Source organism: Pituophis catenifer, unplaced genomic scaffold (assembly GCF_029215685.1).
Source record: "Pituophis catenifer annectens isolate HBS135680 unplaced genomic scaffold, rPitCat1.0.hap2 SCAF_6, whole genome shotgun sequence".
Taxonomy (NCBI): Eukaryota; Metazoa; Chordata; class Lepidosauria; order Squamata; family Colubridae; genus Pituophis; species Pituophis catenifer.
The window spans coordinates 62,765,998-62,901,562 of record NW_027256886.1 but is presented as its reverse complement, the minus strand read 5'-3'; the positions used below and the strand labels follow the sequence as shown (position 1 = coordinate 62,901,562).

General features: G+C 37.4%; 1 protein-coding gene across 19 annotated transcripts; it reads right to left on the bottom strand.

The window, feature by feature from the left end:
• Nucleotides 1–18,822: 18,822 nt before the first annotated feature.
• JAKMIP3 (Janus kinase and microtubule interacting protein 3) lies at nucleotides 18,823–77,015 on the bottom strand. Of its 19 annotated transcripts, XM_070944842.1 has the most exons (22): nucleotides 76,881–77,015; nucleotides 71,201–71,698; nucleotides 58,133–58,348; nucleotides 56,631–56,750; nucleotides 51,568–51,714; nucleotides 50,889–51,020; nucleotides 49,727–49,762; nucleotides 49,281–49,340; nucleotides 47,379–47,507; nucleotides 46,640–46,768; nucleotides 44,232–44,315; nucleotides 40,501–40,563; nucleotides 36,405–36,503; nucleotides 34,131–34,229; nucleotides 33,962–34,021; nucleotides 31,311–31,376; nucleotides 29,905–29,973; nucleotides 29,740–29,817; nucleotides 27,279–27,482; nucleotides 26,019–26,084; nucleotides 21,672–21,713; nucleotides 18,823–18,966 (listed from the first exon to the last, which is right to left on the bottom strand). In XM_070944842.1, exons 1-22 carry the CDS (start codon nucleotides 77,013–77,015, stop codon nucleotides 18,823–18,825), a joined length of 2,676 nt encoding a protein of 891 aa, XP_070800943.1. The 19 variants fall into 19 exon arrangements, with proteins under 19 accessions (XP_070800943.1, XP_070800945.1, XP_070800944.1 ...); XM_070944844.1 differs by lacking the exon at nucleotides 18,823–18,966 and having other exon boundaries at nucleotides 21,694–21,744; XM_070944843.1 differs by lacking the exon at nucleotides 18,823–18,966 and having other exon boundaries at nucleotides 21,694–21,744; nucleotides 33,968–34,021.
• Nucleotides 77,016–135,565: the final 58,550 nt, after the last annotated feature.

Here is a 135,565-nt window from a genome sequence, read left to right as displayed (position 1 = left end):
AAAGAAATGTCTTTTCTTCCATCACTTCCTTGTGATGGATTTTTCTTTTCTAAATGAAAAAACAAGCAAAAATAATATGATGAGATCAATATTATATTGCAGGATTATTTTTAAAGTCACTGATGTGGAACCAAATCACAGTTTATCGATAGAGCAATGCTTAGGTGATAAACCTTTTAATTCTGTATCACTTTGTTTTTACAGGAAATGTGACACTTTCTTTTGTCTGCCTTGTAGCTGTGATTTAGAAGAGCTTGTTTTTGTTAATATTATTTTCTAAAGCAAAGCTTCAAGAATTATCTATTCACATTCTCCATGAGATAAATAGGTTAATGCTGGATTTGTTCTTAGGAAGACTAGAATCGTATTGCAGCTTTGGAAGAAATTTATTATTATTTATATCAATGATAGCGGAAAGGTCAGCTATTAGCCAAAATCTTTAATTGGGATTTCTTTAAACTTTATTTCCAGTTCTATCCCATAATATTTAGGATGTCTACAAAAGTGAGGAAAACCACAATAAACCTAATTACTTAGCAAGTGTAAGAGCACCCCTGTTTATTTTAACATTTGTTTCTTTATATATTTTACTCTTATTAAATTTAGCTTCAATTCCTTCTGGTTTCCCTTTGTATTGGAAAAACCCCCGTCTAATATAGAAATGTACTGTAATCAAAGGTGATCAGCTGCTTAGTCAGTTCTGATTAATTTCACCATTATTCGCAGGGTACAAACATGGTGCTAAGAGATTTGCAGACATCTTATATTAGACAACATCTCTTTAAAAACTTAATTTCTGCAGCAGCCTTTCTTCTCAATCAAAAAATAAGATAGTGTACAATATAGACTTATTAGTTAATATTAATATTTAGATATTAAAAATCAGTCAAAGTAATCCATGAAGACTTTCCTTCAAATGACAGTCAATAGATAGATTATTTGCTAGCAGTAAAAAATAATATACTTAGAAGTTGTAATCAGGCTCTAGAAATGCTTCACATTCACTCATGCCTTAATTACTTCCCTTTGGATTGCTGAAATGTGTTATAGATGGGGCTGCCCTTGAAGACCACTTGGAACCTGCAAGTGGTTCAAAATGCAGCAACATGGTTTCTAATACAGGGGTCTCCAATCTTGGCAACTTTAAGACTTGTGGACTTTAGCAAAGCTGGCTGAGGAATTCTGGGAGTTGAAGTCCACAAGTCTTAAAGTTGCCAAGGTTGGAGACCCCTGTTCTAATAGGTTATTTATTTATTTATTATTTATTTCTTAGTTCGATTTATATGCCGCCCTTTTCCGGAGACTCAGGGCGGCTTACAATGCATTAAGCGATAGCCTTCATACTTTTGTAGATACCTGCTTAGTAGGGCTTTCGGCCCCCTCCTAAGCAGTGTTCTTTTTTATACAAAGTCAGCTTATTGCCCCCACAAACCAGGTCCTCATTTTACCTAGCTCAAAAGGATGGAAGGCTGAGTCAACCTTGAGCCTGGTGAGATTTGAACTTGCAATAATTGCAGGCAGCTGGTGTTACTTAACAGTGCTTTAGTCTGCTGCGCCACCAAGGTTCTTGGTTGTAATTCAAAAATGGTTATTTCTTACAAAGCCTTTCTTAGATAGGGCCAGGCTATTTACAGGATCACCTGCCTCCTGTTAGTTCTGCTTATCACACCAGATAAAGTGGAGTGAGTGTACAGAATTAACCTGCAACATCAGACAATGTTGTCAAAGGAGCCTGGATAGCTCAACAGACTAAGCACTGTAATTTAACACCAGCTGTCTGCAATTAAAGTAAGATCGAATCTCGCCAGGCTCAAGGTTGACTCAGCCTTCCATCCTTTCTAAGGTAGGTAAATTGAGGACCCAGTTTATTTATTTAATTTATTTATTTATTTTTATTTCTATACCGCCCTTCTCCTGTGGGACTCAGGGCGGTGTACAGCCGAAATAAAACATCTGTGCGGGCAATAAGCTGACTTTGTATAAAAATATACAAAAGTATGAAGGCTATTGCTTAACGCACTGTAAGCTGCCCTGAGTTTCCGGAGAAGGGCAGCATATAAATCAAATTAAAAAAAAAAAAGAGAGAAGTGTGGCTTCTCATTTGACAGCTTGCTCAGGGCTATAGTCAAATAGCTCTGATCCTACTGGCATGTCATAAGAACACTGAAGAGTTGACTTTTCCTATGATGCATTGGGGCAGAGCACTGGGTGTTTAACTCTAGGAGTTTTAAATAATATTGATTGGTGTCCTTGGTTATCAATCTGTTGGTTTCAAAATGTATGGTTTTTTTCTGATCATTAAAATTTGCTTGTAAGTTTGCCCAAAGTTGTTTTGTGATTCAGGTATCCATACAAGTTGAACAAATAAATAAATATTTTAAAATAGGCAGACATATCTAACTTTTCTTTGCTAGCCTCATTCCAGTTTCTAAATTGTTCTCCAATGAAAGGAGGGATCAAATAGTCAGATGTGACTTATTATTGGATCTTATCCTCTTTAAACTACTGAAAAAGAGTAGGGCTCCTAATTTAACTAATCAGTTCATTTATTTTTATAGTTTTATCTAACAGATAAAACATAGTTGATTCACAGTTAGCATCAGTGCAATGGGCTCTTCTTTCCAGCATGTTAATATGCTTTCTTCTGTTCTTAAGATAGGAAGTATGTTGGTGTAAAATCTGCTGCCCAACAGACCTCACCTTTACCAGCTACTGAAATAAGGTTGGTCAGTGTTGCTACTCTCTATAATATAAAAAAAAGTAGTGTCAGGTTTGTTCCTGCCATTCTTTCTTCTCCCATCTAAGGATGGGATCAATACTGAGAAAAAAACCGACTATCGGTCAACCTCCTGAAGGTATGGAATGGTAGAGTTAGGTATTTGAGTTGTCCATTTTATTACTTCTCCCTGATGGCTTATTAATTTGCAATTTTCTCCCATGGGAAGGAATACATTTTTAGAACAGATCCATGACAAATACATTATATGCTAGTTTGTGGACATAGTGGGGAGCCAAGAAGGTTTAGGATGTAAGTGATATCAGGTCATGGTTGTCCCAAAGGTACTCCCCCCCCCAAAGGCAACTGGACTATGTTGTTCCTTGAAGACATTTCGTTTCTCATCCAAGAAGCTTCTTCAATTCTGACTTTCATTCCATTCTCCATCATTCAGTTAGAATTGAAGAAGCTTCTTGGATGAGAAGCGAAATGTCTTTAAAGAAAAAAAAAAGTCCAGTTGCCTTTTGGGGGGAAAAAAAGCACTTTTGGGATAACAGAATCAGAGGTTCATGGAGGCAAGAGTTGATTTCTATGAGCTGAATTTCTTCTACTTCAAGCTGAAGTTTGTTTTTTTTTAAACAACCTTGTTAGGAAAAACTACTTGCCTGGGACAAGGAATTTCTGGATCAATTAGGCCAACATTTTAAAAGAATGAAAATCTGAAAGAGACGATGTGAATTGTGAAATTTTTGCACTGAAGTTGATCCCATATTGTTAGAGCCATGAATTATTACTTTGGAAGAAATTGCACGGATGTCCTTTCAAAACAATCATTAATGGAGAACTTTGGATTGAAAACCTTTTGAGAAAATATTTTGGTTCTGAGAAACAACATTTAAAAAACCCTGTTTAATAGTGTTGCCTATTACAATTTACTGAGACAACTGTTTAGTGTTTAGTGTTTTTATGCATCCAGTTGCTCCATTCTTAATAAAACTGAAGGTGTTGATAGAAAGCAGATCTCATTTTTGGCTGTTAGCCATTAACATCTTGATGGGCTTGTATAGGAAAATAACACATACAGATACTGACAACACATGACAGATTGCAAGTCCATAGGGATTCCTAAATGAACAATACTCTATTAAACCTCTAGATGCAAAATGATGTCAGAGTCTGCATTATCATTAGGTATTACGGAAATAAGTTACAACCAAGCAATAAAACTATGGCTCACAAAACAGAATAGGCTGTTGATTAACTAATATCCAAAGAAAGTGACTAAGGGTATTTGTTCATCCAGAAAGTAAGCCCAATAATTTTGATCTCTATATATTCCATCTATCCTAAAAATAAATATATTGTGAAATATCCTTTGAAGAATAAAACAATATGCTTCCTGGAAGATAAACTTTGAATTGACTAGTTGTTGTTGATCCTTAATTTTTTCATGCTGAATTCATAATTCTTATAACTGCATATGAGAATTGATGTTTGCATGGATGATTTGAATTCGTATTTGCATACAAAAATGAATTATATTCTCACATGGCAGGATAGTCAATCTATTCTCCAAAGCACCTGAAAGCGGCACAAGAAGCAATGGATGGAAACTAATCAAGGAGAGAAGCAACTTAGAACTAAGGAGAAATTTCATAAGGAGAAATAACCAGTGGAACAACTTGCCTCAAGAAGTTGTGAATTCTCTAACACTGAAAGTTTTAAAGAAGAGATTGGACAACCATTTGTCTGAAATGGTATAGTGTTCCTGCCTAAGCAGGGGGTTGGACTAGAAGGTACCTTCCAACTCTGTTATTCTGTTATTAAGTAAAGTTCATCAACTACTTTGAAAGTGGAAAAAAGTAACTGACACTTAAAATAAAAGAGAGATAGCTACAGAAAATGGTGTCTATCTTTAGTCGAAATAACTATAGAAATACACTTTATAAATTGTTTATAAATCATTACTTTGGCAGTGAAGACTATGCTATTACCATACAATGAAGATTGTACTATTACCATCTATCATACTTCTTGGTTAGTGGAGTTTATTGTTCCTTGACAATTTCCTGGTATTTAACATTATATTCAAGAAATGTATGTATTATTTCCACATCAAAATAATGCAATAAATTGTAAATTGATTCTCTGGTTGAACTCAGCTATTGATGACTATATTGGCATGACCGTACAGTCTTCCTGGCAATATTGGTTTACCGTTAACTTCTTTCAGGATAGTTTTTCTTTTTGCTTATCAAAATACTATTCAATCTCAAATTCTGAGCCATGGGGCACAGAGGTTTGAATGTAGTATTGCAGGCTAATTCTGCCAACTGCCAGCAGTTCAATCCTGACCGGCTCAAGGTTGACTCAGCCTTCCATCCTTCCAAGGTCAGTAAAATAAGGACTAACCCTAACCCAGATTATTGGGGAGCAATATGCTGACTCTGTAAACCACTTAGAGAGGGCTGTAAAGCACTATGAAGTGGTACCTAAGTTTAAGTGCTATTGCTATTGCTATTCTCACACAAAGTTGATAACATGCTTCCAGCTGTTGAGATGCATGTGCAAAAACATTGCAATGTAAATAGAATAATCTATTTTATTCTATTATTGCATTTGTGCTACCTTCTTGCCATGTATAGTGGTTTTGAGTACGTACATTAAAATGTATTATCCAGATTTATCCTCGTAAACATTCAATACTTTATATTAGGGTTTGGCTGAAAAATACTTAATTTCCCAAAGTTATGTCATCAACCTGGTCTATCTGTAACCAATTTGATTTTGGCCAGCTTGACATTAATTATTTTTTGGGGGGAGAGAGAGGTTAGGGTAAGGACTTACAGAATGATTTTCTCGTTAGTCATATGTAACCATCTGTCACTCAATAAAAATCTTTCCATTTCTACTTCTATTATGCCTTTTAGTCACTATCCTTAAATTCCTATAAATATTTTGGAGATGAATTGTAGATCCCTTTGGAACGGTATTCCTTATAACCTGCCCTGTTCCATCTTTAAAAAAAAATGAGTTAGATATCTTTATTTTGAAGAAATTGACCCACTAAACTGCATATGCAGAAGTCTTGGTAAAGACTTCTGAACTAGAAGCAAACATAGGTAACTTGAAGCCCTAGAGAAATTGTTGAACTGACATTAACCAAAAAAGTGTCTAAAAAAAAACCCCTAACACATATACACATAGCATCCTCCCTAGTTGAATGCCAATTATCATAAGAAGCAATGTTGGTTTCCCATCTCTTGCGAAACAAGCCAAAAGAATTTTAAACTGTTAAGCAACTAAATTACAAATTCTTAGCCTGTCAGCTATAAACTATATTAATGACTAAGTGGTTAACAGAAAAAAACAATAACAATGAAGACATTATGTAAAAATATAAAAGTAATAAAAATTGTGAATAGTAATAAGAGAAACACACAATTGAAATTCCAAAAGCTTCTGTTAAGAAACTGGTATTGTAATCAACTCGTAGAAAATTTAACACGGCTTCAATCCCAAATCACCCCAAATATTAACCTTAATTTGTCCTGGATCAAATATCCAGGTTTGTTTCTTTATAGCATCTGTTATCAATTGCTTATCAATTTTGTTATGTTTTTTTTCTTTTGTTTTTTTAAAAAAACTATTTTGGTGTTTTGTATTTTAATCTTCTTTGAATAAACTAATTTTTTTCAGCAAAAAAGAAAGAAAGAAAGAAAAATAAAAGAATGAAAAGAAATTGCTGAACTGCAGTGCCCAAGTTCTAAAATATAGCCAAATATGAAGGTTTTGGCAACTTGAACCTTACAAAATCTGGAACCCCATAAGTTTCCTATCTTTAGTAAGAAAAACCGATTCTTACTTCCTGCCCTGCAATCCCCTTTCAATCCATTCCTTTGGAGACTCCTCCACATCCCCATCTATTCAGCCTTCAAGGATCCTCTTCAGTGGTGGGTTACAAATTTTTTTTTACTACCGGTTCTGTGGATGTGGCTTGGTGGGCGTGGCTTGATGGGCATGGCAGGGGAAGGATACTATAAAATCTCCATTCCCATCCCACTCCAGGGGAATGGAAATACTGCAAAATCCCCATTTCCTCCCAATCAGCTGGGACTTGGGAGGCAGAGAATAGATGGGAGTGGGGCCAATCAGAATTTTTACTACCAGTTTTCCGAACTACTCAAAATTTCTGCTACTGGTTCTCCAGAATTGGTCAGAACCTGCTGAAACCCACCTCTGACCTTATTTGGGATCATAGAGAGATGTCCTGTGAAAAGGAGATCAAGAGATCTCTCTCTTGAAAGTTGATCTGCTTGAATGACAATGTCATTCCAATGTCATTTCAAAATGACATTCAAATTCAGCAACCCTCTAAGCCACTGCTGGTTATTCATATCAAGTCTTTGTTCATTATTTTCATTTTTCTAATGTGTTAGACAAAAACAGTCAAAGCCATTTACATGAAAATGAAACTGGGATTGCCCAGAAGACAGATGGTTATGCACGTACCATGGCCTGACCTTACAAAATGTGGATATCATTTTCACCAGTTATTCTCTTGGCCTGTGGCCAAGTAATTGAATTTAGTAATTATAATCTGCATGTGAATGCACACATAGTACAATTTAGACAATTATCACTGAACTCAGACAAGAAATTCTCAGTGGTTCCTTATCAAGTAATTCTATTGTTCGAATGTTATTGAGGATAATGTAAGCATTTCTAGATATGTGTTTATGTATGATCAGCGTTCTCCCATTGTATATCAAATGGATACATTTTAAGATTCCTTCATCTCTTTATTAAATAAATCATAACTGATTCATGCTAAAACTTATTCAGTAATGATAATCTCTGCAGGAGATGAGTCGTTTGAAAATTTAGTCTGGTTTTGAAATAATCTTATTTGTTATGTGCTCTTACTATATATTCATTAACAATACATATAATTAAAAAGAGCAATTGTCAAATTCCATTTTTATGTCCAGAACTACAAACAAAGAAAAAATAAATAAAATAAAGCAGTAGTGATTGGATTATAAACGGCTTTCAGGGAAATAAATATTTGACTTATTTCAGCAATTTACATTTTTCCATGTGGGTTTAACAAAAATTAAATAAACTTGATTTATATATAGCATATTTATTCTAATAGGACAACATCTATCTACCTACCTACTTATCTATCTATCTATCTATCTATCTATCTATCTATCTATTTATCTATATCTATCTATATCTATCTATTTATCTATATCTCTCTCTCTATCTCTCTCTCTATCATCTATTTATTTATTTATCTATATCTATCTATCTATATCTATCTATCTCATCTATCTATCTATCTATTTATTAGATTCATATATCTTTCCTACAAGAAGTCAGAGCACAATACATAGCATGTTCTTTCTCCAAGTTTTTCCCCCTTAACACTAAGTTACGTTGGGCACAAAGTCACCCAGTGAACTTCCAAGACCGAGGGTAGACTTGAACCAAGGTCTCCCTGCTCTTCTTTTTAACCACTTAGCTATTCTAATCACTGTAGTACATTGTGCTATAATTAATGTATTCCAAATAGTTTTAGTTGACAGTTATAGTGAAATTCAAATAGCTATTAGCATTTGTGAATCTGGAAGAAAGAAAAAGAAAGATGGCTATTAGAAGAGACTATAGAAATGTTAATTTTCTACAGCGAGATGTGCAACTATTAAAGAAGATAATTATTGTAAACTGATACAACAAATTAAATCAGATTTGGAGAAGGGGAAAAACCAGCAACTGTCATTGATAGGAAGAATAGCTACCATAAAGTTGAATATCTTGCCAAGATTATTATATCTATTTCAAACAATTCCAAGAAAACTGGAAACAAATATTTTAAAGAACTAAATAAAACAATTTCAAGATATATTTGCTGCAAAAAAAGACTTATCTGGGTATTCTTCTATAGATGAGGCAACATTTGAACTGCTTGCAATACAAATCTGCCCAGCCTAGAAATCATTAAGAGGGGTTCTGTCTCCAGCATATCTGTACCTTTTGTCAAAAACTTTAGTGAGTGAGGGAAAAGAGGTGTTAGCCATACCTTAAGAAAGCATGCCTAAATTCAACATTTCTCTAACTTCTTGGCAACTTCATGCTCCAGATAATTGGTAGCCTCTTAAACACCATAATTAATCCTGGAAGCCTGGAAGAGATTTGGGGCATGATCATGCTTCTCAAAGTGATTTGTCTGCAATATTCCCACAGCAACACAGCCTGGAAAGACCTTTGTGAGTGGTTCTGAAGCAGCTCCAGGCTCATCCCATATTAGTGACAACTTTCCAGCTTTTGCCAAAGCTGTTATGCAGGAAGAACTTAAACAGGGAGGAACAGCAGGGACCTCTCAACCTTCTGCCACAACGCTTGCTAAAGAAAGCTCCTCCCAGTCTTTCCATGTATTATACGTTCCAGGAAATAAGTCTGAGAGGAGTTCCAAAGCAAAGTGAGATGAAAGAACACCACTATCTTGCTATGAACCGAGACCTTACTTCTCCATGAACCAAGGAGGAGCAATTTATTTAAAACTTTATTGAAATGAAGCATCCTTTGAAGTCTCACACAGCCCTAATTTGTATAACTCAAAATAACCTGGGATAACAGTTTAAACTATATTTTTGCTTTATATTCCTTGTTTATGTAATTTGCAAGAAGAATATTAGCGCAGGATATATCATTTCCACAAAGAACTATGATAAAATTATTGTTAGCAACAAGACCTAATGATGACCAAGGTACTAGCTGTGGACAATCATCGTCATATATCAATGTGAAATAATAACAGCACAGATGCTGTTATATGATGTCATTTGTTGAATGCCAGTAACACCAATAAGTGTTGTCATCCCATTACTATAAATAATGACTCTCAAATCATTTCAGTGATAAAAAGGACAAGAGCCTTGGTACTACAGTGGTTTAAAGCACCCTGTTATTAACACAGCTGCCTGCAATTTACTGCTGGTTCGAATCTCTCCAAGGCTCAAGGTTGACTCAGCCTTCCATCCTTTCTAAGGTAGGTTAAATGAGGACCCAGTTTGTGGGGGCAATAAGCTGACTTTGTATAAATATACCAAAGGATGAAGGCTATTGCTTAACGCATTGTAAGCCGCCCTGAGTCTCCGGAGAAGGGCGGCATATAAATCAAATTAAAAAAAAAAAAAAAAAAAAAAAAAAAAAAAAAGTAAAGATATGAAGGGCCCCGGATTTTTTTTTTTTTTACTATTTACTAAGAAAAAATGTACATGAATATAGTACTAATATTAATATTACAACTAGTAAATAATGCCCATAACTACTACTGGCAATATTAATTCTTCAAGAGGAACAAGATGGAAAGGATTGATGGGATCTGAATCAATGAGAATGAAAATGTTATTGACCTAAGGCATATTGATTGTAATTTGGCATTACCCACTAAAGACTGAGAAGCTCAAGTCGCGGCTACACTGATCAACACTCCACATCCATTGTATTGTTCCCCAGAGCAATTGTGGATGTTTCTTCCCTTCCTACAAAATGTTCAAATTTGGAAGCTATCTTCCATAACATCAGGGTAGTCTAATCAAAGAGCCAAAATGTCAAAAGTCGGACAGGTTTATGGAACAATAATCTTTGATGAACCTTATGGTTTGTGGTTACAGGCTCCTGCCTGGAGTTTTTTTCCCCCAATCAGAAATTGAAAGCCGATGAAACAATGGACTCCTTGTTGCCTGCCTTGATTGACAAGGCTGTCCCACTGAATCACTGGCAGATGGAAGCAATCAATTCTTTACCAATAAATGGATTTGCTGCCTCAAATGTAACAGCTGTGAAGAACTTTAACAGATGTAACGGCCTTTAAAATGGAAATTAAGGCAGTTAACTCTTATAGTTGATGAATACAATAGATTGAAAATCAAGTAAGTCCAGATAGAGTATTATGACTTGAGAAATGCTCTGCATGAGTTCTGCTCAAATTTATAAGCACAACATATTGAGACAGCCCTAGTAAGCTGGTAAGCATAAATCTACCATTTGTTAAAATTCTGATGCATAGTATGATATGCATACTATGTATTTCAACAGTCTTGCAAATGAGAATGTGCATTTCAATAGTAATTATATATTTCCACTTTTTGAAGAGGCACAATCATGTTTAAATAGCTTGTCACCAATTGCTAGTTTATCTTTAGAGTTTTTAAGGGTTAAAAAGCATTCTGGGAGTCTCAATGTTTTTCATGTAAATATCAGCAGTCATCTTATTTTGGGGATAAGTGGAATGAACTCATACACAAGGTTGTTGCTGTATGAATATAATCTATAGCAGGGGTGTCAAACTCGAGGCCCACAAGCTGGATTTGGCCCATAGGGCCACCCTGGAAACAGCGATGGACTGGCCCATAGTGCCTTTGCCAGTGCGGCCCTCCTGAGCTCCGTTTTTGCTGGGTTGAAGGATGCTGTCGCAGCCAAAACGGAGTTTGGGAACCCCCAACATGAGTGACGTTGAGCTGGTCACGCCCACCCTGGCCATGCCAATGCCTCCCTGAGGTCAAACACAACCGTGATGCGGCCCTCAATGAAATTGAGTTTGACACCCCTGGTCTATAGTGAAGGAAGAAGTAACTTAGATGTTATTCATAAATTATTGTAATACATATTTTCTTATTATCTCCCATTGTCTAAAGATTTTATCTTTTCTCCACGATATCATGAATTGTTATGTAAAAATGTCCAAATCTTGTGATAACTCATAACAGTGCAATGTTTTAATGCAAAAACTCATTCTTAGGTGGCATTTGGTGACTTTCCCAAGATTAAAATTAATGTTTTTAAAAATAATATTGGTATATTTCAGTTCCAGAAAGTGACACTCAGGTGCCAGTAGGACCATGTTATTAAACAGGGTCCTAAGAGACAACCAGAAGTTCACATATATTATTGTAGCTGTAACTGTTGAGCTGACTTACATATTATGTATATTAAGCTATGTGTAAATCAGGCCAACAAATGCTCTTTGGTTTTATATCTCTACATCAGGGTGTAAAACTCGATTTCATTGAGGGCCACATCAGGGTTGTGTTTGACAGCTTGGGTGGGCGTGGCCAGGGTGGGCATGGCCATCTTGACATCACTCATATCGGGGGTGCCTTTGGTGGCTTGAGTGCTCTGCAGCGAAAACGGAGCTCCATTTTCACTGGCAGAGGCACTGTGGACTGGTCCTTTGCTGTTTCCAGGGTGACCCTGAGGGTCAGATCTAAGCACCCCATGGGCCTTGAGTTTGGCACCCCTGCTCTACATTCTTCTAATGTACACCTACTTACCAATGATATTTACCTGATCACTTTAATAAAATGAAGTCAAGTAGGTAGCTTTTTTCAGTGGGGAACTATTGACATAGTCTTGAGAAGCTTAGCTGTCACTGTAGCCAACTCGATTTCTCAGCTCTGCTATAAAAGTAACTTTAGGCTTAAGTACCAACCATGATGTAATTATTCTGCCTAAGAACATCAACTAATCTCATCACAGAAGGTTATAAATTCAGTCTGGCAGCATCATTTCAGTCCATTTCAATTTGTCTAATAGCTGAAACAGTGAAACAGAAATACCTGACTGCTTCCCCTGCTATAAATATTCAGTTATTGTTTTAACTGTTCAAGGTAATTTTCTATTCCTATTTTACTCTCATTTGCATGTTTCTGCATATTTTTTAAAGGAACCTGGCAAAGAAAATACCGTGTTTCCCCCAAAATAAGACCCTGTCTTATATTTTTTTGAACCCTGAAATAAGCGCTTGGCCTTATTGCCATGTGCTCAAAAGCCCGATTGCACTTATTATCAGGGGATATCTTATTTTGGGGGAAACAGGGTATTTTGTGTTTGAGAACAAAAGCCTTTTTTTAAAAAAAAAAACCAGGTGACTGAAGATATAAAAAGGGATCAGAGGTAGCAGTAATCATGCTTAATTTACTGAAAGCAGTGAGACAAAACCCATTTATTTCCCTGGTTCATTATAAATGTAGAAAGTCACATTATCATTACATCTTTGAAACAGCTACAATAGCTGATATGGTCGTTTTAAGTGGCAAACACTTCCATTTTCCAGTTCATAAATTATTCAAATAAAACTAGAAAATGTAATAATCACAAATAGTTTTTATGTATTAAATGGAAAGCTATCCATTTCATAAATACACAATTGTGTTTGAGAAACTATCAAATAGTTTTCAGGCTGGGTAACATGTACATTAATTTAAATTAAGGCTGCAATGCTTAATTTAAGCCTGTATGGTCCTATACTATACAGCAGGGGTGTCAAACTCATGTCGTCATGTTGTCATCATGTGACATATCACAAATTCCCCCCCTTCACTAAAACGGGTTAGTGTGGCCAGCGTGTGACGCATCCAGCCTGAGGCCCACGAGTTTGACACCCCTGCGCTACAGATAGCTCTTGACGTAAAATCATTTGTTTAGCTGTCATCCAAAGTTACAACAGAACTGGAAAAGGTGACTTATGACTGGTTCTCACACTTATGACTGTCATACCATCCCACAGTCAAATGATAAAAGTTTCAGCACTTGGCAGCTGGCATGTATTCACAATGGTTGCAATGTCCTGAGGTCATGTGATTGCTATTTACTTATTTAATGGAATTATAATAATTATAATATATAATATATTATAATAATTAGCACCTCTCAGGTGAACTAAATAATTTCTTCAGTTTTAATTACTTCAAAGCTCCACTTTTTACTTATTAGTACATAGTAAAATTATTTTACTGGTTAGCAAACATATTTTGTTTTGTTAGCAAACATATTTTATGTTTTTCACTTCATGGAAAAAGGAGCTCTGGTCATTCCAAATATATGTCAAAAATCAAAGTCATGAAGTAACTTAAAAAATAAACATCACTGACAAAAATTAAATCCAATAGATTAGAAATGTAGTTTAAGTTTCATTAGGATGATGTTTCTCAATTTCATCAGTTTTAAGATGTGCAGACTTCAACTCCCAGGAAACCTCAGGCAGCATCCTGGCTGGGAAATTCTGGGAGTTGATGTCCACACAACTTAATATTGCCGAGGTTGAGAAACACTGAATTAGGAGAACAAGGATTACTAAATGAATACATCATCTGGAGTAGGATGGGCTGCATTAGTCTGGCCACCTGACATTCTCTTCTGTCTGCTGAAGCCATTGGATGTGTATTTTTTCCAAGATCTGATGGTCAGGCAGAGAGGTGGACCCAGAGGTTGTATTCAGGAGGTTCTGATCAGTTCTGGAGAACTGGTAGCAGAAGTTTTGAGTAGTTCAGAGAACCAGTAAATACCACCTCTGACTGGCCCTGCCCCCATCTCTTCTCTGCCTCCCAAGTCCCAGCTGATCGGGAGGAAATAGGGATTTTACAGTAACCTTTCCCTGGAGTGGGGTGGGAATGGAGATTTTACAGTATCCTTCCCCTGCCACGCCCACCAAGCCATGCCCACCAAGCCACGCCCACAGAACAGGTAGTAAATTTTGAATCCCACCACTGGGTGGACCTCCCTTCCATTGAAAACAGAGCAGAAAAAAGGGATGATGAGAGGGAAGGGTACCTAAGGGGAATGACAGCCACAGTTATATCACCTAAGCCCTGCACTTTTTAACATGGACTATGTCACAATTCACATAAAAAGTTATGTGTTGCTTTGATGGCATGCTTCTGGCTGCCCTATTGTCTTTTATTTTTACTTCATACCTGCAGACAAAAGGGTTTCAAGTTATACTCCGGAAACAACAAAAAGTGACTCAATCCTGAAGGTAAGTGAAGTATAATATAATGAATTTAAGGGTCCAAACAACCTTCTCCTCTTTTTCTGGGCTGGATAGAACTCAGATTCAGCACAAATTCAGCCAGTTTAATATTGGGCTCAGCTGTCTTGAGCCTTCTGGAGAAAGAGAACTGGGCTGCCTCTTAATCAATGTGTCAAGGCAAAGCTCTGTTTGACTATCACATGTGACTATCAGGATTTATTGCATTCTGCATTTCCCTGATATGGAGTCCCATCATTACTAGCTGAACAATGTGTGAACAGAGCACAGAAGAATGAAATGCAGCTATTTACCATTCAAAGAGCAGCTGGGCGAGAAAAATGTTTGCATGCATATAGATATTTCTAGTCTGCTTAATTGTAATCTGCTTTCTGCTTGGCAGAATAGCAAATAAAAAAAAAACATTTATGCTTTTTGATACACCATGACAGAACTGCATCTGACAAAGCAGACTGTAGGGCAAATAAATCTGTTAATTTGCTATAGGAGTGTTCTTTTTACACCTGTACTGGGGCGCGCAGTGATAAACCACAATATGAGATTTTTTTTTTTAAAGCAGAATCGATTTGTATGCCTTAAGAGTTGCTCTAATTCTCTAAAAAGTGTCCCTATGCCCATTGTAAACACTCATTCGGAGCATGTGGGAATAATTGGAACAATATGAAGGAATGTAAATCTCAAACATCATCTGATGGATTTAGTTAGGGGGGAAAAGGATGGAGGAATACCGCAGGGGAATAAATAATGATTTTGATGGCACTGCAGTTCAGTTGCAATTAAGAGGGTAGCGGTTGATAGCTCTAGCTGGGAGTTCTTTATGAAACACTATTGGTTGAGATGGGTGTGAATCCCCCAAGTTGTCAAGATGAATGAGGGCATGATGGGGATGTTTCCACTTAATCAACATTGGATTGTTGAGGTCAGTTGGAGGATTTCTTGCCTAGCCCTTCTCTTATTGTTGAATGTAGAAGATAGAGCTTGACCTTGAACTTGACCTTTGAGCCTTGGAAACCAGTGCAGTGAAGGATCGGGGCCTCCTTGGAAAGTATTTATATTGGGAAGATGATGACAGTATTTTGAATTGGGATGGTATTATTGTTCAGTGTGAATCTGTTGAAACAAGGAACCCCTCACTTAGGCCATTTAATATTTCTGAATCCATTCATTGGCAAGATAGAAATAGCAGCACCTGCATAACAGGTTGTCTTCCCAATCACATCTACCTATTCCATCAGGGCAACTGGGAGAGGTATGCTGCAGGTCCCATCTGGTGGGAGCTACTTCTGGTGGGACCCAGTTACGTGCCTTTGCCACTGAGACCCCTGCCTTCTGGAACATCATTCCCTCTGTGGTGAGGTTGGCCCCATCCCTGCTTGACTTCCAGAAAGTCTTTAAAATATGGTTTTTCCATCAGCCTTTGGGTTCCAATGGCTTTCCAGATGGCTGTGTGATGTCAAGTGATAGTTGTTCTACTGAAATCTTTGATTTTCTGGTGTCCCCTCCTTTCATTTATTCTCATGTTTTATGTGCCACCCAAAGAGCCATCTTTGGTGAGATGGGTGGCTATATTAATATGCTAAGTAAAATAAATGACCCATGAGCTAATTATCTGTCTTATACATACAATGTGTGTGAAAATTCTAAGATTTACAGAAATATTTATACAAATAAGCTAATTTTAGCATCCAGAAAGCAAGTCTGATGAAGATTCGCCAGGCCTGGGAATGTTAAAGTTTAGTTGAAAAAGGGAAACATGAAAAGAAAAAAATGGAATCTCGAAGGAGAACAGAATAAAGAACCATAAAAGAAAGGATGACCCGGGTTACGGTAGTATCTTGAGCAGCTGCCACTTTCAGCAGGCTTCTTAAATTGTAGGCATGGAGATGAAAACACAGATAATAATGATTGTTCCACTTCATTTTGATTGGAGCTCCCCCAAGTGGATGTTAAAATTATGGAAAAGGAACCACCAATGAAATTAAATTCATAATATGTTTGACTGTAACTATAGTCAGTTGGAAATAAAATTATGGTCAGTAGAATTTTCTTCCATGTCAATGTGTTTAGGATTATAGCCTAAATGAAGAAATTAGGTGGCCTACTAATATTCAAATTATCTCTAGAAATTTCTACAGTCTAAGATTGTGAATAACACAAACCATCGTCTGAATCAAAATGGTACTTCTTGATCTTTTTCAACCCAATAGAAGGGTAGTGGTATTTTTATACAAACTCTACTAAATTGTCTCCACAGTTCTTTAGTTAAGACCCTCCTGCTTGACCTGACCTTCTTTAGAGAATAAAAAGATAAATGTAAAGGAGTCCCTGTGGATTTTACTCCACTGGTCATTGCCGTCTATAAGGGGTGAGGATCATTTCCATTTCAAGGTCATTGAACAAGCACTATCTGAAGACATTTCTGTGGTCATCTGGCCAGCATGATGTCACAGAGCACTGTTATCTTCCTATTGAAGTGGTACCTATTTATCTACTTGCATTTGCATGCTTTCGAACTGCTAGGTTAGCAGAAACTGGCGTGAGGATGGGAGCTCACTCCATTGCATGGAGCTCGGGTCTCGAACTTGGGCTGATGGCTTTCCAGCTGACTAGCTCAGCATCTTAACCACTGAGCCACCATGCCACCCATACTTTCTAGAGAGTAAGTCCAATAAAATCAATGGAACATTTGAATAGCATCAAATTTACATTAGAAGCAAGTCCTACTGAGGTGGTGAGTCACAAAATGTGGGTCAAGGGCAGGGGTGTCAAACTCACGTCATCACTTTGTTGTCATGTGACATATCATGACTTCCCCTCCTTCGCTAAAATAGGGGTGGGCGTGCCCAGCACATGACGCATCCGGCCCACAGGCCGTGAGTTTTACACCCCTGGTTTAGGGCTTACGCTTACCTGATTTTTATTTGAATTTAATTGAGTTAGAGGTTTGGCTTTTCCATGAATTAGTGTGTCTGTACCAATGCAAAGAATCGTACATCTTCAAATGATAATCTGATGTTATCCATGTGTTTTTAATATATATTGAATTTGTATATGTATAAATGTATAAAATAATCAAAAATAATAAACTATTTAAAATTCAAAGCAAAGCAAAACAAAGCAGTTTATCATATTTAAAACTTTTTAATAGAAGAAAGAGATCATTAAAAAGTTTTGTTATAATTTGGTGAATAATAAAAACCACCTTCTCACCTGTTGATAATTCCTGAATATCAAGATCACTTTCTGGAGAGTTGATGTTTTCTCCCTGTGCTCCTTCTTCTTGCCATCTTAAAATAACAGCTGGGGAAGATAGATATATATGTATGTCTCTTATATATCCCTGTATAATCTTTATTTACTGCTTGCTCAACTATTTTGTTATGTGCGGTCAGTTTCTCTGCTTCTTAATTTACAAGCAACTCTTCTCAAACCATTTAATGCAAGAGATCCATTTCCATCTGCTGCTTGTGCTTTCTTAATATATTTCTCACATTTTTTTCAAGTTTCCATTACAGTTTTAATAGTTTTAAATAATTTTGTTTCCTTTTTCAATTAGCTTTTGCTTTGGTTCTGGTTGCTTGGTTGCTGATAACACTGACTTCCCTTCATCCAGGAATCGAAGTGCATTAAATTTTGTGCCTTTTATGATCTCCTGGCCATGCTGTAGACAAGCTTCACTGAAATTTCAGAATGGAGTGGAAGTTTGGGAAATGTTCCAAACTTTTTTGTCTCAACGTTCCTCATGGTTAGCGAACAAGTCAATTTAATACATACTATGGAAAGACATAATTTAACTGCAACTAATTCCTCACTTTCATGAATGAAACATTATTCCCATTCATTCATTCATAGTTTCACCAATGATTAGCTTGGAACTGTTTCCAATCTTCTTTCAAGACATGTATTTAAGCATTTACAAATAACAGTACAAGGACTGAATTACAAAACAGGATGAGTTCACTTCTTTACAGAAGCAGTTTACTGCCTGCTTAGCAGGGAACTAAAATATTTTCACTTCATCTGAACGAATTTACTGCTTTTCATGTAAAGCTGAAGTTGTTTCGGGTAGCACAGATGGGGCTTCCTTCAGAGAAGCCAGTTAATTACTACGATTTTTTTCTTTCTCTCTCTCTCTCTCTCTTTTTTTTTGGCTTTCTTCTTTAACAATTTTAATACTAGTTCATAAAAAGTTAGAGAGCTATACTTGTCCGAAGATCAGGCTTAACTTCAAAATAAAATTCACGCAAGTTCTTCTTTATAAAAATGGTCAAAAGTTTAGAACTTCAGTCTTCAGTGTCAAAATAAACTGCAGTCCACTTTCTTGTAATGAAATTGTCTTTTCTCCAATTTCTTTGTTATATACAAGGTTACATTGTCCTAAAAGATAAACATTTCTAGTCTTCTCTCTGGGCTGAAAAAAGAAAACACAATACAGAAGAAGAAACTAAAGTTATATAAGAGAGGAGCTTTATTTTTATTTTATTAATCAAATTTCTCTACCACCCATCCTGTTTGCATGCCTCTTGGGCCCTTGAAATAAAGGCTCTCTTTCTACAGACACAGATATCTGAACTTGAATTTCTTTTCTAATATTCTCTTACTTTTTTAGATATTACTATTAAAACATAGGAGAGGGAAGGACATATAGAACTCTTGATTCTTCTCAATCACTCTCTGCCTGAGACTTTTAAGGTGATGGATGACCTTTCTAAAGAACTTCTAAGTCTCATCTAGAAGGAAATATTTTCAACCATGGAAGCATACATATTTCTGTAAGCTCCATGTGAATGTGTTGTGTGCACACATGAATGGGTGTGTCTGAATAAGTGTAGAGGTTGAGTGTTACAATGGCCAAAAATGGAATTCCATACATGACCTGTGGGAACAACACCAGCCAATAATTTCTGACTCCAAGCTCAGTTGTAGTATCTCTCTGCTATTGTGTGGAATGGCTGTAGCACAGAGATTATAGTTGGCTGGTTTGTGGTGGACACAAACCTGAACTTACTTTGTGCGGTGACTAAAGTATCCAGTCAGAAGAAAACTAGAAAACATAGGTGATAACATGTAATGTTGCTCTATATGAAAGGCAGTGAGAGCCAGTTTGGTGTAATGGTTAAGGTTAGAAACAAGGAGGCTGTGAGTTCTAGCAGGAAGCCAGCTGGGTGATCTTGGATCAGTCATTTGATCTCAGCACCAGGAAAGAGACAATGCCATTCCACTTCCAAAATCTTGCCAAGAAAATTTGGCAGTTCCCAGAAGTCAAGACTGATTTGAAGGCACACATACATTCACAAAAGGTTATTGTTGATAAGAATTGTATTAGGTATCCTATGCATGCTTACTCAGAAGATCCCATTTTCATAAAAGAAACTTATTCCCTAGTCATTATGCATAAGATTGTAGCATTTCCCATTTTTATAAGGAATCTTGATTTCAATCCTTAATGAAGTCAGGTAATATCTATTTGCCTTTTCATAAAATAACTCCACATCAATTTACTTTGGGACCTGTAGTGAAAAGTTAGTGAAAACCCCCAAAGGAGTGGCTTATGTTCCTTCTAATGTGCATGTGTGTGCACTAACCCACACACATACGCCGTAAAAGGTTGGGTGCACACAAAGTTAAGTACCCCAAAACAACAACAACACAACAAATTTAGGTACTCTAAAACTCCAGGCTTGCAATTTGCAAGAAAGCTCGTACTGGTTTTGCCAGCTCAGCTTAAGTGCAGGAGTGAGAGTCACTTTGGGCCAACACAACATGGACTGAGTCAGCTTTCCTGGGGGGAGATGTCCTTTCCATTGCAGCAGGCAGGCGGTCTTTTCCCAGCCTTGCAGTTGCAGCCAACCTTCTTTGGATTAGGCCCAGCTAGAGACATGCCAGGCAGGGTCCCAGACCTAAAGGCACTTCCCTGTTCTCCTTTCCAAAACAAACAAACGAACTTTGATTCCTGTTGAGTTTTGGGTTGCACAAGGTCCATGCTTGTTGTTAACTTGATAAATCATTCATTTTTAAATGACTAATAATGAAAGTTTAAATAATTTCAGACTAAATAAGAGCTAGGGTGGCGTAGTGGTTAGACTGCAGTACTGCAGGCTACTTCTGCTGACTGCCGGCTGCCAGCAGTTTGGCAGTTCGATTCTTACCGGCTCAAGGTTGACTCAGCCTTCCATCCTTCCAAGGTTGGTAAAATGAGGAACCAGATTGATGGGGGCAATATGCTGACTCTGTAAACTGCTTAGAGAGGGCTGTAAAGCACTGTGAAGTGGTATGTAAGTCTAAGTGCTATTGCTATTGCTACATGCAGAGAAGTGATGGGGGAAAAATGAGAGAAGAGGCTATCTAAACCCTTTCTGTGTAATGCTTTCTTCCAAAAAATTATTTCACCACTATATCAAATTCTGCTAAAACATGAAGAAATAATTTTAATGCTTATAAATATCAATTGTAATAATAAATCATTAGTGATTAGCAGGATTATATTATAATCTATAAGAACATATATGTAGAGTCAATTTAGTTTGATTTAGTTGTTAAGGCACAGGTCTAGAAATCAGGATACTATAAATTCTAGTCCTATGTTAGGCAAAATACAGTTATGGGTGTCTTTAGGCTAGTCCCCCTCTCAAGAGAAGGATGTGGCAAGCCGCTTGTGAAAACTGCAGGAGACAGATGTTGGGAATAAAAAAATGACTTCAAATCATGACTTTTAAGTGTGTTTGTGACATGCTATTATACTTTATAGTTTCTATACTTTAACTAAGAAATATATAAACATTTTAATATGTTGATGTTACAGGTACCTGCATTTATGATGCACAAATACTTGGTTTGAGAAAAGCTGCAGAAAACAATTCTCCCTCTCCCCCTCCCCCACACACACCAAATTTATAAGAAATTAGAAGGAAAATTGATGGTGGCTGTAACAGTGCAGTCAAAACGTTGTCTATTTTTTATATGCATTGCCTTGGCATCTGCCATCTTGTCTTTTTTTTTTTTTTTTTAACCTGCTTTTCAGCTAAGCCTCGACTGTATCCCAAGCTGTGTGGGTCATAAGAAATCATTAGGTTCAATGAAAGGAGTGCAGAAAGAATAAGGAAGGAGGATGCTTACCTCTTGTAGCTGGATGGACACACTATGACCAAAGAATGAAAGCTAGAGAAAAAAATAAAAACAAAAATAAAAACTAAAAAAAGGGAGGAGAGGAAAAAATGGAAAGAAAAAAAAAAGAGAGAAAGATTTTAAAGCACACCTAGTAAGAAACCAGCAAGGAGTCTAGAATAAGGGGCCGTAGTCTGTGCAAAGGTGTGAAATAGGTTGGGATAGGACACTTTCCAAATTAATTTGCCCTCTAACGGATGTCATGTCTGTTGGCATGAACACAACATATAAGAAAGACAGAGAATGCAGGATGGCTCAGATTCCCAATTACTTTTGCTTTGTCCCTATCCATTTCCAGCACATAATCCCCCTGGGCTCATTGATAGGATAGAAATTTAACAGAAAAACAGAATAACAGAGTTGGAAAGACTGTGGAAGTCTTCTAGTCCAACCCTCTGCTCATGGAAGAGACTGTATACTTATAAACTTGGCATGGAATTCTGGGAGTTTGATGGTCCTCTAATTTCTTGCAAAAATAATGGTCTAGTAGTGCGTCACATCGTTTTATCTACATATACAAAACCTGAAATGCTGCCATTTCATTCACTTCCATGAACCATTCACCAGTAAGAAAAATCATTGTGTTTACTGGGATCAGATATTTGCAGTATGCTTCAATACCTATGGTTTTAAATGAAGTTCTTTATTTTAATGGGACTTATTTTTGGTGAAGAAAGGACACAGTTTCAGGCTTCTTCTATTCAATTGTACCTTTTCTAAATAAAATTTATTAGCTAATGAATTTATTCAAAAGAACCAGATGTGACATTCCTTTTCTTTTAAAAAAATATTTTCTATATGATGCTTCATAGTCTATTACACTTACATATACAATTCTTAATTTTATGGCTCTAGGAAGCTGTAATGCTGAAAACACACAAGAATTCTAGTTTTCTTATTGTTTTAAGGAACATAAAAGCAAGCTAGAAGAGTAATCTGCTTTTCATTCTATTTTGAACAGGGACAGAAAAGAAAGACTGGGGATTATTGTACTTTGCTGCAGAAAGTTAGTTTAGAAGAGACTTGTCTCAAATGTCTTGCAAACCAAATGCAAACCCCCCCTCCAATAATATTCTTTCTTCATGTTATCAGAAGCATCTTTGTATTTTAACACTACATGTATTTTTAAAATGTTGTGTCCAATATCTGCAAATGATTGTGTTATTGTCACTAGGCCACGAAAAACATAGAAGAAATGGTGTTGTTTTTATAGTTAGGAAGAGCATAGAAAGAACAGTACTTGGTTACAATGAAATAAATGACCAAATACAGATGGTCCTTAACTTATAACAGTTCATTTAGTGACCGTTCAAAATTACAACGTCACTGAAAAAAGTGACTTATGACCATTTTTCACATTTACAACCATTGCAACATTCCCAAGGTCACATGATCAAAATGCAGATGCTTTTTGCAACTAACTCATATTTGTGACGGTTGCAATGTCCCAAGGTCATGCGACCCCCTTTTGCAATCTTCTGACAAGCAGACTCAACGGGGAAGCCAAATTCACTTAACAGCTGGGTTACTAATTTACCGACTGCAGTGATTCACTTAATAACTATGACAAGCAAAGTCTAAAGTGGGGCAAAACTCACTTAACAAATGTTTCATTTAACAACAAAAATTTTGGGCTCAATTACGGTCGTAAGTTGATGTATACCTATAATATCAATTAGACTTCATGGACAACCCTTTGATATGATGAGCATTCAAATTTATGCTCCAACCACTGATACAGATCATAAATCCAGTTTTAAATTGACAGAGTATACAAGCAAGATGTGCTGCTTGTGATTGGAGTCTGGAATGCCGAAAAAGAAGAAAATTGGATTATATGGCTTAAAGGTAAAGATAAAGTTTCCCTTTGCACATATGTGCTAGTTGTTCCCAAATCTAGGGGGCGGTGCTCATCTCCATTTCAAAGCTGAAGAGCCAGTGCTGTCCGAAGACGTCTCCGTGGTCATGTGGCCGGCATGACTAAATGCCCAAGGTGCACAGAATGCTGTTACCTTCCCACCAAAGGTGGTCCCTATTTTTCTACTTGCATTTTTTATGTGCTTTTGAACTGCTAGGTTGATAGAAGCTGGGACAAGTAACGGGACCTCACCCCGTTACGCGGCACTAGGGATTTGAACTGCTGAACTGTGGACCTTTCAATTGACAAGCTCAGCATCTTTGCCACTGAGCCACCGTGTCCCTTATATGGCTTAGGAAATTTAAATGAAGCAGGAGACCAATTTATAAATTTTTGTCACACTAATGATTTCTTCATAGCTAACACTATCTTAAAATAGCCAAAATAATGCATCCTTACATGGATATTACCTGATGGAGTATATAGAAATCAAATTAACTATATTATTGCTAAGAGGGTGTGGAGGAGGTCAGTTATAGCATCAAAGACATGACCAAGTACCGACAGTGGAAGAGATCATGTACAGTTACGTTACTGCTCCAAGTTAAGCTAAGGGCCTCTCAGTTTCCATAATATGATCTTGAATATATACACCATGATTTTCAAGGAGAACCAAAGACATCACTTTAAACTTCATTGACAGAGAACCTGTTGGATTATGAAATGAATTGAAAGGATGAATGTGAAAAAAGACTGCTAAAAATGAAGACAGGAGAAAGTAAAGTGCCTGTCAGACAACACCATTGAAATTGCCAAGAAGAGAAGCCAAAGTACCCCCCCCCACACACACAAAAAGACAAAAATCTCAGAAAGGGACTCAACAAAAAGTTTCAGAGAGCTGTTAGAAGACAGAAGGAGCAGTATTCCAAGAACATGTAAAAATACTGAAGATGAAGATGGACGTATAATAATTAATTCAAAGGAGATCAAAAGAAGACGGAAGGAATGTATTGAAATGCCAAGTTATCTTCCAAGATACCTTAGAAGATATTCCTGGTTTACAAGAGCTTCTTCTATTAGAAGGTGACATTAGATCAACAGTCTGGTTATCACCAAATTGGAGGACTACAGAAACTGATGGAATACTCACTGAAATATAGCAAGCAATAGAAGAAGAACCAGTCATGTTTTTTACAGAGATATATTTGCAAATCTAGAGAACAACACAGTGACCAATTGATTAGAAGATTTTAATCTACATTCTAATGCCAGAACAAGGAGACTTGACAGGATATGCAGATTATTGTACAATATCTGTTAGGAAATGATAATTACCTAACTTGTTGGGTTGGCAATATATAAATCTCAATTATAGCTTTAAGACTGTATTGCTGTATTGCATCATACTGTGTCCTGATTGGTTAACCCTGGTTAACCAGCCCTGGTGGCGCAGCAGACTAAAGCACTGTTATTAACATCAGCTGCCTGCAATTATTGCAAGTTCAAATCTCACCAGGCTCAAGGTTGACTTAGCCTTCCATCCTTTCAAAGGTAGGTAAAATGAGGACCCAGATTGTGGGGGCAATAAGATGACTTTGTATAAATATATAAAAAAGTATGAAGGCTATTGCTTAACGCATTGTAAGTCGCCCTGAGTCTCCGGAGAAGGGCAGCATATAAATCAAATTAAAACAAACAAACAAACAAACAAACAAACAAACAATTCTGTAGCCAATGTCCTTAAGAGGGAGCTTGAAACATGGTTTGATTCTCTTTGCTAATCGTTACTGATCTTTGCTGTTTGCTGTGTTTTGCTACTGTTTGCAAATACAGAAGAACTGATTATTGTATATGACTATGATGACTGGTAAGAAGACTTTGTTATTGGATTATCCCTGGACTATTGTTTAACTATCTACTGCTTTATATGTATATGATCTGGACTGTTTATTGGACTGTGCCTTATTACTATTTCCTGAAAGTAAACACAACTCAGTGTATCTGTGTGTTGGCTATGTTATTTCCTAACTACTCTCAATCACTTTTCATGTGCACACCCTTGCTACTCAAGGGTTGCTCTGCGAATTCCTTAACAATATCCTTAATTTCACATGCTAGCAAAATAATGCTTAAGATCATCCAACACAAATTAGAGCCCTATATGGAAAAAGAGATATCAGATGTTCAAGTTTATTTGCGCTCAAATAAACCGGCAGCCCTCACCTCCCGGACAATGCAACCATCATAAAATGTCTGAATTTTGATCATGGGACCATGGGGATGCTGCAACAGTAATAAGTGTGAAAAATGGTCATGTCATCTTTTTCAGTGCTGTTGTAACTTCAAACAGCCACTAAGTTGTAAGTCAAGGATTACCTGTACAACTTTTTCTGAATATAGCTTCATCTCATCATTCAAGCTTTTCAGTGTTTTAACCGTACCTTTTCTTCCAATTCCTTTATTTGTCTTTTTTGAGCTTCAATTCTTTCTTCTAGCTCCTTAATTCTCTGTGAAAATTAGAATTATGTATGAATACTATATTTTTAGACTGCCATTTAAGCCCACTTTTGACTCTTTGTTATGCTATGTTTTCGAGGAGAGAAGGAAACGTATCATGAGCCATGATATGCTCACAGTTAATACAGTAAGTCACGTAACAACTTTCCTTTGCATAGATACAATTGCTAACTTCATAAAATGAGGTCCCTGCTTAATTATACTCTTCAAGACTAACCTCATGGTTTATAGCAGTCTGTTTGCAAATGTTTTCCCACTGTGACCACTACAAGGTCTGCAACCATTAAAGTTGTGGAAAAGTTGTGACTATGCATAGTGGACTGATGTGCCTGAGGACATCTGGTGTCTCTATGGCCCACCTGTTGCTGCTGCAGCCACTTCCTTAAATGAGCTTTTTAAATCAAATTTAAATCAATTTTAATGTACGTGGCGTTTACATTTTTAATTGCTGTTCTATTTAGCTTTTTTTGTTTTGTAAGCCACCCAGAGTTGTTGAATTGGGGATATGGGTGACATATAGATTTAATAAATAAATTTAAAGTAAAATTATTAATGCAGGTTCCAATCTGGGGCAGTCACCAGGACCAGAGGTTTAGTCTTCTGAGCTTTCAGACTTATTCCCTCAGGGAACTTTTCTCTAGCATAGTGTGTGCTTTGGGATATTCTGTTTATATGGTGCCTGTTGTTTGAGGCTTTTTAGTTATTGATTGGGATGGTGATGGCTGGCTATTAAGTCTTTGGCTGTTGTTTCCTTGTGCTGTCAAGCCCTCACCTCCTAAGTATTTGATAAGCTGGTGGTAAATCAGCACTCCTGTTGACCTATGAGGGTCTTCAATCACTTCCCTGGCTGTTTTTGTACCTGCTCGTCCAACTATCTTAGTAGCTGCAAAATTGAATGTATGTCCTTGTTTGTTGCAATGTGAAGTTACCAATGAGTTTGGATCTCCTTATCTGACAGCTCGCTTATGTTCTTGTAATTTGATAGTTAGCTTCCTTCTGTGAATGCTCGGAAAACTAAACCTCTGGTCCTGGTGATCAACCCAGATCCTGCAATGTTATCCTGGGACATGTATATTCACCTTCATTCGTGAAAATTATTAATGGCATAAACAAAACACAAGTGAGAGTCATTGTTCTTGTTGTAGGAGGCATTCTTAGTGGCACAATATCCTATTTCACCATACCTGTTGTGCATGTTGAATATGTTCCATCCTTTCTCGGAGAATCTGGGAGTCTCTTTCTCGGAGTTCACTCATAACCTGCCGTTTCCATTGTTCCACAGCATTCTTCAACTTCTCTCTCTCTTCTTCTGACAGTATTTCTGACATTTTGGCTCCTGCTTCCTGCTGTAGAGCATCATAGAGCATGGCTTCCAATTCCAAAATGTGCTAAATAAATGAAAAATCAAGCTACTTTATCCTCATTATGTTTGGGTGATGATGGCAGTTTAATATATTTTGTGACCATTTGCTCCATTGCTTCTTGTCTTTCATTGTAAACAAGATGAGTGGTAGTTCCATTGTTCTTTGTTTTTCATTGTAAAGAAGATGGGTGGTTTCAGACAGAATATTATTGTCTCAATAAACATGGCAGCTGACCTCTTCTCTTGCCTCCATCTTTAATGTTGTACAAAATTTATTCTTACAGAGCTCATCAATTTAAACCTCAATCACAACCAACAGAGCCTTTTTATATGACTCAGTCACTCTATATTTCAAGATCTTAAAAAAGGAATCACTTTTAAGTCATTACTCAAATCACCCAACTTGCTGTCCCTTTTCCAAACATAAATGTAGAAGAATGTAGAGAAATATATTGTTTATTGATGGCACCACTAGATGGCACCCACAAATTCACTCCCAACTACACATAGGATTATGTAGCCTAAAGACTTATGCGACTTCTAAATCTCACAATATTTCTATTCTCTCTCACATGATCTCATTAGATTTGGCACATTTAATATTTTAATGGTTTGATGACCACAACACTGTGCATATAATATGACTATGTCTGCTGATCAAAAAGAGTGCTGATTTCTGGTGTAGAGGTAGATCTCTCATGGCCAGGCAGAACATGGATTATACCACAGCAGCTGCCATTTGAATTTATTATTATTTTTTTTACCATACTGGGCAACCATCCCTGCCCAATGCCCTTTGCAAAATGATGAAATATTATTGAACAAGCATTACAGTATATTTGCTGTATTTAAAAATGTAGCTAATGCTGTTGAAGTAGCCTATCATATCCTTTTTAACCATTTCTCTTTTTAAATCATTCTCTTTTTTTTTCTGCTAAGGGCAATCATTCTCCATGTATGTTCAATATGAATAAAACACAAAGAATCTCTCTCGTAGTCAGAATCAATAATAATAATGTTCACATTGTTGTGAACAAATCATGATGGTGATGATGATAATGATCATCATCCTTGGGGAACATTCAATAGGTGGACAAAAATGCCAATTTCAGTATAAACTGTGTTACCAACCATAAAAATAAAAAGATTGCAGACAACACCTTGTCTCCAAATCCAGAAATAGCACAGAAAACTTTTATTGATGAGCTAGGCAAAAATTGAGATATTTCCATATCCCTACAATGTTTCAAAGGGAATGCTAAACACAGCATGGTTTGCCTATGATAATACAACAAAGCCATTCCATGTGAATTATTTAAAGTCTCTAAGGGACTTTACATTTCACACTCCATTTTGTAATCTGTGATATATGATTAGGTGCTGAGTGGAGCATAACAAGAAATTCTCAATGGATTAAATATTAAATTTGAGTGAGAGAGAAAGTGGGCAAGCAAGCTCAAGAGAGCACAAAGTGTTAATCAGCTATGGCCACATAAGTCATTAAATTGTGACTTTTTCCAGCTCGTAGTGACAAAAATCTTGCCAATATTTTGACTGAGTCCCAGTTATCTTAGTCTGATTCATCTGAACCATTCTTCTACAGTTTTATGCCCCGTTATATAATTTTATATAAAGTAAATATACTTTACTATACTTTTCTACCATAGGAATACTTTGCTAAGAGTCCATGGCATAGAAGAGGTGGGAAGACCTACCATTCCTACTTGAATCAAATCCTGTCTTTCAGAATCTACTGCTAGTTTCATAGAGGAAAAAACATCAACAGATACCTCGGGAATTGCATCCGAAAATTATGCCTTGAGGTTGAAAAAGGAGAGAGCCTCTTTCTACCCACCCTAATCCAAACTGTTTTTGTATATTATTATTTTTGTATAATGAAATTACACTAAAAAAAAAATCAAAAACAGATTTTTTTTGTGTAATGCTTGGCGCATACTATAATGTATCTCAATCCAAAACTAGTCTGGATTAATCTTCCATGGAGTTCCAGGAAATTAAATCTGGGCATGCAAAATCCCAAATGTAATGCAAGTTCACTTTAATTAGTGAATCTTTTACACTTGAATCCACTTCTCTGAAGTGGAAAGTCTTTCAAGCTATGTGACTCAAAGATTTCAAGAGAGGTTCTCAGAATCATTTGACTTTAAGGCAGTGTTTCTCAACCTTGGCAAATTTAAGATATGGGAACTTCACCTCTCAGAATTCCCCAGCTTGGAGAAAATGAACCAAAGTAAATTTTGTCCATAGACTTTCATACCTACCTTGTGTGCTTGATCTAAAGACTGTTTCCTGTAATCCAACTCATCATCCAGATACCCCTTTTGTTTACTAAATAGGTCCTAAAAGCAAGGAGATTTGGGTTATACTGATTTTCTCAGGAAGCACAATATGTAATCACTGATTTTAATTGTTTGATGAATCTGTACCTTTTCATTTTCTAAGTCTATCATCTTTTGTTGGAGTGCTGATTCTGTAACTTCTATCTGTTGTAGCCACTGCAGAGAAATGAAGAAAAATCAGATTTGGGCAGGCATATCTAGGCTTTGTTGACCCTGGCTACTTTAAGCAGTACGCACTTCAATAAAGAAGAATATTTGTAGCTCAGGGTTGAAATGAGGGGTCCTTGGTGTTCTCTGAGCCTGATTGTTTTCTTGTAGAAATTTCATTACCCAAACCCTCAGTGCACTAATCAGTGCTAGAAAGGTGTGGGGTAATGAAACACCTGCAAGAAAACAACCACGCTCAGAGAAGTCATGTATGGACTTCAACTCCCAGAATTCTTCTGCCAGCATGCTGTCTGGGAAATTCTGGGAGATGAAGTTCACACATCTTAAGGTTTCCAAGGTTGATAAACATTGAGCATATCAGACAAAAGACCAGGCTTCACTGCATAACTCTTGACTATTGGGTTTATAGCAAAATACCTCAGTATGCTCAATAGCTCTAAGTTTGGCAATTCAGTTATAATAATCCTATTTCAGCACTGTGATTTAGCGAAGATAATCTGATCTTTGGCCTCAATGCTTCAGATAAAGGAGCTGAACATAATGCCTGTACAGTTGTATTGTCAGCCTAAGTTATAGTATGATATTTCTGTACCCAACTCTAAGGCACTGCCATTTTACAAAAGGAAAGAAAAATATTTAGGTGAAAAACTGGTCACTGATCAGCAAACAAATATTCTTAAAAGCTATTGGTAAGAGAGAATAGAAAATTAGGGATAGGCTTAGTATTTTGAATTATTTTAAAGATACTAGCTATGAACATATCACTCTACTTCATTTTGTTGCTTATCTCATTCATATCAGTTTAATAGTTATAGATATTTATAAGGAATTTGGCTGGAAATGGTATTTACTGCTTTAGTTACTCTATTAATCCACTTTGGTTATTCCACCCCAACATTCCAGCAACCAAACATCCAGACCAGGGGTGTCAAACTCGCATCATCACGGCAGTGTCATGTGACCTATCTTGACTTTCCCCTCCTAAACTCATGGCCTGCGAGTTTGACAGCCCTGATCCAGACAGATTTTTTTCTGTTTGATGCAGAGTTGAGAGCCATCCTCCTAGTTATACTGGGGACAAGTTATACTGGGGAGATGGCAAGATCATTTCCAGGCAATGATAAAAGTAATTTGTAGAACCAAGTCTTATGTTTTTGGCAAAGTTAAGGTTAAAGTTAAGGCAAGGTTAAGAAGGATGTCAAATCTGTTACATTTGCTCTACTTTTATAAATCAGTACTCAATAATGTTACACCAGAGAATAAGTTATGCTAATAATAACTGGACACTGAATCCTTCTCAGCAAAAGAAACAACATCCCAATTACCTTTTCTGCCAGGGTCAAAACTGTCCTTGCTTGTATGACTACAACTTGCTCGTCATTCGTTAAGTTCTAAATTAAGAGCAGAATAAAGGTATTATCACAACATACATCTCTGCATTGTTTTCCCGTTTCCCAGGTGCTCTTGCCCTGAATATTTAAACATTTCTTAAAACTATAAATCAAAAGTAGTACTTGGTTATATTTTCTTGATTATTTTACTTGATTATAATTTCAAGATAACATTCCATGATCAGGAGGTGTTGAAAAGAGTTGATCTCTACAATCCATTCCCGATAAATACAGGTAGTCCTCCACTTACAACAATTTGTTTAGAGACTGTTCAAAGTTACAACAGCGCTGAAAAAAGTGACTTATGACAATTTTTCACATTTACAACCTTTGCAGCATCCCCATGGTCACATGATTTACATGCAGATGCTCAACAACTGGTTCATATTTATGACGGTTGCAGCACCCAGGTGTCACATGATCAGCTTTTGCGGCTTTCTGTCAACCAGAATTAATGGGGAAGCCAGATTCACTTAACAGCCGTGTTACTAACTTAACAACTGCAGTGAGTCACTTAACAAATGTGGCAAGAAAGATTGTAAAATGGAGCAAAACTCACTTAACAAATTTCTCACTTAGCAACATAATTTTTTTAACTCAATTGTGATTGTGAGTCAAGGACTACGTCTATACAAATATTGGCTTACTCCATTACTGAAGCATCAATTATGAATTCTTAATAAATATTAAAAGAAGCATGAGGTAAATAAATAACCCTTTAATATCTGGAAGTGAATAAACCTAAATAAATAACATTATTTGTTATTTATTTAGGTTTATTCATTTCCAGATATTAGAATTGAGAAATCTGGACCAGCAACAATGAATTGCATCTCTGACTTTGTGAAGCAATACATGGAACCATGTTGCCCCGTGAGGTGATTTGGAGGTATCCTGAAAAACAGACTTTTAATTTGTTTATAAGAAGCCCATTTGCACTTTATCTCCCCCCTCCCCCGCCCGACTTCACAAAAGATCTGGAGTTCTCCAATCCTCTTTTCTGAAAATAATTGCCTATTGGTTGCATTGAACATCTGCCCACAAAAGCCTCAGTATTTGCAAGTTAAATCAGTGGGAAGAAATGAGAAACCTAATTTACGACCCACTCTGCTTCCCTCTCATCAGTGTAAATCTGAAAACTGCTGATGCCTGGATCAATCTCGGCAAAACGGAAAAGCTGCCCTTTGGAATGGTCTCCCCTTACTCCCAACATTTAAAAACCTAAAAATATGATTATTCCCGCCAGGTTTGGGGCTGGGATTCATAAATTCATAACAAGACAGGGCGTGAATGCGTGCCAATTTGCCTATTTCCGACTTTTATGGCCCATTTTTTTGTTTTTGTATTGATAGTTTCCTGTAAGCTACCAGGGCCGCCTTGGGCAGCCCTATAAATTATTTAAATACATTTTTTAAAACATCTGGAAAGGGAAGGCTATATGATTAAGCCTCAGACAAACATAACTTCTCTTAAATGAAGGAAAAGGCTACCCTGATTTTCTTTGCTTCCAATTAGATGTTGCCCTGACATATTGGGAAAATTAAATGGTGCCATAAGCACCAAATTTTCTAATAAAATAAAATAAAATAAAATAAAATAAAATAAAATAAAATAAAATAAAATAAAATAAAATAAAATAAAATAAAATAAATATTGAGGGGCCTCTAGAAAAGGATTTGGGGTCCAGAGGAAGCCTATGGGCATTGGATTGTAAAGACCATCCCAACATAAACAAAAATTAATTTATTCCAGTCATGCTTGTCTCAAGCTGTGGTATGTTCTAACACACACACACAGACACACACAGACACACACACACAGGCTTTTCAAAAATAGCAAAGAATAGTAAAACACTAGCAAAACACCAGTAAAGGATATCCAATCCCCATATTACAATATTAAATTAGCTTGTGAAATACCTTAGACCAGGCATAAGTAACTTTATTGTGCCTGGAAATTACTTTCCATGTTGTACCTTGCCTGAAAGATACAGCATACACCCAGTGGCATCATGATCATGGTCATCATTGTGACACACACACACACACACTCTCTCCCAAAATTAACTCTTTCCACTTTGAGTGTTTCTGATAGGATATTGGGAGAGGCGATAGTGGCCTTCAGATTATTTGTTGCCAACTTCTGCCTTATTCTATAAAATAATAGATTGGGAGCAGTATAATGGTTGTTGGTATAATGGTAACACACAAGTGGATGATATAAGGGTTAATGCTTATATAATGCTTTGTTTTCAGCCCTCAGCTACTTCATTCAGAGAAAAATATTTTAATCCTCCCCTAAACTCGAATCTAAACATTTTTGTTCTGTCCATTTCAGGGGGTCTCTGAGGATGGGGAGGACTGAGAAATTGCATGTGACCTGGGTTTACCCAACCCTGACTTATATTATTGACATTCTCTATAAACTAGGTGTGAGGAAGTATTGGTCTGAAACAAGGACTTCTCCATGTCAAAATGTTGCCTAATTATAACAAATAAAAGCAATTACAGGGGCATTTAATGCAACTTGAACAAAAGAACAAAACACATTCACTGAAACATGCACAATTAATTAAAGGAACATACACTTACGGCGTTATCCCCTAAAATATCCAGTTTTTTCATCAACTCTGCTACTAGTATATCCTAACGGGAGAGAAATAGACAGGGAGCAGCATGTGAAAAGAACACGATATTACACCAAGCGAGAAACAAAAATTAAAAATAGCAACAAGAGCAACTGGGAACTACTTACCGTTACTCCTTCTGCCTCGCAATAGACTTGGAGGGGACTTTTCCCTTCCGTGAAAGGAATGTGATGAAAATTAATTGCTGGTGATCTTCTTTCTCGCTCCTACAATCGAATTATTTGTGGAAAAAAAAGGTGTGGCTTAATCATTAGCTTAGCCCACAATACAATTTCATTAGTTAATTTTCCAATGTAAGTTACCAAAAATAAAATAAAATAAATCAAATATATAAGTTGATAAATTATAAACTTTTTTAAAGGATTGAATTTGGACTCTTTGACTTGCAGAAATTCATTAGCTCCGCTGCTGTTCCTGAAGAAATGCCAAAAAAAGAGTTTCTGAGGGGATTTTCCCCTTACGATTCTTGGAGTTTTTCTTCTCTACCTTAGGGGAAGATGGCGTTTTGCCATCAGCTCTAGAAGACTTTGCTGCATCCCTTCATTGTGGCTGTTTTCTTGATGCTGCTTTTCTTTCTTTTTCCTCATCACAAAAAGCAGACTTGATGAGGAGTGAATAAAGAAGAAGGCAGGCCAGTGCAAGCTGCTATTTTTAGCCCCTTCCCCCTGGCCAGAGGGAAATTGTCAGAACATTAAAGTGCTATCACGAAGCATCACAAAAATGTCTTGACAATTAGTGGCTCTATGAAGAAGACTAAAATTTTCCTCCAAATAAATAATACCATCTTTATGTTTCCAATATGCTGGGAATACAAAGTCTGAAAAGTTTAGATTTAATAAAGGAGAATATTTGTAGCTCAGGGTTGACCTGAAAAGTCCTTGGTGCCCTCTGAGCTGCGTTGTTTTCTTGCAGAGGTTTCATTACCCAAAATAGGTAACGTCACACTAGTGAGCACCTCTTAAACTTAGGTTTTCCTCACTTTCTCTGTAAAAGCTCATCATACTGGATTATGGACTTTGGGCTGAAACCTTAAGAAAGACACATGAAGACAAACCAGACAAAATGGTGAACTCCTCATGAACCACCAGATGGCATCAGTTCTGATTCTGGGACAATCTTCAATCTTACCAAAGAGAAGGTAAGATATACAGAAGTAGGTACTAGATATAAATCTGTCATTTATTTAGCAGATGGGTACAAATTCCTGTCAGCTAGTACAGGTAGCCCTCAACCTACAGCCACAATTGAGCCGAAAATTTCTGTTGCTAAGCGGAATATTTGTTAAGTGAGTTTTGCTCCGTTTTATGACCTTTCTTGCCACCGTTGTTAAGTGAATCACTGCAGTTGTTAATAATTTTGACGTGATCAAAATTCAGATGCTTGGCAACTGGTTCATATTTTTGACGGTTGCAGTGTCCTGGGATCATGTGATCACCTTTTGCGAACTTCTGACAAGGAAAGTCAACGGGGAAGCCAGATTCACTTAACAACTGGCTTACTAACTTAACAACAACCGTGATTCACTTGACAACTGTGGCAAGAAAAGTTGTAAAATGGGGCAAAACTCACTTAACAAATATCTCACTTAGCAACATAAATTTTGGGCTCAATTGCTGTCGTAAATTGAGGACTACCTGTATTTATTTACATTCAGAGCTGCTTAGACATATCATATGGAACAGGGCTGTCAAACTCCCAGCTCATCGGCCAGATGCGTCACACGCTGCCCATGCCCCCACCTGGTTTAGCGAAGAGGGAAAAAAGTCCTGATATGTCACGTGACACCGTGATGATTTCAATGTGACACCCCTGATATAGAAGGTTGCAAGTTTATTGGTTGTTCTGTTAAAAAGCAAAATTAGTCTAATCTAAAGCAAAGCTGCAGGATGATGGGAGCTGTAGTCTGAACCGCCTGAAGACCACCAGGTTGAAGAATAGATTATAAACTATAATTTAATAAGGCTCATGCAAGCTCAAGCTAATGAAATTAGGCTTACACTGATCACCTCAACAGTATTTGCTTCCACTTAACACAGCTTGTCACTCTGCTATAGGATTGCAGTGATAAATAGTTGTTTAAACATGCCAATGCTAGCAAACCCAATTTGTTTTGTCTAAAATTATGAGCCAACAGAAGGAAGAGGGGAGGAGCCTGAAGTGTGATACAAACTGCACTTGGCAAATCAGAATACGCTGAAGACCAATATATGAATTTGCCCAATATATGGAACCAAGTAATTAATGTAATTGTGCCTTATGTTGAAGCTATTCTGGCAGAGCTTTCTAGATTATACTGTAATGATGTTCCATGAGCCATAGTGAATGCGGAACACATGACAAAACTTGGAAATATGAACTCAAAACGTCTAGTACTTACTTACCTCAAGTTCTAATATTCTAAATTCCAACAGTTCATTTTGGTCTTTAGCATCCTGAACATCATGCTTTAGCCGAGCTTCTTCTATTTCCATTTGTTTTATCTAGAAAAGCAGATTTTCTTTTTAAATTTTTGTGTCAACAATTTGTTTTAATTGCACAGTAAGTATAGAACTGATTATGGAAGCTAAATGTGAGCTCTAATTTTGCTGTAACCAGGGGTGGGTTCTAAATTTTTTTACTACCGGTTCTGTGGGCGTGGCTTATTTTGTGGGTGTGGCTTGGAGGTCATGTGACTAGGTGGGCATGGCTAGCTGGTTAGAGTCATTTCTGGAAGGTCCTCGCACTTACGACCAGTCCTCGCACTTACGACCTGACTCATTTGTTTGCTTTTAACTTTGATCAGCTGTAGGACGGCCCTTTGAAGCCCCGCAGCAAGAGTTTAAACAGTTTTTTCCCTCTAGTCATCAGCTGGGACTCAGGAGGCAGCACTAGATTGGGGTTGGGACCAAATAAAAGGTAAGAATAACGTGGGGGTGGGTGGGGGGGGAGGGCGGGGGGGGAAGAACTGGTTCGGTGATGTCATATAGTCACCGCTACCGGCTCGGCCGAACTGGACCGAACCGGGAGGAACCCACCACTGGCTGTAACCATTAACTCAGGATTATGCTTTATCAAACCACCACTGCTCAACCTCATATTTCTATATGTAAGTAATAATACTAAGAAATTTTAAAAACAAATTTCAGAGCTAAGGTATGCAATCTGTGAAAACTGGAAAGGCTAAATGTAATTCTAAACAAAAAATGAAAGTCAAATGTTATAGTTTACGTCTTTCTTATTTTAATTTTCAGAATTGAAATTGAAATAAAGATGTCTATAAGAAATAACCACTTTTGTTTGGTAACAATTTTTCTGTAAGTTTGGACTCGAATAATGTTCCCTTTTGATGACAGAGGATGTTACCAAATACGTTTGTTTCATTAAGTGCTCTTTTGCCTTAAGATTTTTCTAAAAAAAATTTCCTGACATTAAAATAAAAATGGATACAATAAAACATAAAATGGGATTAATGGAGAAAGAAGATTTAGCACAAAAAATTAGAAGTGCTAAGCAGAATTATTTTGAAGATGCTAATAAACCAGGTAGATGGTTAGCATATAAATTGAAAAAAGAAAGACAATCAAGAAAAATAACACAGCTAATGGATGACCAAGGACAAGTTAGATTTGGGCATAAAGAGAAGAAAGAAATTATACAAGATTTTTACAGAAAACTGTATGAACAAGAAAATATAGAAGAGGAAAATATTAAACAATATCTGCAAAAGACGAATTTACCTCAGATTTCAAAAGATACTGAAGAAATGCTAGAAAGAAACATAACATTGATGGAATTAACAGAAGCAATTAAAAAACAAAAAAACAAAAACAAAAGAATGGGAAGGCGCCAGGCCTGGATAGATTGCCAGCGGAATGTTATACAGAAAATGTTGAGTCTCCCGTTGTTAGAAGTTATGAATGAAGTTATGTTAAAGAAGAAAATACCCAAGTCATGGTCAGAAGCATATATTACACTTGTTCCAAAGGAGGATACTGATTTACAACAAATCAAAAATTATAGACTTATATCCCTGCTAAACTCAGACTATAAAATTTTTGCTTCAATATTGGCAGAAAGACTCAAAAGATATTTAAACAACTTTATACACTCTGATCAAAATGGTTTTCTGCCAAAGAGACAGATTAGAGACAATATGAGAATAGTTCTGGATACTTTGGAATATTATGAGGCCCACCCTGAAAAGCAAATGGCCTTGATATTTCTAAATGCACAAAAAGCCTTTGATAATATGAATTGGTGATTTATATTATTGCAGCTGGAGCAGATGGGCTTCGATAGAAAATTTATTCAAGCAATAGAAGCTATATACTATAAACAAACAGCAAAAGTAATGATCAATGGAGAATTGACAGAGACTACTGAGATAAAAAAAAGGTATGAGACTAGGTTGTCCACTGTCCCCTCTGTTGTTTGTATTAACACTAGAAGTGCTAAATAGAAAGATTAGAGAAGAAAAAGAAATAAAAGGAATGAAAATTCGAAAGGAAGAATATAAACTACAAGCTTTTGCAGATGACCTGGTTTTTATTCTTGAAGATCCATTGGTATCAATAATTATTTTGATAGATAAAATAGGAGAATATGGAAAAGTAGCAGGCTTGAAAACTAAGATAAAACGAAGATTTTGACAAAAAATATGTTAATAAAACAAAAAGAAGAATTGGCCGAAATATCAAAAATGCAGGTTACAAACAAAGTGAAATATTTGGGGATATACCTGACAGCAAGATGTAGCACACTTAAAGAAAATAACTATAATAAACTCAAACAACAGATTGGTACAGATTTGGCAAAATGGGAGAATTTACAATTATCATTGATAGGGAGGATATCAACTATTAAGATGAATATATTGCCTAGAATTTTATATTTGTTCCAGACAATCCCAATTAGATTGGGAAAAGATTACTTTGAAGAATTGAATAAAATAGTGTTAAAATATATATAGCAGGGAAAAAAGGTGAGGATAAAATTAAAATTGTTACAAGATGCTAGAATAAGAGGAGGTTTTGGTTTACCTAATTGGGAACTATACTATCAAGCAACAAATTTGATGTGGATTAAAGAATGGATAATGTTAAGGAATACTAGATTATTGACTTTAGAAGGACATGATTTGTTGTTAGGGTGGCATTTTTTATGGTCTAAGGGAACAAAAACAGAGGGGTATTTTAGAAGACATTATATACGAGAGGCTTTGTGGTTAAACTGGGAGAAGATTAAAAAATATCATTATTTGAAAATTCTAGTCTGGGTGTCGATGATTGAAGCTTTTTCACATTCAATAACATTCAAAAAGGAACAAATTGTTAGATACAGTGATTTATTGAATGAAAAGGGTGAACTTAAATCGAAGCAAGAACTAGAAGAACAAGGTTTTAAGATGAATTGGTTTTCTTATATACAAACATGTTCTAGATATGATAAAGATTGTAAAACAGTAGGTTTTTATAATAATTTGACTAATTTGGATAAAATTTTAACAGGTTCTGATGACTATGTAATTAAGAAATTATATGGTTATTTATTAGAGGTAAAATTGGAAGAAGAACAAGTTAAAGAAACAATGATCGCATGGGGGAAAAACTTTGGTCATGGAATTGATTTAGTGAAATGGCAAAAACTGTGGTTGCAAAATTATAAAATGACAATGTCAACAGCATATAAGGAAAATTTGTATAAGATGTTTTACAGGTGGCATCTACCCCCAACGAGAATAGCCAGAATGTTCAAGAACAAATCGGAAAAGTGTTGGAAATGTCCTCAGACACCAGGCTCATATTACCATATGCGGTGGACATGTGTAGAAGCCAAAAGATATTGGACTAAAATTCACACATGGTTGGAAAAAATGATTAAAAAGCACATTGATTTCAAGCCAGAGATTTTTTTATTAGGGATTTTACCAGAAATATATAACAGAGAATTGAGTTACCTGATTGTGAATGTATTGACAGCAGCTAGAATTGTGTTTGCTAAATTGGAAAAATGAGGAAATACCCAGCAAGATGAAGTTATTAGGAAAATTATGGAATGTACTGAAATGAGCAAATTGACATTTGAAATTAGAGAACAGGAAGATAAACAATACTATAAGATATGGGATTTATTTTATCAATGGCTAGATAATAAAACATGGAAATGAAATATGAAATATGAAATAGATGTTATAATACAATTTATGGAAATGATTTTAATGGGATGAAAATGCCATTATTAAATGAATGATAAATGAGAATAATGATATAAAGATATATGTTTGATAATACAAGAATTTAGAGAATTTGTAATGATGAATACGAGATGAAGCACAAAAGATCTGTAACCAACCGACACACCACTTGTAATTGGAATGGATGATGGATGTTTTTATGTTTATGTTTTGTTTAAAAAATAAAAAACTTTTTTTTAAAAAAAAGATTTTTCTAAATTTTTATTCACACTTATTTTTAAATTCCCTATGAAAGCAGAATGTACCTTTTCCACAAGCTCTTGGTTTCTTTTGTATAAAGCCTGCTTTTCTTCAATCCACTTCATGTCCTTAAAAAGAAACAGAAAAACCCCGCAGTGTTATAAAAAAACATAGGGAAACACCACAAATCTTTTAAAAACGCAGAACATTTGAAGAGAGCATATACATGCATAAGAAACAAGGAAAGCACAGCTGAAATTTATCTTCCTGATTTGGCTTCAATAGTTTCTAGATAAAAATACATTCTGACTTTCCAACAGCTGATAATCTGTCTTTTGAAGAATACTGAAATGAAATACATCCTCCTAGAGTGTATTATGTACAATTTTGAGGTGTCCTCTTCAATGAATTACATTCCCAGTTTACAAGGATAGGAGCCTTCAGAAGAATAGGAAATTCCAAAATCCAGGATCATACTAGAAGCAATTTTGGTGTCTATTAAGTTACCCTTCCCCTGATATTCATCTGGATGTGTTTGCATTGCAGTTCCCATGACTGTCAATGTCTTTTGTTCTTGTATGAGCTTTTAAGAGAAATCTTTTAATTTAGGGATAAGGTACACGCAGTGTATTCATGTCCTATATTTTATGTGACTCGGGTTTCTTGCTAGCTTGGGGAATAGTTATTTCTCATTGAAATGGGAATTAATTGGCTTGATCTCACAGACAATGAGATCAATTTAGCTCAGTAAGCTATCTCCACATAAACAATCATTGGAATGATGGGCATTAAAGATCAATAGTACAATTCACTCAAAGAAAGAGAAAAATAATCATTAACATATGAAAGAGAAATTGATATTAGTTCTTAATACCGTAGCCTAATTTAGAGCTAGAAAAAAAATCTAAAATTAGAAAATTATTTTAACTTAAAGAGAGAGAAAATATGGATCATCAGACACTAAGGAAAAATTGAACTGAGTGAAACAATACAAGAGAATATTTGTAGCTCAGGGTTAAACTGTGGGTTCCTTGGTGCTCTCTGAACTTGACTGTTTTCTTGAAGTCGTTTCATTACCAAACTAGGTAACATCATCAATGCTAGAAGAGAGTGGATGTTACTCTCATTTTATATACTGGTAGTGACTTGCCCAGTCAGTATTGGTGAGAATTGTCTTGGTGATTCCTTGATTAGGCTCTTGTTTACTGTTAGGTTGTTTGTCTGAGTTGGTAGTTCCCTGATTTCCATATTGTTTACTTCTTGATTGTAGATCTAGTGTTAAACCCTGATTATCTGGGTGATGAATAGACACATAAACATAAACAATATCTACATACTATGCAAAAGAGACAATAAACAAGCCAAAAAGGGAACAAAAAGCATTCAGCACTCAGATGAGCATAGATTAACTCCAAGATTAACATCAGACCAACAATCTGATGTCAAGGAACAGCCAAACAAGCCAACAGTAAACAGTCAAATCACAGACCCTCTAAAACCAACCCTACCAACACTGTCAGGACAAGCCAGTAGAATACGTATAAACTGAGATCATATCTCACTACTAACTAGCACTGATATTTACCTAGTTTGGGTAATGAAACATCTACAAGAAAACAACCAAGCTCAGAGAGTGCCAACAATCCCTCAATAATATATACATCCAAGTTACCTTCCAAAATCTCATTTTTAAAGCCAAAACTGGGTTTAAAACCATACGAAGCAAAGAACTAAGCTATGGATTTAGCAAGTGAATTTCTGGGAGAAAAAAAGCTTTTCTCTAGGGCTATTATAATGTAGATTTCTCCTAGAAAACAAAACAAGAATAGATCAAATAAGTATCAAATGACTCTCCACCTGGAAATGAGATTAGGCAGCAGAGTTGGGCAGAGGCAGTGCTTGAAAAGGAAAAAAGAATCAAAGGATTGGAAATTAAGCAAGTCAGTGAGTAGGCAGCAAGGAAGAATGAGTAAGAAGAGAGGAAACAAGTGTTTGGATTAAAGTCATTCCTAGGCTGTCCAACAAAGGCTACCAAATCTCAACAACTCTACAATGATGGTAAGGATAGGAGAGAAAATGAGAGGTTCACCCTGAAAAGTGAAAAGAAACCATGAGGCATGTAGCTGGCTTGACTTCTACAGCTACATGAAAAAAGACAGGCTGTTAAAGACAAAATCACACCGGAGGGGGCTACTCAGTTGATAGCAAACCCCATCTCTGCCCTCATTCTCTGCTTCCTTACTCATCCATCTTTTATTCTTATATCACTGTTTTCTTTTTATTGCTTGTTCTATTGTTCCATTACTTTGCTACTATTATGTTTAGGATATAACTGATAAAAATATGGACTCTGTGGAAATGTATATTTGATGTCAAAACTGCATAAAATGTGTGCATTAAATATAGAAGCTTACACCTTATGTCTTTTTATACAGTATTTTTTTCCGGTAGATTGAAACACAGAATTCAGTGAGTTTTAGGGGCAGAACCTACAGTAAGTTACATTCTGACCATCCTACATTAGCTTCTTGTTGATTCTCAAGTATAATTCAATGTGCTGGAGTTTGATTTAAAAAACTCAAAATGGTCTTGAACCGTGCTATTCGAAAGACAGTTCTCGTTTTCTGGCATTTGTATGTTTTCTAAGATCATCTTTCTCTCTCTGCCTGCACTGCTTTGAATTTTAATACTCATTGCTCTATTCACACAAAATAATAAAGCATTGTTTAATGGACAGAAAAGGAGCATCAGTAAAAATGGACTCCAGGATTCCAATATGCTTGTTCTTCTACCAAGCCATGGCAAATATCAGTAGCACTTAGACTTATATATTATTTCATAATGCTTTACAGCCCTCTCTAAAGGGTTTACAGAATCAGCAGATTGCCCCCAACAATCTGGATTTTATTGACTTTGGAAGGATGTAAGGCTGAGTCAAGCTTGAGCTGGTCAGGATCAAACTCTGGCAGTGGGCAGAGTTAGCTTGAAATACTACATTCTAACCACCATGCCACCATGGTTCATTATGTGATATAGTGGGGAAGATGTTCGACTTGAATCTACCTTCAGCCAAAAGCTTACTCGGTGATTTTGATCCAGTCGCTCTCTCACTGAACTTGTTTTTATAGGGGAAATTCAAGTGTTATGTATGCTTCCCTGAGCTCTTGGAATAAACACAGGATATAAATCTAATAAATAAACATCAATAAATAAAACCAGGAAATGTGTATAGTAAATTAAGATCTGCTAAATAAGGTAACCAATCCAGAATTTGGAACTGGATTATCTGAATATAATTTCAGTTATAACTTGCATGTTAGAGGAAAGAAGGAATCAGAAAATGTGGAACTGAATTCTATTTCTGTTTCCAGTCATGACAGAGAGACTTTACTTGGGCTACTTTATAGATATAAAACTGATTTAGCTTTACATATATGGATATTTTAGACTTAAGTTCCATGAATGGAATGATCAAGAAAATTAATTTAGAATTAAATCCACTCTCCCTCTAGATCATTCACTGATTTTCCAGAAATTAATCCTGTGAAATAGAAAAGGGATAAAAGATTACAGACATGGTTCAGCCCCAAAACAAGCCTGCTTCATCCAAAACACAATGTTTAGAACCATTTTCAATTCAATGGATTAATTTTTTGGAAAACTGTTTCACATTGGAATACATTTGTTCATGCTTCCATGTGAACCTATTGCTAGTTATCTTATAGTGATAACTTTTGATAAAGCTGTTACAGTAATGTGAATTAACACAAAACATTTTTTTCCCAATGTATATTACCTGTCCTTGTTCAGCAAGTGCCTTTTCTAGATCCTCTATTTGAGCTTGGGATCTCTGGATTTCTGCCTGAAGCTGCTCACGAGTCTGTAGGATGGGATTGAAAATATGTGAAACTTACTCTGATTGCTGCTATGCTAAATTACAGTGCAGTCTTCTTACCAAGTTGAATGGCCTAAGCAAATACTTGCAAACACTCAAACATCTAGTCACACATTCAAATAATTTGAAGTGCTAATTATACATTTATTTTATCCCTAACACATGTTTCCATGGAGGGATATAAAATTGGAATTGATACACTCTAAAGACGGCCATAGTTCTCTTATACCAATTCCTCATACTTCAGGGACACATTTTCATGTCCATCATCCTGTATTATCTATGTCTTTTAGATGATTAAAAATTGATTCCATTTTTAATGTTTAACATTACATGTTAATAACATGATTAATAACATGTTATTAATAACAATTAATAACATGTCAGTAACATAGGAAATTACCAAAAGATGAAAAATTATGCACCTGTGCAACTTTACTAACCATCCTTCACTTCTTTATTTTCTAGCATTTCTGTCTATAATGTCATTGAATTCCAATTTCATTCAGGAAATTTGTTAAAAGTAAAACATGGTTAGGGGTGTTTACTTCCTAACTAGGGATGACTTGATCAGTTATTTCCACCTTATGTCAATTTCATTTAATGTTTAATATTATATATATATAATGTATAAACACATTGATCTTGACTTAGAAAGTTTTTCATGTGTGTTTGAATTGAATCCAACTGGATCGTTGGAAAATATGGAAGCAGATTGATAACTATGTTAGTAGATTTCCATTTGATATTCCATGAGGTATTATTCCAAGGATAAATCCTATATCGTGGAGGCAGTTGGCCTTGTCACATGTCCAGAAAAGAGAAGAAACTGGTCTTGCTCTGACATCCCAAATACAACATGGCTAGAATGCATATTCATCAAATTTAAAAACCCAGTTTACTCCCTAAGACTTTATGTTTAAACAAACAATCAGATTTCAAGACCAGTGCCTAGGAATATATCAGATGATATGGGATATTTCAGTGATATTTGGTACATATTTTCACATCTTAACATAAATAAGTGGAGAGTGGAAGGAATGGATGAAGACAGGAAGAATTTGGTTTTAGGAAACTAATATGAGAATGTTCTCGTCCAGTTATCTGATTACCTTATCACTAATTTGTCTCACTGTATAGCCTTAATATTTAGACAAGTCAACAGGTTAGAAATGATACTTGAAAGAAACAGTTCCTTGCCATGGAAAATTGATTCACTTACACACTAGAAAGTTCGGGTAGATATATCTACTTTGGAAAAGAAGCTTAGTTTGTAGGAAAGTAGAATGCCTAGAAAAGCTTCTTCCCAACTTCCGTGTACAACTCTTTTAGCAACAGGAATAAAAATGAAAAAAGAGAGGAAAACATGTATTTCATGATCATAAATTATCAGAAATCTGTACAAGGTACTTTTCTGAGAAAGGTGATCCACAAGGAAGAGAAAACAGAAATCAACATGCTCAGATTATTCAATTTGGAATATATTTTTCTGAAATGTATTTAATATTTTTAATATTTAATTCATTAATTAAAAAGCATTTAATGTTCAAAGACATGTATTAGAATTTCCATAGATTTTAATGTCAAGGGTTTTCCTTTAAGCACTCTTTGCAAGCTAATGAGGACTCTCTTGGTGTGTGCCTGCATGTAAATCTTTAGTAATTTTCTTCATCTTTAGACAGAAAATCATAATTTTATTCCAAATTTAAATCAACAAGAAAATGTAGTATGCCAGGAAAAGAAAAAAAGAAAAGAAAAGAAAAAGAGACAGAAAGGCATGATTTAGATGCTCTGGTTTTGCTGGTGGGATACTGGAAATATGTGGCCTGCAATGCAGTAATCAAGGGATTTCTTAATAAGTGTAATTTTTAATTTATTGATGGGAGAAGCAAAGCAAATTTATTAAATGTCAAGTATTCCCATAATTTCACATACACTCCCAGCCACTATTTATTTATTAGTTTGTTCATTTAAAATATTTACACAGCTGCCCAGCTTATAGCAAACCCCTGGGTGGTTCCCACTAAAGCATAAAACCATGTAGTGCATCTTTAATGCCCCATTCTCTGCATATCTTTTTAAATAGGTCTCTCTAAACCAGGAATGTCCAACCTTGGCAACTTTAAGACTTGGCTGGCTGGGGAATTCTGGGAGTTGAAGTTCACAAGTCTTAAAGTTGCCAAAATTGAACACACCTGCTCTAAAGCAAAGATATGAAGGGGAGGGAAATAGAAAAAATCGTAAAGAGTTCAGGAACAACATGATACGGTCACAAGTTTTTACTTTCATGTAATATAAGCCATTTAGACCTTAACTTCTCGCTCAGCATCCAACGTTCCTCCAACTTGTTCTTGCAACAGTGCATAGGCTCTCTGTAAAGCTTGATATTCCATTGTCAGTTGCCTGAATCTTAATTCTGTTTCTTCTTTTGCCATACCCTAGTGTGAGAAGGAATGCAAAACTGAACTGGAGATGCAATTATCCTGACAAATCAGAACTCAAGTGGCTGTTTTTGCAATGTCACCAAAGGCCCCTTCCCTTCCTGGAGCTGCCTTGCAAACAGGAGTTGCACCTGGAAAAGTTCAGAGCCCTTAGGAATTTGACTGCTTGCACAGAGCAACAATCCATCTACCCACCAAAGTGGTATCTGTCTATATCTATCTATCTATCTATCTATCTATCTATCTATCTATCTATCTATCTATCTATCTATCATCTATCTATCTGCATAAAACATGCTTTTGAACTGATAGGTGAGGTGAGTTACAGGAGCTCACCCTGCTATGCAGTGCTAGGGCTCAAACCATTGGAACTGAGACCATCTCTAGTGCCTTACTCTAAATATAAAATAGAAAAGTCTTTCATGTATGACTTAAAATATTCTCCATTTTGAAGTTAGCTCTAGAAGAGATCTTGTTGATCATGGTTAATGGTATACTGTAAAGTTTATATTATTACTACTAAAACAAGAATACATTTAATTACATTCCATATAATATCTCTTTAAGCATAAACTCTTGCTTGAACATTATACATATCATAAATTACCTCTTCCAGGTCATCATCTGGCGTGCAGGGAGTTTGATCTGTTCGATCCGTTTGATATGAGATTGAAGAGCCATCAGATTCAAGAGATGCTTCTTCATCGTACCCAAAAAATGTTTCCACCACTGGCTTCTGACCAAATGACAATGTGTAAGTACAAACAAGCCAAAGTTGCAAATATGTTAAGCATAACTGACATAAGGAATAATTAGATTTCCTTCTTCCATGATGCAGTGCTATTTATGAATCTCAGCACTTTTCTCATTATATAGTAGTTTATCAGATCTGCCATATAAATGGGGCAGAAGAGTAAATAATGATTATCCATCAAGTACAATTCATAGTATCCGAATCATTAATGAATACCAAAGCTGCTGTTGAGCCAGCATAAATCTTCTATAAATTCAGTGTAGAATCATCACAAATGAGAGTAAACTTGATATTTAATCTATTGTGGGATAAAAAATTGGTGTTATCATCTCTGACTATTCCTTCAGTGCATAAAAAGACGGAATGTGAACTGGAAGAAAATCTTTATATGGACCTTCACAATGATAAAGAGGTTTAGGAAGAATAGCTTTAAAAAAGGGATAAAAGGAGGGGATATAAACTAAGAAGGAATGGATGGAGGAAGGAGAGAGTCAGAATGGAAGGTTTTACAAAATCTAGGGAATCAATTTAGGGACTTGTAGGGATGAAAAAGCTCTATGGAAGGACTTACATTGTCTTTAAAAAGATAACAAGAAAACAGATTGGCATCCTTTCAGATATTGACTGAAAATATATGAAACTAGATTATAGTTTACCAATAAAACCCCAATTTTCTGGTATTCTAAAGAGTTGGAGTTATTGAACTCATGGAGGAGGGAAATATCCCTACTTTATTTTCATTAAAAAAAAGACAACTCCAAAAGAGCAAGGAAGAAAATGCTTATTTTAGTCAAGATAAGAAAGCAAGTAGAAATTCCTTGGAATTCACTTTGCTGTGATTCACTATTGGAAGATGTTTAAGCTCCTGAACTTTAGGAAGAAATATTGAGGAAAGAGCAAAGGTTTGCTGAGCTCTTCCACCTTCCAAGAAGCTGCTGCCAGATGTTCTGGAATAAAGATTGACAGATTCATCACTTTTCTATTCACCCACCTGCAATGTGAACCACAATCAGTGACATTTTAATTCAAAAAGTAATTTTTTTAATGGGTGGTGGAGAGATTTTGAATATTCTGCTCTGAAAACCAGTTTGTCTTCACGTCCTTCAACTGAGCTTTTAAAACTTAAGTTAAAGTATCTGCCTCTCTGTAAATTTTATTTATATATATATAATGTCATTATCATTGTACCTATATACACAATATACCCATACAATGACATAACACCCAGAGACCAAGCCCAACACACATGACTATCTCCAGACACCCCACCCCACCCACCAAAAATTCCCCACCCCTAAACAACCCAAGCATCCACACAGCAGACCAAGTAATGCTGTCCAACAGCTCACTGATGGTGGCCCTTTAGTTCATTGTTGAGTGCTATTTAGAAGATTTTAGAGAAGGCACAATTTGAATTAATTTAAATATTGGAATAAGTTATCAGTAATTTTTTTGACATTCTTAATGGCATTTGTCTGCATAATTTTATATTAGAGCTGAACCTAAATTCATGACTGGAGTGACTTTGATGATGCTATTTTAAACATCTTCATGTTTTGATTGAATTAATGTAGTTTTGAAGGGCAGGTGACGCTGTGAATTAATAGTGGGGAAAGATCTAAATTTCTCAAAAGCTTCTGGTTAAATCTGTGGGAATCCAGATGCTCAGCCAAATGATGTCTTTCACTGTTCCATCGAATCTTTCATAATACTTGCCCCCAAATAAGCTTTTTTTTTTTTACATTATTCGCTTACCTTGGGAAATTTTGCAAATTTCTTCCTTTGTTTCTTGTATCTTAAAAGCTTGTCACGCTCCTGTCCAAGAGAAAAGAACAAACACTAGTTTGAGCTCTGCATATGAAACATGTTTAAAGAAGGTGTGAAATGAGGAATGAGTTTGGCAATCAAATTGTATGGATAATTTATGGTGCAAATCAGAATATAGCAAAACAAAAAACAAAACAAAACCCTGAAGTGAAAAATGTGATCATCAGACTTTAGGAACATGATTTGTCCTTGGTTTACTCTTAATTTTCTACTACCTTAGAGGAAATTCTGTGGCTCATAACTGTGTTAGTAATTAGAATAAATTATTTTGCTATTAATATGATAATATCATTAAATATCTATAGCTGAATAATCCCAGGCAGAACACAGAGAAGCATATATGAAAATCAAAATCAAATGTGAATGTTACTTACTATTACACTCTTCACATAGCCGGCAGTTTCTAGAGTCTAGTTTAAAAGAATTAAAAGAAAAAGTTAGGGTGTATGATGGTAATAAAGATTTTGAATATCCTCATTTCCTTTTCATCCATACACTTTTGGACAAATAGTTATTGTGCCATTGGCTTTAAATTAACTTTTAAATTATTAATTACATATTTAGATCAGTCTGGATGATCAGCAACAATGCTAGCTGGGAATCCAAAATACCAAAATATCTAAGGTTTAGCAGAAGGGGGTGGTTTTCCCTACAATGCTTAACGCATTGTAAGCCGCCCTGAGTCTCCGGAGAAGGGCAGCATATAAATCGAACCAATAAATAAATAAATAAATAAATAAATAAATAAATAAATAAATAAATAAATAAACTCTAGATTTAAAGAACTCTAATCCTAAAGTTCCATTGCTTTTACCAAGCCATTATTTTCTTTGAAGAAATTTGTGAAACTTTCATTCAGATAACAGATAAATTATTGATGTGTTAGACCACAGTTCCCACAACTTCTTGTACCCAGCATTTAAGGAATTGTGATCAAACATATCTGGGCAACATCAGATTGGGTAGGGCAGAGTAATGTACTGATATACTGTTAATTTCATTTTAATGGAACTCAAACAAAACAAGAGATTGGTGAGGCAATTGACTACACACCCTCCAAATTGGAAAAACTCTTGTTCTAATTCTAATGCAAACAAGATAAAATTGTGTACTGTGATGCCACAAAGAAGGAAAGTAATTTTTATCTCACTGTATGAATCCCAAATGTAGAAACATAAGTGTTCAGTTTTATATTATGCCCTTTACTTTTATAGTGTGAAGTGAAATACAATAGAACTTTTTTTATTACTGAATCTGAAAGGTAGATTTTTGCCAAGAGAAAACAATGATCACATTTAGCATAAATTAATTATATAGTTATAATTAATATACTCATATAGCTCAGAAATTTTATCTTGTCCATCAGTCTAGATATTACATGAACTATTGAATGAAAGATTTTCAACTTTCTGCTTAGCAATGCTTAATAACGGTCATCTTATACTGTGTACATTAAGTTAAGGTCTTGTTTTTATCCCACACAGAAGGACGCAGTCTAGCTAATGTCATGCCAAGAAGACAAATTTTTTTTGTTACCTTTGAAAGCTCATCTATGATATTCTGCTGCTCCATGATCTGTAACCGCAAAAAGTCAACTTCCCTTTCATCTTGATTTTGATCAAGATCATTTAAAGAACTTGGTCTTCTTATTGTCCTCACTCTTTGTCTCTAAAAGGAACAGAACACCGAGAAATTGTTAGAATACTTATTTATTATAGGAATTCATTTATCTATTACCTTACCTGGTGAAGCTTGACTGCATATGATTTCCACTATTTTAAATTGGCCCCAGTAAGTTACTGAAACAGTTCCTGTGTCTTTAATTAAATGTGTCAGCGCAATGAGTTACATATTATACACTTTTATAAAACAAACATAGAAACACTGGAGAATTTCATTTGTTCTTGCCCTTTTCCTTTTTTGTTCCATTCACCTTCTCCCCAGAATGCATTATTCATTTTAATCAAACTGAGTAGGATGGAATGTGCTCAGATTCATTTTTGAATAGGCATTCACCTCATTTTTGACATTTAAAAACTATCAAAACTGAAGTTCTGTTCAGAGCTGAAAAATTGAATTGGTTTGAGGAGTTCAGATTGCCAGCAAAATTTTAGATAGCAATAATATTTTGCTCAAAGTTTCTCTAATTTAAAACTCAGAACTTATCACTAATGAACTGTGTAGTGACCTCATATTCGTTTGTACAAGAACTTACCATTTCTAAGTTCTCTTGTGTTACAAATTTGAGTTTGTTTTCCATACGGCGTAAGGTGTGGGATAAGTCCTCATTTTTCCTACTTAGACGTTTATTTTTGTCAAGCAGTGGTTTGTACTGGCTCTCAGCTTCTCGTACACGTTTCAGCTGAAAAGTAGAGAAACCAATAATATTTACATAGTTGTGTAAGTGTGGCTGCCATACAGAATCCAATGCATTTATAAGGGATGCTATTGCTAACCAAAGTGACTTAATTTTATTTAAAGACCTGTATGGCAGCCTATCTCATATAATGACTCTATATGGCTCACAACCATGCATTAAAATATGGTTAAAAACAAATAGTAATTCTTCCAGGTGCCAAACCAAAATCCTTGCAGTTCAACCCTCACCATAGCCCAATCAATTCTTGGGGGAAAAACCAGGTCTTCACAGCTTTCTGAAAAGGGAATCCCTCAGATCTCAGGTGGGAGGCTGTTCCAAAACAACCACAATTCTTTTAACATGTGGAAGATACCTATAAGAGTTTAGAATTTTTTTTTTTTTTAATTTGATTTATATGCCGCCCTTCTCCGGAGACTCAGGGCGGCTTACAGTGCATTAAGCAATAGCCTTCATACTTTTGTATATTTATACAAAGTCAGCTTATTGCCCCCACAAACTGGGTCCTCATTTAACCTACCTTAGAAAGGATGGAAGGCTGAGTCAACCTTGAGCCTTGGAGAGATTCGAACCAGCAGTAAATTGCAGGCAGCTGTGTTAATAACAGGGTGCTTTAAACCACTGTAGTACCAAGGCTCTTTTAATTAAGCTGTTCTTCTGTCTGAGTCCCAAAGGTGCTTTTTCAAATGGCAACTGGACTTTGTTTTTCCTTGAAGATGTTTCTTTCCCACTTTCTACTCCTGTTCTACATCCCTTTGCCAACAGAAACACAATTTTCCCTTTTCAGCAGAGGTCTGTTGTTTACATTTCTTTCTGTGAGTCTTTAGCTCTACCTTCCTCAGCCTGGCACTGCATTATCATAGCTACCGGTACTTGGGCATTTCAATCTGAGTTCATCTGGAGGAAGTTAGGTGGGAAAAAACTGCTTTGGATGAGAATTATTGATATTTCACCAAGCTTCTTCATTTTCCTCATGGTCCTATGGAAGGTTATAATGGTTTGATTCAGTTCATAGAATTTTTTTTTAGCTTATCTGGATTTTCTCTAGGTTTTTTTTGCTCCATATGGTCTTGATACTAAATGTTTCTGTTTCAGAGACATTTCAGGTGGTTTGTAATTGGATTTAGGAGTGTTATTGATTAAAATACTACATATATCCCCAAAAGATATTAAAATCCTATTTTGTGCCCTGTTGGTTAGCTAGAGATGGTTGCAATCAATGTGGAGTGAGGAAATAATATCCCTTTCCAAGTCTCCTCTATTGCTATCTGGTAAATTCACTGAAAACGATGATCAAGCCATCATTACACAGGGTAGATTTGCATGTAACATTTCTTTCAGGTTGTATATGTGGCAAACATTAGATTATTGTATTACCAGCTAGGTGTACATGAACATATTGATTCATAGGCAAAAGCTTATATATGCTCTTGAAACTTTTTTAACAGAAATATTCTAAAAATCACAACAGAAGTGACCACTGAATCATTAGCAGTTAGATTACAATCATGATGCAACCGCCCATTAACTTTTTCTGATCTATTTCCCACCAGATGTGTTGGACTTCTGCAAATAACATCCTCTCTGGAAATTGCATAGTTTTTTTGAGTAGCATATCCGCAGAAAGGCTGCCTTATACTGTTTTCAAACCTAATACATACTAGCAAATTCAAATGTACACATTTAGGTTTATGTTTCCAGTTTTTCAAAGCATACAATCAATGAAAAGATATGTTGAAATAATCCCAAAATGTTTTATTGTACCTATCCTCCCTCCCTCCCTCCCTCCCTCCCTCCCTCTCACTAGGTGTTTGGAGAAGCAGAGGTTGTTTGCACAACCTATTTTATATAAATGGCTTTACTTGCTTCCTGAGATGGAACTCATAATTGTATTCAAAACAATCTATGATCTACACACTTAATTATCAATTTGGTTGATACAGAAATTCCAATATTAGCATTTGAAAGACATTCTCCCACTATTTTGGGAATGAAATATGTTGGGGAAAATATTCAGTTGCACGGCTAAAATTTCATTAAGGAACTGAGAGAAAGCTTTGCAGCTGCCTCCTCTACTAAATAAATCCACACATAGCCCCAGATCTAACTACAGTTCTTCTGCTTTAATGACTTCTATAAATGTATTCTGTCTCCCTTGTTCATATGCCACTATAGTTTATTGCATTAGCTCTATGAAAAATAAACCTTACCTCCCACAGATGCCATTAACTAGCCTTTAAATGGAATTTTATTCAGATATGGGAAGAAAATATCATCTGTGTAATTTGTCAGTTTGAAGAGAGTTGCATTAAGGAATGGTTGGCTGGATGTAAATGTATTTAACTAGCTCTAAGTTGTGGTTGCACATGGAAAAAGTCAATGAAACAAACCACAGCAATCGAGGTTTTATCTCAACATCATTACTCCTCTCCTCTGCTGGATGATTAAAACTATATGAAGAACGGTTGCAGGAATTAGGTATGTCTAGTTTAATGAAAAGAAGGACTAGGGGTGATATGATAGCAGTGTTCCAATATCCAAGAGGCGGCCACAAAGAAGAGGGAGTCAAGCTATTCTCCAAACACCTGAAGGCAGAACAAGAAGCAATAGATGGAAACTAATCAAGGAAAGAATCAACCTAGAACTAAGAGGAACTTTACTGACAGTGAGAACAATTAATCAGTGGCATGACTTGCCTTCAGAAGTTCTGAATGCTCCAACACTGCAGGTTTTTAAAAAGAGATTAGACAATCATTTGTCTGAAATCTATAGCATTTTCTGCTTGAGCAGGGAGTTGGATTAGAAGACCTCCAAGGTTCCTCCAAGGTCCTTCCAACTATGTTATTCTGTTTCTTCCCAAAATTTTCTACTCCCAAATTTTAAATTGCTTTATAAAATAAGTATGAACTTGTCATTACCAAATATGGTTTTTTGAGAGTTATATAACTCTGTCTCAGTGAATAATTGGTTAAATTAATTCAAGTGTCAATTTATTGCAAAAGTTCATTTTTAGCCTCTTTTTACAGGCAACAGGCAACTTATGATTGTCTCATATATAACTAAATGAATGATACAGATAGAATATATTATACTAAAGAACCGATCAACCATAGATTATAAAATAATTTCTTTTTTAAAAAATTACCAATTTAGATATCAAAGGATGACTGATGGCATCCAAATCAGATCCAGCATAGAATCTGGTAGCCTTGCCTTACCTAATGGGATATTTAAATGTTTTAAATGAAATATTTATTTAAATAAATATCTAATTGCATTTATGTAAATAAATTTAAATAATTTATTTATTATCAAAGCTAATTCATAGGGACAAATACTAATGTCTATAAATGCACAAGCTGCTGCATTCTGGACCAGGGGTAAAATCCAGCAGGTTCTGACAGGTTCTGGAGAACTGGTAGTGGAAATTTTGAGTAGTTCGGAGAACCGGCAAATACCACCTCTGGCTGGCCCCAGAGTGGGATGGGAATGGAGATTTTGCAATATCCTTCTCTCAGGAATGGGGAGGGAATGGGGATTGTGCAGTAACATTCCCCTGGAGTGGGGTGGGAATGGAGATTTTGCAGCATCCTTCCCCTGCCACGCCCACCAAGCCACACCACACCCACCAAGTCATGCCCACAGAACTGGTAGTAAAAAAAATTGGATTTCATCACTGTTCTGGACCAAATGCAGTTTCGAGGTTGTCTGGGCCAAATGCAGTTTCCAGGAAGTGAACAAGGTGTGAGCCACAGGAAAATCTACAACTGGTGCACAGGATAAATCAGTTCAAAGGCCTCTTAGCTATCACTGCCACTTGTTCTCCAAGCAGAAGCTGAGACCCTAACTGTGATTCCCAAATTACAAGCCACATCTTCATGAGAAAGCCGAACTCCATGCAATTGACTCAACTGTGTATTAATGTCCCTCATTAGTGGCCTCACCCAATGGCTTTATGAGTGATGGTATAAAAGTCCATTGAGAGATTAAGCAAGATATGAAGAGCCATATTTTCACATCACATCCCAATCCTTCTATAGGTCATCTACTATCAACATGGAAATGCACAGAGATGGCAGAAGCATAGTCCATAATATGCATAGGCTTGCTTTTTCAGGCATTTTTTCTTCTTCATCTCTTTTTCTTAGAGGACAAAGTATATAAAACTACCTTAACTGGGATAGACTTTTTTTTCTACTACCCAACTGATTGAGTGGAATTATTTTAATCATAGGAATGACTTTGTCTGTTTAAATTTACCCTTCCTGGGGTTAGGACACTTGGTCAATGGTCACCTTGTTGTGCTTCCACAGTATATTAAACCCTTCATTAACTTAGTCAAAAAGAAACCAGAAGCCTGGAAGCATCTTTTCAGACTAACAAATTTTATTAAAAGACATAAGCAGAAAAAAACTTATACCTTTTCATAAAATTCGTTAATCAGTGGTGGGTTTCAAAACTTTTTACTAACAGTTTTGTGGGCATGGCTTGGTGGGCGTGGCAGGGGAAGGATACTGCAAAATCTCCATTCCCACCCCACTCCAGGGGAAGGATGCTGTAAAATCTCCATTCTCTCCCCACTCCAGGGGAAGGTTACTGCAAAATCCCCATTTCCTCCCTATCAGCTGGGACTTGGGAGGCAGAGAAGAGATGGGGGCAGGGCCAGTCAGAATTTTTACTACCGGTTCTCCGAACTACTCAAAATTTCCGCTACTGGTTCTCCAGAACTAGTCAGAACCTGCTGAAACCCACCTCTGTTGTTAATCTTAAAAGATACTACTTGAATCTTCCTAATTTTTGACTTCCAGAGCCAAGAGACTAACTTGGCTCTTCTACAGAGCTACCGTTAGCCAGATAGGGTTTATTTTAAAAAAATAAAATAAAAGCACATGATTTCTTACAAGTTCATTTCGTTCTTCTGACAATAATGCATTCCGATCTTCGAGTTTCCGGATGATGGCGCTTAATTCGGCTATTTTAAGTTGGAAACGTCGAGCATCCCTTTCGTCCAACTGCTGTTCCTAAAACAAAAAACAACTGCAAATAACTGTTCAACAAGGAAACACTTTTTAGAACTTTCTACCAATTCCCATCTTCTTCCTTTTCAGATTCCATCCATTACTAATTCTAAAAATCTGTACCTTAATACTAAAAGGTGAGACTAACAGAAATTAAGAAAGAAACTATTATGCAAGAGAAGAGGCAAATGAAAACAAAATGTGTAAATAAACACAGACTCACAAGTGTTGTTTTGGAAATGTGAAATAAATGATTGAGAATTACTACAGTGTTTCATATTTATGCCACTGTTGAATTGAGAACTTTAGATGAGCCATGTCTCTTTCTCCTATGATAATATATTTATTAAAACTGACATATAATGTGTATTAAGTGTGTGCAACAAACCACTGTATCCATTTGGCTCCCATGGAACTGTGAATTTAATAGAGCACTGACCTGAGTCACCTAAAGATAGCTATAAGAATAGGCAATTTTATTTATTTTGAGCAAAAAGCAATTTAGTTATAATAACATTTCCTTCCTGTTTTCCTATTTAGTAGCAATTTTAATTTACTTTAATTGGAAAATTTACTTCAAGCAAACATGAGCATTTAAGGACCAAAGAAACTCAACAGGGCTAGGATTCTTCATTCAACAGGTGCAGGAGAGGCTCTGAACAAAGGGGAGACAATATCTATATTTATGTTTTTGAAAAAAAAAATCTATAGGTCAAATTAAGCAATACAAAGGAAACCTTGATGAGATTCAACAAAGAAAAGTTTAACAAATGTGACGGAAAAATCTGTAGTTAGCAAATTAACATAGAAGCTGGAAGAGGTGGCATAGTTACGTCAAAAGCCAAGATAAAAGGTGAATTTAGACTGAATGGTGTAAGAAATTGTAGAGTATGGAAGAAAAAGCATATTAGTTGGCACCTCATTTATTTTCTAGAGTCTAGAACATTGACTAACATCAAAAGCACAATCAATCCATTAGGATTAGTCATGAGACTTAGGACATATTTTGCCATCATGTTTCTTTTTCACAGATATTTGAAGGCCTCCATGAAAACTAGCAGACAGCTATTAATAGGTTAATGTATAAGTTTGCGTTGTGAGTCTCACAATGTCAAATTAGGCACACATTCAAGGTAAGGTACAGTTGCTTAAAAAAAAAGCAAGTAGTGTTTTTTTTAACAGCTGGCAAAATAAAAGCAAACCAGAAACTCAGGGTGTCATCTGACTACATCTGAGCTGGGTTTCCTCAACCTTACTTGCTTTTAAAACAAGCAAGCAAGCAAATAAGCAAACAAATCAAAACCAACTTTGCTGGTCTGGGCAGTCACTCATCAAGATTTTGGCACAATTTGTGGTTTTAGGGAAAACTACTAGAAAGTGCTTACAGGACTTCCTGAGTGATCTGAAGTGTCTCCTGCACCACTTGGATGAGGAACTTCCCGCTTGGGGCTACTCAGATGCCGGTCAGCCTCTCTGAGCTGGGACAGCTGTTCATCTAAAGCCTCCTTTTGGAGTTGAAGTCTCTGAGTATGCCCAGCTTGAACCCCTAACTCTTTTTCCAGCACGTAGACTGCTCTGTCTTTAAATTTGATCTCCTCCATCTACAAGGAGAATAAAATACAATCACATACAGTACAGTTTTTCAGTTGCCATGGAAACTGGCAGCATCCTAGCTTTAGGGAATATGTTAGATTACAGAAAGCGGTGAACAAACACTGGATTCAGTTCTATAGCTTTCAAACCCATATTATTGGTAAGCAGAACCAGGTTTGGGAATCCTGCAATAAAAGTCTTTTGACAGAGGTATAATTCATCATCATCATATCATCATCATAACACAGTCGCCAAAGTGATTCATTGGAACATCTGTAAAAATGATCATATGCCAGTAATGAAACACAGTACAGTAATGAAACATATGGTAACATACAGTTGAAAAAGTAGTCAAGAAGGAGCAGATTGTGGAATTTCTGAATAGAAACTGATAAAGTTTGGGCTCATAACACACCAAATTTAACTGTGGTTATAAAAAAGTGTAGATAATTGATGAAGCAATTCCAGGAGAAAGTAGAAAGAAGACAAAGAACTGGAGATTACAAAGTGTCAAGATCTGAAAAACCAAAATTGAAAAATTATGGCAAAAACCTGCTGTGGTGGTCCCTATGGTTATTGTCACACCCAGTGTCATACCCAAAAAATATTGCACAAAATGCAATTTGTGCATTTACAAAATTTTCATGGGTCAATTACAAAAGTGGCTTGAATCTGCACATATACTATGTCAATACATTATGACATGCTAGGTTCTTGGGAAGAATTGACGCATATGAAGGCCAACATTAGCTAAAGAACTGGAAAGAATGATTTCTCGTTGTAGTGTAAATCATCATCGTCATCATCATCAATATCTGGCTGACTGTGTGACCTATAGTAATACTACATATATACAGTGCTTTCCATTTGGAATTTGCTAAGTAAGGAAAATAATTTATGCTTTAAACTGAAACTTGATTTATTACTGAGAGGAGAAGACTATATTCAGAAAGTTTCAGCAATCTTTGGTTTAGCTCCTGCCTTTTGTATTACAAAAATATAGAACAGATAACAGCAGTGAATGAATGGGCTATTTTTGAAGGGACATTCAGAAAGATATTTTCTAATAACTCAAAGGTTTTTTAGAATGATTCATTTATTGCTGATTATGCAGAAAATCAACTACATTACAACCCAAAACACAGGATATTATTGTTAATATAGTTCACAAAATGCTGCAGAATTCAAATTCACCAAAGTATTAAGACCTGTGTTGCTGTTTATGCCAACTTTTCAATGATAGTTATTTGGCAGCCAGTGATTATATAAAAAAATATTCCTCGGTGTTCAGGGTCTTACTTTACTTAGGAAATTTACAGTTTCAAGGATTGAAGGAACTTCGTTTATCTTAAGAAGCCATGTAATGCCATTTAGTATAATGGTTCTATATGCTGGCTAATGATCACTGCAACCATATTCATTTATTTTTACACTTTTAAAAATAGGTCCTAAAAGACCACAAATATATCTAGAAAATAAATACATTTACTATATACATGGTCCACCACATGTAGAGAATCTATATTTAAGGTAAACATTTCCACTTCTGTGGAGGAATTCTAATTTGCTTTACTACCTAAAGATGGTAAAAACAAAAATCTGAAGCATGAGTTAAAGTTCATTCTGAATTCACAAGAAATTTTAGCCATGCCCCTTATTTTTTCTGTATAAATAGTATTACCCAACCTGGTGTCTTCCTGTTGTATTGGGCCAATTCTTAAAATCTTCACCAATCCGAGTGTGGCTGGACACTAATGTGGATTATGTATCTGTTGTATTCCAGATTTAGGAAGGCTGATACCAAAAGTTAGAATGATAGTAAGAAGAAGTCTTAAACATTGATTACTTTGAGGAAAGCAACAATTTAGGAGTCAAAGGCAGGACTAGAGCAAAAGCATCATTTTACTTAAACTTATGTGAAATTAAGTAAGTTACTAAAATTTAATGCAGATACAGTAATATTTTAGTCACATTTAATGGTTTATTTTCTATCACATTAAACATAAAAATTGAAACTTCTGAATGAATTCTATCTAAGCTTTGGAGGTACATGTTCAGGTTATGTCCTATGATCTAATACAATCCCATACTTGATACAAAATTTCAAAAGCTACAACATATCCAATAGATTCCAGCACTTTTGGAAGTTCTTCAAAGTTCTCATAAATTCTAATATAAAGCTATTTTCACTTGTCAGTGTCTGAAACCCAGTAGAATCTTGCCCTATTATCTAGATAGCAAAACATAACTTTCTTCTAAAAGATACTGTAGTGTATATAGTCTGGTGTCTATAGTAGATACTGGAAAAATTTGAAATTGAACTGAGGCAGTCAACTGTGGGCTTCAAAATAGTGAGTCAACATACATGATATTTTTTTCCTAGGACTAATTAGTTAAGAGCAGCCTCCAAATCTAGTTTTTCTAACTTTGGATAAAAGGGATTACAAACTAAAGAGGCAGTAGCAAAAGCTAAATTTAAAACAAATTAAATGGCTTGGACAGTGTAAAGACAATTTGATATGTTTATGAATGCTGGTGAAGCCCATGCAAACCGTGTCTGTTGATGGAAAAGTACCGATTAATGGGTCAAGATGTAAGCAAGGCCAATTCATCCTGAATGTTGGGAAGCCATTCAACATGGAAATTTCTACTTAGACAAATTTCTTTTCTCTTCATGTGTAACATCAAGTGAAAATGCAAACAAAACATGATTTTTTTAAAAAATAGGGGTCTTTGGTAGATTTTTTTTGGGGGGGGATAGTGGTAATAGTGGTGGAAATTGCATGCACACACTATAAAGCACCTCCTGTCTTTGTTTTCCCTTTGTGATTTTGTTTGAACGTACCTGTCAGCCTTCCCAGTAGTACAAACAGGAAACACAATGAAATGAGCTAATTCTACTTTATTGTAAGGTTACATTAACAGAATCTTGCAAGTCTGAATGTACAAATATCCCATTATCTCCTTTACAGCCTGAGAACAGTCTCTTCTGAGTCTCTTTCTCCATCCATTATGTGGCTCTGGCTACAGCCGCTCTTATCAGACTGTTCCCTAGGCAATATTTCTTCCCCATTTCCCCAGCTCATTCCCACATACCATTACATCACCCTAGAGAAAACATCAGCCATAAAACATCATTCAGTCAGTACATTCACAGGAAATACTGTACACAGAAGAATAGGGAAGGGTAATTTATTTTCACATCTGTAATGTAACTAAACTGTAATTGCACTACTCCCCCAAACATACATTTCTTAGACCACATTAAAATCCTACCCACACACATATAAATGTACCTTTAGGTTGCCCTACTACAAGCTCTGCTTTTTGTCATTTCCCATTAAATGCCTTAAAAAGCTCTATCGTAGCTACAAAGGAAGGATTTTTTTTTTAAAAAAATAGAAGACTGCTAAATTTCCATTCATCTCAACATGAATACCCAAAAATAAAACAAAAAACAAAATGGTTCAGTCAATGACATTGATTATTAATATTTTCATTTCTGAAAAAAAAAGGATTGTATATTTTGTGCATTAAAAAAAAAAGCCACAGCAAAACAACACAAGACACATTTTCTATGGTTACTATAGGATGATTATTTAAAAGGATTATTTAAAACAATGACAGCACAAATTTAAAAAGTTAGATTATATAGAGAGCACATTAGAAAAATGACACAAAGATATTTACACCAATATAAAAAACACATTCAAGCAAACACTTTCTTGCAACATATTTGCTCCATACTAGTCGCAAGACAAAGAAGACGTATGATTAAAACACACACACACACACACAACTCACTGGGAGGGCTGCATCAGCGTTCAGGTGTGTCTCCCCCCAAAACTATCCCACACCTTTCATTCATCGCTCTGGACAGCATTGCTTTCTATGTCTCGCCTTGTTTAGAATTTTTACCACCTACTTTCAGTAAAAAGGCCTACTTGTGAAACAGACTCAATGAATATACATGAGAGTAATAACCAATCATCTTTAAGGAAATTCCTTGCTTAACAGCATGGCTACTTCCACTTTGCATTTAGCAGGTTGACTCTACCAAGACTGCATTTTAATTAATAAACAGCTTGAGAACTCTACTGCTGCCAATTATGGAAACATTGTGCTATGAAATATGGGTTTTTTTCCCCCTCTTGTCTCTCTTTCTCTCTCCAGTCTCTGCCATCTTCACTACTGTGTGTGTGTGTGTTTTTTTTTTAATCAGCTGGCTTTCAGAGCCGTGGCTATTATTTACCAGTCTGCATTAAAATCCACACGTAATTTGTAATGTCAGTTGCTTATAACACGATGGTCTTCATTAGCATTGTTAATAGCTTATACCAGCATAAGCTGCAGAAAAGAAAAGGCCATATTTTTAATGTGAAACATCTCTGTACAAAACAAATCTTTCCTGGGCACAACTATTAGAAAATCCATCTCCGGTCATTGACTAATATATAGCTTCCTCATTTTCTGCAGGAAAAATTCTAATGGAGTATATGAGGGATGTAGCATCAGAAGTTTGTCTTTCAAAGACCTTATCATATATTTTAGTTGGTTATTAATAAAGAACAGAACAGAATAACAGAGTTGGGAGGGACCTTGGAGGTCTTCTAATCTAACCTCCTGCTTAGGCAGGAAACCCTACACCACTTCAGACAAATGGTTATCCAACATCTTCTTAAAAACTTCCAGTGTTGGAGCATTCACAACTTCTGGAGGCAAATTGTTCCACTGATTAATTGTTCTAACTGTCAGGAAATTTCTCCTTAGTTCTAAGTTGCTGCTCTCCTTGATTAGTTTATACCCATTGCTTCTTGTCCTGCCCTCAGGTGCTTTGGAGAATAGCTTGACTCCCTCTTCTTTGTGGCAGCCCCTGAGATATTGGAACACTGCTATCATGTCACCCCTTTTATTATTTTAGAATAACTAAAATTCTGAGACAGTAGAAAATAAATGACCGTGTTAGTCAAGATGTCAGCGTGTCCCTCGTTTGAGATCATAGAAGCTGTAGTTCTATGATGGCAAATCTATGCCATGCGTACCTGAGGTGGCATTCAGAGCCATCTTTTCAGGCACGCAAGCTGTCACCCAACTCACCTGCAGTTGTGCATGCGTGCACACCCCAACTAGTGTTCGTGAGCTCAATTCAGGGGACCCAGCTGGTTTTTGGAGCTCTCCTGTGCACATGTGTGCATTTGCACACACGTGCAAGACTAGTTGCGCACAGCACGCACATGTGTAGATGGTGTTTGCACGCATGCATTGCGCACGCAAAAACCGCACACACACACAGATGATATGATTGCACATGCAGTGCACGGGGGAGCCGTGTGAAATCTGCATGCATGCACAGATGGTGCGATTGTGCACACAGAGTGCATATGAAAGCCGTGCACATGAGCAGATGGTGCAGCTGCACGCACAGCACACGGGGAGGAGCTGCACGTTAGCGCAGATAGCACACGCACGTGCGCAAAGCACACAAAGTGCGTGCCTGTTCGGTACTCAGTGAGTAAAAGGTTCACCACCACTGCTGTAGTCCATCTATTTGGAAGAGATCAGGTTGGGAAAACTGGCATTATAAAATAAATAAATAACTTTATTTTGTACGTGTATACACAGTATACCCATACAACAAAATTCACTTAACACCCAAAGACCAGGTCCAACACACATAACAATCCTCAAACACACTCCCACCCACACCACAATTCTTCACCCCTAAACCACCCAAACATCCACACAACAGACCAAGTAATACTGTCCAACAGCTCACTGATGGTGGCCCTATAGTTCATTGTTGAGTGCAATTATAGCTCTGGGATAAAAACTATTCAGAAAATTATTATGTCATTTAGAAGGCATCTTACCACATGAGACGATACTCATGTAATACAGTAATTGATTTATCTAGCCATCTATTTATTGAAAGAGCCCTCAAATACTTCTAATTTTGTAGCAGTGGCTTGAAATTTTTGCAAATGCTGATGAAGGTGAAACTGGGGTCTTTTGACACGTTAAACCTGATGTGACCAACTGACCACACTGGCACACAAGACATATATAAGCTAAAGAGGACAAGACACTTTTATGGAAGATTTGCTGATAATGTTACCTAGTCTGGTAATGAGAGGTTTGGGAGCTAAATGGCAAGCTCGGAGAGCAAACCACTGCCAAAATCTAAAACCCGAGTTACAAGTATTTTCTATTATTTCAACACTGAGTTACAGGTTTTCCCCCCCATTTTCTAAACACGCCTATGAAAGTCATAAGAAATCACGTAAACATTTTCTGTTGTTATGGTTTCTCTGTGGGTTTTTGCCTTTAGATTATTTTTCTATGTTATATATTATAACTAATAAATCTCAGTCTACCAGTGTAGATTCACCTTGGTAAATTGGGCTGTATTACAATTTAAAGACAGAGCTGCACATCTGGAAAAGTATTTTAGTTTGTGGGTTCTTTGTGACCCAAGTTCCCATGCAAGTCTGTATGCCTGTGTGAAAGAGGATGGATGGTAATATTCCAGGTGTGTGGCAGCATTGAGGGATTGTATCCAATGTTCCCTAAACCCTGACCTTAGCATTGTATGGACATTATAATAACCATTCATAGGTATGAGAATCTGATGTGACAGTCCCATTCCTCATTAAGATGTTTGAAATAAATTACAGTCGTGTGTTAAATGTTTTGGGATTACCTGACACATCAATTTTTTTCTCCTGATATGAAGCACCAAATGTTATTATACAATCTTCGCATGCTCCCAATAAAGTTTAATCATATGGGACTCAAATTGCACAGTTCAATCAAACCTGTCATTTCACAAATTCCCTCTGGTGGTTTCATTGCATGGCAGATTCCCATGTGGACATAGGTGAATTTTGCTCTTTAAATTTTTGACCTCATGTCCTAGAATAATGGCAAATCAATCTAATGCTGCTTCTGATCAGGGAAAAAGGAAATTAAGGAGACAGTAGGGTTGGCTTCAGCAGTGGCCTATGAAATAATAAATAAAAAATCAGAAATACAATTCATTGTGTAGACTTATCTAATACTTCACTTGATATTTGCAGTAAATAACTGAAAATAAATGGATTTCTTGTGAAGGACAAGTGTTTTCTTTTGTGTATTTTTTTAATTTTTTTATTTTTTGCTTTGATCAATTCCTAATTTGTGTCTCGGTGTTGTGTGGGTGAAAGAAGCAATAGAAATAAGATGATGCATGTGATATGACTGTATATGGTATTAAATGAAGAGGAAATATCTTCAAAGTTATAATTTCTTTTGTATTTTTTCCCCAAATGTATTATGCACAGTAGGAACTTTTATCCAGAATATGCAAACTAGAATGAGCTCAAGAGCTTTGATAAAGGATTAGCACATATTTGACAACTGCATTAAAGTATGATCAAAAAGTATATATTCATTGCAAAAGCACATATTCAGTACAAAATAGAGTGTAAAGAAATTGTTTTAAATTCAGATAAACCCAGCAGGGGGGAAAAAACGATTTTGATCAGTTATACTTAAAAATAGAAAATTCCTGGTGATTCTCTATTTGTTTAATATATTGTTCAATCATATGTTTTATGAGTTAATGAATTAAATCTATAATAATTCAATAGCAAGCTGATTAATATGTGGTCTCTGGATGACATGAGAAAGAGAAAACATTACAAATAATTACTGCATCATATGATTTGCTCATCTCGTTTTTTCTGTGGCATTAATCTAAAATGCCAAATTATATATCAACATGCAATCAAGCTTTCTTCTCTGTACAATTTTCATAGATCCAAGCAATCCAAGATTTATGACTGAATTGGGTCATTAATATAAACATGAAATGTCACCCACTGGCCTGATTAGTAAACTGATATTTTATTTAATAGGTTGCATTTCTCCAGGGGAATGTTAGCTGTAACACTTTTCTCATGTGACCTGTTGGCCTTTACCATTTTCCTAAATTTGTCCAATGGGGATATCTAAATCCACAAAAAACTGATGAGACGGAATCATTTTCCCTATCAGTTCTCGCGCAATTTGATTAAAGAGAATTATCTTTGAATTATTATTTTTTCAGAAGAACATATTGGTGAAATTCCCCTGAATGCAGAGGTTTTACACTTGTCTAGTTATAAGGTGGCCAAGGGTAAAAGATGTGAACAGATTTTATGCCTTCCTGGGCTTCAGTTAACTACCATAGCAGATGGTGTTGAGCAGTGGTGAAATCTAAAATTTGTTACTACTGGTTCTGTGGGAGTGGCTTAGTGGGGGGGGGTAATGTGACTGGGTGGGCGTGGCCATTTTAAAAAAACTTTTAAAACCATTTTTTACATGTAAAACCATGTAAAAAAATGCTTTCAAAAGGCTCTGATGATCCCAGCTGAATTGCCTGATCGTCAGAGGGTTTTTAAAAAACCCTCTGCCGATCAGGCAACTCAGCTGGGATCTTCAGAACTTGGCTCGTCAGAGCCATTTAAAAGAAAAAAAGCTTCTGATGTTTGCCCGGCTCAGCTGGGCATGGGGGGCGGGGGCAGGGATTTTTGCTACTGGTTCTCCGAACTGCCCGCCGCCATCGCTACCTACTCGCCCGAGCCGGTCCGAACCGGGAGCATTTCACCCCTGGTGTTGAGGGATGCTTCCCATTGGGCTATTTTCAGATTGGGAAGGATGGACCATCAGAGAAGTTTCTGAATTAGGAAAGTCTCTCTAAAGAAAGGAGCAAAGTTAGCAGGAGAACTTCCACCATTTCTGACAAAAGAGTAAGTAAGTAAGAGAAATATTTCATACACAAAATATTCATATGAAACTTGTACTTCTGGGCAGAGATGTCTTGGTGGGAAAAAATATCAAGGAGCTTTTTCTTGCAATTGCCTTTAATTGCCCAATATCATAGAATCATAGAGCTGAAAAGACCTTAGAAGTCATCTAGTCCAACCCGCTTCACACTGCACCATTCCTGTACATATCCAACCAACTCACTTCCCCTCTTCCCATTCCTCCCCTCCCCTTAGCTGCCTCAACTTCAAACATAGCATAACCAATCAGTCTTAATCTTCCCTGTTGGAAACTTGGGAAAGGGAGACACTTGGAAGACTGATGGGCAGACAGGAGGAGGAGGAGGAAGAAGAGGAGAAGGAGGAGGCAGCAGTATTCAGTTTGGCTTCATATATTTTTTAAACTCTGCTAAAACTCAAGATATCCAAAATATTCTAGGGCAGGGCTGTCAAGCTCAATTTCATTGAGGGCCACATCAGGGTCGTGTTTGACCTTGGGGGGAAGGGTGTGTGTGGCCAGGGTGAGGATGGGAATGGCCAACTTGATGTCACTTATGTTGGGGGCACCTGTGGTGGCCCAAGCACTCTGCCAGTGAAAATGGGCTCCCGAGCACCCCATGGGCAAGATCCAGCCCGTGGGCCTTGAGTTTGACACCCCTGTTTTAGACTGTGTTCTACTGAACTGCCAGCCTCTCAGAAGGGTTTAGCAAACTGACACGCTCAACCTTTTGAAGTAGACCAGAAAAGAAGCATAAAACTTTACTGAAAGGTTACAGAAACCGAATCTTGCAAGTTTGAAAGTATTTGTTCCCTCCCTTGTTTTCCAGAAAATCAGGGAGGGTGTTTTTGAAACACTTTCTACTCTGTTTTCTGTTTCTCTGGGCTGAGATACTTTTGCATGACCACGGTTAGGCTGCAGCTCTTACTCGTGTCTCCCAAGGTCATCCCCACATACCACAAAATGCTTGTTTCATGTTCAAAACAAAACACATTTTCTGTTTCTGCTACTCCTAAAGAGAAGTTCTAAAGAAATTTTCAAGCAGGTTGAGAACAAGAAAACAAAACTAATTTTTTAAATTAGGACAAAAAACTTTGGAGAAGAGAGATTTCAACAAAACATTAAACTATATAAAGTTTCTGAACTGCCATCTACTAAAATCCTTGTCAGGAGACCATCACACAACTGGTAGCTCTGAGATTAAAGAATTATGTTTTTTCTGATAGAGATACATGGAATTTTGGGGCTTAAACAATTGTAAGCCATTAAAAATATATGTGTTTTATTCCACTACAAGGCAAAAGACTGTTACATGGGACAGATTCAATAACACTGTATAATAAGAGCTAAAGTCTCACTTTAGAATTTCCAAATTTATCTAATCTCATACTTGTCCTGAAACATATATAGTAATTAGTTGTGTAATTGTACAATCTTTGCACATGGAGCCATTTTTAAATACAATTACTTTATTAAATCAATGACAAATCTAAAGTTACAAAAAAGAGTTTGATTAGGAAAAGATGAAATATTTGGGGAAAAAGAGATAATTTAGAGACACAGTGTCCCATACCCAAACTAGGAGGTTATCATATTGGTCACAGTGCTAACTCTTCTCTATATCAGGTTACAACACTTAACCAACTCTGGCTAATCTTGAAAAGCCAAACAAGGCTATTGGACATAATACTTTGATGGGAGACTTCCAGCACTTCCTAAAGATGTATGCTAAAGTTGAAAAAAACATCTTTTTTGAAAAAAGACAAGGGCAGAATACTTCCGTGCCACTTCCAAGAAAACAGCATGTGCTCTTATACTCATTGGGAGCTGAACTTCACACAATTGAGGCTTTTATTTTACCTAAATCAACAAAATAAAGCATTTCAAGTACAAATTATGGATTATTTTTATTTGTAAATTGCTTAATGTCATGCAAATGTGATGGGCAGTATAGAAATTGGATAAATTATTTGGATGACACAGAAACTATTTCTGCTCCTTTGGTGCTGATGAGAACAGCATTAATCATTGCTGAGGAGACATTCCTACTGACTTTACATCCCAGGAGCTACAATCCATCAAACTACATAGCAATATTGATCAATACATGTTTCTGCTATCTTGAAAGATACAGCTACAGTTTTAAATAGCCTTCTTCAAGCATTCTAAAGCAGGCAATATCAGATGAAACAGAATTAACATATTAATAGCATGTAAAGTTCTGAAGTAGAAAACTTTCATTGTCACAGTTTCACGCTTCACAATGTAGATTGCAGGATATGATGTTATCATGATGTATTGTGGAAATTTCTTGGACATCCTCCCCACTTCAATCTGACAATAATGATTATGAAGAGAAGAGGTGAAAAAACAGTGATGGGACTGAGCATAGCTTATTCCTTCCTTGTACATTGCTTTTTCTACATTTCAGGTTGTCTAAATTCATGCTAAAGAATACATTAATGAAGAAAATAACTATGAAAGATAGAGACACTACACCAGTAACAGTTTTCCCTTTTGCTTTTGCATTTTACAAATTGGATTTGATTTGATTGCTAGTGGTCAATATTATTCCTTTATAAATTCCTTTTATAGAACCTATACTATTTTATCCTAGCTAGTGCATTAAAATTAAAATTGTTTACTAAAATAGAGGATATCATCACTTTAAATCTTTTGGTTAAATACTTTAAACAACTTCAATAAACTTTAATTGTGATAACAATTACAGTCCCAAAATCTGAAAATTAAACACCTGTTGGGGAGGAAAGAAAAATAAACACAAAACATTACAAACACATTATCCAAAGATATCATTTTAAACCTTTCAAAAGTACTTTTGAATGATTTATGCAAAATTATATAATGCAAGTATGTTAGTCTGGAAATTGAAAGAAAGGAAGAGTAATTATAAATTACTTATTTTTCTATATGGAAAGCATTGCACAATTTAAATGTGCAGGATAACAGAAATAAATGTTCTGTGTGTGGATTTAGCTGCATAAAAACATGCCTAGCTACATACTCTATGTAAGTACTTTATAGTTTTATAAAATATCACATACGAAACCTCTTAGCTTAATTCAGTGGCCACCATCAAACAATGCTATATTTAGTAAGTTTCACTGAATTCCAAGAGAATTATTTCTTTTACATTAGGTTGTGAAATGATTTTGAAATTCTTGAAGTGATTATACTTAACTTAAATATTGGATCTAGAGACCACTCTGTGGTTTCACCAACTTAATCAACTCACTTGGTAATAGAATACAAAATTCCAAAGATAGAAATAGATACAATAGATTTCAGCAGGGATTAAAAAGTCTTTAATGCCTTATAAAACAATACTTTATTTCCAGATCTACGTACTATCAGCAATGCTCCTTTTAGAAGCCTCTGACAATAGAGCAAATGTGTCCAAGACAGAGTTGAAACACTTTCCCTACTATATAATTCAGACACTTCACTTCTATTATTCCATGATAAGAACAGTAAAGCAACCAATAATTTATGCAGGTAAATTTAAAATCTGCACATCCAGGAGACTGAAAAAGAAATGTCATTATTTCCATAATCAATACACAATACAAGAAGTGCAAAAGAAATCCTTATGCTAATATCACATACCTGTTTTTCAAGCTCAGAAAGTTAGAAAGGAACCCCAACTTCTGCAGAATACTAATTTATTTTTGTGAGAAGCTCATAATCCAGATGGAATTAATTATAATTTGGAGCAGATGACATGGCAACAATGCAATCGACAACCAGAATCAAATCTTTCAGCCAGCGACAGCTTGTGACAAAAGGTCACAGAGCATCCATTGCAGAGATAACCACATCTAATGAGCTTTTCATTAGTGTTGGAAAAAAGATCTGAAGGATCTATCTAGATTAGCTGTCCAAAAGGAGGATGCTTGGCCATCTATATTAAATTATTTTTAGTGTAAACAACATGGAAACAACATTCACTTCCCCTTATTAAATGGCCATCTATATTAAATTATTGTCAGTGTAAACAACAGGGAAAGAGCATTTACTTCTTTCTATTAAAATAATCAAAATGATGGAAAACTGCATACCAGCCTGCGAATTTCCCGATCACAATCTCTCTTTATTCGGGTGATTTCTTCTTGATGTAAGTGATAAACGCTCCGTATCTCTGCTGCTTTTATTTTATCAGCTTGAATGACTACCGATAAAGCTTCCTCCACTTGTTTCTTAGCCCCCTTCAGTTCCAAAATTTCCTGCTGCATTTTAATTTTCTCCGCTTCAAATCCTTTCTTGGCCTCTTCTTTTGCTTCAGAGTAGAGTACCGTCTTAACCTTGTCAGGTGTCCCATCTCGTACAGCGTTAAGTAAGGTTTGGAGTCTTTGAATTTCATTATCTTTAATTTTGATAACTCTAAGAAGCTCAGCCTCGTGCTGTCTTAAAAGTCCTTCGCGAACACCCTGGAGCTCTTTCATTTTTTCTTCATGAAGTTTAGCCTTGAGTTCCGTTACAATGACTGTGTTTTTATGCTGTTCGTGTTCTTTAATCTGCCTAGCTTCTTGGTTTTTCTCCCTCTCCAATTTGCTGGCCTAAAAGACAAGGAAAGAACCTTCAGTGTGTTAAAACAGCGTCTTACCACAGAATTATACGCATTATTCCATGTACTATTGAAAATTCTTATGATTCAATTGGCAGGGTGATAATCCCTCAGTTCACAAAAGATCAAAGGAAACTTGTGTAGGTGGGCCACCCTTAGTCCTTTTTCAGCGTTTCTGACATCAAAGCTTCCTAATTTTTTTTTCTGTAGGGAATTCCTCCATTTAGACAGAGAAAATAAATTTTATGTGAATTCTATATATGGTAAAAATCCAAATCAATGTAGCAATGTATAACAGGACTGGGTGTATCTTCTGGACTCTATCCCTTCCTGAAAGGTCTCATAACCAGCTGATTCCTCCAATATCAGAAATTCATGCACTTTCCTATTTTCCAATATCAGAAACAAATTTCATTTCTGAGCTTTCTCAAAAGTTAATAAACAGTGCCAGAGATGAAAATATGACTTGCCTGAACCATACTTTTGAAGGAAGTTAGCACCCACCCTTCTCCTAGAAGAATGAAATATTTTAGGAAATATTAAAAAGGCAAAACATTATATTTCATTGGATGAGAAATGGAGAAAAACGTTTTAAAGACAAAGCAGTTCAGGGGTGGTTCTACTTACCTTTACTACCAGTCTGAATGGGATCGCACGTGCATGCTCGCTGTGCTCGGTTTTACTACCGGTTCTATAGAACCAGTTCGAACCAGGGGCAACCAACCACTGAAGCAGTTCCCTGCAGCTCACTCATTCCCCTCACCTTTGTCAATGGGCCATTAAGGACATAATGGGACCTATCTAGCAGCAGAAACTCACTACATTGCACCTGGGAAGATTACATCAGCCAGCAAAGCTAAGACCCCCACCCCCTGGGAGTCTGACAACCAATCAGGATACATTTCTTATACAGGAACAGGAAACACTAAGATGGGTCCCAAGAGAGGATATAAAATGAAGGGACTCTCGGCATTTCTGCCCTCCCCCCCCTTTTCTCCTTCACCCAACATCTTGAAGCAGGACCAGGACCTCAAAAGCATGTGGTTCTGTCACCATTAAACCATCTTTCCAAGCAGTCCCCATGTTTCCAGTGCCTTTTTCCCCATTTGGAACTGAATGTCCAGAAGGAGATTTCTTCCAACACTTTTAAATAACATACACATGAATTTTTAGCAGTGTCCTGTTAGGAATGAAACTGTTGCAAGCAGGAGTTTAATACTACAATGCTGCCGAGTTATTCAGAATATAATTTGTACAAGAATTTGGAGTCACATTAAAACTCCTAATTGGAAGAGATGCATAACTGCAGAACACTGGCCTATAATTGCTTGTTTGCAGCTGGTATTAACAACATGTAAGATATGCCTAACCTAACAGATGGCTTATTTTTCATTAGTGACAAGTTAGTTTGCTATGCAAGCTGATTATATCATCAGTTATAGCAATGTCCAATACAATCAATACTGTAATCTAAAATAGCTTTTATTTAAGCTATATATCTGTTACAACTGGACAGTATAATGCTTTAAATTTTAAGATGAAGTTGCACAGGAATAGTGGGAAATAGTGGAATAATATATGTGAATTGCAAAGCACCTAGATGCTTTTAATCCTACAGGGTTTTTTCCCCTCAAAAAGTAGTATCTAGCATCTAATTCTTAAATCTGAATTGCGTTGTTCAAGTATGCTCAAGTATGTTCTTCACTAAAATATTTAGGATTCTTTTTTAAGGTAAATTTAAAGATGGTAACTAATAGTGGCTTTTCTTGATCACATATCCTCTAGATCAGGGGTGTCAAACTCGTGGCCCGCAGGCCGGATGCGTCACGTGCTGTTCCCGCCCGGTTTAGCAAAGGGGAAAAAAGTCCCGATACATCACGTGACACCGCTGTGACGATGTGAGTTTAACAATCCTGGTCTAGATGGATTGGACTACAATTTCAAAAAATTCTGGGAAATGTCATCCTACATATTTAAATGGCACTTGTTAACCCAATCAGTGCAGTGCTATATGTATGCATGAACTCACACATACATATACAGACATTTATAAGAATCAGAATTTGTTTTACTTTATATTCATCCATTCTAGCAGCTGGGGAGCTGAATAGGCAAGATGGTCAAAGAGTAGTGAGGAATTATGAATAAAGTGTATGAAATGAGGCAGAAAACTAAATTCTGAAGAACAGTGGGTGGCTTGGGCAATGATATTGAAATGAAAGAGACATTCACTTTCCATGCCCAACATTTTACCTTTATTCCAATTAAAGAATAGGAAGATATAACTGGACTGTAATGGACACATAGGTACTGGAATCCAGCAAGAAGTAAGGATGGTACCATAGTTTTATATAAGGAAAGTCTGCTGTGAAGGATGTTAAAAAATAAGCATATCTTGCCAAGAATGGGTGTTCTAGCATGGCATTGGTATGCTTTATGTACCCTTCAAAATGAGGCAATGTGTAGAGGACAAGTGAAATCCTACACCAATGAATTGGAATAACTTCCACAAAACTGTTTAGCAAACTGTGAACCTCTACCAAAATTATTTGATTTGGCAAGTCATGCAAACAGAAAGTATGGTTAAAAAAGATGGGCAGTTACTTGAGCTAAAGGGAAAAAAAGAGCAAGGAATAAAATGGTACTATGAACTTTTGATAGAGTTCAAGATCAAATCCATGGAGCCCATTTTCCATGGATGGTAGTGATATTAATCCTATTCTAATCAATAGAAGAGAATACGTTTCCACATTAATAATACTGCTGTGGGGTCCTTATCCATAGTGCTGTTCTGGTTTTATACAAGTCTTGTATTGCCAATCCAGTAACCTTGGGAAACAGATGTTTCTTAACTCTGAAATTCTCATTACCACCATACATAAACAAATATTCTGTAACTTTGAGGTGGTCTCATTATCACTTGACATAAACAAATACTGAACCATGTGATGATTTCACTGCTGCATGATATAAACAAATGCTCCTTAATCTTGATGGCCTCATCTAAGCAGGCAAAGTATTCCAAACACAAGATGAGATGATCTGGTCCTTGACAAACTCTAGTTACACGAAGCCATCAAAAAGGGGTGTGAGTAATGGTTGTTCAGAGCCTATGTAAACTAGTCCAAATTATCACGAGATGGAACTTCAATGCAGACCTAACTGAAAGGGCAATACATGTGTGCTGTACTCTCTTGGGTTTGTTCTCTCACTGGCAACAAGGACATAATGTCTTTCTTTCTTTGACAAAGTGTACTCTTCATTATTCCTGAATATTCTTCGAATGCCGTATTGGGTTATGTTATATTTCAGCATTCTTGAATATTCTTTCATTGCTGCTTCATGTTATTGTGTTATTTTCTCATTCTCTCCTGGAATAAAGCTTGGAGTGGGTCATACTGTGTGGCCATTACTTCCAAATCTAGACGAAGCTGTGACCCAACCCAGATGGAGCGGGGACAGAGCGATACAGAAATTTCAATGAAAACACTCAGTTTGCACAGAAAACAAATATTTGCCAAAATACATCTTCAGCTTTGGTTGGCTATTCTAAAAGCAAATGCATACTTCAGGCTTCACCCTGCACCATAACCATAGCTTGGGTTTTTTTTCCCATATAGAAACTGCCAAATTAGCAAATCAGATGTGTTCTGCGAATGGATTTACCTCAATGCCCCCTCCCTCTTCCAAAGACCATCCTGGCAGTTCTACTCCTTGATGTACAGTACATGCTGACAATGCAGCTGGTTTTGCCTCCAAAGGGGACCAATTAGAGAATGTGCTGAATAATTGATCAAAATGCACGTTCTATAAAGAATGGCTCCAAACCAATCTTCAGACTTCATTCCTCCAGAGTAATATTGAAGACTAAGACTTTGTTTAAAGTTCACCACATCTTTTTGCAATTGGATTCTTATGCTATATCCTATTACAAAACGACATCTATTTGGTGGGCTTTATTCAGGATGATAATGGGGGCGATTACTGGGAGGAGATAGAGGGTTTGATGAACTGGTATAATATGTTTTAGACCAGTTTTAAAAGTAGGCTTAAATGTAGGAAAAACAAGAGAGACCATTGTTGATTTCAGAAAAGCAAACATAGCCATACACCTTTGTGTATTAACAATCCAACTGTGGAGGTGGTTAGTATCATGTTTCTGGGTGTGCAGATGACTAGCAGCTTAGCTTGGTCACTCAACAGTGGTGAAGCAGGCACAGTAGCGCCTCATTTTCTGCATTGTATGAGAAAAGCACATCTTCCTTCAACTGTCCTTACCACTTTGTCTAGAAGGACGATTGAAAGCATCCTGTTCGTATTGTATTACTGTTTGGTTTGGCAGTATTACTGTTTTGGACAGGAAGATGGTGCAGAGAGTGGTGAGGACCGCAGAAAAAATTATTGGAAGTTCACTTCCTTCTATCTAGGACATGGCATCTAAGCACTGCTTAACAAGAGTCTGCAGTATTGTCATGAATGCTGCACATCCTCTCCATGACTGATTTTCTTCATTACCTTCTGGGAGGAGGCTTATATATATCGTGGTGGTGGCTCAGGAGCCTCATCCAGCAGAATTCCACGTAGCTACTGGCCCACTTCATCTGCTTGTTCGTAGCCGCAAAGGAACAGGAGGCCAAGCAATGCAGTGCCACATCCACAAAGCAGTTGTTGGGCGTGGATGGCCTGGCTGTGGGAGCCCTAAGCTAAGCCAGTGGGGGGCGTGCGGGGCAGTTCCAACCCCCCTTGCCTCAGTTCGTGTTGGCGGCACTGCAAGCAGCCAGATGGAATGACTGGCTGGCCAGTTGTGTAGGCACTTAAGTAGGGCTTATTTTGTGGGTAGAGCTTATATTAGGTGCATGCGTAAAAACATGCTAGGGCTTATTTTTGGGATAGGTCTTATTTTGGGGGAAACGGGATATGTGTGTGTGTGTGTGTGTGTGTGTGTATGCATGTGTGTGTGTGTATAGCATGTGTATGTGTATGTTCATGTATGGGTATGAGGTCTCTTTTGAGAGCGGGCTTCAAAATTTCATTTTTTAATGTGTACCAGTGTGTTCACAAAAAAAAAAAGTGACGATAAAGGTTATCACGCAAAGTTTACTTATTAGAGCAAGAAGTAAGTGGCTGGACAACTTTAATTTTCCTGGAAAATTTTAAGTGGGAAAGATGCACACCTTACTCTTTTCTTGCTGAAGTTCAATTTGAATATCTGTGAGCTTTGCCCTGAGCTCTTCATTAGCAGCTTGCAAGGCAGCTAAAGCGTCCGGTTTTTCTCCTTTAGCTCGAAAGCTGGCACCCTTCTTTGACATCGTGAGACGGTCTGGCGAGAGGGGTAAAAGCCCAGGCAGAAAGAACCTTCCGTTCTCATCTAGTCCTTGATTCTCTTCCACGACATGGTTTCAGTTCCCTGCATAAAGAGAAATAGCAACAGCACTTAGCAATAGCGTTTAGACTTATATACGCTTCACAGTGCTTTTATAGCCCTCTCTAAGAGGTTTACAGAGTCAGCATATTGCCCCCAACAATCTGGGTCCTCATTTTACTGACCTCAGAAGGATGGAAGGCTGAGTCAACCTTGAGCCTGGTGAGATTTGATCTGCCAAATTGCAGTCAGTCAGCAGAAGTATCCTGCAGTACTGCACTCTAACTACTGCGCCACCACGGCTCTTATAACCATTGTGGTGAATCCAAGAAAGACTGTTACTAGCATATACTGAGATTAAAGGGACAAAAAGGATTGAGGAAAAGACCACAGTCAGAGAGGGATCAAACAAGGGGTGAAATTCACTTACCTTCCCTACTGGTTCGCAAATGTGCACGCACCTCTTGTTTGCTTGCTTTGCTCGCATGCGCCATCATCCGCGCATGCACAAAGCCTCCACAAAACATTCACAGAGGCTGAATATCATCACAAAAAAGGGACATCATGACGTCTGCATGGGTGGGCGGGGCTTTGCACAGTTGGCCCTACTGTATCACGCGATCCGGTAGGAACCAGCTGAATTTCACCTCTGGATCAAACATCTTCACTATGGTATTTATCAGAAATGCCAGGTGGCCTCCCAACAAAGTTTTTGCAAGTATTAAAAAGCTATGGCTAAAGGCTATAATTGGGGGAATTTGCAGGAATTTGGAATGGGGGATTTCTCTGGGTTTTTAAAGAGGGCCATCCAAAGCCCAGCGACTTTGTTTGCCTCATTGCCAGTCATTTTTTAGTAAACTCAACTTCTGTATGATTTATATTAGGGTTGTTCAGAGCTTCAGATCCAAAGGGAGAAAACAGTGGTTCAGAGCAAGTATAAGTGTTTATGAAGCACCCACCAAAAACTCCTTATAAAGTTTTCTTTTTCTGGGAGAGTTCAGCTGCCCCATGGCTGTCCTCTGATACTAAGAGAATATGTGTTAGATTTCAGGAATTGCTGGTGGGTGCTATCACACATTATCTCTTCAGATCCAAAGAACCACCATCCTTAATTTATAATGAATTAGGTTCCAATACAAAACCAATATAATATTGAAATCTGTCACCACATGGTTTTTATAATCTACAAAGCCATTTTATTCTGAGTCTCATAGTGATTTGAGCTCAGGATGCAACAAAAGTATTCTCATATACATAGTTAGAAATTCAGAGGAGGAGAAGGAGGAGGAGAAAGAGAAGAAAGAGATCTTAAACTTTCATACATTTCTCCCTCTTTGTTCTCTGGCTCTGCTGAAAAAACTCTGAATTTTTCTCTTCTATTTCAGATTATACACATCTTATCTTGATGTCTGAACTTGGACGTACTGTACTGCAGTGGTGGGTTCCTCCTGGTTTGGTCCGGTTCGGCTGAGCCGGTAGCGGTGACGATATGACATCACCGAACCGGTTCTCCCCCCCGCCCTCCCATCCCCCACCCCCCATGTTATTATTACCTTTTATTTGGTCCCACCCCCAATCTATTGCTGCCTCCTGAGTCCCAGCTGATGACTAGAGGGAAAAAAAATGTTTAAACTCTTGCCGCGGGGCTTCAAAGGGCCGTCCTACAGCTGATCAGTGTTAAAAGCAAACAAATGAGTCAGGTCGTAAGTGCGAGGACCTTCCAGAAATGACTCTGACCAGCTACCCATGCCTACCTAGTCACATGACCTCCACGCCACACCCACAAAATAAGCCACGCCCACAGAACCGGTAGTAAAAAAACTTAGAACCCACCCCTGCTGTACTGGTCAAAAGACTTATTGTTGTTTAAAAAGGTAAAATCTAAGATTTGTTGAATTTTTTGACAAAACAAGGATCTTTAATTCCTTATTTCAGTCTTTAAAATTTGTACATCAAATTGATTTATAAACAAAAGTACTCATAAAGATTAAGTCTGGAATTTTTAGTCTCATAAGGTTTGATATTAATGTCTGATTTAGGTGTTTCTGAAGCTGAATGTCCCACTGTCCCAAATTAAAATATTATAAATGTTGTAGTTATAAATATTGCCAGTGGGTGGCAAAAGACAAATGATATTTATCCTTTAAATGAGTAAAAACTCATTGCTATTATTCAACAATTGACCAAACATAGAAATCCCAGCATCCATCCTAATCTTCTATAAACAGAGTTTTTAAGGTCGGTTTCAAGGTTTGGGTCAGTAGTGGGCTCCAGTTAACTTCGCTACCGGTTCGGAACTGTGAGCACGCGTGCGGTGCTTCTGCGCATACATAGAGCGTCCATGATGACATCCGGGCAGGTGGGCGGAGCCTCCCACCACCGCCACTACCGATTCACCTGAACCGGGAAGAACCGGTAGAAACCCACCACTCGTTTGGATGATCCTTTAACTTCGATGCATGAAAAAGCAAGCATGAAGAAAGAATCAAAATACAAATAGAAAAAAATATATACCACAATATTAATATCAATTTAACAGTTGTATAATGAAATTTGCTTTTTCCTTGGCAGATTATCTTCCATGATCTTCAGTGAAGTTGCAATGGATGGATTTGGGCTGTGTCTGGGTGTGTATTTTTTCCCTTCCTTCTTAGTGGTTCTGCTTAATGATTTCATTCATAAGATATAATTATATTATGAAGCAACATTGATCCCAAAACTCTACACTGATTTCTATGAAATTTGGCACTCTTTTTAAAGCTGTAGATTCCCCTCAAATGTTATATAACTGATTTTTTTTTAAAAAAAGAATTCCTACACTAGAATATAAAAAATGTAGGTTCATTGTTTCTTTCTTTCTTTTTTTTGCCTGTACAACATATGAAGCACAGGTAGTCCTCGGCTTACAACACTTAATTTAATGATCGTTCAAAGTTACAAAAGCACTGGAAAAAGTGACATGACCATTTTTTACAGTTATGACCCTTGTATCATCCCCCATATTCATGTGATCAAAATTCAGATGCTTGGCAACTGGTTCATACTTATGACCGTTGTTGGGTCCCAAAAAGGTGCTCACCTTTTGCAACCTTTTGACAAGCAAAGTCAATGGAGAAACCAGGTTAACAACCTGGTTACTAACTTATCAACTGCAGTGATTCACTTGTGGCAAGCAAGGTCGTAAAATGAGGCAAAATTCACTTAAAATGTTTCACTTAACAACAGAAATGTTGGGCTCAGTTGTGGTCATAAATTGAGGATTACCTGTAATCAGGTTTCTATCAGGCCATTTCTGGAGCTCCAAGTTAGGCACCTACATAAGATGCATTGATTTCTGCACATCTCTAGTGAATAGACATAGTCCTTGGCTTACAACCACAATTGAGGCCAATTTTTCTGCTGCTAAGCAAGACAGTTGTTAAATGAATTTTGCTCCATTTTTTGACCTTTCTTGCCACAGTTGTTAAGTGAATCAATGCAGGTGTTAAGTTAGTAACATGGTTGGCAAGTAAACCTGGCTTCCGCAATGACTTTGCCTGTCAGAAGTTTGCAAAAGGTGATCCAGTTACTCTGGGACGCTGCAACCAGCATAAATACATGCCTGTTGCCAAGCATCAAAATTTTGATCACATGACTGTGAAGAACGCTGCAACGATCACAAGTGTGAAAAAAGGCATAATTCACTTTTTTCAGTGCCGTTGAAACTTCAAATGGTCACTAAACAAACTGTTGTAAGTCGAGGACCACCGTAAGCACACAATCTTTGTTTTAAAAATCTACTTTCAGGAATGCACTAGTGAACAGTTGTTCACAGCTTGCACAAGCCATCTGGATTTTGTTTTCTTTTTTAAAAGAAAGAAACCTGCAACAGCACTATATCTTTTTTTTCTACGATGACAACAATGCTGTGGTTTCCTATATTAAAACGTTTAAGAACATGTAGAAAGTTAGCACCCACCCCTCTCCTAGAAGAATGAAAAAAAATAGGAAACATTAAAAAGGCAGAATATTATATTTCCCTGGAGGGAAAAAGCAGCCCCCACTTTCCTGAATAGCCCACAGCAGATGTCAGCACTTAAGAGATAAAGAGATAGCTCTATTCATAAGCAAATACCCTCACCCAAGATCCAGTTAAGGTAGGATTAGCCCTCAGCCACAATAGGAATTGCTCAATGCCTCTTCATTGCATCACCCTCAGAAAATTCAACCAAACGCAGTTCAGACAAACTCCTAGGATTTGTTCATGGTCTCATGAGAGTCTGACAAAAGTGAATAGAATACATGTTCTTGCATAGGAACAGGAAGTTCAAGTGCAAAGCCCAAGAGAAGGAATAAATACCCCCCCCTCCATACACACTCTCAACTCCATGTGGTCAGCTATCCAAAATCACACGTGCTTGGTAATTCTGTTCATCATTAAACCCGCTTTCCAATCAGCCTCTAGCCTCCATTTTGTCTCCAGTGCCTTTCTCCTTGCTTGGAACTGAACCAGATGGATATTTCTTCCCACAAACAGTTGCCAATAAATGAAAATATTTGTAGCTCAGGGTTGAAATGAGGGGTCCTTGGTGCTCTCTGAGCTTGCTTGTTTTCTTGCAGACGTTTCATTAACCTAACTAGGTTATATCATCAGTGCTAGCTGTTAATCAGTGCTAATGATGTTACCTAGTTAGAGTAATGAAACATCTCCAAGAAAACAAGCAAGCTCAGAGAGTGCCAAGGACCCCATTAAAAATAGTTGGCTTGGAAAACATGTAAATTGAAATTGGTTAAAGTACTAATTTCTTAAAGAAGCGAGTAAAATGGATTTCATTTCTGGCAGTACATCATGAAAAAGAAGTTGTTTAGGAGATATCTTTGAGCTGAAAACATTTGAATTGTATAATGACATTTTCTAGTAAGTCAATTGGTTTTTCTGAACAGTCATAAAATAATATGCCTGACTAAAGGGCAGAAAAGAAACCTATAGGAAACTTTTGAATTAAGCTTTTAGAAAGGAAAAGAAGAAGAAAATACTGCCATTAACAAAACAAAACCGCAAGATTAGGGTGATTCATCAAAACATTAAGAATTTGATTAAAGTCTTCATGTATTTTCTTTCTGGTGTTTTAACCAAGCAAATCTGTAATGCTGCACTATCCCAAGGATTAAGATATATTTTTATTTGACATTTTAATGTTTACCGCCATTTGTCCTAATGAATTTTGATAGGTTAAAATTAAATGTTAATAATTTAAGGTTGAATATGACGGAGGAGGAAGCATGGGAACAGGGAGGAATTGTATCACAGACAGGATTTTAAAGAGCATAGTTTTTCTCTGGATATATTTGCTTCTCACTCTAGAGTATTCCCCTTTCCCACAACCACTATTTCCAAAACTTGACATGCTGTTATCAACCCCCAACATGTTGCACATCTCTGATGAAAAGGTTATCTCTTCATCTCTGATGAAAAGGTTATAGCAATATGGCTTCTTCATAATGATTTAAGGAGAAGCATTCACAATGGAAAGCTGAAAGTAGGTGACAGAATCTCGGAGATTGGAGCCCAGAAGCTTATTCACACTGTCTGACAAGAAATATCAAAGCCATTTTGAAATAGTGACAGACTTAGTTCCACCAGGTTATCCAGAAGTAAGAGGTCCAGGAGAATTAAAATGGCTATATCTCCCACACTTGGTTTTCAGCACAGATCATCCATCTAAAACAGTTTCAAAGCCATTTTCAGGTTGAAAGTCCAGAGGAAATCAGGAAATCACTATCATTCTGATGCGTCTAGAACTATGAGGCTACGACTTACTCAATCACCTCGATCCCTAAAATGAAACATCTGAGGCAGGCAGGATTTAAAGGTCACTCAGGTCAAGGGAAGTCTTCTTCAATAAAGATCCTATTATCACCTCCTTTAGGATTTCCCTTGAGAAAAACATCCATTCTAAAAAGAGGCACTATTTATCCTCCTTAGCCATGGGGTCAAAAAGGTGTTCGATTTAATCAGCATCAAGAGGTCAAGTACACAGGTTGTGATACTCATTTCCTCAGATACCCAATCATCAAGATCTATCAGCTGAAAGGAATTGAAAAACAACTATGTTAATTGATTGCTGAGGTTATGCTCCTTTGACATACCAAATCTCTAAAGTTCACATTGAGACGGGTCTGATCAAATCTGTCTGCAAATTGCTCATATTACAGGTAGTCCTCGACTTATGACCACAATGGAGCCCAAAATTTCTATTGCCAAATGAGACATCTGTTAAGTGAATTTTGCTCCATTTTACAACCTTTCTTGCCACATTCGTTAAGTGAATCATGGCAGTTGTTAAGTTAGGAACACGGTTGTTAAGTGAATCTGGCTTCCCCATTGACTTTGCTTGTCAGAAGGTTGCAAAAGGAGATCCCTACAACCATCATAAATATGAACAAGTTGCAAGCATAAGAATTTTGTTCACATGACCATGGGGATGCTGCAATGGTCTTAAGTCACTTTACTCAGTGCCATTGCAATTTTGAACAGTCACTAAATGAACTGTTGTAAATCAGGGACTACTTATATACTGTATCATAATCTAGAGTCAGCTTCCTGACTCTAAAACCTTGGGGAAGGAAATAGCTCATAGCAGGGGTGAAATCCAGCAGGTTCTGACAGGTTCTGGAGAACCGGTAGCGGAACTTTTGATTAGTTCAGAGAACCGGCAAATACCATCTCTGGCTGGCCCCAGAGTGGGGTGGGAATGGAGATTTTGCAATATCCTTCTCCCAGGAGTGGGGAGTGAATGGGGATTTTGCAGTATCCTTCCCCTGGAGTGGGGAGGGAATGGAGATTTTTCAATATCCTTCCTCTGGAGTGGGGTGGGAATGGAGATTTTGCAGTATCCTTCCCCTGCAGTATCCTTCTCCAATCAAAGTGTAATGAATATGATTACATGGCCTCCAGAGATACCATTTCAAAGATTATAAGATTGTAATGTTGATTAACAAGAAGATGGAAAAAAGGTGGAAGAGATACTTACTCTTTTCACATTCTTATTATTGGGGTATTATGATGTTACCTTTTACTTTACTCATATCAGGAAATTAAAAAACCAGAAATATCAACATTAATTGGAAAATTATCTTGTTTGCTGTGTGTTGGAATTAATACTACTATACTATTAATCCACATTCATCATTCAAACTAAGCTCTAGAGGACAGGAAGGATTAAATACTAGCGCTCATTAAAATTATCCAACTGCCAAACTCAATATATAAATTCAGAATTAGAAGAGAAGAAAAGCCTCAAATTAAATAATTTGGGAATGATGACGCAAGGAAACATTGCCCCAAAACATGTGATCCAATTTTATAGAGGAACGTTAACAGCTCTTTGGAATGTGCAAAATAATACTACTAATAATAAAGGAACGAAATGGAAATTATTCTGAAAGCAACTTTCTGACAGAGGACACATTTTTCTGTCTCTATACAGGGTGAAGCATTGTTGAATTGGTGCTGGATTGTACACTGTTCTAGATTTTATCTCTTCTTTAAGCCTCCTTTGTTATGTGCAAAGAAAGAGAATTGTTTGTGTATGTCTGTACCCGAGATGTTTAATCAAGGCCATCTGGCCACGGGTGGACTTTGCCAGCATGAAATGAGTATTGCTCCCTGGTATCACATGAACAAGATTGGCCATGGCCAAACTGTAGAAACTGATAGAACATCTGGCTGCAAATGTCACAGAGATTGACTGAGGTTTCTTTATTTTTCCAGTGACATATTACTTGATATTTGAAGTCACATGAAAAAGATCTGAGTCTGCAAACTAGATTTCTTTGATTTGAAATCCTCCAATATGTTGAAGGTGCTGTTAATCATGTAAGGGAGGACTCTTGGGGTTTATAATCCTAACATATCTGCAAAGCTAGGATTGGCCACTGAGCTAACATAATACTGAATTAAAGAAAAAAATTGTGAATAGTATGAGAGAAAAATCCCTGCTTTTCAAACCATTTTTTTTTATTTTTTTCAAGTAAATAGTTCTGTTTAAGCATTAATTCTGATGTTAAGTTAATGACAGATTTACAAACGTTTACTGAACTCAATGGAATTTGCTTTTAAAGACAGGTATTGCTGATATCTTTCTGTTTATGCACACCTTTTAAGAGTGCCCTTATGCTATATGCATAATAGGTAAAATAATTAATCTTTGTTGGCCTGGATTTATTGGTTCGATTTATTTATTGGTTCGATTTATATGCCGCCCTTTTCCGGAGACTCAGGGCGGCTTACAATGCGTTAAGCAATAGCCTTCATACTTTTGTATATACCTGCTTAGTAGGGCTTTCGCCCCCCCCCCCAAAGCGGTGTTCTTTTTTATACAAAGTCAGCTTATTGCCCCCACAAACCGGGTCCTCATTTTACCTACCTCGAAAGGATGGAAGGCTGAGTCAACCTTGAGCCTGGTGAGATTTGAACTTACAGTAATTGCAGGCAGCTGGTGTTACTTAACAGCACTTAACAGTGCTTTAGTCTGCTGCGCCACCAAGGCTCTTAGGGATTAGGCTGCTATGTTTAGTTGCAAAAGCTGGACAACAATTCAGTTAATTGCATCTAAACATTAGAGATCTCAATTTATCTTCACTAACATCTGATTGCATTCCTGAATGCACCCTTGTATAGTTGCCCTGTTATCATTCTAATGCAGGGGTGTCAAACTCACATGGTCAGGCCGGTGTCACGTGATGTATCACGACTTTTTTCCCCTGAGCATGGGCGTGGCCAGCACGTGATGCATCCGGCCTGTGGGCCATGTGTTTGACAGCCCTGTTCTAAGGAAAGAGCAAACCTGCTTCCATTTTATGCAAGATTTCTAATTAGACAAGATTTAAATATAGTTTGTTGGAACTGTGTTTCTCAGCACACCTACCTACCTACCTACCTGAAACATCTTATTCTCATAATTGGAAAATTCAAAGCAATGGCCCAAAACCCATTTTCCTGTCAAGGAAATACATTCATGTAAAAGGTTTGTGATCTGATGAAAAATCAAAATAAGATGAAAAATTGCATCAAAATGGTGCATCAAAACGGTAGGAAGTTGAAGTCCATTTCTTTTGAATAATGAGTTTCAAAAACATCACACCCACATAAAAGGGTAAGGCTTGAAACTGCACCTGCCATTTTGACAGTGTTAATCTCCCTCTTCTGGGGACTTTCATATATGTGCATTTTCCCTCTCAAATTTACTTAAGAAAAAGAAAAAAAACAACTTTAGATTTTTTTCTGTGATTTTAAACAGAGTTAAGGAAGCTTCAATATCAATTCAAGAAAATAAGATCTTCCTGCATTTGAAATAGCTTCCTGCCATGAATGAAATCCCTTTGTGTACTTATTGTAGCACAAACATCTCTCTTAAAAATTACTTAGCAACTTTGTTGGCATTTGAATTGGAGATTAGATTTCTCTGGCTCCAGCTGAGTAGAAAATCTATACACATTTGATTAATGGGCTTGGACATCAGGAAGTTGTTGTGCATCAGCAAGGCTGTTACATGGGAATAGTGAGGATATATGATGCTACTAATGGCCTGAGGAAGAGAGCAGAGTAGAAATGAAAGAAATAAGATACTTGGTTATGACTTCTGAAACAGGTGAAACCTTTGTCTGCATAATAAAAATGTAAGTTATATAGATAATAGGCTATGCATGCTTTGAAAATGATTCAAGGAAAGTACTTCATATTTTGCATAAACACAACACCTCTTTGTTGTTGTCAATCAACATTTTTTTCAGGCTTCTACAACTGTCTGTAGAAAGGGATCTAGTGCTCTAAGAGTTGTATTGACTGTAATGGGTTCATATGAAAACTGAAAAACATTGGCTTGCTTTAATGAAAAGCGGAGAGGTATTGCATTTGTGAAGTCCAAAATACTTTTTCCTGATAATTTTTGAAGTGTTCACTGGACTGGTAGAGGAGACACACAAAAGGATGAATGTATGTAGAGTATGTGAACAGATCTCATTATACCATCTATCTTAATAAGTGGATCAATAATGGAACAATGAACCGTTGATAATGAACTTTCCATGAAATTATACTAGTTAGTATAGTAACCAGGAAATCATTGTCATTTTATGTACCTAAGATACATAGCTAAAAATAAGCACCACTGCACTTTTTTCTGGAGTGGGTGGCTCTATTAAATCTAAATCATCATCATCATCATCATCTGATTTTATTGTGATCAGTGACAATAAAAAAAAGATTTGAAAATCAACATAATAGTAGTTTCTATTCAAGGTCTCTTTCCCATTATTTTGCCAAACTATCTTCTATTTGCTGCTGGAATTCAGTAATAAGCTATCTTGCTTTGGGGCATGAAGAATAGTTGTTTTTAATTATTACAATTAATAATATACAGTTATCACATTGTTTTGTAATAATTGTTTTTATTCACAAATGTTTCCTGGCCCACCCCATTTTTTACCAACTTCTTTAACGTGCTACTCCCTGTCTCCCCTAAAAAATAAAAATTAGCATCTTTACATTATGAAAAACAACGTGAAGGCTTTAGTTAATGAAAACTTTTAAACTATTACTATTTATTTTCATCTTTTAGAATTGACAGTGAAGATATTGCAGTGGTGGATAGCTTCTGCCTTTTAAGATCAGCCATCAACAGCATGGAACAAGCAGTCAAGAAATACGCCACAGACTAGCACTTAATAGAGTAGCCACAAAAATCTTGGAAAAGATATTCAGTTGCTGTGAAGTATCCATACTTACAAAAATCAGAATTATACAGGCTGTGGTACATTCCCTGTGATACTCTATGAAAGTGAAAGTGAAGCTGAGTAGGTAAGGAAAGGTAAAGGAGTCACTGCGGATTTTACTCTGCTAGTCATTGCTGACTATAAGGAGTGGTGCTCATGTCCAAGGTTGAGAAACACTACCCTACTATTTTCAGTGATGAACAGGATTGAATGTGGCAATGGCTCAGAGTGATGGTCTTATCTTCTATATTCTCTTCAAAATCTGTAGTCTCGCACACTGCTTTCACTTATCTGTTCTTCTGAATATACTCTGAAAGTGGCTCAGTTAATACAATTTCAGACAAATTGTTGTCCAATCTCTTCTTAAAAATCTCCACTGTCAGAGCACCCACAACTTCTAGAGGCAAGTCATTCCACTGATTAATTGTTTTAAGAAGGAACTGAATTAAGAAGAAGAGACATTCCATTGGACCCATTAAAAAACTAAATAATAAGTATAGTGGTTAACATAGGGTTTGAATAGGGGAACAGTTGCAAGTTCTGACTTGATCCCAGAGTTCTCTGGATGAATGTGGGCCAAATTTGGGCCAGTTACTCTCCCAATGCAACCTATCTCATAGGATTGCTCTTTTGGGGTAAAGCAAGAGACACAATTATGTAGGTCACTTTGAGCTCTCAGCAGTTTTATTTACCTACTGAACCCTTCCCAAGGACCAGGGATAGGCAGATGTTCTTGTTCAATAATATTAAAAGTATCATCGCAAGATGTAAGCTGTTCCAAGCAAAGCTGCCTTTTGCAATTGACTGATCATGATTTTGTCAATGCTGATGGTGTTCAAGTGGTGCTCCAGTTGTATTGGGATTGCACCCAAGACACCTACTACTATTGGTATTATCTTCATATCATCATCATCATCGTTGTTGTTGTCATCATCATCAACTACTATTATTACTAGTAATACACTATACTCATCCTCTTTCAGAGTTGTCATTAAATAACATGAATCATTTAAAACTTGGTACATAAACTTCACTTCACTTCACTTTTTTAAATTTCATTTCTTTTAGATTTGTAAACTTTTGAGCAAAAGTCTTTTTGTTTACTGCTTTTTTATTTAGACTTTTAATCTTTTTTTTTTTCATATAGAACTCAAGATGGCAAACATACTATCCCTTCCCATGCTATTTTCCCCTACTACCAACCTGCCTTCCATTGAGGACTTGTATACTGCACGAGTCAAAAAGAGGGCTGTGAAAATATTTATAGACCCCTCGCATCCTGGACATAAAATGTTTCAACTCCTACCCTCAAAACGACGCTATAGAGCCCTGTACACCAGAACAACTAGACACAAGAACAGTTTTTTCCTGAACGCCATCACTCTGCTAAACAAATAATTCCCTCAAACTGTCAAACTATTCACTAAGGCTGCATTACTATTGCTATTGGTTTTCCCATCATTCCTGTTGCCCATCTCCTCCTACTTGTGATTGCATGACTGTAACTTGTTGCTTATATCCTTGCGATTTATATTGATATTGATTGTTTCCTAATATGATTTGATTGCTTATTGTACCGTATGATTGTCACTGGGTGTTGTGCCTTATGATTCTTGACGAGTATATCTTATCTTTTTATGTACACGGAGAGCATATGCACCAAAGACAAATTCCTTGTGTGTTCAATCTTTCTTGGCCAATAAAGAATTATATTTTATTCTATTCTAACAGCCTGGTGTTCTTCCTGTGTTAACTCAGTTATTTTTCTTGCAAGTGATGTGCTCTGAGACCCTTTCTATCTGAAGAACAGGATAAACATGCTTAAGATCAACAAGCAAATAATAATTATCTATGAAAATAGCCATTGAATTTAACTCAATTTTGCCTTTTAACAGCATCTGACAAGAGCCAATTATCTTAAGAACAGTTCCATTGGAAAGCTTTGCCAGTATAATTAACTCTAATCAGTATAAACAAATACAACATCAGTAGACACTACAGATATTTATGAATTTATTTTTACCAAATCAAGAGTAAGCCAAAATTACCCTTAACTTCCTAGTTCCATAAATGATTTCTGTTGAAATGTAAAACACAGCTGGATTTTAGAAAACACATGTCAGTATCGAGCTAAGGCACCGTATACAAGATTTCAATAAATTTACTGTATTTACATTAGGAAACCAATTTTCTAGCCAAGACTTTGGCCAAAGGCCATGGTAAATCTAGGAAAAGAAAACAGTGGGCAGCTCAGATGTCAGACTCTAAGCCAGAATGTTTCCCATTAAAAATACTGTTTATATATTAATCAATGTACAAAGTGTTTTTACAGAATAAAAACCCCTTAAACCTGCCAAAGACAGGTTTAAGATATTAGAAGAAGGGGAAGATGACGGAACAGGAATAGATAGAGAAGAATATGTTTCCTCTTAAGGCTGGTTCGTACCAGGGATTGAAGATCATGCTCAGTTTTGAAGGGGGAATTGAGGCAAAGAACAGTGATAGCACCATGCAATTGTGTGTTTTCCCCAAGAGACCATGCCACTTCTAAGGAACCGCAAGGAACAAGGGTGAAAGATGGAAGATCATTTTGAACTCAGTGGTTGGGCAGAACCTATAAATCCTATAAATAAATTAATAAAATATAGCTTGGCTTACTGAAAAAGTGATATAGTGAGTATGGGGCATACAAGAGAGAAACCCTAACTAGATTGGCTTCCATTGCTCCTGAGATGGAATTATAGCAAATCCTGCCTTAGCAATCCACTACTAAACTAGGTATCACAGCTCCTTCTGCTTCAGGCCTGATCTCATTTATTTATCAATCAAATGTATATAATTAATGCAGAAGTTTTAGGATGATTAATGTAGGAGTTATAGGGGTAATATAGGAAAATTAATAATAGAAGAGAGCCAGTTGGTCTGGTGGTTGAGGCATCAAGCTAGAAATTTGGAGACTCTGAGTTCCAGCCCTACCTTACGCATGAAAGCTAGCTGAGTACTTTGGGCCAGTTACTCTCTCTAAGGTCAATACACCTCACAGGGTTGTTGTGGGGGAAAAAGGAAGAAGAAGGAATGTTATGTATGTTCACTGCCTTGAATTACCTATAAAATAATAATTTTATGGGAAAAATGGGAAAATATTTAATAAATAAATATGGCTACCCACCTTATGAAAAGTGACTCTGGGTGGCATACTATACAACAATCCAAACAGACAGTAGAAACATAAAACAGTCATTATCTAAAGCATTAAGAACTATGATTCGATAACTCATAGCTTTGCCAGGACAGGATAGTATATATGCTCTCAATATGTTTAATCAGGCTTCCCAAAAGAATATAGGGGGGGGGAAAGATGAAAGATATATACAGGTGAAACTCGAAAAATTAGAATATTGTGCAAAAGTTCATTTATTTCAGTAATGCAACTTAAAAGGTGAAACTAATATATGAGATAGACTCATTACATGCAAAGCGAGATAGTTCAAGCCTTGATTTGTCATAATTTTGATGATTATGGCTTACAGCTCATGAAAACCCCAAATTCACAATCTCAGAAAATTAGAATATTACATGAAATCAATAAAACAAGGATTGTACATAGAACAATATCGGACCTCTGAAAAGTATAAGCATGCATATGTACTCAGTACTTGGTTTGGGCCCTTTTGCATCAATTACTGCCTCAATGCGGCGTGGCATGGATGCTATCAGCCTGTGGCACTGCTGAGGTGTTATGGAAGACCAGGATGCTTCAATAGCGGCCTTCAGCTCTTCTGCGTTGTTCGGTCTCATGTCTCTCATCTTTCTCTTGGCAATGCCCCATAGATTCTCTATGGGGTTCAGGTTAGGCGAGTTTGCTGGCCAATCAAGCACAGTAATCCCATGGTCATTGAACCAGGTTTTGGTACTTTTGGCAGTGTGGGCAGGTGCCAAGTCCTGCTGGAAAATGAAGTCAGCATCCCCATAAAGCCCGACTGCGGAAGGAAGCATGAAGTTCTCCAAAATCTCCTGGTAGACGGCTGCGTTGACCCTGGACTTAATGAAGCACTGTGGACCAACACCAGCAGGTGACATGGCTCCCCAAATCAACACAGACTGTGGAAACTTCACACTGGACTTCAAGCATCTTGCAGTGTGTGCCTCTCCATTCTTCCTCCAGACTCTGGGTCCTTGGTTTCCAAATGAGATGCAAAAGTTGCTCTCATCAGAAAAGAGGGCTTTGGACCACTGAGCAACAGACCAGTTTTTTTTTCTTTAGCCCAGGTAAGACACTTCTGACGTTTGTTGTTCAGGAGCAGCTTGACAAGAGGAATACGACATTTGAAGCCCATTTCCAGGATCCGTCTGTGCGTGGTGGCTCTTGATGCACTGACTCCAGCCTTAGTCCACTCCTTGTGAAAGTCCCCAACACTTTTGAATGGCCTTTTCCTGACAATCCTCTCCAGGCTGCGGTCATCCCTGCTGCTTGTGCACCTTTTTCTTCCACGCTTTTCCCTTCCACATAACTTTCTATTAATGTGCTTTGATACAGCACTTTGAGAACATCCAACTTCTTTTGCAATGACCTTTTGAGGCTTTCCCTCCTTATGGAGGGTGTCAATGATGGTTTTCTGCACAACTGTCAGGTCAGCAGTCTTTCCCATGATTGTGATTCCTACTGAACCAGACTGAGAGACCATTTAAAGGCTCAGGAACCCTTTGCAGGTGTTATGGCTTAATTAGCTGATTACAGTGGGACACTTTGAGCCTAGAATATGGAACCTTTTCACAATATTCTAATTTTCTGAGATTGTGAATTTGGGGTTTTCATGAGCTGTAAGCCATAATCATCAAAAGTATGACAAATCAAGGCTTGAACTATCTCGCTTTGCATGTAATGAGTCTATCTCATATATTAGTTTCACCTTTTAAGTTGCATTACTGAAATAAATGAACTTTTGCACGATATTCTAATTTTTCGAGTTTCACCTGTATCTAAAAAAAAGACACTGACACTGTCTCCAGTAAATGAGGAACAATACAACTTGCCCATTTCCCTTATAACATAAGGAGACTAATTTATATATCTATTTACAGTTTCACATTCAAGTGACAGGTTTGCCTTTTATAGCATGTAGACTTTATACATCTTTGGTAATTCTTCCTTTAATTTCATTTCCAAGAAATAAGAAAAACAATTTATGAACCAAAAGGAACTACCAGTCACACAAAACCGATACCATGAGATCCATAAATTAATATTAAATATAATAGTTCTAACCATACTCTAGTGAATGTTTCGTTGATATACTGTATATCCTTTACTATGCATAATGTAACTTTATATGTGACAAAAATGGAAAGTGAAATAAAGACATTCTGTGGAATGGATACACAGAGAAAGTCCTCCTGGTATTTTTAGATATTTACCAGTATATATTTAAATAGTCAGCACTGTAGATCACATAAGTAATGTATATGATATTAAGATCAATTATCTCTCAGTCATTCCTTAATTCTCACACATTTTTAAACCAAATGCATGTTATCCAGATCTTTTAATAAAAATAAAAATTGGTTCAGTATTCTGTTCAAGGACGTTAACAGATTCTGAGAATGACCCATAGTCATTCAATTAGTGTCATGGATAAAGAGAAATCCCCATGCTGATTATTGCATTCATTGATTAAGAGAGATTATCATGCTGATTATTATATTTATAGCCTAACAATTTGGTCTAGACTTCTATAACTTGAGATCATAAATCTTCAGAACTACAGTTCTCATCATTTTCAATCAGCAAGGTGTAAGATAGCTTCTATTTTCCCAGCTATCCCTTATAAACTTTTTATTATTCTGATCTGTCTTAATAACGGAAGACTTTCTAGATGTAAAGTTATCTATCTATATACATAAATACATAGGCATGTTATATATAAAAATAGCCATACACAAAAAATCCTTTTGCTCAGGGGTGAAATCCAGCAGGTTCAGACAGGTTCTGGAGAACCGGTAGTAGAAATTTTGAACAGTTCAGAGAGCCTGTAGCGGAAATTTTGAGTAGTTCAGAGAACTGGCAAATACCACCTCTGGCTGGCCCCAGAGTGGGGTGGGAATGGAGATTTTGCAATATCCTTCCCCCTGGAGTGGGGTGGGAATGGAGATTTTGCAGTATCCTTCCTCTGCCACGCCCACCAAGCCACACCACGCCCACCAAGCCATGCCACAGAACCAGTAGTAAAAAAATTTGGATTTCACCACTGCTTTTGCTATAAAAAAGGAGCCTTGATTGTTAAAAACTGTCCTTCCCAAATTTCTTAATACACATTTATGGTGAAAATAGAAAATAGAGAAATTATTAGATAAAATTGATTGTGTTATAAAAAAAATATAATAAAATATGTGAATTATTTTGCTATGAATTGTTTTGCTATTTCAAAAGAATGGGACAAAGAATGACAGCGTCATAAAGGTGAATCTGAGGTCGCTAAAAGTAGCTAGAAACTGTCAAGACATATCCATAAAATCAACGCTCGAAGCGATTGATGTACGCATGGAGATCTGCAAACAAAATAAACAATGTTATGTGTTGCCTTGACATAAAGACTTTCTCTGTCTACTGGAAGACATTAAGTATTTTTGAACTGTAAAATTGTGGTGGTTGCACTAGTGACAATATATGTTACATTCTGGTGGAGTAATAGTTCAGGAGGTCTGTTATTTTTACTTATTTTTGTTTATTTTTATCCCACCTTTATTATTTTTATAAATCACTGAAGGCGGCAAACCTACCTAATGCTCCTTCTTCCTCCTAAAAGTCACCCAGTCAGCTTTCATGTCTAAGGCAGGACTAGAACTCACGGTCTCCTGATTTCTAGTCTGATACTTTAACCACTAAAGCAAACTGATTTACAGGGAGTCCTCGACTTACAACCATTCGTTTAGTGACTGTTTGAAGTTACAACGGCACTGAAAAAAGTGACTTTGGACCATTTTTCACACTTACAACCATGGCAGCATTCCCATGGCTACGATGGGAATGATTAAAATTCAGATGCTTGGCAACTGACTCATATTGATGATGGTTGCAGTGTCCTGGGGTCATGTGATCACCTTTTGTGACCTTCTGACAAGCAAAGTCAGTGGGGGAAGCCAGATTCACTTAACAACTGTGTTACTAATTTAACAACTGCAGTGATTCATTTAACAACTGTGGCAAGAAAATGAAGCAAAACTCACTTAACAAATGTCTCACTTAGCAACAGAAATTTGGGGCTCAATTGTGGTCATAAATCAAGGACTACCTGTGTTTTTATTTTATGATTATTTTATCTTTAGTTTGATTGGTTGCACAGTCAGCCAGATGTTTAAACTGAATTTGTCATTTAACCCACCTATCGAGTCCTTCCTGAAGAACTGAGATAGGGAGATGTTGATTGATGGTGGCATTACTGCAGGATGTAAGCTGTTCATAGTAAAGCTGCCTTTTGCAATTGACTGAGAGAGATTTTGTCAATGTCGGTAGTATTCAAGTGGTCTTTGTTTTCAGTCTTTGTATAATTGGGAACAAATTATCCTTGAGAAGGTTTAACTTTGTAGTCCTTAAGAAAGCACACAACCAGTCATTCAATCCATCCAGATGCAGCATCAATTTTATGACACTGTTGTGATAAAAAAAGAAGTATATTCAACAAACTCAAAATAGAAGAGGGGAAAAAATGTAATGTCTGATCTCCAGGCTAGTTTCATCGATCAGGATGTGCTATTGCCCCAAATCAAAACATTACTTCCATTTTATCTATTATTAACCATTCGTGAGTTGACGGGTTATATCCGGTCTTTAACCAAATAGGAAATATTGTATTTGGAAACTACTTCAGAGCAAATGAAAAACTGATGTGGTTTTCAAAAACATGCTGATAGAAGCCAATCACAAACCATCCTATTACTCAAGCACAGCTTCCTAATGCACATAGAACCATGAAAGATATTAGTGATTAACCACAGTGGAACCCCTGTTGTGAGCAATAGCAAATTATCTCTTACCAGGTTGTCTAAAAAAATACGCTGTAGCTTTCAAATTATATTTTTGGTCTCGATTGGAGAGAATGCAAATATCATTTGAGATGGCAAAGTATCATGGGGAGCGTCAACGAATGGTTTCTTAAGAAGTTAGCAGTTATCTACCATAGAGTCTATATTGGAGGGCCCTTCATTTGAGAGATATTGCTGTGCTAATGTGTGGGTGTGTGTTTAATATACCATGTGGATGTTTAACAAACTGCTGTGTGCAGTGCTACATTTGTGAGAGAAAATAAGGCCCTGGAGCACATGATAATGCTACTGCTGAAGAAGAAGGTTAATCTTACTATTTCAGGTTAGGGGTATTAATTTTTTTCACTTATGATCATTGCAGCACCCCCATGGGCACATGATCAGAATTCAAACACTTGGCGACTGACACATATTTATGACAGTTGCAGAGTCCCAGGCTCATGTGATCACTTTTTGTGACCTTCTGACAAGCAAAGTCAATGGTGAAACCAGATTCAACTAACAACTGTGTTACTAACTTAACAACTGCAGTGATTCACTTTACAGCTGTGGCCAGAAAGATCATAAAATGGGACAAAACTCACAACAACAGAAATTTGGTGCTCAACTGTGGTCATAAGTTGAGGACTACCTGCATTTAATAAAGATAATAGTTCTTAGTTGTAGTAGTAGCGTGTCCTAATTTTAATGATAGCTTAGTGATCTCATCAAAGAAAACAAACCCAACATGATGCATAAGTCAGCAGCTCATGACCCTAATTATATATGATATGAATAGCCACTTCCCACATGATGTTGAGTCACAGGGTCAACGTCTTACTGCACATAACATCTTGAACCTCATCCCGTTAACCAAAATGTGACAACCCTAGAATACACAACTAGGTTAACCCCAAATCTAGCCCTTACTCCTATGTGGATTCAAACCAAAACTACGTGAATAATTAACAGAACCCTAAGCATCACTGTATTGGGAAGCAAACCCTACTTTGTGCATTATGAAACAAATAATAGCCTAATCATCCTTTTAATTTTTGTGGAGTTACAAAAGCAATGCCTGAAATGTAAGAAAAGGAATTCCCTAAATTGCAGCCAGAATCTGGATTTGCCTCCTTTTTCTAAAAGCTTTTATTTCTATGTAGTTATAAAATCATTTTCTCAAAAGCAGGGGGGGGGGAATTAAACCAGCAGCCTCAGAGTGATTAATTTAATCCTAATCCCAATTCTAATCCTATTTGGATTCAAATAAGGCCTAAGTGAAGTGAAAATCATAGTCAGCTTTACCCTTCGTAAAAGTTAAAGAAACATCATTTTCAAATCTGCTTGAAAATATACCCATTGTTATACATCCACCGCACTACACCCACACGCATACGTTTGCAAATTTAGCTAATTACACAAATACACAAACGCATATAAACATTTTGAAGCATGGCCTTTTAAAAGCTTTATTCCACCTTCCTCCAGCAAAGCCAGGAAAATTTTAACTGGGAAGAAAATACTCACATAAATACACACAGCAACCAACAAAGCAGTGGGTATCCAACAATGATATTTATTATCGATATGTCTATACATGTCAGAACCATGATTCTAGGCACATACACAAATCAGTCGCGTGACTTTAAAAGGGGGAGGGAGGTTTTCAGACATGTCTGGGTAGAACCTGCACATGTCCAAACATGTCAGAGTTGTGACATACCTGGACATGTGTATACACATGTGTAGATAGACTAATTCTGTATATGTACACACATTTCATCAACTTTAACTGTAACACTCCTAGACAGTAACCTATGAACAGCACTGTATTTTCCCCTACTGAATCAGTCATTTGGATTATAAAAAATATTTTAAAGTTGTACTCGGAGGACAATAGAAAAAAAGAAAAAGAAAAAATGTGTTATAAGGGAAGAGTGATATAAAATCCCGTCATATTAAAGGTCATGTATTCCAGTCTCATTAAGCCAAGTGTTGAACTCTTCAGGCCAGCCAATTAATTTGGTTAGAATTTCTCAGCATTTTCCTCTTTTTCTGATCACTTTTTCAATTCTGTAGTCTTAATGTTGCTCAATAGAAACTTTTTGTAACTCTTGGAGGAGGAGAGACCTCTTTACAGGCTTGTTGGGGTAATCTTTTAATCTATACACCACTTTTTGTCCCCAGAGCACCAGTTCTCAGTGGTGGCCCCTTTTCTATGAAACACTGAGATACAATTGTGCCCCCCCCTGCTGTTTTTCTGAAAGGCTCTGAACATGTGGTTTTGCCAGCAGTCCTGGACACCAGAAATGGATATCAGAAAGCTGATCAAATTTGATTTGATTATGTTGCTGCTGCCACAGGATGGGGGAGGTTATGGGTTTTTTCATTATGGGTTTTTAATGTTGTAAGCCGCCTGGAGTCACCTGTGTGAGAGTTGGGTGGCCATATAAGTTTGTTTAATAAATAAATAGATGAAATATTTCACCTGTATGTTTGTTGATAGCCTTTTTCAAACTTGCACTCCAGTCTAGATATCCTAATGTGATCACCCACCTTAAGGTATTTTTCCTGTCTCCTGCTTTTTAAAACTTTCCTGTACCCTCTTATTCATAGCTCCCTTTTGTTAGATAAATTTATGGTATTAAGGCAGCCTGAATGCTACAATGGGAAGATCCACTGTATCCCTGAAGAGGAGTATAATATCAGGCAAAATGTCTATATACCAATGGGCATTTCTAGCTATAAACTATCTCCAGAGTTTATTTTTTAGGATAGGTGGAAGCGCTATGTAATAGCTGTTTTAGTCTCACTATGCATGGCAAAGTGATGAATGTCATAAGATACTAAAATTTTCTTCAGAGGAGCATTTAAGAATTCTTTATCATCATCTTGTTTAGAAGATATTCTGGAAGGCAATAGCTACCTCGCACCTCGACTTATCTGATAAAGGCATATTTAGATAGTATGTCGTTAACTATAAAGATGAACTTTTTCTGTGGTCGCTGTATTACTGGGATAGGCAGCATAGCAGATAAATAGATAGATAGATGATAGATAGATAGATGATAGATAGATAGATAGATAGATAGATAGATAGATAGATAGATAGATAGTAATTCCACTGAATTCAATGAGTCTTCCTTCCAGTTTACTGGAACTAGGAGTGGAGTTGTATTTTCACATGCAGGTTTAATCAATGCCTTGCCGTCAAGGTATGAGCAATGGAGGATAACTAACTTCTCAGTTAGCTGTATGGGTCTGATTTTAATATGAATGCTTTTAAAAGCCTGAGAACAATTTAAGTTAAAGTAAGTGGAAAATTGACTCAAGCCATGTTAGAGACATTTAAACTATAGATGCAGAACATAAATGCTATTCATCTATTAATATAATAATTTCCAGGAAATATTTACTTTTCCCCCACCTTTTAATTATTTATCCCTCTAGTGATAATTTTCTACACAAGAATTGGAGAGACTAGATAAAGGTTGCAGTGGAGTCTGCATTCACTCCTAGCAGTGGTGTGCTTTCTTCTTAAGGAGCTATCACTAGGTTCCTCTATCTAGAAAGCTGTCCCCTTGTGTGGAAGGTTGCTTGAGAAGTTGGCTGGATAATCTGTGGTGGACCTGGGATGGGAGCATTCATCCTTGTGCTTCTTGACCTCTTAGCAGCTTTCTATACCATTGACCATTGAGGAGTGGACTGGCTTCAAGGCTTGGGAGGGGGGGCACTGTGCTGCAGTGGTTCACCTTCTTCCTCAGTGGTTGATTCCAGAGGTTGTTTCCCCAGCAGGATAAAGATTACATTCACACTTGTGGAGTACTTCAGTGTTCAATGCTGTTATGCCCTTTTTAATATCTACAGTATATGAAACTACTGGGTGAGGTCATCATGGAGCCAATGTGGCACAGTGGTTAGAGTGCAGTACTACAGGCTACTTCAGCTGACTGCTAGCTGCACTTTGGCAGTTCAAATTTCACCGGCTCAAAGTTGACTCAGCCTTCTATCCTTCCAAGGTGGGTAAAATGAGGACCCAGATTGTTGGGGACAATATGCTGAATCTGTAAACCGCTTAGAGAGGGCTGTAAAAGCACTATGAAGCAGTATATAAGTCTAAGTGCTATTGCTATCATTCAGTTTGGGATTTGGTACCAATACATTGATATATCACAACCAGGATTGAGCAGGTAAAGCTATTAATTTACTAAACATACCCAGTATCTGGAGGCTAGTTGGGTCTAGATGAGGAGAACAGATTGGCTCAATCTTGAGAAGACTAGCTGTGGCTCTTTGGGCTTAAATGGGGCTGCATTTCCCCAGGTAAGATTAGTGTATAGCTTGGACTCACAGTTATTGTATGAAGGACAGGTGGCAGCTATGGCCAGGAGGGCCTTTTCTCATTTATGAGGCCCTATAGATGGTTACAGTGCTCTACAATCTCACAGTTGGATTACTGCAGTGCACTCTAGATGTGGTTGCCTTTGAAGATGATTTGGAAGCTACAACAAGTCCAAAATGCAAACAGTGCAGGCAGTAGTGGGCATTCCTTATTATGTCCATGCGATATTGTTGCTGTGAGAGCTGCACTGGTAACCATTCAGCTTCTGGGTGCTGGTTTTCATCTGCAATGTCCTTCAGAGCATAAAATCTGGTCATCTCAGGAAGTACCTATCTCCAGTTGTTCCTGCCCATCTGGTACACTTTAGGCAGAATGGGTCCACTCCAGGACCTTTCAATTAAATGTTGTCATCTTGTAGGATTGAGACTGCCCCTCCCCTGTAGAACAGCATCCCATGGAAGATATATATGACTTCCATTCTCTAAATGTTCTGGAAATCCCTGAAAACCTGGCATTGTTCCAAAATTTTGGATTAGTGTATTTGTGGGTCAGATCATTCCTGAAAATTATTGATTTTATTTTGTTCAGGCAGTCATATTTTTTTTCAACTATATATTTGAAATATTGCCAAGAACCCTTTTTTTAATTGAGTGGCCTCAAAAAATCAACCGAACAATAAAACAATATACAATCATAAAGTATTTCATTCCTAATATTCCTTATTCCAATTTTCTCCAACAAGAAAACACATTAGACGCAGAGACAGTAATTGGTCCCAAATCATCCAGTGAACTTCTATGAAGATAAAATCTCCTCCATCCTTGTCCTACCCTTAACACCACGCTAGTTGGGATGCACGAGGCAAGTAGAGTAACCAAGAAGTTTGAGTACAAGCATGGCGTGAGCATTTAATTCATTTCTCTCTTGGACAATTGTCCTTCTCAAAGTTGGTTTATCAGCTACATTCCCCAAAGGTGACTCAGGTTTTTTTTTTTGTTTTAATGCACATGATTCATATGGTACCACATCTCCTTTGGGCCCAAAACATGAACTAAATGAAGCCATTTTTAGAAAGGCAGGCAAACAAGTTGACAACACAACCATGGAAAGGGTATAAATCTCTCCTCTCCCCTTGAGAATGTTCATAATTTCAGTCCTTGAAGAGGAGATTTTTTAAAAAATGCACATTCATATAGCAATGCTTAATTCTGCAAAAGCAATTAATGTTTATTTTTTGAGATTAGAGGCTTTTGCCCCATTTTCCAAGATTTGAAGGCAGATTAATAGAACATATTCTACCCATTTCTCCTAATTACTTATCATCTGCCCTTCCCTGCTAAGCAGATTTATCTGTTCACAGGCATCCCAGCTACTTTGTACACACAAGTCATCTGGATGGTAAATGCACCAAGTGTACATTCCTGGACTCAAACATAAGCCCTACTGCTCTCGGGTGGAACTTATTCTTTAAGCATGCATTCTACAAGCCAGGCAGGTTCACTGTGAGATGAGAAGAGCTTCCAATGGCCATTAAATATGGCTGAAATCCTTTGCACAGTGGAGGCTGCATCCAAGTAAATGTGCAAGCCTCTCGTGCCTAAAATGTCATGTTGCAGGGGCATCCTTTGCTTTTCCCCCACGGAGGTAGGGGTGGGTGGGGTTAGACTTAGAAAGCAGCATTTCTTAAAGACTGTACCTAAAAAAAAGGAAAGAAACAGCATGCATTGCAATTTCTATAAAGCACTAATAGAAAGGAGAGAGCCGACTGAATTAATATTTAAAGCAGGGATTGCAATTTTAAAGCCTGCACAACTCTGTGAACACAACAACCACCACAACACATCCAGAAGACACTCTCCTCACCTCACAGTAACCATTTCCTGGCTTTCTAAAATGCAGCTCAGAAGCGTCTATGACTCAGCAAAGAGATCTGATTTTATTTTTCAGATGGAACTTACCAACACGATAAGGCATTAAGGGGAGGTTCGGCTGTCACCATCCAGAGCTGAACGATATCTCTGAAGCAATGCCGGATGCTTCTCCCCCATCTCTTCCTATGCTATGAAAACAGGGAACGTTGGTTTTCATCCAGCAACGAGCAGGGAAAAACAATTCACACAGAATGTCATTTAGAAATTACCATTTTTTCCCCCACATAACATGCTGTGGATCTGGAAAAGGAAAGAAACAAAGAAGAAATTGGGTGGGCAGAGGAAAGTAAGGCTCAAAAAATCTGGAAGTGGGGTATTTGTAAACTAGCTGAAAGTAGCCATCTATTCCCCTTTGAGGGTATTCCAAAAATAGAAAACTGGTTAAAACAGGGTATCAAACCTAGAAGGGGTTTTAATTTTTACTCAACTTTTGCTTTATCATTTAAACATGACAAACTGACCTGATACATACAGTTTGCTAAGGTCACCTAGCTAGCTTTGTGTCTAAAGCAGAACTAGAACTCACAATCTTCTGGTTTCTAGCCTGATGCCTTAAGTGCTACACCAAAGTAGCTTTCTAAATTAGACTTAATATAGAGAAGAATCTTAAAAAATCCTCTCCAAATTCTTTCTCCCCAAAGGAAAACATCTGGACCAGTGGTGGGTTTATACCAGTTCACCCCAGTTCAGATGAACCGGTAGTGGCGGGGGCGGAAGGCTCCGCCCACCTGCCCGGACATCATCATGGACACTCTGAGCTTGCACGCACTCTCACAGTTCCGAACCGGTAGCAAAGGTAAGTGAAATGCACTATTGATCTGGAATCTTTCCATACAAATGCCATGGGCATCCTTATTGTGGCCCTCACTTTTCAAAAAGCTTTTGGAAGAATTCAGCAAATGCCCTTATTTTAAATCACAGCTAGTTAAAAGGAGCCCTAGTTTAAAGTCTGTTTCAACAAACTCAGCAGTGTTGAGGTTCATTGTGATTAAAGGAGAAATTGAAATTGTGGATGCTGACGATCTTTTCCTGGCTATGATTGAGGTTGTTAAACTAAGGAATGTTTGAGAGTCAAAGGCTTATCTTGGCTTCATCTCACAGCATTAAATCATAGTTTGATATTATGAGTCAAATTTGGTCCAGATTTTTGATCTTGAGATGAGCTATGGAGTTGTATAACTCCCAGAATTTGCCATCCAGCATGTCCTGCATTGAAAATTGTGGAACTCTAGATATTTGGAGGAATCAGTGGTTGGAAAAGCTTAGATGACATGGCTGTGTTTGCGCATTATGTTCAGTCATAGGGTGGCTTATTTTGGTTTTGTATCAATGTGTTATGTGAACATATCATTCTCACATATTTGGTGAGAAAAAACATTAAAAAATAATATAACGACTATATATGACCCAAAGTTTGCTGACAGAAGAACTGAAGAAGCTTCTTCTATGAGAAGCAAAAAATATTCAAGAAACAATAAAGAAAGTCCAATTGCCTCTTGAAAAACCACCTTTGGGTCAACCATGATCTGGAAGAATGAGAATCTCCATAGACAACAACCACATATGTTTATTTGTTAATTGTGAAATTATAAAAAAATGCAAGGATCAAGTATTTGGCTAGCCAGTTAGTGTGTAGACCATTTGAATATCACATATCTTGAATAATGAATGTATGTCATCTTCCCTGAGTCTTTGTGCTGCCCGAGGTCGGGTTGACGCTTGGGGCTCAGGACCCTGGACAGCACCCCAAAATTCAGGGGAGTTGCTTTAGTTAAAAAGGGGATTTGGATTAATGTCAGGGTTCCAAGTAACACCCCCCATGAAATCAAACTCTGAGGCTTGAATTTCCTCAAAGCTAATTTTTATTAGAGATGTCATATTGGCATATCTGGGAAAACCCGAATCTGAGTGCTTCCGGGTTTTCCTCACCCAAAAGAAAATTCAAGTCCTTGCCCATCACCCACATGTCCATCACACGCACCAGTCAGGTACCCTCTGGAAGAGAAGATACCTTCCCAGTCTTCTCAGCACAACTGCAGGGCAACTCGGCCTTGACTTTCTGGAAAGAATGTTATTTTGACTACATATCGTCTTCACTCCATACAATCCCCCCTCCCATTTTCCCACAGTAGAATTTGTGGCAGGCCTGAATATTCATAGGTAAAAGATGGCTTCCAGGTCTGACACTGTATTTAATGATAAGCAAAATCATTTTGGTAGATCTCCAGTAATAATAATAAGAAAAACTAAGGAAAAGGGTTTAATAATGAATTAAAAATTGTTTTTCAACTATTATACTGGTATTTTAACTGGAATGCTGTTAAATTTCCCTGAATCTTTTAATCTCCCCATTCTCTTTTTAAATACAATATATTTGATCCACCTGTCTAATATACACATTTTATATTCTATAGAAGTGATAATGGAAATGGTATGGACTCATATATATGAGTTGGGGAAATTATTGCCTGAGGGTAATGTGAATTGTTACCCAAGAAAATTGAAAGGAACCAGGTTGGGATATTCTAATATAATCAATCTGAGGTATTGATGGGGAATTTCTCAAAGGTAAGCCATGGAACAGTACTTTCTGATTGTCAGACAATGTTCAAACCTTTTGATAAAGACTTTGTCACTCACACAATCCTTGAATGTTCACCGTGAATGTTCAGAAATGAAAAGAGAAATGACAGAATAGTTTTCCCTGTGGGTTCATACAGACTCAGGTTTAACATGTCCTTCAATCCTTATCTACTTTGAAATGATTACAATTACTTTGCTGCATCTTGACAAGGGCAGAAAGAACATTTGTCTCAGAAACAAAAGCAACTTTTATTATGCACAAAATAAGTTTGGCACAAAGTATACATTTTTTTTATTCTGAGTGAAAAGCAATTTGCCAAGCCCAAAATAGATCCATCTATTGCAGTGATGGCTAACCTTTTTGATGTTGCATGTCAAAAGTGCCCCCTGTGCTGCCCCCCCATGCATGCGTATGCGACCCCCCCCACCCCGGTTTGGGCCTAGCAGGCCTCCCTGCAGCCTTCTGGGACCAAAAACAGGCCATGGCCTGTTTTTGGTCCCAGGTGGCTGCAGGGAGGCCGGCCAAGGCCAAAACGGGGTGAGGGGTGAGCGCATGTGGGGTGGAGCTGAGCTGGGCAACGGCTCGGGTGCCCACAGAGAGGGCTCTGCATGCCATAGGTTCACCATCATGGATCTATTGTGTTGCTGAGTTGGAAGGGGCATTTAGATTGCTGCTTATATAGGAATTCAAATTAAAATCACTTTTGTGTGATGGGCAGTCATATAAATTTGATAAATTTATTTATGAAATGTATATGACTTCCCACTCACAAAAAGTAACTCTTGGCAGTGTACAACAATGAATTAAAACAACAAATATATCAAAGTATTATTATTAAAAAAATATTAAATAGTCATTACTAAAACAAATAAAGCCGCAGATGAGACTGAACCACAGTCAACCACAGTGATGGAACCATCTTAAGATTTCATCAGTTCCCTGGAATGACAAAGTCAGATCTTGAAGGACTTTCTGAACATTAGCAGGGATAGAGCCAACCTATCTTTGAGATGGGGAAGAATGTTCCATAAAATGGGTGCCATGGCAGAGAAGGCCCACTTTTTGGAAGCCACCCAAGAGGAGAGGAGATCCCTAGTAGATAGGACCAGAGGTGGTATTCGGCACCTGGAGAACCGGTAGCGGAAATTTTGAGTAGTTCAGAGAACCGGTAAATACCACCTCTAACTGGCCCTGCCCCCATCTATTCTCTGCCTCCCAAGTCCCAGCTGATCGGGAGGAAATGGGGATTTTGCAGTAACCTTTTCCTGGAGTGGGGAGTGAATGGAGATTTTACAGTATCCTTCCCTGGAGTGGGGTGGGAATGGAGATTTTACAGTATCCTTCCCCTGCCACGCCCACCAAGCCATGCCCACTAAGCCATGCCATGCCATGCCCACCAAGCCACGCCCACTGAGCTGGTAGTAAAAAATTTTGAATCCCACCACTGGATAGGACCCAGATTCACAGCATGTTTTCTCTATCAGACCTGATGGGATAGGCTGATGTAACTGAGGAGAGATGGTCCCTCAGATAACTCAGTCACATGCTATGAAGGGCTTTAAAGGGCTTTAAACCAGAATCTTGAATTAGACCCAGAAGCAAACTGGTAGCCATTGCAGTTCTCAGAGCAGAGATGTAACACAGGCACAGTTCTAGCTCATAATTGCACCAGGTGAAGCTTCCAGACACTCTTCAGTAGCAGCCCCATGAAGAATGCCTTATAGTAGTCCGATCAAGAGATGACTAGGGCATGAAGACTGTGAGCAGAGCCCCTGACCTAGAAACGGGTGCAACCCAGTGCTAAAATCCTGCCGGTTCTGTCTGGCTCGCCTGAGCCGGTAGCACCAGTGGTGCATGGTTTGGTGAACCGGTAGTGGTGGCAGCGCGAGGCTCCACCCACCCACCTGGATGTCATTACTTCCTGGTTAAAACCCATTTTTGACCCTCTGCGCATGCGCAGAAGGCTTTGCACATGCGCAGAGGGTCAAAAATCGGACATGATGATGTTGCGGCACGCACACTTCTGAACTGGTAGGGAAGGTAAGTAGATTTCACCCTTAGCACAACTGTACACAATTGGTTTAAGCAAGGAAGGGTTCAAAAGGTCAATATGATGTTGTGGCAGCACAATGTAAACTCTGCCACTTTTGAATGTGCATTGATGTTGAAAACACATCCAAAGAGGCAAGTCTTAGGCTGCATTGTGCAAATAACATCTTGCCTTTTTTGACAGCCTATCTTTAGAGGATGGTATTATGTCTGTGACCCCACTTCTGAATGCTGAACTGCTCTTATGCTTAGGAAGTTTAGGTGGAAGATTACAGGAGATGGGCACTATAGTCCAGAGCAATGAAATAGCAGTCCAAGGCGTCATGTTCAATTTTTGGTAAGACTTATCATTGTTCTTTCAAATGCTTTGGATATGAATCCTAAAAAAGCAATTGCTTAGGTTATTTAAGACTCTTTGGGTTTTTTAACTATACAGGTAGTCCTCAACTTACAGCAGTTCATTTAGTTATAACAGCACTGAAAAAAAGTGACTTATGACCATGTTTCACACTTAATGACCATCACAGCAGCCCCATGATCAAAATTCAGATTCTTGGCAACTTACTCACATTTATGACTGTTGCAGTGTCCTGGGGTCATGTGATCACCTTTTGCGACCTTCCAACAAGTAGAAGTCAATGGGAAAACCAGAAAGTTAGTCAGTGTTACTAACTTAACAACTGCAGTGATTCACTTAACGACAGTGGCAAGAAAGGTGGTAGAATGGGGCAAAACTCACTTAACAGCTGTCTCGCTTAGCAACAGAAGTTTTGGGCTCAATTTTGGTCATAAATCAAGGACTACCTGTAGCAGGCAAATGGATTTTTAGAAGTCCTTGTCTTTTTCAGTCTAGTCAGTAATACAGCATAAGCAGTACCAAGAATATAAATTTCAAGCCTTTATGGAGAAAAAAAGAAGAAAAAGATGAAGGAGAGAGAAGGAGGAGGTGGAGGAGGAGACAACATGTCTCCTCTGCACATGAAAGAGAACATAAATGAAATGTTCAAATGTTGCTTCAAGTCCCCACTTGTCTGGAGGCTACCTGTCTCTCCCACTGCAAAGCATTAGCATTTTTCAAAGTCAGCCCTTCTTCTCGATGACCCATATCAGGATTGAGTGGCAGAGATGAGAAGCCAGAGCTGCAGGACTTTGAAAATAGGCCCAGGGCACTGAAAAAGTCCTTTGATTGTGTGTGTGGGGGGGATATTGAGCCACTTAGAGATGGAGCAGCAATTATCCAGAAGCCTCTTTGAAAGATAGGAATCAGAAGCCCAGTCTTCGCATTGCTAATGGCCCTGCCTAAATTCATTCTTGTTTTTATTGTGGCTTGGTTTCTCCCCCACACTTCTTTGTTTGCATTGCTATGTTAAAAGAAATATCCTTCTGGGTTCAGCTCCAAGTGGGGAAAAAGACACTGGAAACATGGAGACTGCTTGGAAAGATGGTTTAATCGTGGATAGGATCACATGGTTTGAGTTTCTGAACAGAAAAGGGCCGAGATGCAGCGAGTCCCCGGGTTTTATGCCCTCTCTGGCTTTGAACTTCCTGGGGCCCCGAAAGAGTATCCTGATTGGTTGTCAGACTCCCAGGGGGTGGGGGTCTTAGCTAGCCTTGCTGGCTGATGTAATCTTCCCAGCTGCCATGTGGTGAGTTTCTGTTGCTAGATGGGTCCTATTGTGTTGCAGATGATGGTCCATTGACAAAGGGTGTGGGGGGGCAGGAAGGTGGGAGCTGCTTTTATTTTTATTTTTATTCATTTATTTTATTAAATTTATATACCACCCTACTCCCGAAGGACTCAGAGCGGTGAACAGCCAAAAAATAAAACACATAGATTACAAAATTTAAAAGAACAATATAAAACCACATTAAATAAATTTGGCCCAGAACAAATTAAAACACCCCCAATACTTAAGACAGATTTAAAATTTACAATTTAAAAAGTTAAAAGGGAGGAGTTAGGCCAGGCCAGCCTGTTGAAATAAGAAAGTCTTGAGGGCGCGATGGAAGGTGCGTAGATCCGGGATCCTACGTATCTCCGGGGAGAGCTCATTCCAAATAGTAGGTGTCCCCACAGAGAAGGCTCTCTCCCTGGGGGCTGCCAGTTGACACTGTTTGGCCGACGGCACCCGGAGGAGCCCCTCTCTATGAGAGCGTACTGGCTGGTGAGAGGCTACTGGTGGCAGCAGGCGGTCCCATAAATATCCAGGTCCTAAGCCATGGAGCACTTTAAAGGTGGTAACCAAGACCTTGAAGCACACCCGGAAGACCACCGGGAGCCAGTGCAGCTCGCGCAGGAGAGGTGTTACATGGGAGCGGCATGTCGCTCCCATAACCACCTGCGCGGCCACACTCTGCACCAGTTGGACCCTCCGGGTGCTCCTCAAGGGGAGCCCCATGTAGAGAGCATTACAGTAGTCCAGGCGGGAAGTGATGAGGGCATGAGTGACCGTGCGTAAGGAGTCCCGATCTAGAAAGGGACGCAACTGGCGGATCAGGCAAACCTGATGAAAAGTCCTCCCGGTCACAGCCGTCAAGTGCTCTTCTAAAGACAGCCGTGCATCCAGGAGGACACCCAAGTTGTGAGCCCTCTCCGTGGGGGCCAACGACTCGCCCCCAATAGACAGTGATGGCACCAACTGACTACATCGGGACGCCGGAAACCACAGCCACTCGGTCTTGGATAGGTTGAGCCTGAGTCTGTTTCTCCCCATCCAGATCCGCACGGCCTCCAGGCACCAGGACATCACTTCAAGGGCATCATTGGGGTGGTCCGGGGTGGAGATGTACAGCTGAGTGTCATCAGCGTACTGATGGTACTTCACCCTGAAACCATGGATGATCTCACCCAGTGGCTTTACATAAATGTTGAACAGAAGGGGCGAGAGGACCGACCCCTGTGGCACCCCACATATAAGGCGCCTCGGGGTCGACCTCTGCCCCCCGTCAACACAGACTGCGACCAGTTGGAGAGAAAGGAGGAGAACCACCGCAACACAGTGCACCCCCACCCCCAACTCTTCCAACTGGTGCAGCATGATACCATGGTCGATGGTATCAAAAGCCCCTGAGAGATCTAATAGGACCAGGACAGAGGAGCAACCCCTTTCCCGAGCCCTCCAGAGATCATCAACCAACGTGACCAATGCCGTTTCCGTGCTGTACCCAGGCCTGAAACCCGACTGGAATGGATCCAGATAAACCGTTTTATGCTTTGTCTTTAAAACATGTTTCTCAATTTCTCAACCAGGGAAATATAATATTCTGCCTTTTAAATATTTCCTAAAATATTTCATTCTTCTAGGAAAGGGGTGGGTGCTAACTTCCTACAGCTACAACTGTGAAAATACTTCCTTCAAAATTTCCTAGGAACCAACTGATTCCCCCCCAATGCAGAAATGAACTGTGTCATTCTGTTGTGTTATTAATGTGAGCAATCCCTGGAAAATGCTCACAGCATCATCAGCCCACAAAGGAGCATTACTGCTCATCCTTCTCCATGCAAAAATATCACCTAGGAATTTTAAAAATGCACTTAGTTTGGTGATGGGTGAACTCCTTGCTTATCTATCCATATGGTAGCCCCCAACTTGCAACAATTGAGCCCATAATTTCTGTTGCTAAGTGAACCATTTGTTAAGGGAATTTTGCCCCATTTTGCAACCTTTCTTGTCACAGTTGTTAAGTGAATCATTGCATTTGTTAAGTTACTAACATGGTTGTTAAGTGAATCTGGCTTCTCCATTGACTTTGCTCCATTAGAGTAATTACAGACTAGAGAAATATGTAGAGATCAAAGCCGAAATCTCTTAACTTAAATCTAAATTCATTCATAACATTATGAATTCATGGATGAACAAGTTTAAAAGGTTAAAAGATAAGCGAATAAGCAAATGCATAAATAGGGAGACAGACCAACAATGACTAAGCCTTTACATAGAAAGAACAAGGAAGTACCACAGAGAATTAGGTTTGGATCAGAGGTGAAATCCAGCAGGTTCTGACAGGTTCTGGAGAACCAGTCGCGGAAATTTTGAGTAGTTTGGAGAACCAGCAAATACCACCTCTGTCTGGCTCCAGAGTGGGGTAGGAATGGAGATTTTGCAATATCCTTCCCCCTGGAGTGGGGTGGGAATGGAGATTTTGCAGTATCCTTCCCCTGCTATGCCCACCAAGCCACGCCCACTAAGCCACACCACGCCCACCAAGCCACGCCCACAGAACCAGTAGTAACAAATTTTAGATTTCACCACTGGTTTGGATTATGTTAGAATCATACTGACTTGGAGAAAAAAAGAAGGAATGTTTAACAGAAATGTTAGGAATGAATAATAGGAGTCGATAAAATAAGCAAAACAAATTTCTAACCAGTATCATAACTCTTGAAATATTCTGTTCAGATGATTATCATAAAACAATCAGGCCACAGACAAGTTGAAATACTGTTTCAATATTGTTTCCCCAAAGCAAGAAAATTTATGGCTATTCTCTTAAAATGCAATGCAATTTCTTTAGTTTAGCTATGACAGCTCTGAAGTATAAAATGCATTTTTGAAATTGATATATGCGTCACTTTGGATTAAATATATTAATAGCATGTTTGATTATTCAACACACAGTGCTTTGGCAACACCGTAGTCCAGGTTTAAATGTTAAAATGTCATAGTCCAATAAATAAATGTGGTGTGTGTTGATTTAAAATAGAATCCCAATTATTTCAGTGCTGGACAGCCTCAACTAAGTGTTCATACAATTACAGCCTTAATTATTTTGAAAATTAATGAGTTTATTTAATGGCAGAGCTTCTACTTTCATGTATGTTTATAGGCGTAGTACTATAAATTTGGACTATTTTTTTTTAAAGTATAGGGTAATTCCCGTGATATTATTTGCAGGGTTTCTATTACACATTTAAAATATTTGGGATGCTTATATTCTTATTTCTTAGACCAAAGAGCCTCAATATTTGAAAGAGTGCAGCCAGTTTATTCCTATTCCCACCCTCCAAAAATTATTTTCCTTTCCTTCTTTCCTTCTTTCCTTTCCTTTCCTTTTTCCTTTCTTTTCCTTTCTTTCCTTTCCTTTCCTTTCTTTCCCTTCCCTTCCCTTCCCTTCCCTCCCCCTTTCCTTTTCCTTTTCCCTTTCCCCACCTTTCTTTTTAAAGAAAAGGTAAGAAAGAAACTGCAGAGGAAACAGAGAAAGATCATTTTGTCAACACAATGAGAGAAAAAAATTACGTTCCTGAATATTTAAAACCTTCCACATCTGAATGGTTGCAGTTGCTAGGAAACATGGACCACATGTGCGGAAATATCCCCTTCTTGTACTGTATTTTGTTTTCCAATGAGAAGATCTTTGCACATATTTGATGGAAGGACTGGGCTGTAGATCAACAATTTAGTACTACATATGATAATCACATATGTCAGCTTAACACTGTGAAACTGGATAAAGGAGGAAGATTTCAATGGGTAAAGCAGTATGTATGGTGAATACAAAGTAATATAATACATGTAGTCCTTAACTTATGATCACAATTGAGCCCAAAATTTCTGTTAAGTGACCGTTGTTAAGTGAATTTTGCCCCATTTTACAACCACTCTTGCCACAGTTATTAAATGAATCACTGCAGTTAAGTTAGTAACAGGATTATTAAGTGAATCTGGCTTTGATCCTCTAGAAAAAAGGGAGGAAGTGAATTTAGGAGCTAGGTAATTTCAACCATGTTTTCTGTCTCATTCCCTTCAGGCTAAACAACAGTGTGAAAGAAAGCAAAAAGCAAGTCACAGCCAGGAGGACCTGGGCATTTGGGGGTTGTTGTTAGGAGGACCCTTAACTGTTTCCCACACCCCCTTCTGGCTTTCTATTAAACTTACTTCAGTAGAGAGAAGATGAGTCACAGATACTTCCTGTTGCTTGCAAACCAGATCCCAGTTTGGTGCTCTGTTCACTGTGATATCTTTGCAGACAATGTTTTGTTAATTAATAAATAGTAAATTAATACAAAGTGTTTTGTATTAATTTATATCTGTTATGTAAAAGAAGGTGAAGATTTCCCTGTCAGTTGTGTGTGTGTGTGTGTGTGTGTGTGTGTGTGTGTGTGTGTATGTGAGATACTGCTCTCTCTCTCTCTCTCTCTCTCTCTCTCTCTCTCTCTCTCTCTCTCTCTCTCTCTCTCTCCTTTCCTCCCTCCCTCCCTCCCTCTCTCAGGGTAACTCTCAGGCTAACAATTTTATGTAGATTAGATAGATAGATGATAGATGATAGATAGATAGATAGATAGATAGATATAGAGAACTAGAGATAGTGATAATGATAGAGATGATAGAGATGGAGTTGAAGATGGAGATAGAGATAATGATAGAGATTACAGATGGAGATGGAGAGAGATAATGACAGATGATAGAGATGGAGATGGAGATAGAGATAGATAGAGATATATAATGAAATTTCAGAGGCAGCACTCCTTGGAATATCAGGAAGAAGCCAAATAAGATAAGATGAATCCTGCTGTCGACTTCCCACAAACGTTAGCCTGTGCAAGAAACAGAATGTTTGCCTATCTGGCCCTTTACTTTGTTCCACCATGATTCTTTGTGATATTCCTAAATCCATCAAAAAAAAAAAAAAAACCTTCATTACAACCTGAGACTATAACATTGTAAAGAAGTGATGACTCCAAATGTATTCAGCAGATGCTAGCTAAATTCCCAGCAAAACAGAGATGAGATCTGAAATATTAGGCTCCAAAATTGAATGGATTCATAACTTTGGAGTTCCAGGCTTGGAACGAAGCACTCTAGTTCAATGCATCTCTCATCATAGTGTTTTTGTGAACCAAGTCTTAAGGAGAATACAGCTTCAGAAATGTAGAACTGATTAAGACAGGAGTCGGGTTATAATTCAGGAGGTCCTGACCAGGCTTGCAACTTTTAAGGAAAATAATACCTGACCTAGATCTACTGCAGGGCTGATACCCCCCCCGCCCCACACAAACTCAGACAAACCTGGTATTTGTTTAGGACTGTATGATGGATGAAATGGCAGAAAGAAATAGGTTACAGTTCACCACAACCAACTAGGAAAAACATTCAGAAATGCTAGCAGTTGTCCAGATTTCTGCTGTATTGAAACAAGCCTGCTGCTTTCACTTCACCCCCACAAGAGCACTCTGAACCACAGTACTTGTCTCTTTCCTGAGAGTGGTTTACATATGCAAGCCCCAGGCACCAGAACAGGTCTCCTCAAATATAGCCATTAGCTCTAATGACGAATGTTGGAGGTGAAGGCAGCGGAGAGACATCTGAGAGGTTTGCCTTAGGGTCCAGAGAGCTTCACTTATGTTCCCAGTCTCAAATTCAATGAAACCACCATGGCATATGTGTGTGTGTGTGTGTGTGTGTGTGTGTGTGTGTGTGTGTGTGTGTGTTTATTCCATTTTATAAATTGACTTGGCCTACGGCTGCTGTTCTTCCCACAAGTTCAGTATACGAAGATGATTCTTCCACAGCTCCTCTCATTCTGTAGCTATAGAAAAGCATGGAAGCTGCACACACAGCTGCGCACACAGCTTTAGTATGTGCTGTTGTTGCTAAAACAGCAACAACAAAAACAAAAATACAACAGGGCCCACTAGTAAATTATGTCATGTTAAGCCGAGCCTCTGAACAGAACCATGTCTTAAGGAGATTCTGAGAGATACCCTTATAGATGTTTTCAATATTTCTGTAGAAGATGCTGTTCCACAGGGCAGGGACTGCAACACAGAAGGTATCCTTCCTTAGTCCTATAAGATGGCAGCATTTAATTGAAGAGACCTGCCTGAAAATACCAAGTGGGCAGATATAATAGCAACAGCACTTAGTATCAGTATTTAGACTGATATACTGCTTCACAAGGCTTTACAGCCCTCTCTAAGCGGTTTACAGAGTCAGCATATTGCCCCCAACAATCTGGCTCATCATTTTACCCATTTTAGCCTTTAGAATGAAAGGCTGAGTCTTGACATATCCATATCCATTCATGTTATCCACAGTTCCCAAAAAACTTTGGAAGTTGGCAATTGGACAGCACACATCTCATTTGCTTGGTCTTTCTGATACGATATGGAGTGCAGTTGTTGCAGCGATTTATTGCTAAATTTGAAAATTTGTAGAGTTTAGCATATAGAGATGTGCAGATCTCTATAGTCTTTTGTCTCCTTTTTTAGGTAATGCATAGAGTTATCCTAGATATATGGTACATGAGCCATAACTGTTTAATACACTAAATTGAATTGTATTGATTTTAAGGCTTCTATTGATCATTCCTGCAGGAGTTAGAAGTATCATCCTCAGAATATTTGAATAAAAATGTGGAAGCAGTTAAAGCTCTCAAAGTTCCTGGATATAGTTAGAATGCAAAGTTATGCAAAGACCATCCAGATTTATTGTATTGTACGTAATATACTATATGAAATGCATACTTGGTGCATTCTAACTATATCCATGCCTATTTTATTGCATACAGAGCCACAGAGATCCAAGCAGAAACCTGACATGGGGAGGACATTTAGAGGTAGTTGTGCCTATCATGGTTTGTACGCCCAAGTAGATATAGTGGGACTTCAGTACTCATCGTTAATTGGTCCTGGAAGGCGTGAAAAACAATGAGTACCAAACAAGTTTTTCCCATAAGGAACAAAGCCTTGTGCAGAGGGTCAAAAACAGGTTACCTCCTGGTTAAAACCAGGAAGTAATGACATCCAGGTGGGTGGGAGGAGCCTCACGCTGCTGCCGCTACCGGTTTTCCCAAACCGGAGTGAACCGGTAGCATTTCACCCCTGGTTGTAGCCAAAAATCTGAATTAGTACCAACACATATTGGCTAGTATGAAGAGTAGAAGATTAGCGAGGGTTAGTGATATGGTCTACTTATATAAAATTGAAATCAAGAGCCTTGATAGTACAGGGGTTTAGTGCACCCTGTTATTAACACAGCTGCCTGCAATTTCTGCTGGTTCGAATCTCTCCAAGGCTCAAGGTTGACTCAGCCTTCCATCCTTTCTAAGGTAGGTGAAATGAGGACCCAGTTGTGGGGGCAATAAGCTGACTTTGTATAAAATATACAAAAGAATGAAGGCTATTGCTTAACGCATTGTAAGCCGCCCTGAGTCTCCGGAGAAGGGCGGCATATAAATCAAATTAAAAAAAAAATAGATATCCTAACAAATTACCAAATTGTGTGTAACTGAGCATCTTTTGCATTTAAAAGTACCCATTTCATTTGGGTTGCTGGTAATAATAATGTCAGAAAGCATCCTATTATCATTATTTTCCTGGTGTTACTACTATTAGCACCACTGCTTGAGGAGCCCATAATAAAAATGCTAAGTATATAAGAAGAACTTTTCTGTGTGAAATCAAATGTTCATTTCTAATACCACAATGCCAATCACTTATCCCCAGAAAACCAACTAACAGAACAACTGTCAATTTGGATATTTATATAGTTTGACTTCCAAGAGACAATCTTTCATTAGATTACATATCAACTGTAACTGTATCAATTTAGCAAAGATACAGATCAGAGCAAAGATACAGATCAGAGAAAACCTACTATGATTCAGCATTATACCAAAACTGTGAAATATAAGGCATTAATCAATATAAAGTATGTAAATGGGTATATAATAACAACAACAACAACAAAAACAAAAACCCCAAACTGTGCAGCATCAGATTCCCTGGGAGTTATCTGTACCCAACTGGTCAAGACAAATGAATTTACAGTTTCCACTGATGGGTCTACTTGAAAGAAATATCAATTTGCAATAGTTATCTCCAAACTATTAGAATAATTAATAAAGAAAACAATTAAGGTGGATAGATTTTTCCCCCCCTGTTCAAAGCAATTGTGTGTGCTGGATTTGAAACTGCATTTTATTTTATAAACTTTCACATGAAATTATCCAGCTTTCCATAATTTAATTGGATTCAAATGATGTAAAACAAATGTGCATATTTATCCTATTTGAAATCCTATCCTATTTTGAGCTTTTTTACTTTTAAATCTATACTGGGTTAAGGTCCATTAATGAAACACACTAAGCAATATTGCTATGTAAGATATAATCATTTGTGTGAACATTCTACAGATATAAGAGTAGGGCTGTCCACGGTCTGAAAAGAAGTTGGAAGAAATATTTTGGACTTTAAGTATGGACAATATCTCTCTGCTCTTCATTAAAGTGCTGATTTCATACAGTACAAGCTATTTTAACTCTCAAGGTCCTTTGGTAACGGAAAAAGTATACAGGCAAAAAAGATGTGGCTGATATCATGAAGAAAGTAGTAAAGTTGTCTCATGTCTGCTGTATTCATGTAAAGTGTGCCTTTTAATATAATTAGTAAGGTCTATATTAGACATATTTATTAGAAACTTCTGGAATGGCTAGAAGATGAAAAACTGATAGGTAAGGAACAGGAATGGTTCAGAGTGGGTTACTTTCTACTAGATCAGGGTTTGATATCATTTTGCTCAGGCTCCTAAATCAGTTCTACTCATTCTTGTTGGAAGTCTCAAGTAGCAATAGCAGTTAGACTTATATACAGCTTGACAGCATTTTACAGCCCTCTCTAAGCGGTTTACAGAGTCAGCATATTGTTCTCATTTTATCAACCTTGGAAGGATAGAAGGCTGAGTCAACCTTGAGCCACTCAGAATCGAACTCCTGGAGTGAGCAGTGAGTTAGCCTGCACTACTTCATTCTGACCACTGCACCACCATGGTCAATTGATCAATTGCCAGGGGAAATATTTGACATAACGTTTGAATCTTCTCCAATAGGTAGCTTCTTACCCTTTTATATGCATTTCATTGCAACACCAAACCAAGGGGAAGATGAAATATTACGAGTCATCTTTTAGATGTAACCAACAAGGAAGGTAAGTAATGGTGTATTCTGGCTTTATTAAATAATTTTTATTTAATTATTACCTTAATGCAATAGTGGGATATTAAAGAAGAGAATCACCCTCTTCTTTATTGGCATATATTGGCAAATATATCAATAGCTGTACTTTTATATGTAGATGACATATTCATTTTATCACCACACTTACTTTGATAAGAAGAGCCATGGGGGATTATCTGTTTTCTAGCAAGGATCATTTACAACAAACCAATTATGAGTTAACTAATATCATGCACTTTGGAAGGGTTTATTAAAAAATTGCTTTGGTGACTTAATAGGAATCTAATCAGACAGTTGTTGTTTTTTTTAAAAAAAAATTGGGATCTGTGCTGTAACAACACAGTAAGTGAAATGCCCATATTATCCAAATTTCATTGGATGTGTTGAGAAGCATAGAAGCAATTATTTCCTAGAGTTTATCCCAATTCCACTGCATTTGTATATGGCCAAATGTTGGCCAGCTTCTAAACAGGGCTCTGCTAGATCCAGTTATCAGTTACATCAATGTTTTTCAACCTTTGCAGGTTTAAGATATATGGATTTCAACTCCCAGAATTCCCCAGGGTGCCAACTCCCAAAATTTCTCAATCAGCATGTCTGTAATGTAGTCTTATTTTTGGGGAAACACAGGTAATTTTGAAAGCTGTTAAGAAAGGAGAGGAGCTCTGATGCTGCCCATCCAGAATTAGCCCCTGGATGGCTGGTTGGTTAATTAGTTAGTCACGTGTAATAATGCATTTTCTATTTCAATTATATCAAGTTATAAATTTGGGTCAACACTTGCAATCCAAAATATAACATTTCAGGGAAATCATTGTGCCCCTTTTGGCAATATATAGGCATACATTACTCAAGGTCTTATTCATTGTATTTTTTTAAAAAAATCAGTCACTGATATTCATTCATTTATTCACTTATTCATTCATTCAGTCAGTCAGTTATTCAATTTCTATAGCCACCCAATTCAACCAAATGACTGTGAGCGGCTATAATATAATATAAACCAACTTAGGACAGAGAAGACAAAGAACCAACATTATATTCAATTAAAATCAGAATTTCAAGATGAAGAACACGCTCCTCAATCTTGTTTCTGTACTTTGTGTATAAAATTGGACAATTTTTAATTTTGTTGGGGTTTTGTTGGTGTCCTTTTCTTTTATGCAGGAAGTGAAATGTCATAGTCTATGGAAGCCAAAAATTAGGAGATGCTTTAAATATTCTTTGTTAGTCTAGAAAGGTGCAACCAGACTCCTAATTTTCAATATTTTTTCAATACTTTGTGTATGAACTGGAGCACATCCTTTGACAAAGACTCTTGCTGAATTCAAATCCCCACTGATTAGTAGTAGTAGTAGTAGTAGTAGTAGTAGTAGTAGTAGTAGTAGCAGCAGCAGCAGCAGCAACTGTTGCATTAATACTATTTAGGGATTTTATGTGTAACTTTTAACCCGGAGTTTTTGTTTTATTTTTCTGTTTTATTGTTGTGAGCCGCCCTGAATCCTCTCGGAGAAAGGGCGGCATATAAGTCTAAATAAATAAATAAATAAATAAATAAATTTATGAGTTTTCATGCTTTCACAAACTTTTTGCTTCATAATAAAGCAGAATTAAACTAAAGTTGTTGTGATATCATATTTAATGAATCATATTTTTTTAAAAAGTTTCATTTTATGAAATATTTTAAAAAATGAATAAATGATCAATATGCTAACCAGCTTTCAGCAGATGAATTGTATTGAATTGAGTATTCATCAAGCAAACTTATTTCTAAGTATTCCACCACTAACAGACCAGCAAGATGGAATTCGTTTTGAATAGTGTTTATTGTTCTTCCTAAATTTGGGTTTTGTTTCTAGTAAAACAGTAACACAACAATTCTTCTATTGTAAGTAGTGAAAGGAAATAAATCTGGAGCTGTTTTTTTAAAAAATCTAACATGGACTAGTAGTAGAAAGCTAGAGGAATTTAGGATATAGGAATAGGATATAGGCACAAAATGCATCCTATTAAATCCCCCTTTGACACCAAATTCAGATTTCTTGACCTGAAAAATCTATGGGAATGAGAAATGTGGGAAAGAATCAGAATCTAGTTTTCACCATCCAATGTTGAAGGATACCATCCAACACTGGAGTAAGAACCATAATATTGCTTTGTATCCTTGGATGCTTTTTGCCCTCAGAACTTTATACAGAAAAGAGCTGTCTAAACCACCTAGATATAACAGATGCTTTACCCTAAAGGCTTTGCCTTTGATCTGAACATCAATTTTGTCATCAAATGTCTGGCACATAATCAGTGTGGGAGAAGAAGCACTTAAATAATAAGTGAAGGATGCTTAGGCTTAGGAATAGAAAAGAAGAAATTTCGGGGCTGGGAATGAGGGACCCAACCAGTAGTGGGTTTCAAATCCCGTCGCTACCGGTTTGCTCATGGTTCGCATGCGCAGAGACATCTAGGCGGATGGGTGGAGCCTCCCGCCACCGCTGCTACCAGTTCACCTGATCCAGGGCAAACTGGTAGCAACCGACCACTGGACCCAACCTATAAATTGTGAGATCTCAAATGCTTTCAAATGCACATGTTACAACTGAGATCATCTGAAGAACCAAAGAATTCATTATTTACTTTATCTCAATATTAGAACATGTTCACTCACTGGGAACATACACATTGGAAGTAAGGAATTTGATCCAACTCCCAAATGGTATGTTTTAAGAACGCAGGATTTTGTTTTTTATGGTGAAATATAATAGCCAAAATATAAAAATAAATACATCATAATAATATGTCTGGATTGATTATAAAAAGTTGTTTGATTCATTACCACAAAATTGGATCATTAAATGTTTGGAAACAACTGGTGTCAGTAAAAATATTAGAATGTTTATGGAAAAAATAATGAAGCAGTGGTTGGAAATGAAAAATATGGGCTTGTCAACATTAGAAGAGGCATCTTCCAGGGCAACCCATTATCATCCTTATTATTTGTCATCGCTATGATCCACTTTCAGTGAAATCCAATAATTGACAAACACTGTAAGTATTTTTAGCACAGATGTAGCAATGGAATTTGACCTAGAGAAATATGCTATGGTAATAATAAATCTGGGCAGAATCATGAACAGTATGGAAATTGAAATACTGAATGGTCAAACCACCAGGAGCCAAAAGGATGAAGACTACAATTATCTGAGCATTATACAGTTGGATAAAATTAGCCATGAAAAAATTAAAAATATAAAGAGTACATCCAAAGAATGAAAAAAACTGTTAAAGACAAAATTGAATGGTTGAAACACCATGAAAACCATAAACGTCTGGGCGATACCAGTGACATGATACATTGCTTGAATTATTAACTGGACCCAAGCTGAACTAGACAATTTGGACTGAAAGAAAAAAATGACCATTCAGTATTACACCCCAAAAGTTGAAATTGATAGATTTATATCTGACCTGAAGAAATGGAGGCAGAGATGTACTTCAAGTCAAACTGTTGAAGAAGAAAAGCATGCATTGCCTGATTATGGTAAAAGCCAATCAAGAACAAGCATTAATGCAAATTAAAAATGAGAACTTACTGAATGTACAGGAAACAATACATGAACATCAAAATAATATAATTAAAATCATGAACAGAATGCTGGAAAGTAAAAGCATTGTGTGATCAATTTCTATAAAAGATTGAAGGGAAAGTGGATAAAGATAAAATCTAGCAATGGGTTACAACTGGAGCATTAAGAGATATTTTTGGCTGCTCAAGAGCAAGCTATTTGAACTAATGCAACAAAGGCCAAAATTGAATCACATGATTCAAAGTACAGATTGTGCAAAGAAGCCGAAGAAAAAGTAAGATCATATAGTCATCTCAGGCAGGAAGATTGCACAAATTGACTATAAACAATGATAAAACCCAGTCACAAAATGATTAAATGGGACATCTTAAAAATTATCATGTGCCAGTAATGAAAAATTGATGGGAACTTAGTGTTGAAGTAGTTGAAAATGAGCAGGTTTAAATATTGTCGGATTTCCAAATTCAAACAATAACAGTAATAGTAACAGAGTTGGAAGGGGCCTTGGAGGTCATCTAGCCCAACCTCCTGCTCACGCAGGAGACCTATACTAGGGATTTGAACCGCCAACCTTTCTGATCAACAAGCTCAGCATCTTAGTTACCCAGGGAGCCACCAATAGATAAAGTCTTGGTGCATAACACACAAAATTTAACTTTGAAAGAAGAAAGTGTGGTTAATTGATGTGGCAACACCAGGGGATGGAATAGAAATCAAAGAATTGAGAAGATCACAAAGTATCAAGATCTGAAAATCAAAGTTGAAAGAGTTTTGAGATAAACTGGACATGATGGTCCCAGTAGTTATTGGACAAAATGTGTTGGACGGCACTTAGAAAATCTGCACATTGTCAAAATTTCCATATGTCAGTACAAAAGGCCACATGGCTTGGATCCACATATATACTATGACAATGTACTATAACAGGGCTGTCAAACTCAAGGCCTGTGGGCCAAATCTGACCCGCAATGTGGTTGTATCTGGCCTGCAGGGTTGTCCAAGAAAATGTAAGGGGCTGGCCTGCGTGGCTTCGGCCCAGTCTACCCAGTGTGAAGAGGAAACATGCTAGCAGTTTGGGGAGTAGCATCAAGCTGGCCACACCCACCCAGTTGGCCACACCCACCCAGTCAGCCACATACGCACGCCCCCCCCCGAGGTCAACCACAGCTTTGATGTGGCCCTCAATGAAATTGAGTTTGTCACCCCTGCACTACAACATCCCAGAACTCATTCATTCATATATTATAATAATCAGCAACAAAAGCTTAACCATTCATCATGACATGTTTCTTGAAGCTCTGGAAGTCAAGAATGTTTATGTCCAAATCAATAAGAATTGTATTGTATTGTAATAGCACAATCCTAATCCTATTTAATGAAAAGAAAGTTTGTTGAAGTCAAGGATGCATGGTTAGGATCTGAGGTTTAAGTATAAAAGGAAGGAAATTTATGAAAGCATGGCAAATGGGTTTAATTTTTTTCCCATTATCTGCCCTTATCTTCCAGAAAGTCAATATAAGCAAGGAAATGAAAATGGAAAATGGAAAGAAAAGAACGGCATCATTCAAGAACATTTCTGACATTACAAATCCTTAAAAGGAGTTTATATCTATGCAAAGTCATATAAATAAATATAGTTTGTCCAATATACAGTATAAGAGTAAATTATAACTCTTAAAGAAGTGGAGAGGCCAAGGAAATGAACAAAAACCCTTTCATCATTATTCCTTTAATATATTTCTATGTTCTCTTTTAGTTATGACAGAGGTCAAGTTAATTCAAATGCATTTTAGGCCATCTAACATGAAATAAAACATAAAGCAGTAAAAGTCTCTGTTATATTAAACATATAAAACATAATGACCACGAGGAGCAGGACAAGTCCATTTGGAGATGTCATAGGTCAAATTAGATGCATTTATCGACTGCTTCTGTAACTAAACCAAAATGAATCTTTCAGATTTTGCTGAAATATAACTCATATCAGACACAATTAGCATGGCCATAAAAGATAAGGATTCAGGGAATAGTCATTCAAAAACATTTTGAGAAATAGTAGTTCAGAGATATCTGAAGAGAAATGAGAGATGAGAAATATTTTCCACATCTCTGCACTAACATGAGGCAGTTGCAGCTGCCTAGTAGCAGCCCAACACACTAGTCATATGGAGTGAATAAATTTTATCTCTGTATTTCATCTCTGTATCTCTATGTTATAAATATAGATATCTGCAACAATAAAAGTAACGCTTGTGAGAGGAGAAATATTAGCGATTTAGGTGAAGAATTTCAGCAAAGCATGCCAGATTTTGTACATTTTCAATAACATCCAACAAAACTTTCTGAAAAGCGGACATAACACAAAAAGAAGAATGCATTTACAAATGAGTATGAATGCAGAAATAATCTTAAATGTCATATTATGCAGTGAACAAACACTGATATTTGTAATCCCCTGAAGCAATGAACACCAACATTTAGATAATATTGATCTATCATGTGGAAGTCTACGCTGCACATTATAATTTTACTGTGAATTCTCTAAGCAATATTTTCTAATAGCTTTTTAAAAGAACGTACTATATAAATCATTGTATTATGCATTATGGTTTTTGAACAACACAATATGGCATACCATCTGTGTTGCACTAACAGGACAAATGTAACTGACCATCCATATATATTTATTTCACTGTTATTAGGGGCTGATCATGCATGTTGCAGGAAGAAACAATGACCAGAATAGATTAAAAAATGGCACGCTAATATGCTTTTGGACTCTATATACTGCAGGGACTTAGAGTATGGCTCAGTGAGTGCTGTTACTGTTAAAAACCCATTTGCTTCTTGCTAGGTCTTTCTGAAAGATAAATGTCTCGATTTCCCTAAGGAAATGTTATTCATAAATACCAAGATAAGGTTTTGAAAGCTTCCAAAAATTTCCTTTGAAGCAACAAAACTTAATGAGTTGAGTAAATGGTAAATCTACTGAAGTACAACACCAATATACGTAACAAAAATTCATAGAATTGAAGGAAAATTAAATAATCAAAAGTAACATCTTTCCGATAATATTGTGCAATCCAATATTGTGCTTCCCCCTCGAGGTAGATAAGCTTAGATTGCAGCTAAGTGGAAAAAGAAATCTAACATTTTTTCTTTTGATAATTATATGTTTGATCTGCAAAGCTATTCCTTCTTTCCAAAATACCTTATCATGTAGAAATAAGTAAATCCTATTGATTTCAATGAAGGCTACCAGGTATAGATACCCAGAATTTTACCATCAGCATCTTTCCGAAATTGCTCTTCTAATTTTTCCAGGTGGACCATCCTTTCCCTTTCTCATTAGTATTATCCTCCTTGTTTTAACACAAGCACGAGAAGGTTATTAAACTTTGAAGTAAGTGCTGCCTCTTATCTCTAGCCCCTTGCATTATTTCACATGCACACAAAAGTTCCTGCAAATATTTCTTTAAGGCGTAGCAGAACCTGGTTCAGAAACACATGGCTTTCCACACATCAACTAGGCTCAGCAGAGTTCAGGTCTTCCGAGAGAATAATTCATACATCTGGATGCTCAGAGATTAAAGAAAAACAGTAGCACAGATAAAAGGCATGGTTTTTAACCCTGTGACTGTCTATAAACCAAGCGCAGCATTTTTAGCTCCATCGCTTGAAAGATATGACACTTAACAGGTCAAAGTGCTATTTATAATCAACAAGGGAAAAGCTGGCCATAAAACAAGAATTTCCACGTTAATCTAGGATTTGATCCCAGCGGGTTTCATTGAGAAGAGACGAAGAGGCAGTGAAATAAGAAATTCCACTTTGATCTAGGATTTAATCCCAGTGGAATTTCATTGGCCACAAATGGAATGTCAGCTGTGTCAGGGAATTACCTGTGTCATGTTCCCAGGAAAAGGAGCTCTCTGGAATCTGCCAGAGGCTGATAATGACATCCATGCTAATCTGAAAAAAGTATCTGCAACATCTTGCATAGGCAGTTATACTCAACCCACTCCTTAAGTCGGAAGCATTGGAATAAAGCTGCCTTATGCAATAAAATATAACACGGAATTGTAAAGGCCTGCTTTTCTCCAGTCCCACCATCCTGATTATCTTCAATGGCAAGAGGAGAAGCTTTCTGTATTTAATAGGGACTCTTTAGGTTACTTTACTTGTTACATAGACATATTTTGCCAGCAGTACATGCAAACCAGGATCTGGCAACCATTTGCCTGGGGGAAAAAAAAACGCACAAAAAAAGGTTTTATATAACACTGTGCCGAGATACCAATTCCACTCAGATCGAAAGAAAGAGAGACACAAATCAGTATGGAAACTAACCTTACAGGCATGCTCCAGCTTTCCTTGTTTGCTTTACCTGGTGATAGTATCAGTCCATGCATTTGCGGTATGCTTCATCCTAGAACCTGTCGGCTGTTTGTAGCAGACAGATTGCAATTTGGAGTTGTTGGGTTTTTGGGTTTTTGGTTGGGACGTTTTGCCATTTACCTCATTTTGTCATTTTGAAAAATCAATTCAAAAGGTCCACTCCATCCCTGACTGCTCCAGATGCTATATTTTTTATCCTCCAAATAGTTGAGAGGGTGATTCGGCAAGCCAGTCTGAGAAAGCATTGAGAGGAGGAGAGAAGAAAAGGAGGAAAGATGAGAAAGGGCTGAGAATCAACTGTGCAGGGTTTTCTTTTCTTTTCTTTTTTTCCTGTTTGGTTGTTTTTTTTTTTTTAAAGAAAAATCTGCTCACCCTGCAAACACAGTCTTACAAGGAGGAACCAGGCCAGGTGAAATAAGGAAGGAGCTAGAAGGGAATTTTCACAAGAAGGTTGCAGTAGCCCGGTGATGCCTCCGATCCTTGCTTTTCTTTCTCCTGGGAAAATGAGCTCATTGTAAGCATCCAAGCCCCAGCCCCTCAGCCATTGCAGTGACACTGCAGCTAGGCATCAGCCTCTAGGCACGTCATCGGAGGAGCTCACTTCGAAAAAGTCGGCCCTCCCTTTTGGGAGCAAAACACCACTTTGAAGGAGGGCATTGCGCACTGAGCAACAAGCTCTCGGCAACCACGCAGTTGTTTGCTGGATGGTTTGCTTAGAAAAAAGGCAGCATTATTCTTCTCAAGCATCCTGGGCAGGGTGTGAATTCTTGCTTTCACTCTGGGCGTTGCCAAGGCTACCAAGATCTCTCTTCCCCCCCCTCCCTCTTCCCTGCTGCCAAGCACTTACGCAGGTTGGAGGGATGCTGATACGGAGATGCTCCACAGCCCCTTTGCAGGTTGCCTCAACCCAGGAGTGATGACACGCACGTTGGGGAGAAATCCTCATGCTGAGCCCACCTGGGAGCGGGTTATTAAAAGACTGAGCTTATTCAATAAAAGCAAAAGAAAAGTCATTGCTAAGTATTGCTTGACTTTGCTCACAAAGGGAAATTTGCTTGCCAAAAAAAAAAAAAAAGGGAAAACAGCCAGTTGAGTCTTGCGGTTCAGGCACCAGGCTAGAAACCAGGAAACTGTGAGTTCTAGTCCTGCCTTAGGCATAAAAGCTGGCTGGATGACTGTGGGCCCTTTCTTTCAGCCCAACCCACTTTACAGGGTTGTTGTGAGGAAAATAGGAGGAGGAAGGAGTATTAGGTATGTTCGACACCTAGAGTTATTTATGAAAATAATAAAGGTGGAATTTTTAAAAATTAAAAAAAGAAAATTCAACAATTGGACTGCCCAAAGGGAAAATAAAGAAAAAGTAAAGAAAATAAATAATAAATAAAAAATAAAGAACAAATTAGCAGCTGTTTTTGCAAAGTTTAAATGTGTGAAATAAAGTAAAATACCAATGGTCTGCCCTACCCCGCATGCAGGAATTCCCTATTTTGCCTGAGAAATCATTATTATCCCTAGTGTAAATCAACTGTGAGAGAAACAGGACATGAGCAAAATGTAGGGTAGAATGTAACATTAGATTCTAAGATATTCTATTCTGCTTCTCTTTCCCTCCCTCACAACCTCTCCCCCCACATCTCTAGATATATTTAATTATCAGAATATCACATCTTCTCTCCCCAAAATTGTACTGCTGAAAAACGTATGATTTCCCTTCTTTCTGCTGTCAGTGGTTGTGTTGTTTGGATTATATAAAGACTTGGCAAAACATGAAGTTTATCTTTAGTAACACATAGGCTAAGGTAATTACGTATTCTATTGGCTCAGGAAAGCATGGTCAAACAGTTCCAATAGGCAACATGAAAATCAGACCACCAAAGAAGAGTAAGCAAGCAGAATAAATCTTGTAACTACTGGTTCTTCCACCAATCTGAAGGCATCAAGTAAAAATACAACCATCAGGCAGTCAAGCACTCAAATCCAGATGATTCAAGAAATATCAGGATTTATAAGAATGGCCTGCTTGCTAAAGAAAGCAGATTGTGTATTTACTTATTCCTTAGATGGCTTTGACCTAGTGGTGAAATCCAAATTTTTTTCACTACCAGTTCTGTGGGCGTGGCTTGGTGGGCGTGGTGTGGTGTGGTGTGGCTTGGTGGGCATGTCAGGGGAAGGATACTTCAAAATCTCCATTCCCACCCCACTCCAGGGGAAGGATATTGCAAAATCTCCATTCCCACCCTACTCTGGGGCCAGCCAGGGGTGGTATTTGCAGGTTCTCCGAACTGCTCAAAATTTCCGCTACCAGTTCTCCAGATCCTGTCAGAACCTGCTGGATTTCACCCCTGCTTTGACCCCTTCACAGTCTACTGCTGCTGATCAGTTCCAGATTGGTGCCTGTTGGGTCTATAAATGTGTAAAACATTAATAGAATATGTGATTTTCTTTCTGAATGTTCCATTTTTCTTCTAGAATGTATTGATCCAGACTTCACGAACCTTGGAAATAATTTCTTCTAGAAGATCTATTTCTGGAAAAAGATCATGTTAGAATATAGAATTTTGAATTCAGTACACACCTCATTCTTCCCGCAGAATCCTGACCTGCAGTCTGCACTATGACACACTCAGTTTGCTACACTTTTAACATTGGCATTGGCATTCTTTCAGGATTAGTGGCCCACAACTGACAAATTTTTTTTCCACTGCTTCCGGGGAGCTACTGAAAATGCCAAAAGAGAATAATGGTATGATACTCTCATCTTTAAGTTTATCCTCACGACGATGACCCTGTGACATTGGGTTGGGTTTGAAAATATTAATTGACTGGATGTCACTTAGTACATTTACACTGCCATAGTCAGTCCATTTCAGGGGTGAAATGTTCCCGGTTCGGACTGGCTCGGGTTAGTAGGTAGTGATGGCGGCGGGCAGTTCAGAGAACCAGTAGCAAAAATCCCTGTCCCCGCCCCCCATGCCCAGCTGAGCCGCGCGATCATCAGAGGCTTTTTTTCTTTTAAATGCCTCTGATGATCCAACCTCTGACGATCCAAGCTCTGAAGATCCCAGCTGAGTTGCCTGCCGATCAGGCAACTCAGCTGAGATCGTCAGAGCCATTTAAAAGAAAAAAAGGCACCAATCTGGAACTGATCAGCAGCAGTAGACTGTGAAGGGGTCAAAGCAGGGGTGAAATCCAGCAGGTTCTGACAGGATCTGGAGAACTGGTAGCGGAAATTTTGAGCAGTTCGGAGAACCTGCAAATTTTTCTTTTAAATGGTTCTGACGATCCCAGCTGAGTTGCCTAATCGGCAGAGGGTTTTTTTAAAACCCTCTGATGATCAGGCAACTCAGCTGGGATCGTCAGAGCCTTTTGAAAGCATTTTTTTACATGGTTTTACATGTAAAAATGGTTTTAAATGTAAAAAAATTTTTGGCCACGCCTACCCAGTCACATTAACCCCCCCACCAAGCCACGCCCACAGAACTGGTAGTAACAAATTTTAGATTTCACCACTGGTCCATTTCCTAGTCCAGCAAACTAACAATGTGTCTCTTTAAAAAGGGAATATACATGTAGTAATAATATAATACAAATAATTATTATGCATAAACACAGATGCGTATGACTCTTTCAATACCTGCTGTATTCCCCAGTTCCCCACCTTCAATGTTGTTTACTGTCCACATGAATCCACTAAAATAACATATCTGGAGATTTGGTCTTTGATAACACTAATATATAGTTGGCGTGTATCGTTATGGAGGTAAAACTGAAACTTTCTGGAGCTGTTGTCAGATGTTGCAATAGCAATAGCACTTAGACTTATTTACCATTTCTGAACATTTTACAGCCCTCTGTAAGTGGTTTATAGAGACAGAATATTGCCCCCAATAATCTGGGTCCTCATTTTACTGACCTCAGAAAGATGGAAGGCTGAGTCAACCTTGAGCTGGTGAGAATCGAACTTCTGGCAGCTGGCAGTCAACAGAAGTAGCCTGGAGTATTGCATTCTAACCATTGTGCAACCAATGGACCAAATGAGAATGAATAAATAAAACATTTTAAGCTAGATGGAAATAACATTGTCAGTAGTGAATTTCCTGTTCAGTCAATGTCCAATTTAGTTTCCCTAGGTCACGGGCCTATTGAAGAACCAAGCTTGCAAACTTTAAATTGTTTTAATTATGTTTTGGTACATTCTCATTTTGACTGTTGCAATATGTTATATATAGATCTGCATTTAGGGAACTAGAAATAGCAACTGGTCAAAATAATTTGCTTGGATTGGCTGACTCATTCATATTATCCAATAATATATTCATACATTCATACGATGACAATGATTTATTTGTGCATGGGATTGTTCTATTTTGGGCCCTTAGTTAAAAGTATTGGTTTTACTCATGAAAACTCTTAAAAGTTTGGGAATTAAAGTGCTTGAAAAATCACCTTTTCCCATTACTATTGACCTAATCTTTAAATTATTTCCAGAGGTGCGGTTGTATGTGTTCCTAGCTAGCCATTAATTGTAAAACAACTTCTCCAGAGAGGATCAATTATCACAGAGTTTATAATTTTTCAGAAGGAGACCAATCTATTTTTATTAGCTAATGTTTTTTCAACAATTATTTTATTCAATGGATTTCATATCCAGCATCTCCTCCAATAGCAAAGATCACTTCCACAGATATCCCTCTTTAGTAATCCTATGAAAAATGGTTGATCTAAGAGTGACTGGCCAAACCGGGGGGGGGGGGGAGGGGGAGGACAGAACCGGTTTGGTGATGTCATATCATCATCGCTACCGGCTCGGTAGAACCGGGCCAAACCGGGAGGAACCCACAACTGGGGTTTGTTCTCAGATAATGAAATGATTGTAAGAAAACAACCAAGCTCAGAGAGCACCAAGGTCCTCTCATTACAACCCTGAGCTACAAATATTCTCCTTTATTGGTCCCCAATTGTAGTCCAATACTATAACTACTGGACCACAACATCTCCTGAGACAAGTTTACCTCAATCTAACAATTAAACCTGAGTTTTCAGTGTGTAATTAAAAAAAAAAAATCTTAGCAGCTAATTGACTGTAAGGAAGTTCACCTGAAGGAAACTGCATTTTAAATGTCTTCTTAAGTTATCTTGCATTTTAATACTATGTTTTATTTCATGTTAATGAAACTTCCCAAAATCTATAATGGACAGTCATATCAATTTAATAATAATGATGATGACAGAAATAATATCACAACAATATACAACTTAGTTTGGAGATATTGTTCAGGTGTGACAATAAATATAAGGTGTGATAATAAATAAATATATTTAAGACCTTATAAGATCTTACAAGACATTGAATAGAAAGTTTAATTGCATAAGGTTAAAAAAATTAGAATGATTCTTCAGGAAGTTTTGAGATTTAGTTGTGTTTATGGAGATGCCATAGGAAGAGATATCTTTTGTTAACTTTAGTTGAGATAACTTTAGCTGTGTCTCCTTCTTAGAAGAGATATTCCACCTGTCTACAGTGCAATACATGTAGCACTGCCTGTGAAAGCTGTTTGGAAGTTTCAACTGATTCAGAATAAGTTTGTTAAAAGGCCAGTTTTAATTACCATAATGGAAGACTAAGTGGTGGCTCCTTAATCAATTCAAGGCACATTTCAATGGGTTGGCTTTCTCCAATCAAACTCTAAACAATTTTCTTCAGTTATAGTGAGAGTCCTAATGTCAATTGTCCAACTAGCAAACCCCCCAAAAGTAGGCACTCTCAGGAACTTTGTAATCCCAAAAGCAAAACTTTATTGGACACACCATTTCGGTACTGAAGAATCAAAACCAGTTCTGGTTTTTCCTGTGCAATGCTTGCATGGTTAAACAATAACTCTGCCTTCTCCCCACCCATGGATGTTCACATTGTCCAATTCTGAATCATCCTTTTGTTTTGAGAACATCTCACTTCTTTGTTGGATAGTTGCAACAGTGACCTCAGTGGGATTTTGACACTCATGGTCTATTCTTGGGGCATCTGCATTCTTTCTCACCCTTCCTCCCCCCCCCAGTTCTTTAGCAAGTTGAATAGTGATAAGACTTGAAAGTGTCAAAAGTGGTTCAATCTTGGGATTGAACCTAACCTGGGACTTTCTGTAGAATTATCTGAATCGATTGAGCAACAAAAATTATTGGTAATTGCTAGTTCTATTGGACATTTGTGACCACTTTTGTTCTACTAACTGTGGCAAGAATATGTAATAGTAAAAGATTCTTCTGGCCCCAGAGCCCCTGGAGTGGTTCAAACCGAAAAGAATTGAGAAGGGAACAAAGCTTACTGTAAAATTCTGAAATAGAATATTTGAAATGGAGACATTCTATTTCAGAATGTTGAAGCATTCTGATTTTAAATCTATGCTGAGCCTATGTAGATTCAACTGGCATTATCACTATTATCACTGAACTCAGGCCAAATGAAGCTAAGCTCATTTATCTTCTCTGAACTACTAGCAATTAGCACTGTTCTTTTTTTTTTTTTTTTTTGCACTTCTACTGTTGCTATTTCTACTGGATTATTTTGTATTACCCATTTTAGGGATATTTTATTTGTGTATTTGCTCGCCCAAAGACTTCTACAGAGGGTTTAAAATTCAGCAGAAGTTTGAATATATAATAAATCAATGCAACATCATGACTCGTTCAGTTTTTTTTCCTTTTTCAATTAATGACCAAAATGAAACAATTTATTCCAATAGAGCCAAAATGCCATACTAATATTGCATTATCAAATGTAAATGTAATAACTTGTGAATTAAAATAAATGAACACGAGAAACTAACTGCACAGCTCATGCAGTATAATGTTCTTTGGGTTTTACAGGGCTTTTTACGTGAACAGACAATTGAGTTAAAATATAATTGAGTTAAAGTATAATTGTGTTACTGTGAGATCAGGTCAGCAAATTTTTATTCAGTCAGCATTTGATCCTATGCAGAAGGGAATTAATTTGCACAATACTTTTAATTTATGCTTCCTATTTTTATGTTGTGTTCTGTATTTAATTGCAGATTTAATTGAGGATTGAAGTGAGTAGAAAGGTGGGTGGTCGAACAAATAGACTTATATCTTGCACAAATCAAACAGGTGTTAGAGTTGCTTCTATTTCAGCCTTATCCAATCAGGAAATGAGTGACAGAACCAATTGGTTGCACAGATTTGTGACAGAGGTCTTGCCAATCAAATTTACAGTAATTCTTCCAAATAGAGTTCTTCATTTTTTCACATTTATAGACAAAATCCTGTCAGGCTGAAGACTCTACTATCAACACCTGTAATATATTATGTAAACTATTAAGAATGGAACATCTTCACTTTCTTTCTCTCACACATAATAAGTTGCCTCTTACTCCTTAATTGTTGCCTCTTACTCTTTAATTGTTACGAAGAACATTTGTAGCAACTGGATATATCTAGTCTAGTGAAAAGGGTGACATGATGGCAATCTTCCAATACTTGAATACTTGTCATAAGGAAGAAGGAGCCAACTTATTTACCAAAGCACCTGTAGGCAGGCAAGAAACAATAGATGGAAACTAACCAAGGTGAGAAGCAACCTAGAACTAAGGAAAAAAAAATTCCTAACAGTGAGAACAATTAACCAATTGGAAAAAAATAGCCTTTGGAAGCTGTAGGTGCCCCATCACTGAACGCTTTTAAGAAGAGACTGGACAGCCATTTGTCAGAAATAGTATAGGTCTCCTGTGAGAGCAGGGGTTGGACTAAGTGACCCCCAAGGTCCCTTCCAACTCTGTTACTGTTATTCCTTCCTCCTGGGAATGCACCTCCTCATCAGCTGCTCATGAGGCAGAGAGATCCTGAGAGGCATAGGATTCTCTGAGGTAGATTCATTAGTATTGGTAGGAACACAAAAGCTTTTCTGTCCCTTCATCCAGGATAGCTTTGACTAATGTATGCTAGTGTCTCCACATGTTTGCAGTTTGAGAAGACAAGAGACATTGTTGAATAAATATTGTAAAAAGAGTCTGGATTATTTCCCCAAGAAACTTTCAGCCTTAATATTGCTATTTTTGTACTCTGAAGTATGCAATATGTACATTCCCAATCGGGCGACACTGTATGTTTCATGCTATATTTCCTGAAGGCAATTTCAACTTCCATTTTGTGAAACAGCATGAGAGAGTGGGGGGAGGGAGGGAAAGAGGGGGACATGGGGAGAGAGGGAGGGAGGGAGGGAGAGAGAGAGAGAGAGAGAGAGAGAGAGAGAAAGTGAGAGAGAGAGAGAGAAAGAGATATTCTTCCACTTAGCAGGGTTCATTTGACTACAAAGATCCCTGTTGAGGAACCTGCCTTCTAACATGTGAATTATAAACGGAGTGTGCCAGTTTCTAGGTTAGAAAATGTCACATTACAGAATTAACTGTGAAGCACCCCTGGAAAAAAAAAGTTTGTGCATTTTGTTGTCCCTCCCTCCCTTCTTTTTTGAAGAATGAGCAGTTCAGCCATCTTCTTTTCATCAGATTTTTCCTATCCCAAAAGATGAGAGAGGACAAAGATGAATGAAGCTGCTACTGCAACTTTAGACTCAGCATTTGTCAAACGTGAAAAAGAAGTAGCTCTGCCATTGTCTTTTGATAATTATTTGGTTAAAAATTATAATTCCAATAGTAAAAACTAAAAGAAATATAGAATAAAAAAAAATAGAAGGTGCAGAAAAGAAAGAAGAAAAACATATAAAGAAAAATAGAAAAGAAAGAACAGAATACAGAAAAAGAAAAGATATATGTGCAGAAGCGACCTCCCACCTTCATCACAAGTATAAATCATTTGAGTAACTTATCACTTCCTCTTAAAATACAAAATTTCTTAAACAATCTCCTCTTCCAATACACCATGGGTGAAATTCTCCCAGTTCGGAACGGATCACTCAATCCAGTAGTGATGACAGCGGGTGGTTCGGAGAACCAGTAGCAAAAATCCCTGCCCACCCCCTCATGCCCAGCTAAGCCGCGCATTAAAAGGCTCTGACAATCAGGCAACTCAGCTGGGATCGTCAGAGGCTTTTAAAAGCATTTTTTTTACAACCTCTTCGGCTGAGCGTGATCATCAGAGGCTTTTTAAAAAAAACTTTTAAAAGCATTTTTTCTTCGGCTGAAAAAATGCTTTTAAAAGTTAAAAAAAAAGCCTCTGATGATCACGCTCAGCCGAAGAGGTTGTAAAAAAAATGCTTTTAAAAGCCTCTGACGATCCCAGCTGAGTTGCCTGATTGTCAGAGCCTTTTAATCCAGCATAATGATTCTCAGAGTTGATTGCACCTTCCCATTTAAGCAATCATATTTGAGGGATACCTGGGGCTCTCTGAGCTTGCTTGTTTTCTTGCAAGCATTTCATTACCCTAACTAGGTCACATCATCAGTGCTAATGATGTTACCTAGCTGGGGTAATGAAACGTTTGCAAGAAAACAAGCAAGCTCAGAGAGCACCGAGGAGCCCTTCATTTCAACCCTGAGCTACAAATATTCTCTTTCATTGGCAGTCACTTTCGTTTTGGGGCAGCAGAGGGCGATAGAGAGCTATAGAAAATTCTGCTAACTTTTCCAAGTCCCAAGAATCAGAAATTTAACAATTTCACTTAAAATATTTGCCTGCTTAGCAATTTCGTAATTCAAAATATAGAATTACTGATGCACACATCCAGAAATGATAAAATGTCTTAGGAAATAGATCCCAGGCAGACTGCCTCCTATTAAAAGAGAAATAAAATGTGCCTTGTTGAGGCACTAGGAATGCAACAGGGATGGTTCAGAGTTCAGTAGTAGACTACCTGCTTTGCATGTAAAAGTCTCGTCATCAATTTCAACCATCTCTAACTAGAAGTCAGTT

Bases quoted from the DNA above. Each gene is read 5' to 3' on its own strand.
- JAKMIP3 (XM_070944842.1), bottom strand. From the start codon at position 77,015: ATGTCAAAGAAGGGTGCCAGCTTTCGAGCTAAAGGAGAAAAACCGGAC. The intron at 51,715-56,630 runs GTAAGAAATCAT...TCTACTTTTCAG, and splicing joins CAGAAGAACGAAATGAACTT to CTGAAACGTGTACGAGAAGC. The intron at 36,504-40,500 runs GTACATTCTGCT...CTGCTTTTCTAG, and splicing joins ACCAAGAGCTTGTGGAAAAG to ATAAAACAAATGGAAATAGA.